The sequence below is a fragment of the Cynocephalus volans genome, chromosome 13, assembly GCF_027409185.1.
Source record: "Cynocephalus volans isolate mCynVol1 chromosome 13, mCynVol1.pri, whole genome shotgun sequence".
NCBI lineage: Eukaryota > Metazoa > Chordata > Mammalia > Dermoptera > Cynocephalidae > Cynocephalus > Cynocephalus volans.
Window position 1 is genome coordinate 70,247,136 of NC_084472.1, and position 144,179 is coordinate 70,391,314.

General features: G+C 44.9%; 1 protein-coding gene across 3 annotated transcripts; it reads right to left on the reverse strand.

Annotated features, from left to right (window-relative positions):
- Nucleotides 1-28,280: 28,280 nt before the first annotated feature.
- ZNF516 (zinc finger protein 516) lies at nucleotides 28,281-95,317 on the reverse strand. 3 transcript variants are annotated; one of them, XM_063077230.1, is made up of 6 exons: nucleotides 93,556-95,317; nucleotides 45,067-46,536; nucleotides 37,577-37,681; nucleotides 36,638-36,690; nucleotides 29,090-29,130; nucleotides 28,281-28,583 (listed from the first exon to the last, which is right to left on the reverse strand). In XM_063077230.1, exons 1-5 carry the CDS (start codon nucleotides 95,315-95,317, stop codon nucleotides 29,122-29,124), a joined length of 3,399 nt encoding a protein of 1,132 aa, XP_062933300.1. In that variant the 3' UTR covers nucleotides 28,281-28,583; nucleotides 29,090-29,121. The 3 variants fall into 3 exon arrangements, with proteins under 3 accessions (XP_062933300.1, XP_062933301.1, XP_062933302.1); XM_063077232.1 differs by lacking the exon at nucleotides 29,090-29,130 and having other exon boundaries at nucleotides 28,358-28,583; XM_063077231.1 differs by lacking the exons at nucleotides 29,090-29,130; nucleotides 36,638-36,690.
- Between the last annotated feature and the right edge of the window lie 48,862 nt (nucleotides 95,318-144,179).

Here is a 144,179-nt window from a genome sequence, read left to right on the forward strand (position 1 = left end):
CTGCCTTTAAAGTAAAATATTCAGACAGTCCATGTAGAACCATGGAGAGAAAACTAAAACCTTCCAAGAGGAATATCTCAGTTTCTTCCAAGCTATGCAGTTTAGCTCAGGCCTTTTTCGAATGGCCATTTATTCAGAAGTGGCCTGACGCAAAGGCTTTGTGGTGACCAGAACGTCAACACTGGTGTGGCACCGGCTGCCGTGCAGGGTCTGAACCCTCGCAGTCTGCTTCCAACACTCTTAAATACCAGGGACCCCTGGGGTTTGTTTTGTCATCACGCTGCCTCTCGCCCCGCTGCCACTCATTGCCAAGAGACCACGAACAAAAGCCTGCTGCTTTCATCTCCATTTCTTACACTCAAAATGCAAAATTAAGGAAAAATGAGGAAAGCTTAATATTACCAGGGAATGTGATTGATAGCACTGTGTCATGTTCCAAGTTTTAATATTATAAACCGAGTTTTATATTACTCTCTTCTAATAGTGACATATTTAACATTTTAAGACTGGATATAATAATTTTATGGGGTAAAATGGATAATATTAGATGATTATACTGTAGTACTTTGTCAAGTTCTTGTATATTAAATACAAAAAACTACAATAAAAATAAGAGAAAATTCTACTTTCAGCTGAGTGAAAGATGACTATCCATCCTTGACTCTCTTCTTGTGCTCAGTGTAATCCAGCCCCAACGTGAGAATCTGAATGATGTCGTTTCTGTGGCACCAGATAAAAGCCAAGCATTATATTTTATCTCCATGAATAATTTAAAAACCATTTGTTGCTGGCTGTCATGGCTGTATCTTAGTTTTATTCTCGGACGGCACTCGCCCAAAATCTCAAGCCTTCCTTGGAATGCATTTCCAAGGCAAACAGGACTCGGATCCTACATGGCTAGTTAAAGAAGAGCTGAGGACAGCAAGCAGGCCACTGGACACGGAGCTTCCCGAAGAGTCTCTTCTAGAATCCCGCTCAAACCCCCAGATGATAGCAAAAGGCAGATCAAACTTGAGTGGAGCATCTACAATAGACTAGAAGTTTCCTCTGGGGACAAAGATTTCACATACTTCACAAGGCAAGTGGGCATGAGTGCTAATCAGGTGGTGTCCAAAGAGGACAGGAATAAGAAAAGGTGAGAAATCAGGCTCTGTCCTCAGTTACCAAGAAGCATGTGTCCTATGATTTCCTGTCACCACCAGAGAGTCGGAAGGTGAGTGTGGCCAAGATCTGGGGAAATTCCAGCCCTTGCAACCAAACATGGAACATACAGTGAGAGACTGAGCGGTATTGAGGCCAGACAGCAACGCTGCTCAGGTTGTCATCTTCCAGCTCCTTCTCTGTGCTTGGTATTGAGTTGAGCATTTCAAATATACTTCCACTCGTTCTCACAATGTTTTTAAAGTACTATTAGGATTCTCTTACAGACTAACATAGAGCTCTTCTTCTCTCCTCCCTCCTCTCTTTACACACACTTCTGACCCTCATTGTCCCTTGGCAGGAACATCATGATACTAAAGGCTTTATTCTCCTAGATGAGCCTGGATAGGAAAGAAGCATTCATCCCCCTTTTTTTTTTTTTTTTTTTTCCTTCTTACTCTTTTTGGGCCATATGTTGCTTATAGAGAGGAAGAAAAACTTAAGAAGGTAAGGATGCCAGAAATAAAAACAGGAAATAAACCAGTGTCTTCCTACCCCTAATTTCACATGAGCTTAATATTTGGAACAAGCTTAAGAGTTTGACAGGGACATGCATAAAGGAAACCAGATTATATTCCAACAGTGTGGGGGTCCATTTGGTTCACCTGGATTTAGGCCCTCAGAAGTCCTGTGAGTCCACCACCTGCATCAAGGGGAAGGCAGAGACATAAGCGTAGATTTCTCGGCAGCAGTTCTCCTGCTAGCGATTCTCCAAATTCCATGGACTGGAGAAAGAGAAGCCTTTGATCACCCTTGAGTTCACTTCACTATTTTGTGTGTACAGTAAAAGTGAAAAACAAAAATTTAGCTTCACTTTCAAATGCTAAAAACACAATTACATCCTAAATATCTTTGTGATTTCTCTCCTCCCTGCTTTCTTTTTTTCTCAAACATATATTGTCTATATCTGTAGTGGTACTGATATAATATAGATATGGATTTAGTTATCAATATAGATATAAATATGAATACAGATATAGGTAAAGGTATAGATACAGATTTAGATTTAGAGTATATAGATGTACATATAGCTGGTTACATTTCTGTTACATTTTACAATTTAAACATCTGTGGTCATAGTAGCAAGCCCAGTTGGAAAAAAAAATCCAATAGAAATATATCAACCAATAAGCACACCGGCCACGGCCCTGCCCACAGTTCCCCACGGGTGCTTGGTTCACCCTTACACTTCCTGGGACCACTTCAGAGGTAAAAAAAAAAAAAAGGCCCAGTAATGTTCCATCTTTATTGTCCATCCAAAGTGCCTGCAAGAGAAGCAGACCCTGAGATCTGTAACCATTTGACTCTGTTCTGATTCACGAAATAGGAAGGCAGCTCAAGGTCAAGTCGCTGTGGAAAAATCACAGTAAGCAGACGCACACATTCACCTTCATTTTCCAAATGATTGATTTTGAATGTGAGTTATGATTCCAATAATTCAAGCCCCCAACTCAAAAGGGGCTGGTAGAGCAAAGCGGCAACCACAGAACAGATAACGTGTGGAAATAAACCTTCATTCACATGACTGCAGCTTAAGAGAAATGCAGCAGCCTGGTGGGAGCCAAGCCCAGGACCCCACGGAGATGAGACGTTGGAATGGAGAGAACGCGACGCACCCACCTCATGTGCTCTTTCCCGTCATCCTCTGCTTTCAGGAGGGTCAATGCCAAGAGAGCTTGAAGCAGAGGTTTCTTACAGTTGTTCCTCATTGAAGAAAATCAATCAACTGGCAAAACAAATCTTAGAAACATTTTAGAACTCAGAACTTTGCTCAAAATTTTTTATCAGTATTTTCTAAAGACTCAAACTGTTGGATTAATTTCTTAGTTGCCCAGATATACTCAAAATGTAGCTATTTAAGGCTGTTAAGGGCTGAATTTAGTGATGATGAGAGTAAACCACTTGACATTTTGGTCACTGGCTTATGATTTTTTAAAAAATGCCTTATGGAAGTTCAGCCCCACCTTACTGGGGTGGTGGGTTTTACAACGTCAGCTGTGCGGCTTTTTCACACCGTACAACTAATGCTAGGCTCTTTCCATGCTGCCCCACATTGCCACCGCTAACTCTTCCTCATCCGTCAAGCCTCAGCCTCACTGACAGCTGCCCCTGCTTCGGAAGCCTTCCCCGGTACCCAGTAAGGTTAGGTGACCCCGGTTACACCTATCCCTCCTCGTCCCTTACATTTATTCGACGTGTATGGATTGCAGGTTCACTTGTCTGTGTGGTCTCTAGGCTCCATGAGCGCAGAAACAATGCCTGTCTTGCCTTTGTGTATTCGGTCTCATAACAAATGCATGTGGCCACCTCTCATTCACCTACGTGCTCTGACGCCCTGTAGCCAACACGACGCTGGGCGTGTGTAGGTGCTCACAGAACACGCCGGTAAAATGAGTGAGAAAATGAAGACTTATGGTCGTTGCATTTATTAACAATGAATGTTATTTCCAAAACAGTAATAGTTGCATTTGAGATCATTAGGTGTAACCACCCAGGTACTAAAACTAACTAGAGCTCTATGATACTAGAGAAGACTCAAGCTGTGTGAGTTGTTGAATCTGATGTACCAAGAGCATCACAGCAGTGCTGTGTTACTGTGGAAAAGTCAGACCTCCAAGCCAGACAGACCAAGTTCACATCCTGGTCTGACACTTCTTAATCGTGTGACCTTTGATAAATTAATTAATGTCTCTGAGCCTCAGAGTGGCAATATTAATATTCTGAATCCCCAAAGTACATATAATAAAATCACCCATAAAGGGTTGTTAGTAGATATAAATAAGATGTGCCTATGAAGAACAAAACAATATGTTTTAGACTAAAATAACTTGTTAAAATGCCATGAAAAGCAAGGCAGGTGGGAAGGACAAAGAATGAAAGCCAGCTTTGAACTCAGTGAGAAACAAACTCAGAAGACATTTAGTGATTCAGCTGCACTATCATTAATGTTATTATTTATACAGCATGTTAAGTGCATAAGACACTTTACCAAACACAGACAATAACATGGTCTCTATTTTTACTTAATTGCAAAGACATAAAACAAGCCTCCTAATATTCTGGCAAAGTAAGATGTTTCAGTGGAGATTTAAAGCAAATGAAGAATTCACATTGCTGATGTTACCGTTTCACATTATTTATATTGGCAAGGTAAGTAAGTTATGACATACACCCTCCCAAACACCTAGAGACGTTAGAGAAAAAGAGAAGGGGACTTGCCATTGGCAATATCATTATCTCATAACTTAAAAAAAAAATTCTAATTAAAGTTAGAATGGCACCAGAAATGACAAAAAAATGCAAAAAATAATTACTATTCTGAAAGAAATTATTAGAAATACTGGTAAGTATATTCTGTGGCTCAAAACCAAAGCCTGGGTTGAGTTATGGAAGAGGGGCCACTTCAAAGGCACGTTCCTTTGGTGAGCTGCCTGGCAGTAGAGTCCTTTCTCTCTCTCATGGCAGACAGATGACCTCATTCAGAGCTCACTGGCAAGAGGGGCATGCTCTCATCCTGTCCCACTGTCCTGTGTGCAGACTCCGTGTCCAAGCTCTGCAGAGGTTATTCTGTACATTGCTACTTGTGTAGAGAGAGACAGTTGGTTTGTCCTGTCTCCTGCCCCTGTCAAAACCAAAGAAACATCCATCTAATAAGTAAAGGTGTTTATAGGAAGCAATTTGGTTGAGTTTCAAATTATCAAAAATTATAAAGCAGCCATTTTCTAAGTCATAGTACCACTGAGCTAATTGCAGGGACTATTTTATATTATGACATCTTCATGGCACATGACTACAGTGGCACATGGACTTGTCAAAACAAATAAACCTTATTTTATTAATAAAATCTATTGCACAAAGAACTAAACAAATTATGGGTCTACTCTGCCATCAGCATTTAATACCTGGAGGAAAAGAGTGGAAACTTTCAGGAATTGATAAAAAATTAACTGAGCACAAATGAAAGACCCTCTTGCGGATGGACGGGTAGCAAGAGCGTGGTGAGACAACACGCTCCTTTACACTCGGGTATCGGGGTAGCGCACTGTGGTCTGAAACACAATCGACCACGCAGATTGCAAATGTCTGTGGACAGAATCTCAGAAGAGATGTCGAGACCATGGTGTGGCTAAGAGAGGGGACAGGGAGATAATTCTCAGGTTACTGAAGTGGATTCATGTAGTCAGTGAAATGCAGAGATTGGTTTAGCATCCAAAAGCCTACTTTCTTGTTTCTAACCAGAGATGAGATAATCAGCCCAAAACCAGAAAAGCAAATAGACAATAACTGACATGGTCAATAAAAATTAAAAAGAAGGTGCCTACTTTAAAAGAAAATAAGTGAAAATGTTTAGGAGGACATTTAGCATGGGTGCAGGGAAATGGGCCCATCAGATCATCCTGGCGAGGGGATAAATTGAATCAGACTTTCTGGAGGGTCATTTGACGAGATGTGTCCATAGCCTTCAGAAAGGGAGCTGTTTCATATCCAAGGTACATACCAAAGAAAGAATCAAGTGAGTGCACAGAGATGAGTGAACAAAGAATGCTTATCAGAGCTTTTTTTACATTATTTTTTTTAAAAAAAGAAAATAACCTATAGCCCATCAAAGCAGAATTGGTTAAATAAATAATACATCCTCATAATAGACTGCTATGCAACCATTAAAAGTGATGTTTATTGGCATGAAAGATGTTCACATAATAAACTAAATACACAGTTTATAAAACAGTATGCAAAATATAACCTCATTTGGGGGAATATAGTATATTATATCCTATTTTTTATATATCATTATTTTATTATATATATATTTATTTTATTATTTTATTATATACATATATACATATATATACATATATTATACATCATCCATATAATAAATTGTTTGGAGTCCTTTTTACCAAAATGTTAACAGTGGTTATCTCTTTATTGTGGAACTTCAGAATGTTACATTTTCTTTTGGCTTACCTGTCTTTTAAAATTTTTGACAAAATAAAAACGTTTAGTCTAACATTAAAGGGAAACCATTTGGAATGAAAAATAAAGTGACATTCAAAGAAATAGTTGACACTAGTGCAAACTAAAGAAGAAGGAGCATAGAAGGAGGAGAGGGAGAAAAAAAGAAAAGAAAAAAGAAGAAACTCCCCACAAATTTGCAGCAGAGGAAGCAGACCCTCTGCCCCTCGCAGAGTTTCTTCCTGCAATCTCTGGTCAGCCGGACTCTTCGGTCCCCATAGGGTAAGACCAAGTGCTGGTCACCGCCTCCTTCCCTGTCTCTGAACATAATAAAGTAATAAAATCCTGCATAACAAGGCGGCAGGATGACAGTAGAGGAAGCTAGGCTTTGGGAGCCACACTGCAAGGACTGAATAGTTTATCATTAGTAGAGACACTACCCATTGATTTTTTTCCCCTACCAGTGCACTTAAAAGCATAGTGTTACCAGATCTAAAATGAGGCAGGACTGCCTGGACAATAGTAATTCATTAGATAGGCTGGGGGTCACCACCATGATGAGTCTTTAAAATACACATGGGTGTGAGACACACAAACAGCCACACACAGATCTACAATTAGCCTGTGGTTGGCAGGACAAGGGTGATATTTGGGTAAGTGCAGGCAGAAGCTTTGTTCACTGAATGACACCCAATGACTTCACCATCACTTGGAAATGGCAAGATGCTGGGAGGTGGTGGCCCCTGCCAAACAAGCAGAGGCTGGAACTGCTGGCAGGCCGGCCACAGCCCCACTCCAAAGAGCTCCGCCTCTGCAGGATCCTCTCAGTGCGGTTTTGCCTCATCCATATGCAGGCCATTGCCATGGCACTCCCGATGTGAGAAGGATTCCTTTCATTAACCTCATCACTTGCATGGTTTTGGTGTTGCTGCCAAGCCAAACCTGTAAAAGGATCATTTTTCAGAAACGTGAGGGTTGGCACAGGTTTGCTTCCTGAGTGAACTCCCACGAGGAGCCTGATGCCAATTCTCGCTCTTAAACTCCATGGCACAAGGACGATGCCATCCCCAATGTCCTCGGTTCACAACGTCGCACAGCCCTCGTGCGTGGCCACACTCACCACAGCCCTGCAGAACTGGGACGGCTTCCCTCCCGCGGAGCCGAAGGCCGAGGCATTGCTGCTGCAGCGTGGCTTCAGATCACTTCCACGTGACAATACCAAAGAGCACACGGTTTTAACACCAAGAACAGAAGGGTTATCACAGCGGTTTGACCCAGACGTTGGTTATTTTAGGTTGTATTTAGGTGAACGCCTTCAAGGGCACACTTATCTAAAGGACCGCACCGGTCACCCAGGCGGCCAGCGTCGCCTTGCAGGCGGCACTGTGTTCACTTGTCTGCATGTGCAGGGTCCCGAGCGAGAAGGTCTCTAGGGGCGAGGTGGCCATGAACAGAGCAGACAGCGCTGCAAACTCCGAGCGTCCGTCCCCCGTGCACGTGAGGAGACAAGGCGGCATCCCTGTGCATCAAGTGTCTTGCGCCATGTGACCCACAGGAGCTGAGGGCACCAGAGAGCCTGGGGGTGCCACCCGCAGTCCCCGGGGAGTGGCGTGCGCTCCGCTCGGATCAGGTGCACGACCTGAAGAGCGCAGAGCGGTGAACCCGGAGGAAGGGAGCTCACTGGCCCCACTCCATTGTCTCGGGGCTGTCAGAAAACACACTTCCCGTGCCTCCACTTTTTTGAACTACAAAACAAAGATAAAAATCACTCCATTGGTGAACATCCCAGGGCCATGTGACACCACAAGTGTGCAACAAAGCAAGTGGGGTGCCAGCCACATCCACGCTGTGTGCTACTTGTACGTGTCCGCAGGAATGCACATACTGGTGACATTGGAGGAGGCAACTAGAGACCTTTATTAGTCTGCCCTGATGAGCTTGCCCTTGCTGGGGACCCCTCCCCAGCCTCCTTAGGGAGGGGACGTGATGGACACTGGATCGTTAAGCCAAGGCAACAGTCCTCCTACGGCGGTGGCACTCCTGGTTCCAGGAGTGGAAGAGATCAAAGCCTTTTCCTTCACATGTTTCTCTTTCCTTCTCCACTTTCGATCAGTAAGGTGACATTTATGCAATGAAGAGGGGAGCTTGCAGCCAGTGAAGATTCGCTTTGGACGAGGACGAGAAGGGAAACCGTGTAGATGAGAGTTTAGATGAGAGGAATGTAGACTTGGATTCAAAGATTTAAAAGAGGACCAGAGAAGGTCACACATGGGTCAGATCTGCTTCCCAGGTGTGGAGTTAAAGTTGTAGCACGAATAAGGACACTTGTGCAGCCGAGCTCCCTCTGTTACATCTCCTCTGAGCCTTGAGCACGTGGCAGACCAGGATTCAGGATTGTGACTTAAAAATAAATAAAACAGCTGGACCCTAACCAGTTGATATTGAAGACAGACCTTGCACAGGGGCTGAGTAGGAGCTGAGGACACAGATCTGTTAGCACAGAGCTCAAGGAGGACAGTCGGGACTTGTTTGAGGGATTCGCTCATCGCATACATTCTCTGCTCTGCAGAACATAGTTTAGCAGATGAGAGACCCACACGTCACATACGCCCATGATGGTCCCCAACCTGAGTCTGAACTGAGGGTGTCGGGGCATGCAGGAAGAACTGGTGGGAAAAGAGGCTCATGGCCAGCCCCTCCAAAAAATGTACATGAGATAGAAGGTCATGCCCACCTGGCCCCAAGAACTCAGGTCGTGGCTCTGGAAAGGAGGGCTCTGGGCAGGGGCTAAAGAAGCTGTTCTCATAGGAAACTGGGAGACACAAGAGCCCTGGCAGCCCAGCTAGGATGACCTCATGACAGGCAATGACAGAGTTGAGGGGACCTGCTCCCCTCACCATGGATGGCAGCTGAGATGCAGCAAAGGACGTCTCCAGGGGCAGCTGAGCCTCAGCATCTTGGGGCTGGCAGCGTTGCCACTGGGCACAGACACCAGCATGGTCAGAGTGGGCTCCCTCAGTAGGGGACACACAGCCCTCAGCAGGCAAGAGCAGAAAAGAATAAGACTCTGTAAGCTGGAGGGGTCCTGGGGGTCCATGAGGCACAGATACAGTCAAGTCACTGAGAAGACAAATACTGAAGGACACAGAGCCCATGATGGCCTGCACATATTAGCACCGTCCACTCACTTCCACCACATTTCATCCCAGACCTGACCTCACTGCCCTCCAGGTATCTGCTCCCCCTGTGATGATCCCCCACACAGCACATGGCTCCTCTAGCTACTCCTCCCAGGAATGTGGAAGCCTTCAGCCCAGTCCCCATCCTGTCCGATCCACTACAAAATCTTAACACTTCTGCCTCCCAAATATGTACCAATACTGGCCCCTTTTCTATTTCTTTTCATCAGCCTTTTAGGCCAAGCCATTATCTTCTTCCCTGTACTCTAAGGGTCTTCTCCTTCCAATCCACTCTCCACCCAACAGCCAAGATAAGCTTTCAGAAATATGACTCAGATAATGTCATAAGCTGCTTCAAAAAACCTTCAGAGCCTCATGTTTTCACTTGGCATTAAAACCAGAAGTGCCGGCCCTAAGGGAAGCCACCAGTCCCACACTTCTGGCTGCTACACACCACTCCAGTGTCATTTTGAACCACTCTGACCCTATGTCACCATTCTCCACCCACAACTCCAACCTTTCATGTCCTCTGCTAAGCCAAGTCCCTCCCTCTGGAATGCTCTTCCGCTCACCACGTCCCTGACAAATTCCTGCTCCTCCTTCAGGTCTCAGTTTCAATGTTTCTTTGGGTAGGAATTCCATAACCCCTTTCCTCCAAATCTAAATCTGGACTCCCATTTTTAAGACATCAGTTTGTTGATATAAATTTGGTCATGTAGGTATTTGTTAAATACCTTTTGAATGAACAAATAACTCGTGAAGAGATCTCCTCATTTGCACTAACATCCAGCTCATATTTATCCTTTTCCTCCAAGGACACCTTGTCAAATACCTTGCTGCCATCCAGATATATAATTTCTCTCTTAATTTTTTCACTTACCAATTTTTTAAAACTTTCAAAGGAGGAAATGCAGTTAGACTCACAGGGCTTGTTTCAATCATTTTAAAAAATTTATTCAACAGACATTTCTAGAATACCAATTATACGTGAGCAATGGGTCAAAAGATGGACAGAGGAGGGGAACCCTTGGCATTGCTTGGTGAATCGCTCTCTCCCAGATGCTCTCAGACTATCTCCTTAATAGTATCTTCCAGAAGACTGCTCAAGCAAACCAGTGTATAATAGTGTGTGAATCTACCAACTTATTATTTTTTAAAAGTAGAGCAACATTTGTCTATTTCTTGGCACCTCTTCAATTTTCCCAATCCCTCAAAGGTCATCAATAGTGCTCTCATCTGCAGGTTGTTTCCATGTCTTCATGGAACTGAGCCCGTATAGGGCATTTAAGTGAATCTTGAAGACGCTGCCATGATTTTTTTCTCCTCTGCCTCCTCCTTCCCTCTCTCTCTTGTCTCCCTGCTTTTCCTCATCCTTCATCAAAGCGCCAGTCATAGTGTGAGGTATTAGATACATAAACCCAGCCCTGTCCTCAAGAAGCATTTTCCAAAAAATCAGCTTATGGTTATATAATCTAGAGTGTATCTAAAAATAATAAGCAGCCTTATCGATGCCAGACATCTTCTATTATAGTCACTTATTTGCCTTGCAATTATGTTGAATAGAAAATATTTTGATGACATTGTAAGCTCACAACAGTTCCTGAAATAAGTTTACTATTTTTTCTCCTCTGCAGTCTTACATTATAACAGAAGCTTCTTCATCGTTGCCTAAAGTAGTACTATTATAAAAGAAATAATCTGGAAATCCCCAATGACAACTTTCTTCCAATAAACTACTTAAAAATTACATAACTGATTTACAGTGGCTGCTAAATTCTTTCTATTAATAGCACAAATTTAAATTCTGGTTCTCTAAGCATACATTCCAGAACAGCCTCCTTATTTTGGTTAATTGCAAACCCAGCAGGTGTCCAGCAAGGGGCCTGACTTCTGAGGGCTCTCCTGAGGTGCAAGGGCATTTGAGTGGTAGACAGTCTGTGATGTCTAGTGCTGAGATAGGTGTACCTTTCAATCTGAATTCTGTCCACCAGTCCACACAAACAGGCCTACCACAGCAACAAAGACAGTCCTCTTTAAAAAGCACAGTGGCTTCATCTAGGTTTATGTCTGCCTTGATCCCACTTCAGCGTTTACTGGTCCCTGGCAGCTCCATGTCTGAACCTGTAACTAACTACACTTCTTCCTCCTTTATTCTACAGGAGCATCATCACCTATTGATAGTTTGACCTTTTTATATTTATTTTTTCTTAGAGAGCTCACAGATTTTCCTGGCTTTAGCCATGAGTCTAATCACACGTTAATCTTTATTTTCAATGGTACCTCCTCCCTAAATCTTCTTGTCCATGTTTCCATCTACTTTTAGGACACTGTTATTTACATATGAGGATAATGGTAATGATGAGGATGTTAGTGAGGATGATGGTGAAGATGAAGTGGTGATAGTGATGATGGTGATGGTGCTGATGATGGTTATAGTGATGATGGTGATGATGGTGATGATGGTGATGGTGATGGTGATGATGGTGATTGTGATGATAGTGATGATGATGGTGGTGATGATGATGGTGCTGGTGATGGTGGTGGTGATGGTGATAGTGATGATGATGGTGATTGTGATGATAGTGATGATGATGGTGGTGATGATGATGGTGCTGGTGATGGTGGTGGTGATGATGATGGTGATGGTGATGATGATGGTGATGATGGTGGTGATGGTGATGATGATGATGATGGTGATGATGATGGTGGAGATGGTGGTGATGATGAGGGTGATGATGATGGTGATGGTGATGATGATGGTGGTGATGGTGGTGGTGATGGTGGTGGTGATGATGAGGATGGTGGTGATGGTGGTGGTGATGATGAGGGTGATGGTGATGGTGATGATGATGATGATGATGGTGATGATGGTGGTGGTGGTGGTGGTGATGATGAGGGTGATGATGGTGATGGTGATGATGATGATGGTGATGATGATGGTGATGATGGTGGTGATGGTGATGATGAGGATGGTGGTGATGGTGGTGATGATGATGAGGGTGATGATGATGGTGATGATAGTGATGGTGATGATGATGGTGATGATGATAGTGGTGATGGTGATGATGATGGTGGTGGTGATGATGGTGGTGATGATGGTGAGGATGGTGGTGGTGATAGTGGTTGTGATGATGATGGTGATGATGATAGTAATGGTGATGATGATGGTGGTGATGGTGATGATGATGGTGATGATGATAGTGATGATGATGGTGATGATGGTGGTGGTGATGGTGGTTGTGATGATGGTGGTGATGATGATGGTGGTGATGGTGATGATGGTGGTGATGGTGATGATGAGGATGGTGGTGATGGTGGTGATGATGATGAGGGTGATGATGATGGTGATGATAGTGATGGTGATGATGATGGTGATGATGATAGTGGTGATGGTGATGATGATGGTGGTGGTGATGATGGTGGTGATGATGGTGATGATGGTGGTGGTGATGGTGGTTGTGATGGTGGTTGTGATGATGATGGTGATGATGATGGTGGTGATGGTGATGATGATGGTGATGATGATTATGATGATGGTGGTGGAGATGGTGGTGGTGATGATGGTGATGATGGTGGTGGTGATGGTGGTTGTGATGATGATGGTGATGATGGTGGTGATGGTGATGATGATGGTGGTGGTGATGGTGGTGGTGATGGTGATGGTGGTGGTGATGGTGGTTGTGATGATGATGGTGATGATGATGGTGGTGATGGTGATGATGGTGGTGATGGTGATGATGATGGTGATGATGATTATGATGATGGTGGTGGAGATGGTGGTTGTGATGATGGTGGTGATGGTGATGATGATGGTGGTGGTGATGATGATGGTGATGGTGATGATGATAGTGATGATGGTGGTGATGATGATGGTGCTGGTGATGGTGATGGTGATGATGATGGTGGCGGTGATGGTGGTGGTGATGATGAGGGTGATGATAGTGATAGTGATGATAGTGATGGTGATGATGATGGTGGTGATGGTGATGATGATGGTGATGGTGATGATGATAGTGATGATGATTATGATGATGGTGGTGGAGATGGTGGTTGTGATGATGGTGGTGATGGTGATGATGATGGTGGTGGTGATGATGATGGTGATGGTGATGATGATAGTGATGATGGTGGTGATGATGATGGTGCTGGTGATGGTGATGGTGATGATGATGGTGGTGGTGATGGTGGTAGTGATGATGAGGGTGATGATAGTGATAGTGATGATAGTGATGGTGATGACGATGGTGGTGATGGTGATGATGATGGGATGGTGATGATGATGGTGATGATGATAGTGATGATGATGGTGATGATGGTGGTGGTGATGGTGGTTGTGATGATGATAGTGATGATGATGGTGATGATGGTGGTTGTGATGATGATGGTGATGATGATGGTGATGGTGATGATGGTGATGACAGTGATAATGATGCATCATCAGAACCTCAGCCTTTTCCTGGGCAGAATATCTGTCTTAGGAGAATATGGTCATTTGTAAGACAATTTAGAGAGATAAAGAAGGACAAACCTACTCTAATAAACCTGTCGATCCCAGAAAGATAAAGACACCACTACTGAGCCTCAAGTCTAATCAAAACACATGAACTTAGCATATGTCACAGTGACTTAAAGTTTCTAGAAAATGAGACTGATGTCCCAAGCTCTTTAAAAATTCTGCATGAAAATTGAAGAAATCATAGAAACTCACAACAGAACCAACCAGATAGATCCAGAGCTCTCAATATGAAAGTCTTCATATATACTAGAGAGGAAAGATTTTAGTCATACTTAGCTATCCTATTTGGCTTACAAATTGCTCTACAAGTTCATCTTTTATATCATAAATTTCTACTGACAGACAAGCAGGTAAACATGAGCTACCCCTGTACCCTAAGGTCTGGCTAAGTGTTCCTCCTCTATTCTCCCAGTGTCCCTATAGTTGCATTTACCCTCATTTGTGGTAGATTGATGGCAAAAATAGCCCCACCTCCTCAACCTTTCCTGAATTCACACTATTTGCAATGTGACTCACAGCCCTCCCCTCAAGAGGTAAGATCTGTTCTCCACCCTCCGAGTCTAGGCTGTCCTTGCAGGTTGCTTTGGCCAGTAGAATGTGGTGGGTTGAACTAGACACCAGGCTGAGCCTTGAGTATGCCACTCTCTGTCTTGCACAAGAATGGTCTAGCCTTTCCTACTGGAAAATGAGACCCCAAAAGCATCAGTTGTCCCAGCTGAGCACCCAGACATGTAAGCGAGCTCAGCCAAGTTTAGCAATGCCACCTCGCTGATCTAGAGCTGACTGCAGGTGCAGGAGTGAGACCCACACCCGGCCTGGCCAAAACCTCAGCCAAGCCACATATTCAGGTGCAAAGTCCATGGCTGCAGTTCTGTGCCCCTAGGTCATGTGGATATTTCTTTTCTAGGCAATGGGATAAAGCAGGGATCCAGACAGTTTCTGCCTTCAAGGCACTTACATTCTGGTGTGGGGACAAATTATACAGCACCCCCTTGGACAATAAATATGTTGGAACTACGTGAGTCCACTTACACATCGATTTTCTTCAATGAACATATTGGGAAATTTTCAGTTAGGCACGTCATGAATGCAGAACACACCTAACCAAACCGCTAAACAGCCTGCCCAACAGTAGGCTACTGAACTATTTCTCTACTCTCAAATAATGATGTGGCATCCCTCTGCCCCTGGGAACAATTTTCGACTCTGTGTGTGCGGTGGGTGGGGAGTGGCACGCGTAACCCCCACATTCTTCAAGGGCCAACTGTATATAATTACACATATCCATATATACTATGTGTCATCCGTGTGTGTGTGTGTGTGTGTGTGTGTGTGTGTGTGTGTGTGTGTGTGTGTAAATGACACATAGTGTTAAGTACTATGAAGAAAAACAGCAGATAAGTGATTAGAGAACACAGAGAAACATTTCCACATTAGGTCCAGAGTGGGAAAGACCTCTCTGAGAAAGGGCACTTGAGCTGACACCTGGATGAGGGAGGGAACGAGCCAGGCTAAGATCTAAGGAAAGGGCGTTCCAGAGGCACCAGTGCTTTGCCAAGGACAGTATCATACTCACCGCAACATGCAGCCTACTTCCCAGGCCACAGAGGACATTGTGTACTTGTTAACCAGAATGTGAAAAACACAGGTTTATATTGGGTGTCTGTAGTATTTCCAAATGTTGATCAAAAACATTAAATAGGAGTCTTTCTCCAAACCAGAAATATTCTTGGCTTTAGTTAAATTAGTTGTATTTATAGGTGGGCTGTCAAGCTTTCATCTAAAACAACACTTACATTTGAAAATCTAGGAATGCCTTATAAGCCTAATCGCCTGCAGTTGACTCATCAAGAGCTATTTTCCAGAACTTTTCCATGATTTTTGTTATTTAAAAAGGCAGGGAAAACCCACAGCCCTGGAGTTGTTCATGACAGATGATGAAGGGACCTTAAGTCTATCAACACAGGCAGGTTCAGAGAAGGGGCACTCTCCTGCCATGTCTTGCTTCCCCAGACACATGTCCTGCCTCCTTGGACACGTGTCCTGTAACTGCTAGCCCTGGAAGGTCAGCGTCCTGGGGCCCAGGTCAGTGGCCAGAGCCAGTGGGACAGGGTCTGGTTGGGCATGAGTTAACGACATCACACACTGCTGGCCTGGCAAGAAAAGGTGAGCAGGGACCTCCAGGTCTCCTCCCATGAACTTGGAACTGGGATGCGGACAAAATGAGCCAGAAGGTTCCCAGTATGAGCTGAGAGTGGCACAGACCTGGGGCTGATGCAGCCGTGTTAAGCCACACGCAAGAGAGGTGAGCAGAGACACTCCATCTGAACAGAGAGGACAGTGGGACAGACATGCCGAGAGTCGGGAGTCGAGGCTGGGGCATGGACAGCCTGAGCCCCGCCTGCCTCCACCGCGCTGCCTCTCCCTGGATTACTCGAGCCCTCGTTTCAGTCCTGAGATAAAATGCCATTTTTATGGAGCCAGCCGCAGGAGCCTTTGTTCCTTCAGAGGCAGGCGCACCAGCGGAACACAGCCCCTGGACTCATGTGTCAACGTTACGATGTGACAGCGTGGGGCCTGCTCTGCTTTGCCATCGGTTTTACTCCTAACAATCAATTCTCGTCTTCCCACCTTTAAAACAAGTCATTAACTCGCTCATTCGCCATGCAGCCTTCTGCGAGTAAACACGACGCATGCACCTGCCCCAGGCCCAGCACCTCTGAGCAGCATCCCCACGCATGGCCACCCTGGCTGTCACCGGCCTCCGTTGCCCGCCCCCTCCCCAGGCTCCTCTCAGGGAGATGCTCGCTGTTCTGAACTGAATTGCCCCCACACAATGGCATAGGTGGAAACCTTAACCCCCAATGTGACCGATTTGGAGACAAGGCCTTTAAAGAGGGAATTAAGGTAAAATGAGGTCATGTAGGTGGCCCGAATCCAATATAACCCATGTCCTCATAAGAGGTGGAGGACACAGAAGCACACAGAGGGGGGGCCACGCAAGGACACAGGGAGGAGACGGCCATCTACCCACCAAGGAGGGGGCCTCAGAGGAACCAACCTGCCGACGCCCTCGACCTTGGACTTCTGGCCTCCAGGACTGTGAGAAAGTGAATGTCAGTCACCAAAGCCGCCCAGTCCGTGGTACTTTGTCATGGCAGCTCAAGCTCAGTCTTCTGCAGATGAAGAAGGAAAGCTGTGTCCTCTGCTGTCACACCTCCACCGCCCCGGCTCCCCTGGCCACCACGGCCCATCCTGCCCTCTCTCTCTCCCTGTGCCCAGGGGCGCCTCAGCTGCCCCATGCGGCCAAACCTGTGTCCTCCTCCACCCATGGTGCTCTGGCCTCTTCCCGGCATCCCCAGCACAGATGCACCATGGGGTCATTTCCAGTCCCCTGCGGGCAGGGCTGCCAGCCCTTCCCAGGCTCCATCACCCCACTCCCCTCGGTCAGCGCACCCAGGTGCCTGCTCACTCTCCTGGAAGACAGGAGAGGCTGTCTGTCCATCCCCCGAGCACCCACACTGTCTGTCTCCAGCCCCTGCCGCCTCCACCCAGTGCAGACCCACACACACAGCTGCCCATGATTGTTCCCCGAAGTCCAAGAATTCCAGGTCCCACCCCTGTCTGAGTAAGTGGCACCATCCCATACACCCGGAGACCCAGGCACCGGGACCCTGCATTTTAGAGGCCCCACATATGCACTGCTCACTCAGGCCCCACGAGGCAACATGTCCTGAGAGCAGGGCTGTGTCTGCCCAGGACCCTGTCTCTCCTTGCACCACACTCGGGACCTGGGACCCTGCGGCTCCCTGCCCAGCTTGTCCAGCCCGCTTTCAGGTCCTGAGCACAAGGTCTTTCCTTTCCACAACCAAAAGACATCTCTTAGGAGAATCCACTCTCCAACAGCAAACCCAGTGGTCTTTGACAAACACGACTCAGGTTATGCTACCCACAGCTGCACATGCCTGAGAGGCTCCCCTCACACTGAGTAAAACCCACACGCCCTGTGTCCCGCTGCCCCCTCCCGCCAGCCCGCTCCCCTCGGCATCAGCATGGATTCCTGTCTCATGCCCGCCCTCCAGGGCTGAGGGGTAACGCGGCCCCACACAGCCTGCGGCCATCCCAAGCGGACGTCGTCATGTGTGTGTGTTACTGACTCCTGTGTGTACCCCAGCAGACGAGAACCCTTCAAGAGGCAGGACCTTGACTCTCCCACCCGCCCTGTCTCCCCAGCACCTGGAATTGAGCGAGGCGCAGAGCTGGTGCTCAGCGGGGACTGGTTGAGAAATGATACTGCTGACTCCGCAGGCTCATGCGTCTCTCTCCTGCCAACCACACTGTCGCCATCTTGGTGGCACCCTGGGCATGCAGTAGGTGCTCAGTATGATGGCTGAAAACACACGGGAGGGAATGAATCTACAGTCAGGGTTACTTGATATCGAGGTACGGCCACCATCTGCCATCTAGTGGTGGCAGAGGTCAACTTCAGGATGGTTCGCTTTTCGAGAAGAAATTAGGGATGCGCAAAAAAGGGGCGCAGGACTCTGTGCAGAGGGTGGTCCTGTGACTGTGGGTTTCAACCATGTGCACTATCGCTTCATGCAGCAGATGGTCTGAGAATCCGCCATGCACCCGCATCTTGCACTGGTGGTGAAAGTGTGGATGTAAAGGAGGGGGCCCAGGCACACAGTGGAATCGATGCTTCCGGTGAGACCGTGCACACACGGTGAAGCAGGGTGCCACAAAGGGACAATCCCAGGGCAAATCTACGCTGCTTCTAGCTTTGTCAGGGATGGACACATGCAGACACTCCACCCGAAGAACACAGGAATCCTAGGCATGTACTTGACCTCAGGCTGCAAAACAGCCATGCACAGGAGCCAGCTTCCTCTTGGGAACTCAGCAGGAAGCAGCGGTGTCATCCAGGCTCCTGCACTTCTTCCTGCCCTCGCTGGCCACACTCTGGATGTACCCAGCTTGTCATGTGTGTCGTGCTCACACATGTCCTGCTGGGGAGGCTGCAGAGCAGGCTGTCGTGCACAGGGTTCCAGAACCACCCGTTCCAGGCTCCCACCTGGGACAATTGTCACCCCCCTTCCCACCCTCAGGAAAGCCTGTGCTGTGTCCCTACACTCTTACCCTCCCACAACCCACAACACGGTAACCTCTGCTCTGTCCAACACTCCCACGACACAGGGAGAGACACACCCGGAAACCATCCGTTGCCTGATCCTGCACAAGGATCCTGCTGAACTCCCTTCCCTCAGCACGCTCTGGAATTCTTTCCAGGTATCTATCCCTGCCTCACATAATGATCAAAAGCCTCTTTCTTTCCTTCTCTTTTTTCTTTGAGTCTACCTGTTTCAGAATGGCCAGGGAAAACCTGAAGCAGCTTAGGACACTTATAACCCTAGAAAGGGCTAGATAACTTAATATACGAAATGCTTAGAAAGTAGTTAACAGTTTTCCTTTAACAGCCTAAGAAAAGCTGATGACAGAATGCATCCCACTAGGTGTGTCATTCTTGTGGGGCAAGAGGACTTAAAAAGTACAGACCTGAACTCTGAGGTTGTCCACTTGGTTTTTATTGATTCCTGTCCATAGAGAGCACAATCTGCTTTTCTTTAATAGTTGTTAAATAATAATAATAATAAACACAATCATATTTCATTCAGGGTATCGTCAGCTTGCTTCTTCAGTCTCCCTGAAGCCCACGCCTTTGTGGGTATAGAAGAAATCCAGCTCTATTTGGCTGGTCAAAAATATTCACTGGACAGGGAAGGGAAAACTGCTTACTTTCCGTGTGTTATATGGAGTAGAAATGTCCTGATTCATAAATGCAGTACTGTTAAAAAAAGAAGAAAGAAAGAAAAAAAGACTGGTGTCTAGAGACCATGCTATTGAATGACAATTTTGTGGGACTTGGGGAAAAAAACCTTGCACCCGAAGTAAATTTTTTGGAAGTACTTACAATTGAAATGTTAATATCTGTGAATCACATTAAAATATTCCATGCCAAACAACAAAGGAAAGGGTAGAAACAAATTTGGGAAATGTCGTAGTTGTTCAGCCTCAGTGATGAAGAATGTACGGGTGTGTATGCAACTTTCCGTAGAAAAAACTAGAATAAAATGCAGAATAGAAGAAAACAAATAATCATTACAAGACCTTCAGTGAACCTGGTGGTGGTGGCTGGAGAGGGTACAGTGATCATGGACTACTACGTCTTGGGAAGACAGAGTTTGATGGACAGGAAGGGACGTGATAGGTGTGGACGGGTCACAGGATCAAAGGAAGGTTTCTCCTCAGTAGTGTTTTCTGGGACGGGGGTGTCTTGAGGGTGTCTACATGAGTAAAGAAAGGACCAACCGAGAAAGAGAGTGACACTGGAGGAGAGAGGCTAACGGAAGGATGCGTTAGGCTGTCGAAGCACCTGAACTCACACCCAGGTCTTCAGGAACCCCTGTGCTCTCAACGACCATCCTGCTCTGATCCGGAGATGGCCGTCAGCCCATCTCGCGAGCAGGTGACAGTTTCCACACCTTTCCTACCCCGCAGGGTCGCTGCAGTGGACCATGGGACAATGGATGTTTCCGTGCCTTGGAAAGTGGTGTAGCATGTCCCATGGAGACAGTCACCTTCATCAGCACAGGCAGCGCAGCAGAGCTGGAGAGCACAGAGCCACGGTCGTGAGCCCAGCAGGCCTGGACCCAGGTGCTCCTGCAGGTTCCTCTCTGACCTCCTGTTTTTTCATCTGTAAGATGGAGTTAATAATGTCTGCCTTAAAGAGAGCCATGAGACTTGGAGTTGAAATAAATGAAAACATCTGAGTTCCTGGCACACAGGCAGGCTTTTAAATACCAGCTTGCTGTTGTGGTCACTCTAAATCTCTCCAAGACTGAAAGCTATATCACCTGCTCTAGACTCAGACAATCCCTGCACAAACTACTATCCGGTCCACGTCTCTCCCAACGCAGACTCCTATTAGCCTTTGTCATAACCAAACAGTCTCGCCTTTTCCACGGCTCATGTTAAGTTTCCCAACCACTGTATTGGCTGCCTCTGGCTTTTCTCTAGTTCCTTGAACCTTAACAACAGATATGCACATGAACTTGGAAACAGGCACTCAGTACCTGTGTACACTGGTTAGCTGTTTTGTTGAGGCTGTTTTTTCCCACGGTATCTTGCCCGCTGATTGACATGTTGCTGATCTCGTTGCCTGAAGCTTCACTTTGAGTTAATGTCATCAAGAAATAATTGACAATGACCTCAGTCCCTTTCCTCTGTCAGATTTGACTATTCAAAATATGTTTTAAATGTACTGTGGGTAATTTCCCAAAATACCAGTACATTCCCTGAGGCTTTTCCTCACTGAAATTCACATGCCACTTTTCCATCCCATATCAAGATCTTACTATAGATTAATCAAGTCAACTACGGTTTAATATCAAAGGCAAGTTTTATTTTAATTCCACATAATTACCCTAGCCATGTTTATCAAATCCTTCCAAAAGTTTCAGGCAGGTGCTGCCTGGTCCTGCTGGCACATGGGCATTGATTTTATGAGATCCTTGACCTCTCCCCCCAGGGGGGGTCCCCCAACACCCATATCCTTATGAGGATGGGCTTCTCTGTCAATTAGAACTCGTCATTCCTGGGCTGCGTTCCTCGTCTGCTGTGAGAGCCCCCAAACAAGGTTCGACTGATTCCTCTTTCTGTGCCAGTACTCACCTTGGTTATGATTTGTCAAGAGAATTCATAACGTCAAAACTTTCCATATGGTTTCTACAGTTTTTTAAAAGCCTGAAATCTTTTGATCAGGTGAGACTTGCATGTTTATCTGGTTCCAATTTACATCTCTGAGCCAGGATTCTAATATTGTGTTCCTCAGAAATGAGCATCGAGCCTCTTCTTGGAGGCAGGCTCAGGGGTCTGTCACTTCACAGGGCAAGTCGTCTGCTGCTGCATGACCTGGTTACAGGTGATGCTTCTTGTTGAGCCGAGTTGGCCTCTACCTTCCATCAAACACCCACAGTTCTGAAATGTGAAATATGCCTACGTGCAACGGCAGACCTCCAAATACTTCACACCTGCACACCTGACTTGCTTAAAGGAAACCCCCTCTTCTGACTCCAGCAACCCTGTCTTGCAGACATGCTAGTCCGCAGATGCCAACCTTTAAATGTAATTGCCGGAATGGACAGGATAGGACACAGGGAGACCAGTGACAGACAAGGTCGAGTGTGAATGACATTGCTCATGACAGAACACTGCTCTGTTGGCAAACTGGGCACAGAGAACGGCGAGCTGGACTCCCTTACCCCTTAAAAGCTGAAACTATTGGCAACTAAGCTGTGTTCACTCTGATGCTCTTCTCTTAGCAGATCAAACAGCCCATCTGTGGGCACAGAATGGAGAGCTCCAAATCTCCCTCAGTTGAAAAAAGAAAAAAAGGAGAAAGCGTCTGCTGTGGTCTGAACGTCTGTGTTCCCTCAGAGTTCAAAGGTTGATACCTACCCCCAGTGTGGTGGTATGAAGAGGCGAGGCCTCTGGGAGGGCTGGGCCCATGTGAGGACACGGCCAGGAGGCACCATCCATGAGCCAGGACACAGGGTCTCACCTGGCACCCAATCTGCAGGTGCCCTCATCTCGGACTTCCCAGCCTCCGCAACCGTGAGCAGCACACTTGTTTAAAAACTACCCGGTCTGTTCTGCTACCACAGCCTGAACAGCCTAAGACCACGCTCTCCCTGTAACCTTCATTTCACTGAGTTTTCCCTCTTCCCAGAAAGGAAATCTAACAAAGGATGTGTGACTGCCTATGCTCTCCGATTCCTCCAGAACACCCCCCTAAAGCCATCCTGCAGACTCATGTGTAAGCTGACAGTGAGGAAACCAGACATTCCAAGAACTGTCACACAAGCAAGGACCCTGGCGTTTCACACTTTCCTTCAGTAATCTTGCTAATCCCTTGAATGATACATTTTAAAAAGACTGAGAACATTAATAACGTGGATCGGGATGCACCAGTGTTGTTTTCAAACAGCATGATGACAAGGGGAAAATAAAAGGGCTATCATGACTGGATCAATTTGCTTTAGTGTTCTACACAGTCACCGTGTGTGTCTGTGCATGTGGCATGGACCATGTGCAGTTCTTGCTCCCAGCATGACGCGGGGCAAATTACAGACAGAGTGAACTCCCGACAGCCAAGAAGGACCCCCAGGGCAGCTCATGGTAGGACTCGCCCTCACTGTTGGGTAAGCAGAAGGTGGGTAAAAAGGGATGAAAAGCTTTCTTAGAGGAAAGAGCAAGGTTACTTGTAGAACACACAAGAACCGGGGACAGTGCCTGTCTGCAGTAAGAACACAGGGACTTCAGCATGCCTACTGGTGACTGACTGCCTGGAAGGGATTCCCCGCGTCAGGTGGCACACAAGGAGAGCAGGACCAGGGGGTTGGTGCCATCACACCGCAAGTGCTGCCAGCTTTCCAGTTAAACGTCAGCTACCTCTGAAGGAATATGGTATGGCCATGACCTCATCTAGGACACTCACGCTCCTGAGAGCCAGCCACCCAGTGGGGGAGAGGATCCCACAAGTGCATCATGAACCACCCCTGAGTTAAGACGAGGTCTGTACTGCGGTCTGCATAATCCAAAGCCTGTCAGGAAACCCTCACGCAGCATTTTCATCTGAGAGAACAGGGGGACACACTCGGGGTTCCATGGTCACAGCACACCCCTAGCTGTCCAGATGCTTTTCCATCCTGGTGAGTTCTGACAGCCACGTTTAAGTACTTACCTCATGCCACCTTTTTTCTGTCAATGGAGACATAGTTAGGTCTTTTAAATTTAAAACACATTTTATCTTAAATTAAAATTGTTACTGCACCTGGAGGCCCCAAATCTTGCTTTCGCTATCCAATCAGTAAACCATAGCAAACCACCGTGTCAGCCTCACGCGTCCCCAAATCTTTGATATAATGATTTCATCCAGGTGTGGCCGATTCAGAATTCCTTTCAAGTCTATTTCTGTACATCCTGTGTGGCTTATATTATAGCACAAGTGTAAGAACAGTGTGTGCATTCAGTAGGGGAAAGAAGAGGTGTGCTGAGAAAAAAAAATGTGAAAAACAGTCACCTTCCATTTTTTTAAAAAAGTGTATATATCCTGGAGTCCACAAAAGATTTGAAAAATCCTCAGGAAATTTTGGCATCTTTTTCGATGAACTATCTTGTGAATCATCCTAACATGCTCATGTTTATATAAATAAAGAGCATTAACACTTTGGTTTATGTTCAGCCAACAAAAATAAATAACCACAGATCAAGACAGGCTGTCAAACGATGTAAGCCACCTTCTGAAATAGGGGAAAAATGTCTTACAAATCTCAAGAACTCCAAGATGTTTTTATTTATTTCAAATTCCAATAGGATGAATATGTTTTAGCTAAATATTTTTATCACACAACTGAAACATTGAATTACTTTTTCAGAAATAGAGTTAAATACATCAATCTAGTTACAAATTCTAATATAAAGAGTACAAAATATAATGTTATAAACTGTATTTTTAAAAAAGGAAATACAAATTTCTATGGTCTTTGCATCTGACTGCCTCCAAGTATAACTAGCAAAGTCTATGAAGAATGAACATTTTTCCTTGGGCAGGGCCACTGGGTCACTCTTGTGGGCATGTCAGAGGGCTCTGGAGTGTGCTCGACCCCTGACTAACAGGGACCTCATTGTCACTTGAAATTCTGGCCTCTGAATATATATATTTTTTTCTTTTCTTGCTCAGTGAATAAAATGTGCTATAATTAGGACACACCAAAGTAAAAAGCAGTAAAAGAACATATGTTACTTCAGACATTTTGCAAGTGAAAAAGTAAAGCTGTGTGAATGCAGCCCTCCCTTGCTTCCCCCCAGCACTGAAATCTCTCAGCGTTTGCTGGGGAAGGGCAGGGAGGGGCTGTTTATCTGCCTGGGTTTAAAAAACAGATGTTGGTAAAGAGTGTCCCGCCCTGCAAGGCCAGGAGATACCATCTTCCATGCACAGAGGAGAACGACACTGTGTTCTTTGATCTTCGATCACCCCGTGAACTACACACTCTCTCTTAGTTGAAAGAAGAGAAAGTGACCACCCTGGAGAGGCACCAGAGACACGAAACTCGCCACTCGCTGCATCCTAGAGGAGTGTGAAGTTATTAAACCTATGTGTGCCTGTGTCTTTAGCGATGCTCAGATCACGTTCCCAGCAATCTGTGCATTATGGCCCAATCAGAAGATGGATTTTGACATACAGGACAGCCTATTATGCATGAAATCATCATTCCTTTATCTCATGGAGTGACCATATGGAACTCCCAAGTGCTACTTCCTGGAGCACCTTATTTTCAGGAAACCAGTGTCCTTATTGGTCTAAAGAATAAATAAGTAAATATTGGAGGAACCTCTTAAAACATTTAATACTTTTCAGAACCAAAAAAGGCAAAATCCACTTAGCTTGAAAATTTGTACTGTGTTGATGAGGGTAAAATGCACCCATCTGAGATTGCAATAAGACCTTCCAAAAACCAGAATGATTCCCAGAGAAGACACTTAATATCTGATTTCTCCGAGTATTTAAATGTTCATTCTTCAAATTAAGGAATACAAGTGAGTTACCTGAAAGATTTTTAGAAGTTCATTATTTGTGTGTTATTAGGATTCAAAAAGAAGAAGAGGTGTGAGCGGGGAGGAGGAAGGAGAGAGAGCAAGAGGCAAAGCGCCAGTCGAGCCCGGGGGCAGCGGGCGGAGGGCAGGGGAGAGACACGGAGAAGCTGCAGTGTAGACAACCAAACCCTTTATTGTCTAAGTTACATTAGACGCAACACTGTAAAAATCCTGTTAAGAAACGAGGAAACAGCAGATCGGTAGAGGTAGTAGAAGGTCTGTAACAGTCAGAAGGCGACGTACAGAAGTGTGTCATGCGGAAATTATCATTCGGAAAAAAGCAAATCAAAACATACTGGCTAAATAAATAAGAAAACACAAATCGTATTAAACACTATGGTCGAACTGACATCAAGGCATTAACAAACCAGGACGACACTGATGATGAGAGGAAGAGAGGAAGCACACACCCAGGCCCGCACGTGGCAGGGCTCAGAGGGTGGCATTCCCCGGGGGGGTCCCCGGCGTCTGTCTCACTAAGGAGAAACCTTACTTCTGCACCCTCCACAGCATGTCGCTATTTAAGCTGGCTGAACTCTGCTGGGCTCTCCTGGCACACAGACTCAGACCGTGGGCTCTGCCGGGGACCCCAGCGCCGGCCCCTCGCCCCACCAGACTACCTGGGAAGGAGACTTGCCAGGAAGAAAGACACTTCCAGCTCTAAATGCCAAGTGTGCTTTTCTGTGCCGCTACTGAACCAGCAAAAATGTAGACTACATCTTTGTGTGACTTTGGGTACAGAATTTCTTTTAATAACTAAAACAGAGAAACACACAGGACTGAATCACCAGTCCCTGCACGTTCCTGTCACCGTTTACTCTCAGCCAAGAAAATAAAAGCCAGAAAAATGCAGAAATTATCACTTTGGGGAAACTATCAAAATGACCAAACATAAATCAACAGAAAGGTATTTGATTTCTTAGGTGGACATAGGAATGTGTTTCTGCAACTTTGCTCAAAACAACTTTACAGAAAAGTCAATTACAGTTGCTGAATAGGATCTGCACGGACATTCCTAATTACACCAACACAACAGATCATTCTTGTACATATTGGGTGTAAGAATATCAGGAAAAAATAAGTAAAAAAAAAAAAAATACACATATATATATATATATATATATGTATGTATATAAGCTGGCTTATATATATATATAAGCTAGCCAGTTACACTGCATTGTTTGCAAGTGTTGCAAGTAACCTGAAACGTCAAGTAATTTAAACTCAGTAACAAGTAGAATCCAGAACCAAACATTAACTAATAACAATAACAACAATAATAATAATAATATAATAATTCCACAAATCATTAGAACAGGAAAACCACACTTTAGAGTTTGTGTGTGTGTTTTAAACAAGTCTTTGTATCAGAAGCCCATTTTCTACAAAAACTGCACTTATCCATTACTGTATTAAGTAAACTGTCGCTCTCACCAGTATTAAAGGTTAGGATAATTTCTGTACATGTAAAATTATTGCTTTCTTGAAAAATATATTTAGCATGCTCATTTTAATCCATTTCCTGCCTTTACAAAATTTCACAATTAAAAAAAAACCTAGTAAAGCTTTTGCAAAAAATTTCACAGAACATTTTCATTCAAGGCAGCAGTAACTTTTGATAATGCATAAAATCATATGTGCAAAAATCTGAAACTCTCAGAAATATTACCATCACACATAGTGTCATGGCAGTAGGAAAAGAAAACATTTATATCTGTGGAATACAATTTTAGTCACGTACACTGCATGGTTTAAGATCCTTTGTATGGGCCTTAACCCCCGCCACAAAAACTTGGATTTGCATTTCTGAGGAAGAGGTATAGAAAGCCGCCCCCCACACAGGGGTCTGGTGGCCCCCAACCTGTGTGGACGAAGCCACTTGTCCTGTGGAGGTCACCAGGCCCAAGGAGAGAAGACACCACCTTGCTGGGTGGTGCAGTGGATAATGAGGTGGGGGATGGGGGGAGAGCAGAAGGTTCCAGAGCATCAGTACCCTAATGATCTAGGGCCCTCAAATCTGCTCAGAGATTCCTCTGCCATTACTCAAACAGGTACAAATTGGGAGGATTCAGTGGTTAAATAACTTGTTAAGACATGTAGTCTTCTTTTGTGAGCAGTTTGCAGATTGTAGCCCTGTTACAAAAAGGTCCTGAGAATAAACAAAGAAGGCTGCTTTTCTTAGTGTTCAACTAGCTCTCTTTTCCAAAGCAGGATATACGCATTCCCACAGACATGTGTCCTTTGCCAGATTCACTGAGTACAAATGGTGGAAGGTATAGAACAAACACATGGGAAATGCAAACGGCCCAGGCGGGTAATGCGATGGAACCGCTGAACAATCAGGACCATCCCTCGGCCCCCGCTCCACCAAGCCCCATTGCCACAGCACCTGGACGCCACCTCCTTCCTCTCTTTTACTTGCTATTTTAAATACCCACTAAGACCAGGAGAGGCAGTAGTATTAATACTTTATCAACCTCAAATCCACCGTCTGTTCCGACATCACCACTACAGTCCTTCTGAGCATGAGGAGGCCTATTACAGTGCTCAGCTGCTCCGCTCTGTCCAACACACACAAGAAGTGTCTCTTTTTCCAGTGTCTCAAACTTGTCTTGAATAATACAGATGCCTTGCGCTCCTACTGTGCCTGCCGGTACCACTGTTTATTATAAGAAAATATGGGACTATGGTCGATGAGCACATATATGCATATATAATATCTACATGTAATTCTAGAGCATAGCATCTTAATTTATTTTTCAATGCTTAACAAGGAGAGGCATCTCCCATGTATCCACTCCAGCACAGCGGCTCCAGGATTTGAGGTGTCTGGTCGGGAGTTCTCCAGCTGCTCTTCCACCAGGTGGCCGTAGTCGCTGTTGGGAGGCTGCTGGAAGATCGGGAAGGGACTGCTGATGGCCGTTACGGGGCAGCCAGGATGCGTTGGAAACATGCCTTTAGGTTCCCTTTCTGAGAGGCACTGTCTGGACGGTACCTGTGTTAGAATGGTCTCTCCCCTGGGTGAGAAAAAGACAACAAGAGAAAAGCTCATTTCTGCTTTCTGTTTTCTAAATGCATTTTTCCTGTTAATTTTCTCATCAACACCCAAGAACACAAACAGTGACCTTCACGAAGCAAACTAGCCAGGCAGGCAAAGACCCCTGACAGGAGCTGTAACTCACTTTATACAAACACGAAAATATTTTAAATTTGCCTTGTTGTCTTACAAAGAGGCAGCTTAAAAAAAAATCATTTCTAATGATTCGGAAAGGATCATTAGAGTTCTCTGTTTCCCATATTAGAATGGCAAATAATAGTTTCTGAATCAGCTCTGGAGAAAAGGTTAAAAGACGGCAAGATGGGATTAGGGGAGGATTTGAAAAAAGCAAAGCAGATTTACAAGTGAATGATAGTTCCAAAACAAGGCTGAATTTGGGGCCATACAAACAAAAAGCAAAGCACAGCTCTCACACAGGTCTGTCAGGACCTGAGAGAGCTTTCACCAATTTCCATAAATAATTACCGTGTTGGAAAAACAGAAGGGGTATTCTAAAGTCAAGTGAACTGCAAGATAAAAACGAGAATAAATGTGAGCCTGCAACTTTTAGAGAATGCTCTCAAATGACATTTGAAGCATCGCAGTTGAACAATGATGCTTACAATCTGAGGTCGGAAACAACATGGCAAGATTAATCTTACTTAACTGCATTAACCTTCAGCTAAAATCTTGATGAAGTGAAACCGACCACTTGAAATTAACATGCGTACATAAACTGCAGCACTGGTAAAACCCTAACTGGTTTCCAGCTATGCCTATGGGAACCCTAGGAATAAGGGGGGGGGGGGGAGGTCTGGTTGACATAATGAATTAAGTGCTTCTCTTCAGTCAATAGTTTCAGAAAACTCCTATTTAAAGCGTCCCTGCATTTATCACATCTACCAGTCCACATGCAGTGGAAGTCAGAAAAGACATTCAACAAAATTTTATGAGGGGCTAGGGGGTGGGCGAACTCTGTAGACAGCCGTTTATTTGAAATGTAGGAAACAGTAACCGAATGAGGGATGTGATAAAACTTCCTTAAGTAGATGGCGAATTTCCTGCAGTAAACAGAGGAAGATGTTTTACATTTTTGCACAGTGACATCACACCGTGGCGAGATCTCTGAGGTTCTGATGGGAGGTGTTCTTCACCCACAGGGCTGACTCGGAACCAGATACATTCAAGAGGGAAAACGGCCTTTGTGTTTACCAGGAGAAAAATCGGGTCATTGTTAGCTGCTGGGTCTTTAGCCTAGAATGTCTCCAGGAAGTAACTGTATGAAGCAAACAGACATGCCAGTGATTCTATGAAGTGGGCAAAGAATGTGTATGAGCACTTGTGTTGTATGTTCTAGATTTTTTACAGACTACATCCCCCAGGGTACATCCACCTGGGTGTCTCTTCCTTTGGACCAGAACACACACATTTGCATCGGGCAGAGTAAAAAGGATGGATGAAGAGCAGCAGGGACCACTGCAGAGGGGACAGGAATACAGCCTTCTCTCCATAAAGGGCTGACATTTTAAACTGCAAGGCTTAGAAAGTTTTAAAAATATTTATTTTAGAAGGACTGCAAAGTCTGGGTAAAATGAACAACTAGGCTGTTAAATTGCATTCATAAATCCTAATGCACAGATACCTATTTTCTCTTTATAATTGAAGGTATGTGTTCAAATACCTCATTTTTTGAGTCATCGTAAAGTATTGATTCATTGGGGCCACCATTTTATTACCCAATACAGCAGTCCTATGGGGTTTTAAGAAATAACTAGAAAATGGAAGAAAGGAGCCAGGCAAATATTTAAGTGGACACTTTGTAATATTCTGAGCACCTGGAAGTTGTTTTTTCCACAAGGAAGAGTGATCAGAGAAGGAGAAACTTTTAGAAAATCTGGCTTTCCTTTTTCACAGCTGTGAACTGTGAGCTTTTCAGTAATGCCAAAAGAAATAGTACTTTTTTAAGGCATTTCAGTGTTCCAGGGATGGATACTGACTTCTGGAACTTTATGAGGTCTACTTTTTTCCCTTTTTTCTTTATACGGCAATGGAACGTATATGAGGGAACTTCAAAAAGTTTGTGGGAAAACAGAACTGAAAGATAATGTGAATCTTTCCATGAACTTTTGATGTGCCCTAGTATGTAGTCATGGGTGTGGACCAATGGAATGTTCACAAAAAAGCCTAAATCCCCCAGAATACACAAGAACCCTCTCAGCCTTCACAGGGAGGGCAGCCCACAGAACAGGCTTGTGTGATGTGCAAGGCACGGTGCTAAATGCCTAAGGACCAGCTACACACAACACCTTATCGACTATGACCTTTCCCCAGCACGCCGTCATCAGTAAGCAGGGGTTCGTGTGACCATGGGTAATTTGAGGTAAGTCACTTGTTACATTCACTACTTCTGGTAGCAAATTATACTTAGAGAGAATGGGTAATGTGTTCTAAGATGCTTGTTTTGTTTCATGAATAAGAAAAGCCTAAACAAATGAGCTAAATTTTGAAATCTGATCTGTGATGCTGAGAATCTAAAAGTAATACTGAAAATAGATTATACATATATTCAAATATACCAACCTATATGATTTCTCCATCATTTGTATTATAACATCCATAGCTAAAAATGAGACAAATTAGGCTGCCATTTGTTTTTCCATTTCCTGTTATTTTGATTAATGGAATTATTCCTCCAGCTTAACTATTTTAAAATAACATTTAGAATAACAAGAAATAAACTATTAATCATAGTCTTTAAAGTTTGGCAAGGAATCCAAACAAATCAAAACACCAGATTTCATATTTCAGCAGTCTGGTCTTTTAATTCTCAAAACCAGGGGGTTGCAGGGTGGGTAATTTTTCTTGGTTTCAAAAATTATTTTAATTTGCAATGGTCAACAACATAACAGAAAAAAAAAACAATTTCTCTGCAACACGAAACAAACCTCCCAGTTTTTTCCAACATGCACGAGACAATAATGCCCATATTTCAGCATATTATTTTTCAAAAAGTGCTCTTTCTAATGACAAATATTGATGATTACTAGAAACTAAACCTTTAATCAGTTGTGTTAAATATGTGACAAAGCATTTTTGAAATGACAATATGAATGAACCCCTCCTCTTGTTTAGAATTTGGTTTGGAATATTAGCTGTCCTTTTGATCAGAACTGTCTTAATCAAAAATACAATAAGCACCAACCAAGGGTGCCGGTACTGCCACTGTCTGGAAGACCCCGCCCACAGCTGTGGGTGCCCCTCATGAACGCTTATGTTTCTCTAGTTTGCTTACAATAAATGCAAAAGAACGAGATACCTAGAAATCAGATACCGGGACCACACGCTATCTACTGGAAAGCCTACTATTCAACTGAGATCTTTAACTTCTAAGGTTTCCACCCTCCTTTCCACTCTCACTGCCTATCAGAGGAATGGATACATAAAGAAACGACTGCCTGGTTTTCCTGACGTTCTCTGGAATCTCATACACTAAGAGCCTATAACACGGAAGAGACTTAAACAGTACATGTGCAGAAAAAAAGACTGCTAACAAAGACACAGCAAAAGGAAATTATATGATTTTATTTCTCCTCAAAGTTCACGGGTGTGCCAATAAGAACCTTTATTCTGACCTAACGATGAATTAAATCAACTTCAGCAGATTTACCTAGACCTCACACCTATTGAACTGTTTCACTGGTATGGTATATTGTTAGAATGTTCCACTATAGAAAATTCAAATATTAATATGGCAAAGTAAAGGCAGTTGTTCTATGGTTGTACAAAAGCCAATGATGCCTATCCACCAAAAGGAGGTCTTTTGAACAGGGTGTAGCAACTATGTCTATATTGACAATGCTTTTCTCAAACTAATAGTTTTCCTGTATCCTCCCCTTAAGGAACAACTAACAACTAGATTCTTAAACAAAACAAGAGCATATACAAGCACACTGGCAGGTTCTGACAAAGCCAGAAGACACCATGCAAAGAAAACAAGCCATTACGCTTAGTTCCACAGCACAATCTATTCACCAGCTTGCCAATGACAGGCATATCTGCAAAGGCAAAAATGTGTATATTCACGTTCACACATGTGTTCACCACGTAATACTCTACGTGTCATTTTTCTCTAGTTAGAAGAACAATTGCTTATTTTTAGGGTAACTGACAATAGCTAACAATAACTAACTTACTGAATGTGTGCTCTATGCCAGGCATGGTGCGTCTTACTATTTAATTTTCACAGCAAGAATACAAAGTGCTGCTATTATCATTATTTTATAGATGAGGAAACTTAGGTTAAATAACATGCCTAAGGTGGAGAATTAAAGTTAGAGTCTTCTGTTCAATAACCCAATATCCTAACAATATACATTACTCAGGTCTCTCAGAGTAGAATTAGCTGACCTTAAATAAACTTAAATGTTGATCGTAAATAAACATATTCTCCACCAGGACCTCCCTTCTCCACATTAAACCTGTACAAGTACATTCACCTGCCTATTGGACAACCTACTTGGATCTCCGAAGCATCTCAAACTTTGCTTGAATATAATCTGAAAATAGCTTATCCTGCTCCTCCTTCCAGGCTCAGGGAACAGATCCTCCCCAAAGCCAGCTGCCGTAAGCCAGACCTGAGGCCAACTCAATTCCTTCCCTGTCCTTCCCCCACATCCCATATCCAATCCCTACATTCTATTCCTCCCAAACCTCTCTCGAATCCACCTGCTCTTCTCCAGCCCCACCCAGACTGGGGCCACCTTGTCTCTCACTGGAATTACACCAAGTGCCTCCAGGGGGCATTCAACCATCTGCCAGGAACTACCGCAAATCCATTCTCAGTACAGTCCACTCTGATCATCTTTCTAAAGATACAACACTCAAGACGTCATCCCCCGCTCAGGCTCTCCATCACCCTCAGGATGAAGTGCACTTGACTTCTGCCCACCCGCTCTGGCTCTCCCTTCTCCAGCCACACTGACCCCTCCTACGGTTCCTCCAGCAGAACATGCTCTTCCACCACTGGGTCTTCCACGTGCTGGGCTTCTTTCCAGGAATGTCCATCCCTCCGCCCCCAGCATGGTCTTCTCAGGGTCCTAAGTCTGGGTTATAGGCCCTGGCTGGGCCATAGTCCTGCCCCACTCTGCCCTATTTCCTGGTCTAAACTACTCCCTAGGCCTTAAGAACCATAGAAGCAGGAAAAATATTTCTCTTCTCCCCAATATCCTGCACAGACCCTGGCACACTGTGAATGAGTGAATAAATGACTATTGCAAAACTGAACTTCCAAGTATTGTTTCTGTCAGATAATTTAGCATCTGTTAAGTATACCTATAAAAATCCATCAACTTTAAGTGTCACATCAAATAATTTCTATGTGAATACACAGTGCTGTATGATCCAAAAAAAAAATTCCCTTGATCCACAGCTTCCAAAACCAATAGGAAAATAATCTGATTTAAATATTAACTAGCTAATGTTAGTAAAGCGGGCTAAACATGAAAAAGAACATGGCTGATAAGTATGAGTCATATTCTAGACATAAACAACTACAGAAAATTGTTCTATAAACCTACAGCGTATTAAGTTTAACATTGCAACTGTGACTTGTAAATGACAAGAACTACAAGATAGGAAAGAAGAACTCTGATATTTGAGCCTCTACCTATTATTGGTATATTTTTCAATTATTCTGTCCAACAAATCTCTATGGGAATTCTAAAAGATATAGTTCCTAAGTAGGTTAAGGAAAATGGAATTTCCTTAGAGAACCAGAATGTTCACTGACAAATCACAAAAGCTACTTTAACTATAATAAAGGACAAAAAAGTACTATCAGAGGCTGTGATCTCCAATATGGAATTAAACAAACTAACTGCTACAACAAGAGAGGCACACAAATCTAGCCCAATGTCACAGGCCACTGTCATATGAATGAAAAGAAAGCTAACCCTCGCAAATCCTCACACCAAGAGCTAACGCATACATTAGGTCTGAAATCCACATTAAATTAGACCACAGTACTGAGTTACTGTAAATATGAAGCCTTAATAATTAAATAATTTAATTCACATTAAATAATAATTAAATAATGAAATAATTCACATTAAATAAGGCCACAATATTGAGTTACTATAAACTTGAAACTAAGAGGCTAGTTGGTAATAAGAACTTTGAAATAACAGCATTTTAGTTTACAGCGGCAAAAACAAAATACATATATATCTTTTCTCTATCAGAATCAAGGATAAGTAACAATTATAAATTCTCAGCATCACTATAAGGAACGTAGAAATAACTGAGAATACAGTCTCAGTGATTTGCTTTTTTGATCTCCTATTTCTCCCTACGACAGAAGCATTTTAAAGACGATGAGGCAGAATTAATATGCGGCAGATAAATTGGTGTCTTCCTGAAAAATCTCACTGAGTTATTCATAGATCAGCTTGGTGCTTCCCGCCCCTGTCAAACACTCTTATCAAAAAGCCAGGACTTTGGTGGATTTAATGGGTCGCCTGTGTAAGTAGGAACACTCTGGATTCACTCCAGTTGTAATCTCAATATGTAATTCTCCAATTATGGCATGACCTTGCTGATTCTCCATCCCATGAACACATCACAGTGACTCTTTTGTGGCAACGGGGTTTTACTTCTGCTAAAAAGGACAGTGCTACCTATTTCATGTTGAGGTCACTTGTATTTAAAAATCTTTTAATTCAGTATTCAGCAAGATGTTATATTTATTTCATAAATTTGAATGGCATGATGAAATAACTGCTTTATATTCTAAAACTACAGGTTTTATTAAAAGAGACAGAAGTCACTTGCTAAAAAACTAATAGCAAAGCATTTTGACAATGATATATGAAGAAAAGTCCTTTAAGAACAAATAGAAATTATAAAAATGCAATAAAACAATAAACAAAATCTCTGATTGGGTAATGCCAGTTCCATGCCCAGCTCAATCACTAACTTGCAGTGGCCCCTGGTGACGCCACTTCATGTCTCATACCTGTTTCCTCTAGTGGAATAAACTGGAATGACTCTCACGTTTCCTTTGAGGAGGTCTCACGAGACCACGATGGTTGCTGAGATTCCCTGTAGCCCACCGTCGTTCTTAACACCCACCATGAAGCTGACAGATTTGTTCAGGCAGGGCATACTGACTCGACTGGACCACTCAGAAAGGACTTGAGATGTTTAATCTGGGGCAAAGAAGCTCTTTCTTCATTGACAAAGGGGAGACTTTGCTGTTACAGAATCTTCTGAGGCAACTGGTTAGAGAGCTAGAATGTTATGCAAAGAATGCTTGTGTGGGAACAAGACAACGGGGTGACATTCTCCAGGAGGGACACAAGGGGTGAAGAGCAATAAAAAGCACCTGCTCTCAGCCCAAGACCCTACGGGAGACCACCTGCAATGGGATGGGGCTTCACTACCTCAGAGCAATTGTCCCAACCCCACAGTCTCACAGGAGGCCTGTCATTTCCTCTGCACATTGAAAGGTTGATGCATGACAGCAGACATCTATGAGAACACACACTATATGCACACACACACACATATGTTTACAAACTATGGCTGTGTCAGTAATGCAGAGAATCAAGGCACACAGCCATGAAACACCACACTGAACATGAAACATTTCTTATGGAGTAATACAAAAGTAATGCTCTCAAAGGAAGTTAAACTTAATTTATTCTCAAGCAAACTTATGTCCAAAGACATCTTGGAAAAAGGTACGAATTTCTAGTGTTTTAAGTCCCCACCAATCTCCACCAGCTCCTTTGTCCCTACTCCACCGACAGCCAGCTGCATGCACCTAACCTATGTAGTTCATGATGAAGATAACCTTCAATGAACACCGATCACCTATAGACTGCCCTGAGAGTCAGGTGCTGAACAATAGCAACGTAAAATTATTTACACATCTGGTAGAAAAATACTTTGGGTGCTTTAGTGATGAGCCATGGTAGTATACTCTTCCCAGCTACCACATGAAAACCCAGACATTCAATTAATCATAAGACCTACTTGTTTGGGGGCATCTGCGGCGGTGGTGTGAACTTCAGAACCTCGGGGCACCACTGTGGGAACAAGGGGTTTGTTAACAGATGAGCATGCGAGCTTCCTGACAACGTGCACGTGATACGGAGTCCACTGCAGATTAAGCACTTTCACAAAAAAAGACACCAATGCCTAGCCTGTGGCCGGGAAATACCAATTTACCGTAACACTTACAGTAAGAGACTGTGAAAATGGCTGCCTGGGGCCGCTGCCCTTTTTAATTCAGACTTCGCTGCTGAAGAAAGCAATCACTGACAACATTAATTATCAGTGTGTGTGCACTGGGAGCCTCCTCGTGCATTACTCGCCATTAGGCCTGTGTCATTCTGCATCGCACGGGCTCATGTATGCATCCTTCACACTTGTGATAAAGAACCCATCTCCCTGTCTCTCTAATGCTCCTGCAGTGTCTTGACACACAGGTTTGTGCCTGACCGAGTCTCAAGCAAGCTCTTTATCGAAAGGCTGAGGGGATTTTATCACTGCCCCGTGCAAGGGGGTCTGGGTATATCCCACAGTGTCCAGTCAGTGCCTGTGAGGAAATAAAGCCGGGCCATACGTTATGCCGAAGGGGGGGCTTTGATTTCAATTTGTGCTGGTGGCAACAGAATTCATTAGCATATTCATTTCTGAGGAGCCCACTCTCTAATTAAAATGGAACATTTACAAACAGGCTCATCTCAAATTAAACCACATGGCACTTCGATGCAAAGAAAGGAAGAAAAAGCACTCAGGTGCTGAATGGGAGGGCTCGGTATAGAATCCCAGAGGTGGATGGGGCTGCCCCGCCTGACAGAGGCTGAGATCAAAACGGCGATAGACCCTCTGACACTGGTAGAGAGACCTCCCTTCCCCCGCCGCCCTAGGGACCGTGGCCACATCCAACCCCTGCAGGGGTGGCCGTACCTGTGTGCACCCGCATGTGGGCCCTGAGGTGGCTGGGCTGGTGGAAGCTCTTCCCGCACTCGATGCAGACGAAGTCTCCCGGGCGGGCCTGTGTCCGGAGCATCCCTGTGGTGGCGTGGTGGCGCGGTGGTAGCATGGCATGGTGGTGGCAGCGTGGTGTTGAGGAGGTGGGGGGGGGCGGTAAGAGGAAAACACCATTAGTCTGTCTAGCGTGTCATCAAGCGAGGCTACCTTCAGGGCCTGGTGACAACTGTCAGCCTTCATCTTAGCACACTGACAGGCCAGACACGCTCAGGAGGTGAGGATGCATAAATTATAGTGAATTAAAAGTCGCTCCCGGGATAGGGCTGGGGCAGGAGGTGCCCGCCAGGCAGCGTGTCAGGCGCTGCGGCCCCAAGCAGCTGGAAGCTGGGCCAGCCATTGCCTGGCGCTGTCAAGCAGACACCTGGCAAATCAGAGTGGCACCGCATGACAGCAACAGGCACACAGATAACAGGCAGTGAGCAGGACTGGAGCCTGTGTACCCCTGGACAGAGTGAGTGCAGCCTGCAGCAGGGAGCCCACCTCCGGCCCTCCACTGCCAGCCTTGAGAACAGACAGGGGACATCGGCCAATAGGGCCTCTGACAGGCTCCTCTGCCCCTGTGAGTGTGTTCACCACCAGCAATAGGGGGCAGTACTGAAGTCCAACCTTTCCCCCCGAAGGTCAGTCCATGACATCAAGCTTAAACCACTGGGCTCTGTGCCCCTTTTGATCCAAAAAGACACACTTGACTTTTATTAGAAAAGGACCGTAGAGGGTGTCTGTCTGTCTACCTTTTGTCTCTGAAGAAAAGAAAAGGCTCCTTTTTCAGGTAATGGTAGCTCCAAAGAACTTTCCCTGGGTCTGACCGTCACTGTTACACTCAGTGGTAACTCAATGGGAAGGAATAAAACAAAGATATTAACTAGAAAAAGTTATGCCTGTAGCAATAACTTAGTAACAGCATTTCATTTAGCTGAGTATGTATCTGAAGTCTGATGCTTGCCTGGAAAAGGCAACGGAAAGGTGACAAAAGGTTCCTCAGTCAAATTAGGGGAAACACGAATCTTCAATATGGTCTTTCTTGCCCAAATTCAGAGCGGCCCACAGAAAAAACAGCACAACATCATTGTGACACTGTCAGTAATGATCACAGAGGTAGAGACCAAAGAAATATGTGAACTGTGAGGTCATACTCACCAAATTTCTTATCTGACAGATCATGAAAATGAGCCCTAGAGAAATTTAAGAACTTGCCCACCAAGTACCTGATCTTCTGTTGCCTTCTTCAAGAATGCAAAAAGAATAGTAAGAAAATCTCTAACCAATACCTGTCCCACTGTCATTAATGAAAGAGTGCTGTCTAATGTTAAAAGGGTACACCATCCACCGAGAAACATGAAGATAGTAACTCCAACTGAGTCACTGAATGCCCCATGTCACCACTGTTTACACATCCTTGTCCTAATACTTCTAGTCTGTGCAACGATTTTTTTGGATATGACCCCAAAAGCACAGGCAACAAAAGCAAAAACAGACAAACAGGACAACACTGAACTAGAAAAGGTGTGAATTGAGGAAAGGAAGTAGTCAGCAGAGTGAAGAGACAACCTGTGGAATGGGAGAGAATATGTGGAAACCATACAAGGGGTTAATATCCAAAAAACATAAGGAACTGAGACTTAACCAAGCAATGTGGGTGGAAGCAGCCAGGAGCAGGGCCTGACGCTCCTAAGGGCTGCCCCAGGGATGCTCACGGTCAGTCATTTTGATTATACATATTCAGTATGAAAAAAATTCTACCACTGTCAGCTTCTGTCAAATACCTGACATATCTAACCTTTCAGGAATGTCTTTCTATCCTCTTATTCTGGTCTAGGAAACTCTGCACTTTAAAAGCAATTTTGCTTCCCATTCATTTCATTATAAACACTACGCAGTTGAGCTACTGTAAAAATAATCTCTGACAGTTTATCTTGGTTGTCTGGATTTTCCTAGGTATAATCCTGGACTGCATCCAAACGTAGGTTCTAACTGCACCCACACAAGATACCTACTAATGATAATATCCTCAATGTCATTTGTGTCTGTTGGGAAAACAGAATAATTTAATTAGGCCCCCTTGCCTTAGGTCCTGTTGGGGGTGGTGCAGCGCATTCTTTGTAAACAAGTTGTGTGCAGGTGGAGCGTCTACTGCCTTGGGCGTCTGCCCCACGTGGCCATGCTCTCAAACCTATGGCTCCAAGGACCTTTTGGCTGGTTACCTAGCTCCTAGACCTGCATGTAAGTGTTTTCTGACCCAGTCTGGACAACGGGCTTGAGGGGTCTGTGAGCTCCAGACCCAGCCCTAGCTCTACAGTATCCAACATTCACAATATCCCAAAACTAAGTCATTACCAGTTTTTTCTAAATTGTAAGCTGGCTATTTCCTGTCGAGACTATCGAGAAAAACATGGCACATCCACTCACCTGTTCTTAGCTCCTTGAATTAAGCATGCGGCAGAGTGCGCACGCACACAGTTTTCCCATGCACTTTACCATGTAACTTTTTCTTTATTTCTTAAAGAAAGGATGCTTGCCCTTTACGGTCAATAATACTGTGCCCAAGCTACTCCAAAATTCTAAGCTGATCAAAAGGTTATAAACTTCATCTGAATTGAAGACTACCTGGTGAGCAAGTGGCTTGAATACCCTGACCTTGGCACTCAGCTGTGCAGGGAAAGTGCACCTGAAAGTGAAGGAGAAAGGCCTGGGGATCCTCAGAGGGGCACGCACAGTCCCTCAGCATTCCACTTTATTATCCTGTAACACACCACCTATAGGGGAAAGGGAGATTTAAAAGATTCTAAATTGCTCTCAGGGAAGCACAAACCTTTCTTTGTCTTGACATTAAAGCATCCTTGGCATAAATTATTTTTTAAAGTCTCAGTAAGAACAATTTTACTAGAATTATCTTATTCTATTATCTTCAATTTTGTATTCTAAAATTCACATAATAATGTAATATAGGCCAGCCTCAAAGTTTGGAAACCTAGATAATTATGTTATTACTATTGTATCAATAAACCATTTATGTTATATTCAGATATGTTCCCAAATTTGGGAGTCACACTGTAGAATGATTACAGAAAATGCAGCAACTTTTATTCTTGAAGAGTTCTTCTATGAGCCTCTAAGAGGGAGTGATGGCCACTTCCTCTCTCTTTTGGTAAGGTTTCTAGACTATTCACTTCAACAGACATTCATCTAAACACGTGTGGAGGGCAAGTCTCTGAGAAGCATCTTTCTTAACTTCCAAAAATAACTTGATGTCTTAGCAGCCCCAAATAGCAATAGTCTCTGTATAAATAGAATACACCCACTGAAAAATCACAGCATTGCAGCTCCAGCACCCACGATGACTGCAGGCATACAGCAGATGACTTACTATTCTTTTAGATGATTCTCCTCTGCATATTTCTACTTCCCCTAACAACAAGATGATGCTTGGCAATATGTGTATAAAGAAGTTATGATCTTTACATCCACAGATGACACCCAACTGGAAGATACAGAGCAAACATATAAAATGACAGAATGAAAACCCAAAAAGGATGACACACTCGTATAATAAGACAAGTCAGAAAGATTAATTTGACCAGGGATGACTGAAATAAAATTCTAGAGTCATGACTCAAGAAGCAGCTGTACACAAACACAACGAAGGAGAACGTCTGAGCAGAAACAAGTGGAAAAACAAACCCTAGACAGTTTAGTTACTGGTGTGTTCAGTAACATGCCATTCATGCAATTCTTTTGGGCAGCACTTATTTCCTAGGCTGCAATAGCAGGAGTAGAGTCTCCATAACAGGAAACATCAATATTCTGTTCACCTCTCAAATAGTCAGACCACGCCAAGCCTGCTGGACTTCCTTCCCGTGACAACACTCCAACGGCACCATAAACAAACATTCCTATAGGGAGAAAGGAAACCTCGAGGGCCCTGGAGACCAGGTAGAGAACTGGTGAAGAACAAGGAGGCCTGATCCAGCAAAGGCAAGAAAGCATGTTTGAAGATTTAAAGGACTGTCACACAGAAGCACTCTAGGCTAGTTCCGAACGGCCCCAGAGTAGAGCTTGGTAACCAAGGGAACTGCCCCAGAGCTCCAGGCTGCCTGGGAGGTGCTGGTCCTGCCTCACTGGGGGCACGTCTCACACATGCTGACCAAAGGGCCTGGACACGCTGATCTTAAGTTCTTCTCTGAACCCAGGAAGCCAGGATTCTAAAACTGCACTTATTCACAATTGTATTTTAAGACCAAAAAGTTTAACGCACTTCCCTTGAAAATCCAAATTAGAGAGAACTTAAAAACCATAAATATTCTGCCTTGTACCTAACTATGTTTCAGTGTGTACATTAGAAGAATAATCCAAGAAGAGAACATATGCTTTATGCACTACTTAGTATTTTTCACATTTGAAAGATAAATATTAAGCTCTGTCCTTAAAAAAAAAAGTCCATAGAACCATTAAAAAATTTTTGTTAAGAAAAAGAAAAACAGTTCAGGCTATTTTGTATTTCACATTCCATCATGTGAAATTCTCAAAATCATAACTTAAAATTCACTTCTACTTCCTTGGCAAAAACAACAGGAACAACACAGACCCACAAGTCAGCACAGAAGGCCTTGTAACGAGGTGATGCCACTTACCAGGTGTAAACTGGCAGGTTTAGAATGATACAGTTCATGCAGGCCATTAGTGAATAATTAAGTTACAGGTCCGGTTAACTGAATGGAAGTCATGAAAACACGGAGCAGAGTCCTGCTTACTCCACTGGGCTGCAGTTGGAGGCACGGTGGCACAGCAGGGCCAGGGCCACCAAGAAGCCCAGCACCCACAGCCATACGATGCCACCTCTCATGCCTGTCTCCAACTTCTCTGCTTTAGATTCAGAGAAAACACACATCTAAAGAACAGATTTGCATCACATCCAAAAGGCCAAGCAACATTTATAATCCACTCACTAGCAAATGATCTGCACGATTCGAACTGACAGAACTCACTGCATTTAATTAAAAAGTGAAAAGGTCAAGCTACGTGGTAGCTGTGTGTCCCTTCACACCAGGTTCCACCATAAGCCTGAGCACTCTCACTGGGTACGGCAGGGGCGCTGCTCTCCTCTGATGCCTGGCACAAGCACCCCCATGGCCTTCAGACATCCAGGCCTCAGGCTTATCTGAAAAAGTTCACAAGGGCTCACTCTGCCCTCTAAAACAGGAACATCATGAGGACAGCCCGAGTAAGGACGTCACTGGCAAAATCTGTGAGAATGCAGAACACCTGCGATTTCTGCTGGAAAAAATCTCAAGAGGAAGCATCCTTCCAGGGTTAGCATAAGCCGAGGGCCCTCCTCATGCCAGGCTGGATTCGAGCGGGCTCCAAACCCAGGACAGCCACAGTAAACTACGACCTCGGCAGGTGACACCCGTGACCCCCGACCCCCCCGGCGCCCATGTCCACGGGACGTTGTCACATGGTGGGTTTGGGTACCTCTCTGCTGGTGTGACGTCCCCCAAACCCTGAACCTTGTCCCCCGACAGAGCTTCCAACTGCCTGGAGTTTGAGGTACCAGATCTCAAAGGCCATTTCCGATGGGAACCTACTTGAAAAAAGTTCTGTTTGTAAAAGTTAGGACCACCCAGCTAATGAACTGAGAGTCAGCTCCATGGGGAGTTTTGCATTTGTTTTGTTTTTTAACAAGACTTAGAATTCCCAGTGTTCTGGACGTTAAGTGAGAGTGCCCTTCGATTTATAGTCAAAAATGAGGGCCTCGTGCCCAGGGGCAGGAGGAAAACTACCAGCAATTATTATTATTACCATTAGGTATCAACACTGAGATAGTGGGAAGCAGGAAGACGACCATTTCAAGGTGCGTTTTTGCCAAGAGTTTTAGCACAACTCCGTTCTCTGAACTTTATATGGTGCATTTATCCTCTGCAAGGTGACCTCCAGTCAAGATGGCAGAATAGATGGTCTCCAGCATCACCTTCTCCCACAAATCTACCAATTTACAACTGTAAAAAAGCAATGATAGCCAAGCTGGTACCACTAGAGCCCAAAGGAAGAGGAGAGACCTATGGAGTGCATGGAGGTGGGAGAAGCCATGATGAGAGAAAGAAAGAACCACTCTGACAGTTTCAAGCCCTGGCCGCATCCAGGCTGGAGCTGCTGAGTGCATGGAGCAGGAGCTGGCAAAAGCCACAGCTGTGTCCTTCAGATGAAGTTGCTTGGAGGTGTCAGGGGAGAAGAGGGTCTTGGTGGCCCCCAAGCCAGCAAGACCAGTAACAGGGTTCCTGTGGGCCCACATAGGAGCAAAGAGCCACAGCAATTGAAAAAATGAGCCACTCAGAGTCCAGTGAGTCATCGCAAGGGACCAGTGTATGGCCCATCCCATGGGAAGTGTTTGGAGCACGGGCAGTGGGGGAGATGGGCCCAATGGGAGAACACTGGGGCATAGCAAGGACAGATGATCTGCCCCCCAATCAGTGTAGGACCACTCAGAGGAGACGGGTCAGGAATACAGAATGGCATGGGGTACAGTTTGATGAAAAGACTCAGGCCCAGACCAGAGTTTCTACACAACCCAGCTGACCCCCGACCCCCCCGGGGGGGGGGTCACTAGACCCAGAAGTGCCTATAAAGTCAATCATTAAAACCTCAGTTGCACAAAAAGCCTTCCGTAGGGAATTACCAGCAAAGCAGCAATTTAGCTCAACCACAGAGCTCAAGTGCTGGTCCCCACAGGAAGTTCCCCCACTTTAGAAGTAAGTAAAGGACAACAAATTAGTTCCAGTGCAGAGTTTAAGTGGTGGGAACAGCAAATAATCCAACACGGAACTGAAAGAAAAAACAAAGTATCCACAACCAGAGACAAAGTTTGATATTAACTAATAAAGGTCTCATTTCACCAAAGAACCCCTATCCTCTGCAAGACTTTGCTTACTAATACTGGAGAACTGATCAAGAATTTTTTTTTAATTATATATGTATAAAAATAAAACTTAAAATAATCACTTCCAATGAACATTCTTGTCTTTTGAGAGACAAGGACAATGAGTATCTACTGACTCTTTGTTTAAAATGACAAAAAAAAAAGGTGAAGTACAATCAAGTCTGCCTGCTCCTGTCAGATTCCTGCATGCAGCAGATGTGACTGTGCTTCCAGAATGACACTGCAGGGCTCTCTGCACCCCTCCTGGGCCATGGGTTCAGCCGGCCCTGGCAGGGCACAATTCCGGGGCCCGGGAGAGCTGCCACACCTACTGCGCTCCTCAGCTGCTGGGGACAAGTTGGCCATGAGACAGAGCCACCCACACTTGGCCCTCAGGGACCCTCAGCTGGCAGGTGGGTGGCACCATGGCCTTCCAGGGGAGGCTGCTGCGGTCCACAGACTTGTGGCCGGGGAAGGAGGGAGCCCCACGTCTTACCTCTGTGCTCTAGCCCAGGGCCACTGACGCCCCAGCCCTGGTAGAGAGTGGCAAAGTCCTTTGGAATGTAAGTCTTGAAGATGTCGAGGATGTCCAAGCGCTTCTCGTGCCCCTCGGCCGCCGGCTCCTGCTTGATGGAGTGCAAGACAGACGGCGCCCCAGCTGCACCTGGCTGGGCCTGCAAGGCTGTGTCCCCTCGGGGACCCGCAGCACAGGCAGCCAGCGTCCTCAGCTCCTGGGCCGCCTTTGAGGAGGGCTCGCGAGGAGGGAGAGGAGGGCCCCCTTCACCTTTCACGGGAGGCTGACCCTGAGGCTGAGCGCTGATTTTGGCTTTCAAGGAGTCCGGGGCACTGTGCTTATTGGGGGGGGCAAAGCCAGCCCCCGCTGGGGGTACCCCATACTTCTCCACGGGCTTGCTATTGGCAGAGGGATGGGCGCCTGCTCGTGTTATGACAGTGGGAGTGGGGGTGGCACTTCTGCTGAAGCCCCCGCCACCCCCAGGGGTGGGCGGGGGTTTGGAGCTGGCCTCCAGCTTGGGTTTCAGCGTGTGACCCTGAGCCGTGGCCCCACACTGCTCCTGGCCGTGGCTGGGCTTGGCCTGCCGGTACCCGTCTGGGCCGGCTGCCCACAGTGCACAGGGCCCCCCGGAATGGCTCTCCTTATTCTTAGGCATGCTAGCGGCTTTCGTGGTCACTCCCAGGGGGGAAGGGCTGCTCTTGGGTCCTGGTGCCCCACCTGGCACCTGAGTGCGAGTGAATCGAGCCAGGAGCAGAGGCTGGCATTCCTTGCCCCCAAGGGCAGGTGGGGGACCCGTGCGTCCACTCCGGGCCAGGAACACCAAGTTGTTTCTTATGCTTTTGTAACCGTTGGGCTGAATCCACTGGGGAGCCGTGGTGCTGCAGCTGACCCTGTGCCAGACGCGCTTGTGCATCCACAAGACCTCAGGGTAGTAAGTCTTGTGGTTACAGTAAGGACACGGGTGAATGACCAGAGCGGCTTGCAGGGAGGAGGCCACTTCCTTATTGCTGGGGTCATCCCGAGTCGACCGCGCACTTAAGTCCAGCGGGATCAGGTCTGGGGCCAGCGCCTTTTTTCCTCCCCCAGAATGCTCCTTATTGTGCAAATCGGACAGCTTTTCTTTAGGGTGACTGGCCTGGCTCTCCAAGGAGAGCTGCGAGTCTGCCCCTTCCGTACTTGAAGGGAAATCCACAGCGTCCCCAGAACCCAGCACCTCCTGCTTGGGGTGAAATGCTGGCATCTTTAAGTCAATAGAAAATCTGTGTTGTTCTGGTCTTCTGGAAGTCTCTCTGCTATTGTTTTCAAGTATGGACACAGAAGTTGCGATACCTGCTTTGGACTCATTGGTGTCTTTTTCTGATGGGTTATTTCCAAGTTTGTGACTTTGGTCTCCGTTAGAGAGCACAGTTGGTACCACCTCTTCAGAAAAGCAGCAGCGGCGTGGCTTTCCCCCTGGAGGAGCAAAATGTAAAATGGAAGTTACCATTTCTTATCAGAACAGGACCAGACACAGGAAGTCTAACAGTTACAGGGCAGCATCTCGGGCTAGAACACCGTCCTCAGAGCAACAGGACAAGTCCTGAGTCCGGCCAGCTCTCCATGAGCCTGTCGGGAGCTAACCAAACAGAAGAGAAATGACACTGTGTTGAGCAGGGCTTCTTCTCCCTGTGGATTCACACGACTTAAATGACTGTAGTGAAAAATAAAACAGCTGGGTATCTAGTCACGTGTAACTACACAGTTCCTAGTTAAGAGGGTGACTCGTTCTATTAAAAATCAGGAAAATAACTTCACTGTATGTAACAGGATGAGGACTTTCACTCACTCCCTATTCAAGTCTCTTGTGGGATCTTGGATCTTCACCATCACCTCTGATCACTTTAGGGTGAGAAAACCAGAGAGGTCAGACGTAGCTCCTGCTCACAGGGAGGCAGGACTGCAAAACAGCTCGCTCTGTCCAGAGGATCCCAGCGTCTGCGTCAGAAACCGCCGGGCTCGAGCAGCTTCAGCCTAATCCAGCAAGGCACCTTGTGAACATCTCTGGTGAGATCTAACTATCCAGTCCAAATCCTTGATGCCAAAAGTTTCTTTTAGACACCTGTGGGCTAAGTCATCTTAGAAGCTGGTCATCTCCTACCACCCAGTGTGGGTCGGTAGAGAGAAACCAAGCACACCCTGGGTGCAGCCCAAGCTCTGAGCATGAAGGCCAGGCCTGTGAGGAGTTTTGTGTCTGAGCCATGCCTGGAATGAATTCTCCACCATGCTGGGGTTGCTCTGGTCTGAACCCTCCCACCTTACCTAAGGAATGCCACATGACAGGGGAAACTTCCAAGCTGTGGGCTGGGCTCTGAGATTTCAAACCTTCTCCAAAGTCAGATGAGACTACACTATAAGTGGACACAGCATAATTTAGCAATTGTTTAAAGTCTGCATTTATGGCATTGGCTTTATTTACATCTAGAAATCAAAAGTTAGAAGGTATACAGATGTTTCCAGGTATCTTAAAACTTTCCATATTATAAAAGGTAGGATCCTTTTTTCAGCAAGCCCTTGGTGGTCTTTTATCTTACAGCCTTGTCACAGTGGGGGAAGACTAAAATGTTAGATGTCCACTTAGGAGAATGCCCCATGTTACCGGTTTTTAAGTAAGAGTTTTAGAGAGTTTAACATTCAGGGGAATTATAGGTATCTGATTACTCAGAATGTTCTTCTAAAATTTTCTAACTATATTTTTGGAGATAGGACTAGAAATTCCATCAAATTGGTAAAAAATCTACCCAAAGTGTTCACCACCACAGTGGGAGAACACCCATCACAGATAGCACTTGCCGGAGATTTGAGGTGCACAGTAACCAATGCTCATTTTCAGTCAGTGGACTGATAACGAGCCATGCGTATATACACAATTTTAAGGGATTACATCCACATAAGAATGTTACAAGCATGTGGTGATCAGCAGCATGGGTGAAAGGTGATAAATGGGGAAGGAACTCACTGACACCCGTCGGCTCCGAAAGTTGACGGTGCATAAAGTCAGGTGCACTGGTCCTTTGCATGGGGACACTGCCAGTACTCAGAAAGCACACTGGGTAGCCCTAGAAAGTGTATTTAACCTGGAATTAAATATAGGGGAAAGTCTCAGCCTTTGTTTAATTCACGTTAAATTCATTTATAAATATTCAAAGAGTAACATCTGGGGATGAAGTGGCAGTCTAGCTTTTCCTTTATTAAAGGAATAAGGATTTATGAAAACACACACCAAAGACTGCTAGTCAAATTCTCAAGTTGAAACAAGCAGGCTGTGTAATCTGACCCTGCACATCTGTGGGGTTTTCAACCATAACTGTCAAAGCCCCCAAATTTTATGTTCCCAAAAAGGATCATAAAATATTACAATAGAACTTCCAGTACCTCTGACCAAGACACTTAGTAATAAATTAAAAGCAAATCATATAACCCTGAGTTATCAAAGTAATTGGTGGGGAATAAACAGACCAAAAGCCTCAAAGGACTATCCAAACACCAGACAGACATCCCGTCCATCGGGGACGAAAGACAGATGCAATCACGTGATCTCCACTGGGGAAACTGGTGATAAGAAAAAACACTGAACCATTTTCCAAGAATCTGCTGACTTTAGGGAGACCATTAAGAATGGGGAATGTGGATAATTCAAGAGATGCGAGTTAACACCAGGGCAACGCAGTCCTCACCCAGGAGGGACCAGGTGCTTCCTCAACCCGGGAGCCAAGGTGACCCTCCCCCGGACCCCTTTTCTAGCTGGGAGTTCTTCAGTTACAGGATCTGATTCAGTCGGACACAGGAGGCAGTCTACGACAATTCTCAACTGGACTTCTGTGCACAGAGGGGCACGAGCCCATGTACTCTCCCTCCCGGCATTAATAATCAGGAAGCCACAAAGCAGATGGGCTTGCTTGCTCTCTGTCTCTGGGCTCGTCAGCGCACTGCCGCTGGAAGGAGCCTTCCCAGGGCCTTCAATCACTGGAATAAACTACTGCCAAGTCAAGTGCACTGCAAGAAAAGCTGTCACTTAACACCGCCAACATTTAACTATGGCCAGATCAAAGCAAATCCGAGATGAGATGCCTCCCTGGTGGCCTGAGGGGACCGTGACTCCTTTTCTCTGTTCAGAGAGTACTGTTCTGGATTTTAATTAGTTCCTTTTCTGTACTTATCATGCTCATCTGGGCATTCCATCTGCTGAGAACACAAGCTGGACCTCCCGAAGAACTAAGTCCCACCATCGCAAAACAGGCCTCGCCACCGCAGCAGGTGGCAGCAAACACAGAGGGCACAGTCACTTCTCCCCGGGGTCATGAGAGCATGTGCACCAGGCAGTGTTCTGGCGGGAAGCAGCTGGGTTTCCGTCCTCAAGTGTGATGTGCTCAAGGACATGCACCTCCCTCAGTGGCACCACGCATGAGACACTTTATTAGAGTTGAACAACAGGAAGATAACTCAAGCTTTAGCGTGACGTGGCTTTACATATATAACCTCAGCCACGACGCTGAACCTATGCACCTGAGACAGAAGACTGTGGCCGCACAGACCCAGCACACCCCTCTGCACAGAGGAGGTGGGTTCCCAACACACACCCCAGCTGTGTGCACATGCCGGGGTCAGAGCATACCTCTCATGACCTCACAAGCATGCACACACACGCACACAACACAGCCAATGCCACCTGCTCCCTCCTCGGTGTCCCTTCTCTAGTTCATTTCTAAATAGCACCTTCCCGGATATGGTTTCAAACTCACACATCCATCAGGTGTTGGCAGCTTGACTGTGTCTTGAGCTGGCGCTGCCCCGGCTGGCTCCCAATCATACGCCGGGCCGGGCAAGGTCAGCTTGTTACAACTCTCATGGTCCGGAATCCCTGGGGAGGCATCGTAACCACATGCACGTGCACATGCCCCCCAACCACCCTTAACAACACAAAAATACGGTGAGGGCACTCTGTAGGAAAAACAAATACCCTTTCGCTTTTTATTATTCCTTTTCAGTGTGGTGATGCATACATAACAAAAACTGTGCCCCTGGAAGCACACTGAGGCTCCATCACACTCATGCCCGCTCCAGGTTTTGCTGGCCTGTCCTGTCGCAGGCTTTCCACCCGCTCTCAAAGCACATTGTAAGCGGCAGCTACCACTCCTGCATGCTGCACGGACACCTGAAGGGCCTCTGCTCTATCCCCTTAGCTCCTGCCTCTACAAGACGGCCTCTCCAGCTGTCACATTCCTCCGGCAAGGCTGCTTTCCATGCTTTCCAGCAAGACACTCTCCTTGCCTGACTTCTTTTCCTAAGTGTTTAACATAGACTTTTTCCATTTCTGCCCCCTGTATTTTGCCTCATAAAGGTCCCCATCAATTTCCATAACTAATGGATATAATTTATACAATTCCATAAACGTAAAGGGTTTTCTGCCCACCTAACCCTCTCTGGGTTTCTGCGGGAATGGGAGAAGGTCCCGTGCAGGGCTGGGGTCTGTGGTGCTTGGTGAATGCACAGGGTCTTGTAGGAAACAAGCGGCTCCATTCGCCCACTGGCGCTGTGGACCCATGTGCAGCCGAGCTGGTGATATCATACTCTGAACTGTCAGGAACAGGGGCTCTCCCTTGCATGAACAAGGAGCAGGAAGTGAACGATCAAGCAGGTAATTGCAAACATCATATTCACAGTGACATCTCTGATTAAACTTTAGGCTGACAAGGAGAGGAGAAGGGGGCTGAGGGAAGGGAAAGGAAATGGCATTGTTTTTTTTAAAGGTTAAGAAAAGGTAAAAGTTCTATACTATTGAAATTATGCAGGAAAGCTTAAGAGATTCACTATTCAAAATCTTAAAAAAAAGAAAAAAAGACGATGACGTCAGTGAAGCCACCTTCACTCTAAGGAGCCTCCCCCCAGCCCCAGAAATGGCACTATCAGAATCATCACGAAGAGAGGCTTTTACTAATGACTGCGCCCAGTCTTGTGTAAAGACGTTTATTTGGTTCTGAATTTTTCAACTCTTCATCACAATAATTTCCTATCTCATGGATAAATTGAGAGAGCTCAACTTTTTAATATTTTCCAGTTTTAGTCTCTACAACTGACAATTTCACCCACACATGACATGTTCTTTATGCAGCCAAACAGCTTAAGCATTTCACGATACAATTCCAGGAACCGTAGCTCGGCTGCGTGAAGTACCCATGTATCACCACATCCTTCTTTCCACAGGACAAAGGAGGAGAACACCTGGCACGAGCGATTTGGACCTGCAACATTCCAGAATTTCAACTGGACTCATCTCCCAACGCTGTCTGCTCGGACACCTGCTGCCCTGAGAACAGACTCACCATCGCACCCTTGCCACCTGAACAGGGACAGGTGCCTGGCCCCCCCGAAGCCTCGTGTGACTGTGAGGGTTCTGCTCCTGGGACTCAGGACGTGCTGGGGAGGAACAGTTAGAAAACCGAAGACCAAACCAAGACCAGCCCTGCAACCCCCTTTCATAAGCTCAGGTCAAATGCATTTGTACAAAGTGAGTCTGTCTCTCAGCCCCTCCACCATAATAAGAGAATATGACAAATCCCACGTGCTGCACCTGCGGCAGTTGCGCACAACTGCACAGCAACTCCTAGATCCCTTGCGTGTCCCTACCTTTCCAAGTACAGTGCACGACCGCAGGACTTACAGGGCACAGAGGAGAGAAAGTAGCACTCGCAGGCGGCCAGCACAGGTCAGAACGCACTTTGCAACCAACGTGCTGAGAAAGCAGACTGGATGAATTCTGTATGTTCCAGTGTTCTTATTTATGAAACACAAATAATTTCAAAATATTTTATCTCAGGTTAAAAAACAAAACAAAACAAATCCCCGAAATGTAAAAGCCTATCAACTGTGTGACATGACTCCAGTTTTTGAGAGGATCACGAAGCTGGTGACTCGGGGGACAGGACGCACATACGTGGTCTCTCCTGGCAGTCTTGGGGACAAGAAGGAGGATGTGGCTGGGTTTAGTATACTGAGATCAGCTGGGAGCTGACCCGACGCCCTGCCCAGGAATGGTGCCTGTCCTCCCAGGACCCACCATCGTTTCTATCAGTGACCTAGTTGAGGAAATGGGACTGGACCAGCTCATCAGACCAGGGCTGACACTCAGCTGGAAGGGGAGCCAAAACCTTCGCCACCAGCATAGAGGCTCAAAAGTTTTCAACAAGACAGAACAAAGGCTCAGGACCAGCAAGACGGAATCTCATAAGGAAAAACAAAGAGCAAGAAGAGAAAGGTCTAGCTCATGAGCTGTGCATGGAAAAGACCCCAAGCTCCTGGGGAGCCACAAGCTCAGGGCGAGTCACACGGCCCAGGGTTTAGAAAGCCTCCTCAGCCACAGCCAAGGGAGCCAGCTAGAAACGCAGCTGCGAGAGCCCAGTCTCGGCTCTGAGCCCCATGCAAAGGAGCAACGGATGAGCGGGAGCATGTCCATAACAGGCGTATGGTGCGGGGAGGTTTCCGGAAACCAAGTAGCAAGAGAACGACTGCAAAGGCCGGGCTGTCGCACCTGCAAGAGAAGGCTGGTGGGCTGACTTCCACAAACCGTGACACTCATTAGATGTGGAAAGATGGAAAGACGAAAAGAGGAAAAAAAAGAAAAAGAAAAGCTCATCGAGGGCAGCCTTCCGGCCACACACCAGAATCATTTGCTACGAGCATGAGCCATCACTGTTAAGAAATTGCCAAGGCCAGTGCCTCAACCAGAATCAGCTTTTTTGGGAAAGCAGCCTGCATGTTAATTTTTTCTTTAAAAAAAAAAAAAAAAACTCTCTGGGTGATGCTAATTGCATCCAAGGTTGAGGAACACTGGGTCAGAGGACAAAGAGGTCGGAGTCGGTGAGGATCAGTTTTCGGGGAGGTTAAGACAGAGCTGCCCTATGAACAGTGAGCCCCGGCCACGGAGCGCAGGCAGAGCTGGAAGTCAGCTCCCGGGATTTGTGGGGATGGCATCCAGTGCCTGCCCCAGGGCTTCCAGTTCGGAGGTTCTGAGCACTGTGTAAGGAAACTCCCAATAACTGCTAACCAGAAATGAGGAAGAAGTTTTACGTGCAGTCCTCAAGGTCATAATTTTTTGCTGTTCAATTCATTGTGATTTAATTGATTTTGCACAAGTATTTTTAAGTGATACAAGGTAGAAACGCACTTCTTAAAAAAAAAAAAATGCTTTGTCATTTCTTAATTTACACCTTCAGAAGTAGCAGCAATTATTCATCCCGCGGGGCATTTGTGCAGTGATCACTGTAAGTAACCTTGACAATGGAAGGGAAAAAGGGCTTTGCGTTTGGGGAGAAGGCACCTGTATAAGAGCAGTCCCGTTTCTAACCCTCAGTTATCTTGTGTCACCTCCGTGATGGTAACAAAGTCATAGTTCAGTTGTTAATTATATAACCACGTTCATCTGCCTCTCTTTTCATGCTTATTATAATTTCCTAGCTTCCCACTCTTTGGGTTAAAACAAAGCAAAACAAAACAACTCATCACTAATGTGGTGCCATGTACAATGCTATGACAATATTTTATTGTAGGTCTTGCTGCTACACACAACGTCCTCGTAGACCCTTTATGTAAAACTGAGTCACTACGAGAAACTCTCTGCTCCCTCTGCATGGCTTGTTTGCAGTAAGTTTTTTCCAGAGACTGAGTTCTTTCTGTCATTAACAGATTTTGACCAGTCTCCCCAATGTCCCATCCCAGATAACTGAGCTGTGAACACAGACTGCTGGTTCTGACAGGAGAATAAGCAAACCAATACGAGATGATCGGCTACAGACCTCTATGCTGAGTTCCAAGAGAAACTGTGAAAATGGCTTATTGCAGCCATCAGGCCGGGAGGTGGCAGAACCTGGACTCAAGTACGTCTGTCTTAGCCCACACCGCATCCATGAGCGCTTCACCATGCCACCTGCTGTACACTGAACACTGCCTGCTGTACACTGCCTGCTATACACTGCCTGATGTATGCCACCTGCGTACACTGCCTGCTGTATGCCCCCTGTGTACATTGCCTGCTGTACAATGCCTGCTGTATGCCGCCTGCTGCAAACTGCCTGCTGCATGCTGCCTGCTGTACGCCACCTGCTGTACACTGCCTGCTGTACGCCACCTGCTGTACACAGCCTGCTATAGACTGCCTGCAGTACACAGGGTGCAGGAGGCCCAGCAGAGGCAGAAGGGAAAGGAGACTGAGCCAGGGGTGGGCTGGGCAGGCAGGAATGGGCTGGGGTCACCTGGTGGGGGACCAAGATTACACAAAGAACTTCAGGGTAGGACTGTAAGGTTTTCCAAGAGGAAAGAGGAAATGAGATGAATAGCTATGCATTTTAGGAAAATGGCCCTAAGGTGAGTTTGCAGAGCGGGCCATGCGGAGATGTACCGGGAGCTGCCGCATGTCCCCCAGGCTCTCGGTGGGGCTCTCACCTGCTGGCATCTGCTCTGACCACAGGGAAGGTTCCTGTGCTGGTGCATGCACCTGTTCCTTCTGGACCACAAGCAGGCAGCCTAAGGGAGGGCGGTGGTCCCAAAACATGACCCCCACCACAATGGCCTGGGAGAGCTTTAGGACTAAATTCTGGGCCCCTTCACAGACCTACAGGACCTGAATTGAAAAACCAAATTAGAACCCGACACTGCCAAAGGTGGCCAGGTAGCCAATGCTGAGTGCCACCCACGGAGGGCGTCACTTAAGCTACATGTGTAGACAGGGCATCCCCTGAGCTGAGCCTTAACAGTGAGGACTGTAACTGAGGGACAGTGGGAGGAGGCAGTCACTAGGGAACCTGCACACGTGAGGGCTGCAGTCCAGCTGGCTAAGCGTAAGACACAGAGTGGCGACAACGCAACTGTCCCCCTCTCCAGCAGCTTGTGACTCTGGTGCCCACTTTCAGTGTCAGCACACTGCCGAAAAGAGATTCATCCCCACCGAGGAGAATTTCATTCTGACGCAATGAGGCCATGCAGACTCAGCCATGACACCAAAGAAACCCTACTGCAGGGGGACATGCCTTGAGCCAGGGCACAGATATATATGCTCCTCTTTGTCCCTGTGACAATGAAGACGTCGGGCAGAAAAGGAAAGGAGCGTTTTCTGACAAACACAGGAAAGACTCTAGTTTGCCACTAAGACAAAAACAAGTTGTGAGACCAAAGAGGCACAGGTTTAGAATCCTCCAGTTGGCCACAGGCTCTGGGGCCAGCCACCAGGGCTCTTCGCTCAGGAAGTGGCATTCATGGGACTCAAACATGTGCCAGGCAACACACAATGAAGGTCACCCAGGAGCAAATGATGCAGGGAGGACCCTGAGTGACCCAGAGCAGGGAGCTTGGAGCCAGCAGCCAGGCAAGAATGCAGACGGGCGCGGGCCCCACACCTGAGCTCGGCCATCGACCAGTCACCACGCACGTCCTTTCCACATGAACTGTGGATATTCAGAGGGAATGGAGATGCTACTCCAAGTCTGGGCATTTGAATGTATTCCCGTCCCTTTCAAACCCTCTCAGCTCTAACTAAACATGTGAAAGAATGTTTGGTTGTATAAAATGTGGCAGGGATATTTTACAACTTATGAAACAAAGTCACAGAATAAGCCCACGTGGCACATTATTAGGAACAAATGCTAAACCACAGGAAAGGGGATTTTTGCCCGCCCCTGGCGTCTCCACTAAGCAGCAGGGAGGGAATCCAGCACATCAGTTTCACTCCTGCCTCCACCTCTGCACCTGCTGCTTCCTGGGAATGCGCAACGCTTCACTCCTAGGTAAGAAGCACCTCCCAGACCACCAAGAAAGCAAGTTTTATTCAGGACATTATCGCCAGAGTCAGCATATCTGGAACGCGGTAGAAGTCCAGCCAATAAACATGTATTTATTAAATGAATGACATAGATTGCAAAGTCATTTAATATCCAAGACTCCCTATGTAATGGGAGCGTATACAAACGGACTGCACAAGGCATCAGGTGCAAGACGGGTCAGTTAATTCAGCGAGTTATTTTCTCAAGGGCCTGCAGGTAGGAAAGGTGGCAAATGTGCAGACAACCTGGGGGCAGGCAAGGGGTGCTGGCAGCATCGAGCAAACCTAATAACCTGGTTACCAAGCTAGCGTGTGTGTTGGGAGGGAGGGAGTCCTACAAACAGTGACTATAATAAGTGACCTTACTAGCTCAGGGTCATGCAATTCTAGAAAGGAACTTTCTCTCCAAAACAGGTTGCACAAGCACACGATGATGAAATAAAATTCAAAGTGACAGAAAACTAAAGCACTTCCAAGATGAGGTATCCAACATTGGTCACGCTGCAGCAATGGTGAAGACCACCCAGCCCCCCTTCCAGGGATCGATGCTCCAGAGATGCGGACTGGCTTCCTGGCTGCTTTTCCTGCCCGCGCTTCACCCTCACAGGGGTGCACAGAGCTGCAAGTGCAAGAACCGCTTTTTCCCGCGTCCCTTCTCCTGCCCCTGCCAGTGATCCGTGTACAACCTTAAGTGAGAGATGCGATAAGCCACCCCACTCTCTTAATCAAAATCCAGACATCATATTTGCAGTGATGGCCTCAACTGGTGGCCAGCACTCAGGACGGTGGATATTCAGGTAATTGGCTCTCCCATGCCCAGCAGCTGCAGTTTGAGATGGTCTCATCTTCCCTTCTTTACCCCCATTCTAGATGTTCCCCTTTACTGAAGGAAGATCAACAAAACTAACTCCACAAAAGTGTATCGGGTGTGAGGATCAAACAGGTATTGGGGACATAAAAGAAAATGGCCTATATCCAAATCATAATAAGTGATTTTAGCCATATATGGCACTTGCAGTAACACTTCTCCAATGATAAAACATCCAAAGAACAGTGAGCCTGAAGAATTCTCACAATTGAGAACTACTGTACTAAACATAATTTTAAGATTTCAGCAATTAAGGTTAATACATGTCGATTTCTAATAAGTTTTATGACAAATACTACTAGTCATCAAAAAACCTGATACGACACCAAGCATTACAGTTTTTTTTTTTTTTTTTTTGTCTTTTTCGTGACCGGCACTCAGCCAGTGAGTGCACTGGCCAGTCCTATATAGGATCTGAACCCGTGGCGGGAGCGTCGCTGCGCTCCCAGCGCAGCACTCTCCCGAGTGCGCCACGGGCTCGGCCCTCAGTTTTTAAATAGTGTTTCTCAGAACAGCCATCCTTCATCATTTTTAATCTGTCCTGAAAGGGGAAAACTAGTAACCAGAAAAGATACAGAGAAGAATAAAGGTAACACGTGTTTGAGACAAGAGTCATTAGACATCAGTATTTAGTTGAAACTTGGGAGTTTCTAAGACAACTGAAATGTAATTAGCAAAGAGAAAACTACCTGCGTGTCTGGGGCAAAGTCCCCAGGAAGATATTCAAGCTAAAAGAATCTGAAAAACAAATAGAAACAGTGATTTTTAGTGAAATGTGAAGAGATATCATTCAGCTCACAGGAAGGTGCAGGAGTATTAACATCGTACGACATTTTCGGATATGATGTAGAAAATACTTGAGAAAATGTTTTAGCTGCCATATCCATGCATCTTTTCCATTAAAAACACCATTTAAGCTTTCTGGGTAAGTGGAGCAGAAGAAATGCTGAAAAACACTGCCACAGGCTGGTTTACCCTGGAAGTTCTCCTTCTAGAAAAATCAAGGAAAATAACCAAGAGCCAGAGATAAAGTCAGGACTTCCATTATTCAGAGGACACAGGAGGCTTCTAATGAGTCACTTATGTCAGAGGCTGAGGAACTGAGGAGAGGTCATGGCAAAGAGGAGGCCCAAGCCCTCCCTGCTGTTTAGTGAGGGGCGACTGCCCCACATGACGTGACCTCGAAAGTGAAAGTGACAACGTGGGTCTTGCCACAATCCTCATAAAGGGACAGCCCTGGGTTGTTCATATAAAATAATAAGAAACTGCTTCTCACATTCCAATTCAGTCCTGTGGTCAGAAAAGTTTCTTTTAAAGACATGTTTTAAAGCTTTCTCATTCATCTCATTAAGCATGCAACGTGAACGACCAAAAAAAAAAAAAATCAAGTATGAATGATAAGAAAATGCCAGCACTAGAGCAGTGTAAAACAACTGAATAATGATATTATAATTTTTTAAATAAATAAATATTTTATACCCAAAGTTGTTAGTCCTACTTTTTCTGTATGATTGAGCATACATGTTTTTCACTTTAAGTGATAATTAATCTATTAACATAAATAACTTGCAAAACTGTAACTTATTTGTGTTAACAGAAAAATATATAAATATCTCAGCACTTCAGAAGCCATATTTTGATGTCTGAAGAAAAACGGCTCCATATTAAAAACAGGATTTCTCACTAGACAAACAAACTGGGTTACACGAGAAAATTTAAAACTTAAAATTTGAGAAAGAATTTTTTGAAAAACTCTCTTAGTCGCTAAGAAATCATTTTAAAGGTTAATCAAATACCTCTAGCTTCCACGAAAGCTTTCAGTTTCTAAATAGCTATTTTTCCTGACACAAAACAGAATCACACTTTAGAAATCTAGATTTTACTCACTGATTCTTCGTTGATTCAGCCATAAAAAAGTGTCAATGTTTGTTTTTGGTTTTTTGCTTTAAATCAAATCCATGCCAAAATGAACACAATTCAAGTCTCTTTTCATGGCTACCACACATTTTATACACCCTACTTTACCTAATGGCAAACTAAAACTCATCCATTTGAGAAAATGCACCCAAACATAAAAAAATAAAAATTATTTTTTTCCAATTTACATACCATACTTTAAATAGCAATGAATATTTCCATTTATAAATTCAGGCTAAGTTGGTAAAAAATAAATACCTAGCATGTATCCTTCCTTAAATAAAATCTTTTAAAGAAGTCACAGTAACTGTTGAAAAGAAGGCACTTATACCACTTTTAGATTTTAAAATGTCAATAAGGAAGTACAGAGTAAGGAAAAAGAACAGGAAAGCTCAGTATGTAATACCAGTTTTGCATGATCCCCCAACAACACGGCTTTAAGGAACGGGAGTCTAGAATCTCTCAGCAGACCTACAAATAACGCACTTAAACCACCTGTGTTTTTTCTTTCACAAAACGTTTTAAGAACAAAAGAACAGAGTTAAGACTCTGGAGGAAAAGTGACACTGTACACTTTTTTCAACATAAGAACATTAATATATACAAACCTAGCACTGATGTGGTTTAAAAGTTTTTCTGCTGCAATACTTAATTATCCAAAAGCACAAAATTCAAATTCTGTGTATTTTACAAAGAAATTGCAATGACCCTTTACTTAAAATAAAATCAGAATTATTTTCTAGTAGAATCTTCAGATTTAAAACCAGGCACGTGTTTAACTCGCAGAACAAAGGCCATTTCATAACACAAGCGGTCTGTGTTCTCAGCGAGAGGAAGAAAGCGGCTTCCCGGGAGCAGCTGTCCAGGCGCCCAGTGGCTGGAGTAATGTGTGGATGCTACCACTAGATGGCAGCTGTGCCCAACGTATAACTCTATTCCCTCCCTGCCCTGTTGACGTCGTGTGTGGTCCTGTATTTTAGATGCAGGATGGAAGAGTCATACACTTTTGAACGACAGATATTTATTAGCAAAAGACGCACACCAAGAACTTGCTTGAAAAGGTCATCGATATAAATATCTATTTCCTCTAAGACACAGCTGTCAGTATAGTAATGCATCTTGCTGATGAAAGTATTTCACCAAAAGGTCTTAAAGCGTCTTATATTTTGGTTTGCATATTCATCAATATTTTCAGAGGTCAAAAATGCAGACGGCTTTAAATTAATAGTATACTTGAATTGGCAAAAATTAATTTAAACGAAATAATATATCTATGCATTACATGTTGGGGGGTTATATAGCCAGCATATCCGACTTCAAAAAATGTCCAACTTTCTGAAAATTTATTCAATTTAATGAGTTAGCAATTGACTTAAAATATTTTAATAATTTAGTAACTGATGTGAAAATGTTTTCCAGTAAGTATTTTCACCTTGGCTTCAAAGCAGTTCCTTTCAAAGTTAAAACCTGGGTACTTTCTAAGGGTTGGGGCACAGTTCAGGAAGTGGTACCTCCAGCCTGCGAAGGTCGGTCAATGCTCCCTGTTGCCTGTAGACTCAAGGTCTGCAGGTCTGAGTTCTAGACCCAGGGCCACTCCGACATTATGGATCATGTGGAAAATGCCCTCATCCATTTACCCTTTCTGTGGGTGGTACCCTTCATTCCTTCAACAAATAACATCCGTACATCCGTCCTGTGCAGACACTGCCCTGCACCAGGACATCCAAGTCACCAGCCCTCATACCAGGAAAACCAGAAATATCACTTAAGATCATGATGAGGTCATTGGTAATGAAATGGAGATCATTAGGAAACTAGTTCTTCCCTCCAGCTCTGCCTCCTTGACAGGACTGTTCAGAGGGCTGTCCAGGGCAGGGATGTGCTTGTCCTACCGAGGGAAGAAGAGAGCATCTCCCCTGAGAAAACACTGCAGTGCCGCCCCTCGTGTGCATGGCCGGGGCTAGGGGACACCCTCTTCTGAAAGTGATTCTTTCCTCACGCACCCCCACCTTAGCAAACCAACATAGGAGGGCCAAAACCAGAAAGCTGGCAAAATTATAGCATTTTAGGGTTGTAGATACGTAAGTGAATATAAAATACACAGATTTTCTATATCTCTCACATGCAGAGTTAGAACTATTAGCATTATAAAATATTACTCAAACTACTTAATATCAAATAAATATTAAAGCTCAAATGTTCCACTCCACCATGGATACCTAATGGAAAGAACTGCTTTACATTTTACTTAAACATGTAAGCAACTCTTCCCAAGTCGCATCGCCAAAGTGTTTCAGAAATCTCAGGCAGGCTTCCTATGCCACATTGTAAGTTGTTAACATCACAGCTATAATTTCAGTATTTTCATTAAAATGGTGCGGAAAAGGAGCTTGGGTACATTTCTCCTTCACAGACTTCTTCATTTGGCAGTTTTCATCTCTCCCGTTTAAATGAAGAGGAAACACCTGCACTCCCTTTTCTTGTATATCTTTAGTTTTGCTCCTAATGTATAGCTCACCTCCAATTTATCTAATTTTCTTAAAAGTCAAAAAAGAAAGAATTTCAAGCCCCGACTGAACAATGCCTCAGGAAAATCTTAGGAAAGCCCTAAATACTGCACTTATTTTCTCAATCATTTAGCTGTATTTCTATTTTGAGGAGGAGTTGCGAAATAGCGTCTCTGTGACTGTTTCCCAGGACCTCGCTGGCCAAGCAGGAGCACTGAATCTATGAATTAAAAACATTTTAAAGATAAATAAGCCATTTTCCATCAAATTCTATTAGCAGCACTCAAAATGAAGAGCCCTAATCCCTGTCCTGGTCCCTGTCCTGCCCTTCCGAGGCTGTGTAAGAAATGCCCCTGCAGCTGCTGGAGAGGTGCTGCCTCGGCCCACCATGGGGACGACAGATGGACGGGGATACCCAGGGCAAAGGGGGTAGCAAGGGGCGCAGGAACGCGACTGGCCGCTCTGGGCTGGCTTCCTCCCAAGGGTGTCACCTGGCCTACAGCACACTGTCACCACCTTTCTCCACTGACTTGCAACACGTGAGAGAGACTGAAGAGGGACACAAAAAAACAGAGCTTTTTGAGTGTGACTCTGTGTAGGCAATGTCTAGACCACAATGATTTCATGTGCATGTGTGTGCGTGTGTGTGTGTGTGTGTGTGCATGTGTTTGCACATGTTTGTGCATGTGTGTGCATGCCTGTGTGTGCACAGGGGGTGGCAAGTAGACTTCCTGTCCCTGTGGGTGGGTGGCTTCTCTGAAGTCAGGCTATGTGCACAGACCTCAGCCCCATGCCTTCTATCTGCTGAAGACGTCATCCTGGTCAATACTAATTCATTAATTCACTCTGTGAATACAAACCTCACCCTCATGAGAGGCTACAGCTCCTCCTGCTGAATTCAGCAGAGAACAAAGTGCACGCTGGGCTGTCCCCACGGAACTCACCCTCTGGAGAGGAGGATGCAGGAATACGTGTGAGCTAGCATGAGCTAACCAGGAGGAAAACCAGAGAACTGGAAGGTTCCCCAGTCCCTTCAGCTTCCGTCATCCCCTCAAGTCTATGTCCACTGGCATTTCCTTGTCATTCAAGCTCCATCGTCCCACAGCTGAGAACCTGGACCTGGGTCACCTGGGTCTCCCCTGCCACCCACTGGAGGGGACGAACTGTGGACAAGGTGGCTCAGCAGGGACTCCAAGCCATCCTAATGCCCCTGCAGGGCCTGTGGGGACAGGGGAACCTAAATTCTCCTCCAAGACCACCACGAGCAACACCGGGGGCCACTCATGGACAGTCATGACTAAAACAGGAGATGACCTGCATAGCTGCAACTGACCTGCATGCTGACATTCTGCCCCTGAACCAACTCCAGAACAGCAATGACTCAAAGTTTGACATCTCACATTATTTCTTCTCTGACCTAAAAAACACCTCCATCTGGCTACCACGTTTCTATCGCCCTTAATCTATAACCTCCGTCTCTCAAGATGCTGGCACTTACAGTATGTACCATAAGGGACTGAAAATCATCGACTGGTCATGGCAGCAGAGTTTCGGCCATAGGGCTGAGAGCCATAACCACAGTTGGAAACAGATTGTTTTCATGTATGTTAATGATCCACACTGCTGCTGAATCACCCTATCTGCCCGTTACTAGACAGGAAATCGCCAAGTCAGCCCAAGCTGCGCCCTCTGCTGCTGTCCCAGCTGCATGTCCCCTGGCCCCCTGCTGCCGCCTCTGCCCATCTGTCCTGGCTCATCTCTCCTCACACACATGCAGCCACCTGTGGGCAGTCACACACATACATGCACAGTGACCCACCGCAATCACACAGATGGACACAGGCACATGTGAACATAGTACAGAAGTGCAGTCATGCATGTACCTGCACAAAGTCACATACATGCACAGTGCTCTTGTATGTGCACTGTCACACATGTGCAGCCACACACAGTCATGCACAGTCATCCATATGCAAACGTACACTCATGCACACAGTCACATGTGTGCAGTCATACACACACAGCCACATACAAAGTATTGCACATGCAGTCACACACATACATACCATATGTATGCAGCCATGCATGTACATGCATAAGGCACACTTGTGAACAAAGGCACACATGTAGTTGTGCATGCACAGCTGCACATAACAGGCACAGTGACAACACACATGCACAGTCACACATGCACACAGTCACACACTCATCCACACAATTTCCCACGAGAGTCACAGCATGGTTTAGGCTGGGAGGGGCCACAGGGGTCTGCGACTGTCAGACTAGATAATTACAGAGATGACCTGAGTCCCAAGGACTCTTTCTCACAGCCAGACAAACAAGTCCAGAATTTAAAACCCAACAAATACACCATTCTGCATGTGTGTTTTGAGGCTATATTTAAAACTGAAAGCATCGAACCCATACCCTTAATAACTTAAAGTGAAAAATTACACATGCACAGTGAGCTAAGCAGAATTACAAGGGTCTCATCTTTCTTCTATTTATAGACTACTATCTATTTTATGATTCATGTCATACAACCACATCAAAACTGAAAGATGTAACTGCAAAAAATGAAATGCTGATTTTTTTTTAATCTGGGGAAAAATTATACAGTCACTTGCAATAGTCACAGTGTCTTTGAAAAACACAAGTCTGACTGCCAAGTATTTGTCAGATTCTGAGCAATTCTATGCACCCAGTGGATGGTTTCCCAAGGAGGGACACGCTGCAAGCCTCACTCTCCTAGGGGCTTCCAGAGCACAGGCGGCCCCAGCCCTGCGGCCAACTGTGAGTCCCAACCTTCAGCTTCCGAAAAACACCCCTTGGGTGCTTGGTAATTTTTGGTGATGCACATTACCTAAAAGTAGCAGGCACGTGCAGTGAGCAAAGTGAGGGCCTGCAGACCAGCCTGTCCCACTCTGCCGTCCCCGTGAACACACAGGGCCAGCAGGACACCCCGGACCTCAGCAGTGTGTCTCCACTCCCGTTCCAACACGGGACCAACACAGGACCAACACAGGACCAACGTGGGACCTCGGGGGAGACAGCACGTCCCTACCTGCCCCTCCAGAGCCCCAGCCACCCCATGCATTTGGACCAGCGCTGTGTGTGTGTATGTGTGCGTATGTGTGTGTTTCTGTGTGTATGTGTGAGTGCATATGTATGTGAGTGTGGGTATTGAGTGAGTGTATGTGTGAGTACATGTGTTATGTGAATGTGTGTGTGTGTGCATGTGTATGAGTGTGTGTGTATATATCTTCAACATAAGCAAATGAAAACAAACAGCCATACAGCCAGAGTGAAAGAGCACCAAGAAAAAACAACTCAGGAAAATTAAGTTAGAACTTTCCTTAATCTGGTTGTTCATTCCATTTCCTCTGCATGGATGTGTTCTGTAAAATTATAAAATCTCTGTTCTTCTGTAGATCAGAAATACTAGAGTAAAACTCTTGGATGACCAAATTTTCATTATCAAATTTAAGGACAAAAATTTCACTATCAAAATTAATTAAAATGTATTATCAAAATTAATAAAATACTATTTCTTAACCTAAACTTCAAAAAGACTGCAGGAAATGCTACCATTGACACAACTAATTTGTCAACTGAAATTAGAAAAAAATCTAAGAAGCTAATTTTGAAGTTAACAGTAAAATATTTTACAGAAGAATAAAAAAAAAAACAAGAAGAGAAAACAAGGGCTTGAATTTCACCTAGTTAGGAACTAAATAAAGGTGGGTGGGCCAAATTATTTTTCTGGTAGGAAAGATATCAGAAAAATGAATCACACCAAATATTAACCAAACATATGCTCAATAGCGGTCTCAAAGACACTTCCTGGCATCTGTGCTAGGATCTCTGGATTTGTTCCTTCTGACTTCGGCCCACCCTCCTTGCAGCTGGAGATTTTGAAAAACTAACAGAACTACATTTCCCAGACTGCCTTGCAGCTAGGGTCTGCTGTAATTACACGCCTTCACATGATAGGCACCGAGGTGAGGTCCTGAGAGAGGAGGCTCTGGTGGCAGCTGCAGCTGCTGGCAGGCAAGGACTAGGAACTAGGGTCCCCTCAGCTGGGTTCCACCTCTGGCCCCCTGGCTGTCACAACACAGTGGCAACAGTGACAGCTTCTGGACGGGGACTCCTGACCCTTGGGTCCCAGCTTCAGGAATCCACTGTCCTGCTTGGTTGCAAGAAGCAGTCTGGGTAACAGCGGCTGCTTCCTCTTGGCACAGAGATCACAGCTCCCTGCACTGGGCCTGTTCTGCAACGTCCGGAAGCCCCTCGGCCCGTCCAGCGCCACCTCAACCCCTGTCCTGCCAGCCTTCCTGCTTGCAGGACCCAGAGAGGTCCCACTCCTGACCAAACCTTCACAGGCAAAACTGCCGTACTTTGCGAGGGGAAAAAACTTAGGACTTTGAAAACCCCAACTTATTTTGATAAAATGGAAACCTTTCTCTTGCAAATTCATGAGAGGAAAAAAAGCATTCACTTGTAGGTGGTTTGTGAGTCAGAGAGAGCAGAAGAGATTTTCGACTCAGGATTCTTCCTCATTTCCCAAGGTTCACCACGTATCAATAATTTGCAGCACAGACTCAATCAGCAAGCATCTCCCTGGGGAATTTTTTAACATTTCAGGTGATAGCCAGTTAAACACAAAGAGCAAACACCTACACAGTCAACTCCCTAACTGAATGAACACACAGCAGTGAGCTCGCTTTCACCTTTCAACGTAGCAAGGAGAAACACTTGTGTGTCCTCAAAGGAAACTAAAGTAGCGGATGTCAAAGTAGAAATAAAGGAACAGCTGGAATTCCAAAACAGCTTTTCCTCTATGAAATGCTTCCATTTTTAGAAGCTGTTTTCTTGAGACGATTGTAAAGCATGGTGCATCTATTGGTCAGCGCCGTCCGGCAGAACTTTCCCCAGTGATGGAAATGTCCCACAAACCTGCCCCATCACTGCAGCCTCCTGTGCTGAGGCTGTGCCATATGGACAGCACAGCCTCAGGGGACATTTCTGACACAGCATATCTGACAGCGTGCCAGTCATGTCCAGTATGCCTCTGCTTCCTGAGTCTAGATGAGCATCTTCCAAAAAATGAATATTAACGGAGCTGCACAGAACGCCACACATTCGAGACTAGGAAACTTCCAAACAATTACGCAGGCAAGGCTTCAAGGAAGTGTTTCTCAACCAAGAGGAACTCCAAGCTTGAATTCCTCACTGAGTATCACCAATACCGAGTTAATATATAAGACATTCAGAGAACAGCAACAGAGGGAATGAGCTTAAAGCAAACACTGTGACACTGACTGTTAGTCCACCCAAAGGATGGACAGTTACAAGTGTTAACTCAAAAAAAATTTACAAGAGACAAACACCAAAAGCACCAAACTCAACAAGTCCTAAAATTATGTCTTAGTTGTGAAGAAGGCCCTGCTCTGGATTCAGAAAACCTAAACCTAATCTAGACCTTTTTAAACCTAATCCTTTTTTAAGATAGGATCGAGAACACTACATTTTCTTTCGGCTCTTACACGTAATTTGGTGGCTTTCTCCTGACACCTGGGTGCCCTCTGCACTCAGGCCACTGAGAAAACAGTATCTGAACCCTGCACCATCCCTCCAGCATGACTCAACTTTTTAGATATTTAAAGTATCACTTCTCATCGCTGGATACTTAGATAAGAAAACCAGTGAAGCACAGAACTCGTCTTAACCTTAAAATTATCTCAAAATAAAAACATCTGAACCTCCGAGGAGTCAAGCCCAAGACTGCCCAAGACAACAAAATCTTCTCTGAGACTGTTTGGTATGTTCCAGATTTTTTAACTACCTCAGCAAAATGCAACAGCGGCCACGAGACCACCAGGCAGAGTGGTACACGGCAGCACCGCTGTACCGAATGTCCCAAATCACTTTCACTGGAAACCATGCTAGTGACTCCCTGTTCCCTGATTAGGCCGCATTCTTAAGTCTGGGACCCAGACCAGCAAAAGTCATTGCACTCACTGCCACCAGCACTTCCAGGGGAGGAAACTCCGGGTAAAGAATGTCCTCATTCCACGCTGGGGATGGAAGGGACAGAGTGCCCAAAGGAAGACCTGAGAGCAGCCCAGGCTTTCATCCTGCTGCTGGGGGGGCCACTGCTGCTCCTGGACACTGCTGTTGCCACTGATTGACCGGGAAACTAAAGGGATGTCTGCATACACACTACAAAGCCCCCTGGCCACTGGCAGGGTCAGCTGCAGAAGGAGAGTGACCACTGAGCTCCAGCCGCTGCCCCAGGAGCCCACAGGGTGAGCATGAATAAGCAGGAGGAGGAGGAGGGGGGAGCAGGAGAAGGAGGAGGGGGGAGCAGGAGGGGGAGGGGGAGGAGGAGCAGGAGGAGGGGAGGAGGAGGGGGAGCAGGAGGAGGGGGAGCAGGAGGAGGAGGGGAGGAGGAAGAAGAGGGGGAGCAGGAGGAGAAGGAGGAGTAGCAGGAGAGCAGAAAGAGGAGGGGGGAGCAGGAGGAGGAGGAGGAGGAGCGGGAGGGGGAGGAGGAGCAGGGGAGCAGGAGGAGGAGGGGGGAGCAGGAGGAAGAGGAGGAGGAGGGAGCAGGACGAGGAGGAGGGGGGAGGAGGAGGGGGAGCAGGAGGAGGAGGGGGGAGCAGGAGGAGGAGGGAGAGCAGGAGGAGGGGGGAGCAGGAGGAGGAGGGAGAGCAGGAGGAGGGGGGAGCAGGAGGAGGAGGGAGAGCAGGAGGAGGAAGGTGAGGAGGAGAGGGAGCAGGGGATGAGGAGGGGAGCAGCAGGAGGAGGAGAGGGAGCAGGAGGAGGAGGGGGAGCAGGAGGAGCAGGAGACGGGGGAGGAGGAGCAGGAGAAGGGGGAGGAGGAGCAGGGGAGCAGAAAGGAGGAGGAGGAGGAGCAGAGGAGCAGGAGGGGGAGTGGAGGAGCAGGAGAAGGAGGAGGAGGAGAGCAGGGGAGCAGGAGGAGGGGGGAGCAGGAGGAGGAGCAGGGGAGCAGGAGGGGGAGGAGTTGCAGGGAAGCAAGAGGAGCAGGGGAGCAGGAGGGTGGGGAGCAGGAGGAGGAGGAGCGGGGGGAGGAGGAGGAGCAAGAGGAGTGGGTGGAGGGGGAAGGGGGGAGGAGGAGCAGCAAGGGAAGCAGGGGAGAAGGAGGAGGGGGAGGAGGAGGAGCATGGGAGCACCCGTGGCTGCTGGCAGAGATAGATGTGGCTCCACTGAGATGGGGCAGGGGCACTAAAACCCCCGGTCTCCTTCCACCTCCAGACCCTCTGAACACAACTCTGGGCACTGGGGCCTGGGCCATGTCAACGCACCCATACGCCTAAGGACTCTAGGTTTCCCTCTTCGTCCTTTCTCAGTGTCCTGAAGAGCCCAGCTGGGTCTGGCGTCCTCCCACTCCACCTGGCCCTGCACCCTGTGTGACCAGAGTGGCGCAGGCGGTCACCCCACACCCTGAGCAAACGCTTCTCGGGGTCCGTTTTCTTCTTTGACGCAGGACACTGCATCTGGAGGAAGCCACTGGGTCGAGTCCTAGGAGAAGAACCGGAAAGCCCGGCTGAAGGCTCTCCTGAGAGAACTGGAAAGACGATGTGTGACTGAAAACAGCACGCAGCCCACGCAGACTCAGGACACTTGTTCTGCGTCTTTAAAGCTGACCAAGCTCTCACCCGTCTTCATTACTATCCCAATTGCCCCAACCCTACGAAAGCCATAAAAAGTAGTTTCTGAAGTAAGTCTTACCACAGTCACATGTCACTTAACAACAAGATACATTCGTTCTGAGAAATAAGTCATTAGGTGATTTTGTCATTGTGCAAAGGTGTATTATGAATGGAAAAAGTGATGAATTTTCCTGTTATCTACACTGGCCACTAGGTGCATGAATGTGGTCTCTCTGTGCTCACTTTCCTCACCTGTTCTATGGGAATTAGAATAATAACACCCCCACAGTCATGAAAATTAACTTACAGCTAGGAATGTGTCTAGCACTCAGCAAACACTAGGCGAGTATTAGCTAGCTTTACTATTACTTTGCCATAGGGATTGGGGGGGGTCATTTAAAATGCAAGAATTCTGAAAGAGACAACAAGCCTTCCACTTGGGGTCAGACCTAATGTGTCAAAAGCCTGGCTTTTTATCTTAAAGGTCTGAGTGGCCTTTGGGAGGGTCACCATGGGTAAGCTAGGCACGCCTGCTCAACACACTTTGCAGTGGGTCTGTTTACACCAGCATCACCACAAACACATGAGTGCATTGCACTCCAATGTTAAGACAGTTACAACACTAGGCGACAAGAATTTTTCAGTTCCATTGTAACCCTATGGGGCCATGGTTGACTGGAACAGCACTATACAGCACAACTGTGCTACATGACTTTCAAATTATATACATATATACAGATATCTCATGCACATATAATATGTAATGTGTATCAATGTCGGTGTGTATGCAGTACATATGATTTCTGGATAAACAATGTCCTATCCTTAAATTCTAGATACGTTGAATAGAAATATAGAAAGTATCTGTCTCTGGTAGATGGTAAGTTCCACAACAGTAAGAACTGAATATTATTTATCTTTAACCTTACAGCACTAAATCCAGTAAAGGTTTGTTCAGTGGGACTGGGCAAAGACTTTTTTGAATAAGGCCTCAAAAGCACAAGCAACAAAAGAAAAAATAAATAAATGGGATTATATCAAACTAAAAAGCTTCTGCACAGCAAAGGAAACAATCAACACAGTAAAAAGACATCCTACACAATGGGAGAAAATATTTGCAAACTACACATCTGACAAGGGGTTAATATCTAGAATGTACAAGGACTCAAACAACTACACAGTAAAAAAAAACAAATAACCCAATTTAAAAAATGGGCAAAGGACCTGAATAGGCATTTTTCAAAGAAAGACGTACAAATAGCCAACATGTACATGAAAAAATGTTTAACCTTACTAATCATGATGGAAATGCAAATCAAAACCACAATGAGATATCATCTAACCCCAGTTAGACTGGCTATAACTAAAGATTGAGAATAACAAATGTTGGCAAGGATTCAGAGAAAGGGGAGCCATCCTACACTGTTGGTGGGACTGTACAATGGTACTGCCATTATGGAAAACAGTATGGAGGTTCTTCAAACAACTATGAATAAAACTACCACACAACCCAGCAATCCCACTGCTAGGTATATACCCAAAGGAATGAAAATTATCATGTCATAGAGATACATGTGCTCCTATATTCACTGCAGCTGTATTTACAATCGCCAAGATATGTAACCAACCTAAATGTCCATCAATGGATGACTGGATAAAGAAAATGTGGTACACAATGGAATACTACTCAGCCATAAAAAAGGAATGAAAGTCTGCCATTTGCAGCAACATGGATGAGCTTGGAGAAAATTATGTTAAGTGCAATAAGCCAGACAGAGAAGGAAAAATACTACACATCCTCACTCATAAGTGGGAGCTAAGAGAGAAAGAAGGAAGAAAAGAAAGACTACAGTGGTGCGTTGAACTTGCAGAGGAAGAAACAGAGTTAGGATTGCTTGGGGGGGGGCATGGGGAATAATTTCAATTTGAGGTGGTGGCCATGCTGATAGTATTGATCCGATCATCACATCTCGGGCACAGGTGCTGATGATCAGCTCTGTGCCCCATAAATATGTATAACCAATAAAAATAAATTGCTAGGATTTTTATTGAGTTTGCGCTGAATCTGCAGAGCAGGAAAAAAAATCGATAAAAGGATACTAAGACTAAAGAAATAAAAGGATCCATGTTTTCAAACATAATCACATACATGAAACAAACCAACTAAACTCACTTTTTACTACTACATTAATAAAATAAAGTGCACGTTTCTAAAAAAAAAAAAAAATGAACGTGTGATGACTGGTCCAATTTTATCCTCTCAAGTGATTCAGCATCAGCCCACCCCCAAATCTCTGGCTTCTCACAGTTCAATCCCACAGAAATTTATGCTAAGTTATAAAATGTCATCTTAATCTAACCTCTCTGGCATGGGCTAAGTGTGACAGTATAAAACTAAAACTGAACAGGTCTGTAAAGAATCCTGTAAACAAATAATGACAGTGAACAAGCAAAAATCTTCACAAAATCTTATCAACAAAAATGTCCCAGCAAAACTGTTATATATTTGGGACTAGTGAACATCTGCTTATTTAAAAGGTTTTGATAGATATTTCCTCAAACTGACACAGTATTTAAGCAGTTTATATAATTACTGAAAAGCTCAAGGGATTTTTTGAAACATTTTTCTAAAAAGTTAAACATTGAAACAAAGGGTTTTTTTTTTTTTTTTTTGAGAAATTCTAATGTTATCAAAACCACAAGATCTTTTACCCTTACTCTGAAAAAAGTCACTTTAAGATTATATTTCTAACAGAATTTTAAAGATTTACATGTACATACATACACATCAATTCCTACACATTTACATTAAATAAGCTAAATTACTCATTATTGTTTGGCTTTCAGCATTACAAATAGATTGTTGACAATCCAGCTGTTGTAAAAAAAAAACTATTCTGAAACAAGTCATTTTCCTTTTTTCTTGAATAGCATACTAACATGAACTCAAGTAAGATTTCACTGAAAAGCAATCTTGTTTAAAGTTTAAACTCCAAATGTGATTTTCCTCATCTGGGTTTTTATTTTAAGTTTGCATCCCTAAAATTTAATATACAGTCTGAAGATTTAGCTGACCACAAGAAAAAATTCTGTCACTGTGTATACCACCTGACAATTTAGATAATGGCAAATGTACACAGACAATTTTCGTGTAGTCGGCAAGTTTTAAAAGAGTTAAACATTTGAGCCACAATCTACTATTCAAATCTATTTATTACTATCAATCAAACTTTTCTTTTAATGTTTTCTTAGATTTTCTTCACCCAGAAAATGTTATTACCTACTTAGCAGTGAAGCTATTTAAAGGACTTTTCCTCTCATCAAATTATCTCACCTTAGGCTAATTTAGTTATGTGAAAGATAAAAGATGCCAGTAAATTCTAAACTTTAATCTTAAATTAAGGTCTTAAGTTTTTTAAAATGACACAATCTATGAGAAGGATGACATAGAAGTACACCTGCCATTCACGTCCCACTAAATATTTGGGATTAAACACATAGTGGATGTGGCTGTTAATCTATCTCTTAAATCGAGTGACAAGTGCACACACACGCACACACATACACCACGCACACACCTCACACTCACTCTTAAATGAAATGCCTCACCACAGTGGATCGACCGCATGATCTGCCATGAAGAAAGGATAGCTCAGAGCTAGGTGAGCGGAGCTCTCACAGAACCAAACTGATAGATTCTAAGGCATGAATATATGAACTGCAATTATTATCTGACCAACTTACCCATGTGATGATTATCTCACCCTGATAACAGTTACAGCAAACCTGCTTTTGGCTGTGGCACCTAAATGACTTCACTAAATTCCAACTTTCCAGCCACTAAGAGTGCTTTTCTGAACAATTGCTTTACAACTTAAGTAAACATATGTATTTTTCATCGAAGGGCTATGAGCACAGAAGGACCAACTTCAAGTGGAAGTGATGCAGAGGTCTGTCTCTCCAAAGGTAAAGCCACCAGGATTCTGCTGGGCTGGTCCTGCAGCGCAGAGGCTTCTGTGGAGGGGTCAGGGTCCTTGGAAAAGTCATGTGAAAGGACAAAACGTCTGCTTGGCCATTTGACCCAAACTACCTCCTGCCCAGGAAAGGATGCTCCTGTCATAGCTTATTGGAAATTACATTTTTCCCATTTCGACTGCACAGATATTGGCTGAAAGAGTACCAGAAATACAAGTTCCACATCGTGGAAACAGTTCGTTTCAGAGTTTCTGACTGAGGCTCACAGTCTGCTAGGCTCAGCTTCCATGAAGCATAAAAAAAGCCCTGAATCCCTTAACAAAGCGCTTCTAGGAAAGTTAGCATCTACCTTACGAAAAAGGTATGCTTTACATAGATGCTCCAGCTACCAATTAGCTCAGTTTGCAGATGAGTCAATACACTGTTAGCAACCGTTTTCAATAACTGGAAATTAAGTTCATTAGTTCATACTAACAGAGTAAGTTGTTTCTAACAACATATCCTTCTATACTAAATGACAGTTGTTCTGAATAAAGGTCACCAAGCACCGTGTACGGAATCGCTGAATCTTACTGAAACAGAAGGAAAGACGAAGGACAAACCTGAACTTAGGGATGAAAGCCACCATGCAGCAGGACAACTCACATTAGGAAGACGGTAAAAGCTCCGTAGCTGGGCACCACAATTAGTCCTCCTTAGAAGAGGGGGCCAGTGCCCAGCATGAACCCCCTTTCTGTACCACACCCCGGAAAGGAACTGCCTGGCCTTTCTCTCCCTCTCAGGAAAGTTGGGGATGCTCCCCAAATCCACGATAATGCCGTGATGCGTTCCTGTCAGAGCCTACACTGAAATGTTGCACGTGCTCTAGACAACATCAAAAGTCAAGAAATTTCCAATAAGCCCCAAAGACGTGTAAGTTCTCCAAACTTACTGTTAGGGGGATATTGGTTGTTAGTGAAATCATAAAGTTTAATCTAAGCTCAAATTTTTTAGATTTCATCTGGAACATGTCTGAATAGTAAATCTAAGGCTCATCTTCCACACACCTGATCCTTTACAGTGGTTGAGACTAAGGTTAAAGTCTCATATGAGGTACAACTTTGAGAGACTTCATCACTGACAAAAAAAAAAAAGAAAATACACATTTCCCTCCTTAAACACTGCTTCCTTCCTCCGTTGATGTAAGATAAAAGAACTCATATTCCCTCCATTTCTCCACTCTCCCTCCCCCAAATTAAATGGGGGATGGGGTGGAGGGGCTTTCATCTCAAATTACAGCTGTTGTTAGTTAATAAGCAAACAAAGAGGAAAGAAAAATAAATGCAGAAATATTCAGCTGTTTTCATGCTCAGCAAACACAGCCCAAAAGACCTCCATAAATAACCTCCAAAACACAGGGGTCAGGACGATCTGGAATATGGAGAGACAAACAGATTTTCACAATGCTCCAAGGCCTGCAACCATGTGATGGTTGTTGTAAAGTTTTGAAATGAGACTTGGCAAATGGTCTCAGTGAGATGCCTTTGAACTCTGAATGCCTGGACTCTACAACAGCTACTGAATGGCTCATCTGGTCCCTTATTCTTGACTTCAAAGAACAGCTCTCCCTAGCCCAGGCAAGGGCAGAGATTTGGGAGCACAATTTTAGCCTTAAACGTTTTACTCTACACTCCCCCCAGCTCTTTCAACATTTTATTAACCCATGAAAACGTGGAAACCAAAGCCGTAAGCACGATGGCAGGAATCCTGAGGAACTTTTAAAATCTGAAAACTCTTCGGCTCTCACACCATTTGGAAACTTTAGTGACTTATTTTTACCAAGGATATCTGCAAGTAAGGCATCAATTTTCCTAACGCATGCTTTGTAAGATATTCAAATAGGTGTACAATCCAAGAACAGGTTTTTTAACTTTAACATACCACATTATGTAATCTCCAAAAAAGCCTGTTTCAGAGTTTACATCTGACATGTCTTTGTTACTGAAAGCCAAGAAGTAATACAATTTAAAAAAAATTGTTTTCTCCCTTTTTGATGTAATTAACTATATTAACTTGGTAGCTTTCAATTAGAGAAAATACAGCATTAAAGATTTTCTTATTATTCCTAAGAGTATACACAGTTCCCTTTATGAAATTACTGCTGTCATTGAAATTCTGCATAAAAGTTTCAGAAAGTTCTAAGTTTGTAAATATTTACATCATCTCAACTCTGAAGACAAATGATACGTAAACAGTCAAAAGGTAATCTATTAAATGTGAAAATCCATACTTTTGCTAGTGATCAAGTTGCAAAGGTTTCTCAGCCTACAGGTCAAATGCAACTGTGAATTTTTAAAATTAAATTATAAGAAGTTTTTTGGTAAAATAAATGTGTCAGTAAAATATAATCTCTTTAAATTGCTCTTTCCCATGCTTTTGGAGTCTCCATATATTGTTTCACTACTAGGCAAAACACCCTTCACTCATGTACCACATGGCATATCCTAACTCACCCAGGTCACTGATGGAGACAGCTAGCCTGAGACACACACAAAAAAAATTTTAAAAGATAAGAAAAAGAAGATTGTGTTTCTTGGATTAGCCCAAAATGTGGAAAAAAATAATTAAGGTGGAAACAAAAATCCTTTAGCAATTACATTTTTTTAATTGTAATTATAATCTCTATTTTCTCTTTGGAAACCTATACTATAGTGCTAAGACAAGAGAAAAATAACAATGGCTTTAAAATATGTACCAAATTTAGTTTTGGAGCCAAAACTGCACAGATAATGTCTCAGCCAGTTTGCCATTAAGTGAATGAAGACATAGGACAAGCAAAGAAGTGACAGTATGAAGGAGGGTCCGCAGGGTGGAGTGCGGGGCCCCTGCTTCCTCCAGTCCAACCATCCCATTTCCCAGATAAGAAATGAGAGACGTCAGTCTGCCCCAAGTTGGTGTCCAGCAAAGGCCAGAACCCCACTGGGATGGGGGCCCACTTGTATTTCACTCCATCTCACAAATAAACACATCTGCCACGAGAAGATACTGTAAGTCACAGCCACTCCTATACCAGGAGCCTAAATCTGAAGTGCCAGAAGTGAGTTACATCCTACTTTCTGAGCTCCCAAGGTGGGAATTCTGTCCAGAATTGTACATGAGGCTGTAAACACAGTGACACCAAAAAGCTCATAATATATAAAGTTAAAAAATGGGTTAGAGGACTGTCATTCTCCAGATGTGCATGTGTCTGTGTGTGTATCTTATGTGTAAAGATGTAAACATGCATTTTTATGAGCAAATTTTACACTTAGCAGATAAGTTCCCAAACTAGTCCACAAACAGGTACTTGATCCACAATGTCGATAAATATAATCAAATGTCCACAGATCATGACACCTTTTGAAAATATTAATAGACAAAAAATGGATTTGTTTTATAAATCACGAATTTTGGTTATTCCCAAAAGAAGATGAATGGACGAGAACAAAGAGGTGGGAGACTTTCTGTGAAGACTGTGGAGCTGACATGAGCACCTGGACATGGACAGTTTACAACATGTCACCGCCTCACAAAGCAGCCTGGGCCTCCTTTCCATGATCCAGGTGCATTAGAAACACCGTCCTTGCATGTTACCTATGTTTAGGGTCAACTGTCGACTCACGAATGTTTAAAAAATGAATTGAAAGGAAGTCATACTGAGTTCAGGCTGGTGCATATCAGAACAGGGAGCGAGAGACAGTTTAAAGTCAGGTTTGGGGCCAGCCCCATGGCTCACTCGGGAGAGTGTGGCACTGGTAGCGCCAAGGCCACTGGTTCGGATCCTACATAGGGATGGCCGGAGTGCTCACTGGCTGAGCATGGTGCAGACCACACCATGCTGAGGGCTGCAATCCTCTTACCGGTCAAATACATACATACATACATACATACATACATACATACATACATACATACATACATACATACATAAAGTCAGGTTTGGTCGTCATAAACCTCGAAAGACAGAGGAGAGGGGACCCCAAACATGTCTCCTGAGCAGGGAAAGTGGTGGCCTCGCTGCTTCTCTCCTTGCCACCGTGGGCAGATGGCCTGGCCCAGGTCTCAGCTGCATGGGAACAGGAAGGGGATGGGGTGGTGCTGGTGGGTGGGGACGAGCCATACTGTTGGGGACCTTCAGGTCACAGTTCCCCAAGTGTCATCCTGGTCTGCCAGGCGGACCCTGGCTCAGAGCTGGAGAGCAGAAGACAATCTGTGCCCTGAGAATTCTGCCTTTGTCAAGTGGGCCCCAGGCCCCTCCCTCCACTCTCGGGAGAGCCTGCAGGATAACCGCGGGCTGGTGTGAAGGGGACAGGCACACAGACTCCACACTTACAACCACTGGGGTCTCTCCAAGCCACACGGGCAGGGCTGTATGTGAGCATTCTCCTGAAGTAAATCTAATAAAACTTTCTCCAGCGTACCTCTTCACCGTCACATAAGGTACCACTCTACACCGTGCAAAGGACGGCCTGTATCTCGGGAGCACATCACATTTCTTTGATTTTACCTACAGTAGAACATTCACAAAGTGCCACAAAACATGTATTTACAAACAAAAGACAAGTTTTTGAAAAAGTGTCTGCAGATCTGAATTACATGGCAGTTCTGCTCTGGCACCCAAGTCCTCGTGGGTGTTCTGCCTCGTGCATGGATCAAATTGCATAACTTTGGCCATTTTCGGGGAAGGGCTTTTTTTTTTTTAATCTTAGAATTTAAATAATATACCAGGTTATCAATGGTTATTATTTTTAGCTTAAATAAGTCCATGACTACTTGAGCAATTTAAAGAAAATCCCAGCAAATTCAGCCATGTTATTATACATGCCGGTACTACTACAGTGGTTCTTAGTGGAGTAGCCTAGAATCGGGAAGACACTACAGGCACTATGTGACATAGAGGAGCAGGAGCCAAAGGGGACATGGGCAGACAGCTGCTCCTGGAGGGAGGCCTGCCCGGGAAACCAGGAGACGGCTCTGCGCAGCCACGCCGGAGGTATCTGCGCGAAAGCGAGCCTGTCCCTCAGCGCGCCCTGAACTGTAGGAGGGAGGGTTAAACCCCACGATCTCCATGGTCCTGCTCAGCTCTAATGGGCTGTCTAATAATACAACCAGATTCTGGGGGAACAATTGGAGTCAGGGTGTACCTGAGACTATGTGACTGACTGGGAGCTAACTTTCTGGAAGCAAACTACAGGATTCTGAAATGGAGGTCAATGCAACAGTTAAAACAAGTATAATCTCAGGATTAAGTTAAGTAATTATGAGGCAGTCGCAAGGTTACAGGAGAAGTGGGACTCTGTATTTATGGAGAGCAGAGAATCGGAGATACCAAGAAGACACCGTTCAGTGGAAAGGAGTTGTGAACACGCACTGCAGCACAGACCAAATACACAGAGGGCACTGGCCAAGGGGCGAGGAGGAGGGGAAGGGTGACCTCGGCAGGGGGACCCCAGAAGAAAGGAGCCAAACCCAGCTCTGTAGAGGAAAGGACACGCAGAAACCCTTTACACTGTGGACAGGAAAGGTTAGGAACAAATCTCAGGTCATAAAATGTGACACACTGGAATAAATAGGAAAACCATCTAAATTAATTTTCCTCTATGCACATCCTTAGGAAAAGCAAAGAAAATTCATGCATGTCACCGGTTCCTTGAGTTTTACCCCATGAAAGAAGACAGGACATGACCTGAAAATCATACTGAGTTCTGAACTGTAGTTACTAGAGGTGGGAGAGGAGGAGTGGGAGGGGAGACAGGGAGTAACTGGGTAAGGAACATAAGAAGTAATTATGATTTGTAATGATAAACATGCAAATAATATTGATTTGATCATCACATATTGTACACAAATGCTAACAGTTAACTCTTTACCCCATAAATATATACAAAAAAAAAACATAAAATTTTTTAAAAAATCGTACTGAGTTCTACAGCTCTAAATACTGAAGCATCTTGCCACCCAGAGTTCACAGGGAGACCCTGCACTGGTCACATTGAACAACTCTAAACTGGCACACTCTGAGATCCCAGAACTCTAGCACAATCTACTGAAGGCCCATTAAAACAAGACTCCCACAAGAGATCTGGACATCACGTTCCAAGGGAAGGTACATACAGGCACCCCAAGAAGAAAAACCACCACAAGTTTGTTCACGAGCTAGGAAAGGAAAACTTCCACGGGTCCAGTGCAGGGCTGTGGAATTCCTCTGGAGAGGGAAGTACAGCTCAAAACCCTTGCACGTGTTCCATTAATACTTAATTGGAGCTGACAGAACCCTGCCCCAAATGCCATTTCTGCAACAAGACATGACAGGCCATATGCTGGCAGGAGACAAGACTCACCTCAGGACACGTTCAGGTGAAGTCGGAAACTCCGGCTGACTCAGGAAGGCCTTATTGCAAAAGTAACACAAGCTTCCAGAACCTTCCACGTCAATTACAGACGCATCTTTCAAAATAAATTTGCAATCTCTTTGCATATTCTATTGGGTTGGAGCAATGGGAGAAGGCCACTGCTTTTACGACTTTTTCATTTGCTCTGTGAGAATCTACAACCAATATGCCAGTAATTCCTCAACAGTTCAAACACAGGACAAGGAATTCCCAAGAGAATGGTGATTTGCCATGGATTTTTTTCATACATATTAACTTAGTGGATTTTTTTAACCAAAACTAAACAGTATAGCTCACACACAGACTAAATCAATTTAGAACCAGAGGAAATATGTCCACTAAATAAACCACATCACAATTAGGACTGATTTTCTTACCTGCTTCAGGGCTACAGATTAAATGCCACTGAGATCACTAAACATTTCTCTCGATCTGGGCAGCCCACATCTCAGTGACCAGGAGATATACCCATGCGTATGACAGGGCTGGTGTCTTTTATTAACACCTCAACTCGTGCCAGATCTTGCTGGTCATTTATCCTTGTTCCACAAAGTAACTGAAATGCTTCGGCCAGTGCTACGTGAGAGAAACTGACAACCAGGACGGAACCATATCAACGTAACAGATGCCAATGGAGCCTCGCACGAAGTTCACCGACACGGAATTCCAAACCAGCCACACTCCCTGCTCTGTCGACACACACACTAAAGAGGCGAGCCCTACGTGATTATTCTTTACAGCATATTTCAGACACTTAAACAGAATTTCAGATGTCAAATTAACATAAAGGTTCCTTCATGCTATACAGTGAACTCAAATATATGAGGTCTCTCATTCAAGAAACTTTATAGAACCGCGTTAAAAATACCGAGTCACCCTTTTTTTTTTATTCATGCAAACAGACGGAAGGCGGTTTTCACTTTCTTTTGAATTTCTCATTCCACAAGCACTGTTCTGGCCCTCAAAAGACCCAATACCTGGGTTTAAAAATTAACAAATGTAAACTGCAGAAAGAAAGCAAACTCCACTGGAAGGTTCTCCCCTTCTCTTGCTCAGCTAATTATGCACCTAACATTTGCTGGTAGTCAACATCCTCCATCTAGTAGCAAACAAACAGAGCTGCTTTAATCCACCAACAAGACCAGACATTCCCTGCATGCATAAAATAACATAACCTACTGGAAAAGATTTATCCACAAAAGACACTCGCCAGATAAGATACAGGACGTCCAGCTATCTGAAATACAGAATTTCAGATAAACGGCAAATAATTTTTTAGCATAAGCATGTCCCAAATATTGCATGGAGCATACACTTTACTTAAAAGAAAGTTTTAGAGTTACTTATCTCAAAATCTAAATTTAACCAGGCAGACTGTATTTTTATTTGCTAAATCTGGCAAACCTAACTTCTAAAACAAACGCATTATTTGAATGAAATACTGTGTGTAAGACACATACACAAAAAAGTGTAAATGCTGATGTAAACACATAAGCATTATTCATAAAGAGGGAATAGCAGTATCATTAATCTACTGAGAAGAGTGGAATGTGTCCATGGGAAACAGAAAAGCAAGGTGGGGAGCTCACGTTACCTTCCAAAAACCCAAACCACAAGCAACCTAATGACCCGTCTGTACTGGACGGGGCCCCTGGGGCTGTTTATTCCCCAAGGAGGATGATATCTGTGATCTCTAGAGGCTCCTTCCGGGCAGGCAAGGATCCTAGGCCCTGGGCATCCATCCTCTCATCATACTTTGAACAAGCTGTGGTGTTGTCCCCCCTCTACACCCCAGTTTGAGGATCCTTCTGTCTGAGGTGGGCTTCGGGCAGAGCACACCTGAAAAAGGGCTACAAACGGGCAGACCAGGATGGCAGATGAGACCCTAGGAGAGAAAATGGGCACCATTCCAGAAGCACCCCCATCCTCAAGTTCCGATCCTCCCACCTGCCTCCTCTTCACACCCTTGTGGCGGCACAGGATAAGCATTGATGTTGGGGTCCCTTCCTGGTTTCAACACTGATTACTAGAGTAAACTTGAGAAAGTTTCTTTAACTCTATAAACCTCAGATTTCCCATCTCTATTTTGAGATGAGTAACTCCTACACCTCACTGGGTTACACTGGAGGTTTACATGAAATATAGGTAGAGCATCCAGCACCTGGAAATTTAGTATAGGATAGGTTAATAATTCAAATCAGTAGAGAAAAAACTATTGAATAAATGACATTGGAAAAAGTGAATATCAGGGAAAATATTTTAAAACACCTAAGAATACATACAAAGATCCACATGAATTAATGCGATGTAGAATAAAGCAAATGTAATAAACCAAACTACATTTATTCAATAAAAATAAATTAATTTAAGAGGGTAGAAAATGCCTTTCTAATTGCATATAAAATCCAAAAACCAAAAAGGAAAAAATGGGCCATTCTGACTTTTCAGAACTTCTACAATAAAAAAAGGAACAAATGAGAAACTAGCAGAAAGTTTCAAAACACACATAATGTAAGATTCAAATCCACAAGATATAGAGTTCCTATAAATTCATAAGAAAAAGACAAACAACACATAGAAAAATGTGCAAAGTGGATGAACAGGTTAGTCACACTAGAAATACTAATGGCCTGTATACATGGAAATAGGCTTATTCTCACAAAAAAAATGTGAAAAATGGAAATTAAAGCAATAGAAATATACCACTTTTGTGCTTTTGGATAGGCAACTTTAGAAAATGTGTAACACTCAGAATTATCGAGGGTTTGGGAAAACTCACACACTGGTAAACTGTTGGTGGGCATGAGGATTATTACAACCTCACTGGCAGTATCTATGGAAATGCTAAATGTGCCAACCCCTGAAACTACCAATTTCACTTAGAGATCAATCATGAAATGTTCCTAAGTGTTCTTGGTGACCTCTGTGCTACTAGCACGTTTAACGCAGCACTGTTTGTAATGAAAAACTGCAAACAACTTGAACGTCCATCAACAGGCAAATAAACTATGACCATGTTACACTTTTAAGCAGTCAAGAGTGAGGCAGTGATGCCCCAACCAACATGGGAAGATTCCCAAGACATAGTGTTAGGGGGAAAAGCAAGCTGAGAAACAAAGCAAATAAAATGATCTTATTATCAAAACAAAAAAAAAAGTCTATATGCACATATGCACTTACACGTGAATAAACTTAAACTCTTGAGGAAGTGAGGATACAATTCGGATTGTTTGCAATTAGCACGTGTTCATGAAAGACTGATTTCCTAAAGGATGAACAGAACTCTAAAATCAGTAGTGCATGGAGCATGGTGGTGGGAGCATGAGTCCAACTCATTAAGTGTCAGTCCCTGCTTCTCCCGCTCCTCCCATAGCCATGCCAATGACCATGACTGACACAGTGGCCAGGGAGGCCACCTCAGGAGAGAGGAGCAAGAGGAGAGAACCCAGCTGGGGTGAGCAGACCCTGGACTGCAGGCAGCTTGGCCTCTTGTGATCACTGCTGGAGCAGGAGTGTCTGGTGGGGGATGAGGAGTCCCAAAGCAAGAAGATCGGGTTGGGGCTCCCTAGCCTTGTCGTGGAAGACCCTATCCTACCACAGAGTATCAGAAAGAGTTGAGAAGTGACAAATTCTGACCACAACCAGAGCAGATGTCCTGAGGTGTCCCAGGAGGAGGCAAGCGTGTGTGGATGGCAAAGGCAGGTGCACAGCTACCTGTCCCTGCATCTCCTGTGGCTGGTGGCTATGGCCTGGGACAGAGAAAAGATAAGAAGCACGGGTGTCCCGAGGCTGGACCTAGAGCCACAGCCTTGGGAGATGCTGATTCACCGTTCTGACATCAGCAATTGCCCTGCAAGTGCAGGTGTCTCCTTATTCTGGCCACTCTTATAGGAAGAGTGAGGGGAGACCAGAGGATGTAAATGATGCGGGGAGAATGACCATGGCCAGCTGTGTGCTCGGGGAATGCGGTGGGGATGATGCTGGTCAGGGGACAGAGGGAAGGTCAGCTCCTCATCCCCACTCCAGAAGTGCCCAGCCGAATGCACAGGTGTGGTGCAGTGCTGAAGACTTCCACAAACTCCACCAGCAACACCCCCAAGTTATTACACCTTTACATCCAGACAAAAAGATCTTCAACTCAAGAATAAAAAAACAAGAAATTCTGACCAGAATGGGAAATAAATGCACCGAACAGTTCATATTTAAGAGGCACAATGTGGATTAACCATACAAAGTTACAGGCAGGCAAGAAGAATACACTCTGGTGCTCTAAGCTGACTAAGCAAATGATTTTATATTGTATATTTCTAAATAGCTAGGAAAGAGGATCTTAAATGTAATCACCACAAAGATAAATGTTTAGGAGATGGACAGGCTGTCTACCGTAAGTGAATTATTGTACAATATACACATGTATTGAAACAACACACTACCCTACAAATAGGTGCAAATAAAAATGTTTTTTTAAAATAAGATTTTTGAGAATCTGATGTCTGCCCAGTGCTGCTCAGTTATGAGCAGTTCTGCATACACAGTTCTCTCTATTCCTAACTCTCAAACACGATGTCCTTTTGTTACTGGGGTTTCAAACCAGCATCAAGAACTTGTTTCTAAGTGGAGTGCAGGCTATCGCCATAGAAACAGCAGAGGCTCTTTCTCTTGCTGCTGTGACACACAACCTGTCCAGAACCTTCCGTTGAGAGTTTCCACAGATTCCCTAGCCAGAGCACTGAGACTGCTTCCTTCACTCCTGAAATTCAGGAACTTACCACGTCATCTTCAGATGACACATTTAACTGCATTTTCAAGGCTATTACTGATACTTCTCTACCAGCCCAGGAGGCTCACAAGGGTTTTTTGTCTTGATTTCAACTTCATAGCCTTGACACCGTCTTCCATTTCATTCCTACCATTTTCCAGCCTAATACAAAAATAATCTAAACAAATCATATTCTCATGAATTATGTAGTATACAATTTTTTAAAAACCGATAACATTATAGATTTGTTTTAAATCAAAGAAAATATGATAACTAACAGTCAAATTTGAAACCTAACCATCATTTCAATATCAAAAATGTCCTCCAACTGTCCAGTCCAAGTAATGAACTACTGCAATAACATTTATATTCGAATCAATTGCTGGATCATTATATATACAAACAACCTGATTGTATGATTTTGAAGGCAGTAGCCATTCTCCATCAGGTTTCAGATGTTAGTTTCAGGCTTGCGTATAATTTTTTATCAAATGTCCAACTCATCAGATGGCACCAATGAATTATATATATATGATATGTTTTAATAGCCAATTAGACTATTAAAACAGTAATCATATTAAATCTAGAATGCAGTTTATTTATACTGCTGAAATTGATTATTAGTTAAAGAACATGAGTAACACCCAGATTTGGCACATCTTTATGGGAACATACTTCGCAGCTAACAGCCAAATGTCTTACTAATCTGTGAAAATACTTCTTTCAAATCAATGGATTCCTTTGTAAATAAAGCAGGAGATGAGGCCTCTTTTAAATGAATATTACTACATTAACCATGCACACAGAATCAGGTAAAATCCCAGTAATTAAATTATTACTGTCTAACCTTTAATCCAGGGATGAATATCCCTTGCTTTTTAAAATTCTAGTAGAATACAAATCTATAAACACAATCCATTTTAATATGCAAAGACGTATGCAAACTGTATATGCAAACACTGGACCCTATCAGTGGCCTACCAACCCCTCATGAAACAATGGTCTCAGATTAGGGCCAGTACACAGGAAGTTACCTAAGAAACACCAAAAAACAGAAACATAAAAAACCTAAACTTACAAATGAAAAATTAAGAACTTGTGCCAGAGACTAGTACCCAAAAAACACACCTATCAAATAAAACTTAAATGCTTTAAGCATTTAAAAGAAAGTCCAAACTTATTAAATAATTCAGTGGACCCACTATGGAAATGCTGATCAGGAACAGTATCAATCAAACAGCAAGACACGACACCTGTCTGAGAGCTGAGTGTACAGCCTAATTGTGCTGCAGCAAGGACGGTGGGTGGCTGCTCCAGAAGGTTCTGCTCCCAGGACACGAGCAGCACCCATCCCTATGCAAAATCATCCTGCACCGAACACAGCATTTCTCAAGGCAGCTCACTGCAGACTTTGAAGAAGAGAGAGTTCATCCACATGGAGCTGCAGCCAATGTCCTCTACAAGAACACCAGCAGGATAAAGATGCACAGTCCCTGCCTTCAAGGAGATTGGAATTCACCCCGAGGCATAGGACACAAGGCAGACATAGGGAAACAGGAAGACGTACCCTGTGTTCTAGAAGCGCCAGAGACAGGGAGGGTCACTCTGCCTGAAAGCAATGAGTCCAGGCTAGAAAGGAGATGGAACTGGGAGGAATGAGACCAGCCAGGATCACCCCTTTCCCTGCATGTGTGGTGCAAGGGATTACCATGAGGGTGGGGGAGGTGGGTGTAAGGAGCTGTCTGCAGAGAGGAGACAGCAGGCATCTGGGCCACACAGCTGGAATGCTGTGGACAAGGCTGAACCTGTCCCACTTGCAGAGAGGAGTGCTAAGGGCTGAATGGAAGAGCAACATGTCAGACGGTATCTGATGCTTCAAACAAATGGCTGGGATTAGTATGAAGAAGGCATGCAGTTAGATGGGTCTCAGCACACATACAGAAGGACCACCGTGTAATCAATATGGGCAGGTGCATAAGCATCAGTCAGAATCACTGAAATGTCTCCAGGACAGCTCTGCGACAAGACAATGTGACCCCTGAAGGGAGTCATGGCCGTGGCTGCCCAGGTATGCACAGCACCAGAGTCACACTTCTCAAGCTGACCTGGAAGCCCCACCGTGACTGGAGCACGGAAATCAGGATGCCTCTCTCTGCAGACACTTCTTTACCAGGTGCAATCCTACCTCGTACTGTGCAATGCCACATCTCATGGGAATGGGGTGAAAACTAAATTTGGTGTTTCTATTCACTGTTGATAGCTACATCTACAAAGAGAACCTTTCCATTTCAAGTCCAGAAGAACAAGTCACAAGCTCCAGTCTGAACTGGAAGGGACCAAGAGCGCCACTTCTTCATGACAAAATAGCAAAGGTGACATTTAACTGCTGGTAAGCAGCTGAAAATTGGTAAGGAGCATCACCATCACAGATTGGGAAATATTAAATCCAGCAGGGCAAGGAGAACCGAAATAAATTTAGAATGTGAAACAAAGATGGAAAAGGTTGAGAAACTGTTCCATCCAGTAAGAACCTGTCAAAGCAGCACATCCATTTTCACTGGAATCCAAGAATATCATGAATTTTGCCTTCAACTAACACTGATTACCCCAAGTGACGGCCTGCATGGCAGGAAAGAAAATCAGCACAGCCCACGAGCAGAAGAATGACTTCTGCAGGATGAGCACAGCTGTGGCAACACCTCACTCTGCCTGCAACATGGGCACAGGCGCAGGCTCAAGATATGAGCCATCCTGGGACCACATGCTTCTGTCCCTCACGGAAAAGCCTGACAGGGTGCCTTGCCTAGGCTGGAACTGGACACTGGGGATCCCAGCTCCAGCACCAGCTCTAGTACCAACAAGAAGGGCTGTGTTTCATGTTGCAACTGAGCACCGTGGAGCCTCATGAGTGCTAAACAACTTAAGAACGCCACACTTAGAGGCAAAAGAAGAATTAAAATCCAGGTGTCTGAACCCAAGCTCACACGCCCTCCACCAATCACACTGTCTTTCAGCAACACACACCATACATAGAGCACTGGGCAAATGATGAAATTGCCCTGTGCCTCAGTTTCCTCACTGATAAAATGGGAGGACAGACTAGACATCTCTTAATTCCCTCCCACCTCTAAAATTCTGTGATTCTACCTTGTGTCAAACACAAAGAGAGAGGAAATAAATCCAGTGTTTGAATTTTCCTAGCAAACCAAAATTCTACATGATGTTTGTTTTACAATACTGAGTCGTACATCCCATCCATAAGTGTTTCTCAGTGATAGGAAGAAAATCCTAAGAGTATAATCTCCAGACTCCAGAGTTTTTCAGTGCAATAAATTCATTCTGGAGGTCAAGTGGGGCAAACATCAAACATCAGCATGCACGACACACAGGGATAATCGATGTTTAAAGAATCAGAATATGGTGAAATGTCCTCAGAAGACACCATTCTCAAGTCACGCACTCTCCCTCTGGTGACTCGGGAGGCACACGCAGAGCCGCAGCGCCCTTTGACCACAGGCACAGTTGGTGTGGGTGGGGAACGAGGGGGGGGCACGTCCAGGTCGCTAAGATGCTGACCACACCACTGGGCACTCCACCCGGGACCGTCACGTGCATCCGAGTAGCTCTGAAGGAACACTGCTGCATTCTTATACTGAATAAGAATTAAACATGAGGGTTTTTCCACTCTTTCTTTCTTCCCAACTAAATAAATTCCTGGGTGCTCAGCACCGCAGAAAACCCTTAAGAGTGTCTGCACCACTCACGTCCTGCTTAACCTGTCCGGGTATCACAGCCACCCTTCCACAACCTGTGACAGGCCTGCTCTCGCAGAAGCCCCGTCTCTGCCATGCAGGCTTCCTATCCTGCCGGGCCCCACTCTGGTTTTGTTCTCTGGTGTTCGCTGGCTCATTTCGAGTGAGGGAGAACACCCCCAGGAGCCGGGGGCCTGGCGCTGGCCAGACGGCGCACTGCCTCCTCACCTTAGGGCGGGTCGCGCCGGACTCTCATCTCCCAACTGGACTCTGAGCAACCCTCACTCTCACTTTATTTTCTCGCCTCCGTGGTCCACGACCCCCTTCTGTGTTGTATCATTTTTAGCCTCTGCTGGGACCAATGACACAGCACTGTGTGCAAATGACACGCTTCCCAGAGCCGACTTCGTTCCTGGAGGGCCTGCCCACAGAGTGTCTCCCAGCAGCGACATGGACAGCAAGCAGCATGTGTCCCTCAGCACTCCTCCTGCTCTACACTGAAGACAACCCAAGAACGAGCAACAGGGAAAAGCCTCCCCATGCCCTGCAGCCGCAGCCGCCACATGCACACACCCCACCACCCCACACTCCGCAGTCCTCCTTTCGTCAGCCACGTTCACCTCACTCCTGTTCTAGAGTTTCTTTTTCTTTTTTTTTTTTTTTGTCGTTTTTTCGTGACCGGCACTCAGCCAGTGAGTGCACCGGTCAGTCCTATATAGGATCCGAACCCGCGGCAGGAGCGTTGCCGCGCTGCCAGCGCAGCACTCTACCAAGTGCGACACGGGCTCGGCCCTCACTCCTGTTCCAACAGGTGTGAAGCATCCTCTCCCTAAGCTGCTCTAACTACTGTCTGTGCTCCATGAAAAAGAACAAGAACAGCTGCTTAACCTTTTTGCTTGGCTGCCTGACAGCGGTCAGGCCCCCTCGCGGACCCCTCACCAGCATGGACAACTGCGCAGTCTCAAAGCTCACGTTCAGCTAACATGCTGTGGTCAAAAGCCTGAGTGTAATTAACTAACATAGAAGACGAGACCATGGGTCCAGGAGCAGTGGCCGCAAGGAGGCAGCAGGCCCAGAAACAGAGGAAAAGGGAGACTTTCTGAAGGTGCATCCATTTCTTACTGTAATTAACTTTCCTTCCCTTGACCCTATGTTTTTCTTGTTAAGACTCTCCTTAAGTCTTCAAACTGCATATGATATTACAGCACTTGTTCCAAACACTGTTTCTATCCTATTAATTTGAGCAACAGAAGTTGTCTTTTTGTTGGTCAAAAACAGTCAAATACTTGCGATTTTATACGACTGCATCTACAACTTGGGGGTCTCCTGCCTATTAAGTTACCATAAGTAACCAAAGATAAGCAGTAGCATATGGATTTGACGTGACAGATGTCAGCATAACAAGCAATTGTCTAAAACAAGGGTGATCAAATTAGTTTTCACTTCATGATATGTAGATAAACAGTAGTAAATGGGCTCCTGGTTGTTTCTGCATTAAAGCTGTGTTCAAATATCTGTGATCACTCTGGCACTCAGCCACACAATCAAGGAGCATCTCAAGAAGGCACCGACACCGACAGCACAGTTACCTTCACGAAGCGAATCTTTCAAAGATGCTTGGTCACAGATTCTGCCTGAGCTTCTCCTATTTATGTCATCTAAATGCTTTCTGAGCAAAATTCTGTTTTGGTCCGTACAGTACTTGAGGTTTGCATGTTTAATTATGAAGCACGATTCAGTTTTCCTACAGGATGGCTTCTAAGCTCTCTGACTCTACTTTGTGTTTGGAAATGTCAATTTTTATAAACTTCAATTATATGCCCTTTCAACTCTTCTCTTTTCTAATTTAAAAAAAAAATAGCTCTCTGTGAACTCCAAAAGTGCACTTTCTATCAATGTGATGTCACTTTCTCAACTGAGGGTTCACATCTAGCGTTGTAACATATTTTCCATGACTTACTGTTACTCACAACGTTGCTACTATTTTAAGTCAGTAACAGGGCTGCTCCTGGGGACCATATCTTAATCGGAGATAAAAGTATTGTGATGATCAGAGCTTTCCAAAGGAATAGATAGCAACACTCAACCAACAAAAGATGATTCTGAAAAAAATAAGTTTCTTCCAGTTAATTGAATAACGCAAGTTATATCTAGATCCAGAAGGATGTCAAAATTTTTTTCAGGTAAAATTACTGCACAACTGGAATTTACTGGAATAGTCACAGAGAGCTGAATTCTAATTCTGACTTTGCTACCACGGCAGGCTGATTGACTCTTAGGATGTCAAAAATTTTTTCAGGTAAAATTACTGCACAACTGGAATTTACTGGAATAGTCACAGAGAGCTGAATTCTAATTCTGACTTTGCTACCACGGCAGGCTGATTGACTCTTAGGAGAACTACTGTTATCTCTTGTCACTCGGTTTTTGCCTATCTGCTCCATCAGTTTTAACTAGTCATCCCATCAAAGTTCTCGAGAACGTAAAATAACATAAATGTTTAAAGATCTAAGTAATCTTTTTTGTAACAGGAAAGGCAAGTGTTTTTTGAAGTTGTATGTATTTTGTAAGAAAAGAAAGGCATGTTGCAGATCAAAATATAGGATTCAAAATGCCCAGTTTCTTTTCTGAAGAGCTGTTTCAAAGGCCTTAGCCAAACCCTACAAATCAGGTAGTTAAATCAATGTAATGTGGTCTCTCTCCTAAGGAATATCCATGAATCAGTAATTTATTGCTACACGAGAGCATAAAAGGTGCCTGCGATGATGGAAAAGTCTGTCTTTTTAGGTAGAAAGATACTGTCCTTTGAGATTACAAAAAGTAACCTCTGTAGCCCTACCAAGCTCTTCAATGTTTCATATCAATTCTATGCCATAAATTTCTCTCCCCTATAAATAAGCTACAATATTCTATTTATTCTAATGTCAACTTTTTCTTAAGTTCAACGATATACGCGGTATCTTGTTATAGAACCATCTGAGGTATATATCAAATTTCTCAAAAAATAAGTTAATATAAAAAATATATACAATGTCTTTAAGAAGTAAATAGCGGTCTCTAAAATTTAATGAACCTGACAAGGAAAAAAAAAGGGTAAGTTCCAATTTATAGTGAAAACAATTTGATCCTTCCCATATCTTCACTTTAAAAGCACCACTGGATTAGCTTCTTAGGAATCCTCTGACTGCCATTAGGGTGGGTAGGAGTAAGGCCCAGGAGCTTTTCCAAATATTGGAAGTATTTCTCTTCATAGTGAAAAAAAAAAAAAATGATAGTGCTAGCCCAATATTTTATCCAATGTGAGCTCCAAAAAGTAGTTGTAGTATTTACTGGAAAACAACCAGTAAAATCTATAGATTAAAAAAAAAAAAAAAAAAAATTAAAAAAACAAGAATTAAACTTCAAAAAATCCAACCAGGGTCACAATTTGTTTGACCAGTTTTTATACAACAAACTGGTAGAAAAACCCAACGGAGCTCACACAATGAGCACCGCATTTTCAGAGAATGCCCCGTGTTCCCACTTCAGAGGACTGAGAAATGAGAAGCAAATAGAAGGGCACTTCAAAAAGTTCATGGAAAAGTTCACATTATCTTTTAACTCTATTTTTCCACGAACTTTTCAAAGTACTCTTATACAGCTAATGTATAACACATTATTATTATTATTCATTTGCCTATATATTCACTCACACTGTGTGAGATTCAGCACAGGTTTCTCTACAGGATTAGAGAAACAACTTGTTTTCTACATTCTTGTTGACTCAACAGGCATTTGAGTGCAGCCAACCCTCATATTAACACACTGTATAAACCTGTAATAATTAAACTCCGCTCAGAAGATTTGGCTAAAGCTCTAATAAGAAAAAATGATAGTGATTTCTATTTTGTTTTGAAAAAATGCACAGTAGTCACTACAGAATACAAATAGCCCTGTCCATAAGCTTTGATTTCTACCATTCTTGAATGTTCAGGTTAAAAGTGACATCCACTAACCAGTCTGCAGGAAGAACATATAAACATCCCTGGCTTTGCAGAGGAAATTCCAAGCTCTGTAACTGAAACATCACCTTCCACTTAACTACCCAAAGCAAAAGGTAATGAAGGAAATATCAAAATATTTAAAATTCATAACAAGTAAGAAAATTAGAAAAACAAAGTTGGCCAAGCATCTTTAAGTATACACATGGCTGCTATTTGGAAAGTAACCTGTTCCAGTGAATGATCTCTGAACCCACAGGGTTACTAGAATCCAAGGAGATTAATTATAACTGTACACCAACCTGAAGATATTCTTACCTGGCTGTCGCATGTAAGGAAGGGGAAGAGGGGAGGAAAGGACATGAGCGTGTGCGCGCGTGTGTGTGTGTGCGCGCGCGCACATGCTTTTATGTACATGTGCTGTTACAGTGAGAACTGGGTCTGGGACGGAAAAGGAAGAGAGGATCACATCTCAGAGGAGGTCCATGACCATGTTCTTTGCTCAGAAATTACTGACGCCCAGGAGAGAGTATCAACTCAAGATGTCAAAGGTGTTAACTTATGTGAACACATCTGGGTAATTAGCAAAAAAGAAGCAGCAAGTGGAGCTGACAGGTGCCTGTATCTGCACCCAACAGTGCAAGCTCCTGGTTCCCACTGGGGTGCAGGAACCTGGGTGTAGGGCAACCCGAACACAGGAGCTCTGGGCAAAGGCTACCTGGGCACAAGGGTACCCAGGCACAGGTCACCTGAGCACTGGGCTAGGTGGGTGTGGGGCCACCTGGACACTGGAGACCTGGGCAAAGGCTACCCAGGCACAGGTCTACCTGAGCATAGGGCTAGTTTGGTGGGGGCTCACCTGGGTACAGGGGCCCTGGGCAAGGCTACCCAGGCACAAGTCCACCAGAGCATGGGGCTGGCTTGGTGTGGGGCCACCTGGGCACAAGGGCTCTAGGCAAGGGCTACCCAGGCACCGGTCCACCTGAGTATGGGGTTAACCAGGTATGAGGCCACCTGGGCACGGTGCTCTGGGCAAGGGCTACCTGGGCACAAGGTTGCCAAGGCACAGGTCCACCTGAGCACTGGGCTAGGTGGGTGTGGGGCCACGTGGGCACAGGAGACCTGGGCAAAAGCTACCTGGGCACAGGTCTACCTGAGCATGGGGTTAGGTGGGTGTGGGCCCACCTGGGTACCGGGGCCCTGGGCAAGGGCTACCCAGGCACAAGTTAACCAGACCACGGGGCTACTTGATGTGGAGCCACCTGGGCATAGGGGTCCTGGGCAAAGGCTACCCAGACACAGGTGTACCTGAGCACGGGGAGAGATGGATGTGGGTACAGGGGCCCTGGGCAAGGGCCACGCAGGCACCGGTGCACCTGAGTATGCAATTAATCAGGTATGGAGCCACCTGGGCATAGGGGACCTGAGCAAGGGCTACCTGGGCACAGAGTCCCCTGAGCATGGGGCTAGCTTGGTGTGGGGTCACTTAGGCCTAGAAGACCTGGGCAAGAGCTACCTGAGCACAAGATTACTCAAGCACAGGGCCCCCTGAGCATGGGACTAGCTTGGTGTAGAATCACCTAGGCATAGGAGACCTAGGCAAGAGCTCCCTGAGTACAAGGTTACTCAGGCACAGGGCCACCTGAGCCAGGGGCTAGCTGGGTGTGGGGCCACCTGAGCACAGGGACCCCGAGCAAGGACTACCGGGGAACCAGGTCACCGGGGCACAGGGCCACCCAAGCCTGGGCGACCCGGACTTGGGCCACTTGGGTAAGCTCGCTCACCTGGTACAGTTTCCGGGGCGGCCTCCTCGCTGCTGTCCTCGGCGGCCTCGTCGGCCAGGCCGGAGCCTGGGGAGTCGGCAGGGGCGCAGGCCGAGCCAGGGCTGCTGGGCTGGGAGGCGGAGTCACCCTCGCTGAGCGAGCCACAGCGCACGCGCGCTGGACGGTCCCCGTCGGTGTCTCGGTCACGGCGCACGCGGCGGTGCACGCGGGAGTGCAGCACCATCTGGTGGTAGGTGCGGAAGATCTTGCCGCACTCGAAGCACTCGGAGGACTTGCCATGGCCGGCAGCGGCAGCAGCCCGGCGGCTGGAGCGCGCGGCTGGCCGGGGGTCGAGGTTGCCGGGTGGCTGGGCGTCCCCAGGCACACTCGCCCTCTTCCTGGGGGGGCCCTGTGTGGCCTGCGCGTCCTGCTCGCGCCTACGCTTCTCCTGGCTCACCAGGATGTACTCGCGCCGGTCCTTGTCGAAGGCCACGTCTCCGGCCAGCGCCTCGTCCCAGGCCCCGTACTTGAGGTACTCGGCCGGCTCTGCTACCTTGCCCCTGGTGGCCAGCTGCCAGGCCTGGTAGCTGTTGACGGGGTCCAGCTCGGCCACCCGGCGTCCGGCCTGCGTGCTGGCGGGCACGGGGCGGGCTCCCGCCGGCCGCAGGTTCAGGCACTGTAGGAAGAGCTGCTTGGTGTCCGCGGGGACGGCGGCCACCCCCTCGTCGGCCGGGGCTCGGGTGCGGCCCGCCTCGACCTGGCGGTGGATGGCATTGTGGGCGTTCAAGCTGTCCAGGTTTGTAAACAGGTTCCCGCACTTGGTGCAGACCTCGTAGAGCGACAGGCCAGCGACAATGACCTCCTCCTGCACCACGTTGTTGATTGTGGCAATGGGGTCCAGCTCGCTCCGCGGCCTGTTCTTGCTCCCCGCCCGGGGACCATGCGCCTTCATGTGGTTCTTGAGGAACCATGGCTCCTTGAAGCGGCGGCCGCAGATGTGGCAGCCGTGGTCGAAGGAGCCCCGGTGCTTCTTCATGTGCGCCTTGAGGAACCAAGTCTGGCTGAAAGCCTGGCCGCACACCTCGCACGGGAACTCGCCGGGGCTCAGCTCGGGCTTGCCGTTCTCCACGCACGCCTCACCGCCGTGGGGCACCTGCGCAGTGATGTGGTCCCTCTCGACGTGACTCAGCAGCGACTCCTCGCGCAGGGTCACGTAGCTGCACAGCCTGCACTTGAACGGCTTGTGCGCCTGGTGCACGTGCAGCTCCAGGTCCTTCTTCCGCTCGAACCGGCTCCTGCAGAAGGCGCACTGCGCCCTGGCTTCTTCCGCACTGCCCTCCGCATCCTTCCTGCTGCTCCTCAGCAGGATCTTTCCGCCGTCCGCCTGCGTAGCCCCGTTCAGGATTCTGTTGCAGGCTGACGTGCTCTTGGTGGGGCTGGTGCAGCCGTCCAGGCCCTCGGACACGCGCATCTCGCCCAGCTGCGCCTCGCCCACCTCCGACTCATGGCCCTGAATCAGGGTCCCGGTTCGGTGGCTCCGGATGTGAATCTTCAGGTTGCCCTTCTGGGAAGCCCTGTGGTCACAGTAAGGACACTTGTAGGGCTTCTCCCCCGTGTGCTTACGCATGTGCTGCGACAGCGAGCTCTGGAAAGGGAAGCTCTTGCCACAGATGCAGCAGCTGTGGCATGCCGCTTTCTCCCCGTCTGCCTCGTGGCTCCTGCTGGCCCTGGAGGGGCTAGGACCCCTCCTCAGCTCCATCTCGGCCTCTCTGTTGCGATCCATCTGAACGACTGTCACATGAGCCGCGGAGGGGGTACAACGGGGGCGCGGCTGTTGGTGGCCGCACAGCCTTTTGTGGCGCAGGCCTGCAGGAACGGCGCCTTATCTCTCCATTTTCAGAGGAGCTTCTGGCTTCCCAGAAACGAGACGTGTGCCTGCCACGAGGAGGAGCATATGCTACGTGCAGAACATGGCAGATGGCGGCGAGCACCTGAAACAGAGAGACGGAAATCTTATGAACAACGGCCGTCCGTCCACAGGCTTTGCCGTAAATACATCAACCCAATCCAAATCAAAGAAATGAGACACCGATGGAAATTCAGATAGATGAACGACTAGCAGTTTGCCGTTTTAAAAAATGCATAATTGATCAATGATAAATAATTGTATTAAATAATTAAAATAAGTAATTGTAAATGATTGTGCACTTAATTTTTTCCCAAAACGATATCAAATCTTTAAGGATATACTGTGGTTACTGTTTGCAGCAGTGTGTGAAATGTGCACTACCTGACAGGGAGAATATGTGGGAACGAAGGACAGAGAGGAAAGGAGCTGGGAGGAGGGCAGGAAGGCAGGTTGGGGCTGAGCTCGTCAGTGATGGGAAGTGAGCTGCAAAGGCAGGTGACGACTGCTGACAGCAGTTTACAATATGTGATTATGTTTAGATATTAAAGAAACAAGTGTTCCATTTAGAATGTACATGATTTAATAAAGGACAGGCAACATGGTGTGGAAAAGGCACCCTGAGTTCCGCAGGCTGCTTCAGGGCCCTGAGGCAGGAACTGCCCTGCCTGACGCCACTTCTACATGTGTCTGACCCTGAGACCAGTTACAGCTACACCGAGGCTGGCTTCTGACACCGTTCTCCTCCTGGCCTTGTCCTTTTTCTCCTGGACCCTCTGCCTGCATTCCCCCTAAACGGGCTCCAGGCTCTGGCCACAAGACTAAGTCCTATTCTCAATGCAGAGCCCATTCCAGACCCCATGAGGTCGTTCCTATTTCTCCACTTCCCCACAGATCCCACACTGCCCTCCCAGTGAGGCTGGGTCTGCCCCCCAGAGGTGGTGCCCGAGCCCCATGACAGTGGGCATCAGTCACACCCATTGTCACTGTCACCTTCATGCACATCCCCCCAAGCTCCTCCCTCCAGGCTCACAGCAAAGGCCAGGCCAACAAAGTCTGCCCATGTGCCTGTGTCCAGCACAGAGCCGGCAGGAGCCAACCTGATGCATGAATCTGAATACCTGTGAACGGCCATAGGAGCCAAAAAGGTGCACACCGAACAGCGACTCTGCAATGAAAACAGGAATTCCATCTGACCCTGGAAAAGTTAAGGAAACAAAACAGTGGGCCGACTGGGAAAGGATGTGAGAGAGACGGTGTCTTCCGGGCCAGCACCCTGATGGGTCAGAGAGGGAAGGGGCTAAAGAGCCCCCTGGGGACAGGGTCTGATTGTCCTGCTCACACACAGGAGTCGAGCTCAGAATGCCCAGGAAGGGTCTCCTCCAGGGGAAGTCTCCAGACTTGCACAGACAGATGCCCAGATGAGCAGATTTTCTGAAAAAAACAAGCTGTAACCCGTAGAAAGGATGCCGTGTTTTACAAGCCTACAATCTCATACACACTAAGAACATCTACTTAAAATTTCACAAAACGGGAAGAGGCTGTATGTTTCTGGTTTTGAACCATTCAGTACATTGACATGCAGCTTTTACTCAAGAATGAAAGGGTCTCTTCCCCAAGGACCCCTGGGTGGCGTCTCCCTGTTTGCTCTGGGTTTTCCAAAGTGCATCATTTTCACTGAATAAGACACGGAAAAGAAGGCTGACGAAAGACCAGAGGGGGCATGTGCTAAGAATCAGCATCTGTGTGACAGGAGGGTCCCCAGGTGTCCCTAGGAGAGGCGGAGTTCTGAGCATTTGACACCCTGTTCCTGAAGACACAGACACCACCAAGACTGGAGCTGGGTCGGCTCACTCCAGCCTCCTCCGCAGACAAGCACAGCACAGGTAGAAATCTTACTGAGAGTTACAGACTATAAAACGTCTTCCGAAAAAAACCCCTGTTGACTCTGAAAAGCAGCATGGGGGTCCTCAGTCTTTACCCCACAGATGCGCCTGGCAGGGCCAGCCCACAAAGGGGCACAGAGATAAGAGGAGAGCGGAAGCCAGAGAATCACTGACTCCAAAAATAAATAAGTGAAAACTCCCCCTAGAACTGGCAAGTAAATGAGGTGAACAAGAACATTTCTAATGATGATTTTACTCTAAGCTAACTTATTTTGCCAAACTTTTCTGGGCTTGGCACAAGTTTTGGTTGGCTGTATAATCATCTACGATGATTTTGTAAGGCAAATGATTTCCATGAATCTCTGTCTTTCTCCAGGCCTTATTTTGCCACTACCCCCCAAAGTGTTGAATTTGTGGTAATATATAAAAGTATGAATGGAACATACTATTCTTATGTAACTTAGTGTATAGCAGACCAAATCTGCTATAAAAATCTTATGTTTAAAGAAACATATAGAAATAAGTTTACAGAGAAAGAAAAAAGAAAGAAAATAAAAAAGAAAGAAACTAAAATCCTGGAAATCCAGTGACTCTGATCTAATTTTACAGATTCCACCAGTCTGCTGATGTTTGTCCAGCAGGGATGTGAAATGTCAAGACAGTTCTCCACTGGGAGGGAATGACGCAGCCTGGAGCCAGCTTCGAAGACAGGACTCACAGAGCAGGAGAGGCAGCCCGCACGCACACCTCAAAACAAACACGAATCTTCCAAGTGCAAAGACTTGCACGACCGTCAAACACATGCGCTGTGGCGATTTGTTCCTGCCTTCTCTTGCAGAGTGGCAGCTCCTGGTGCTTGTACTCAGAGACCCTGCTCCATGCCAGGGATACCTGCAGGTCGTAGGGTCTCGGCCAGCACAGTGTGGTTAGCACAAAGTGCACAACGTGGAACCTGGAGCCCGGTGTGTGGCTTCCTGGCAGTGGCCTCCACACCCTCAGCTCATCCCCCACCTGTCAGGGTCTGAGGAAGCCCCCAGCAAGCACCTCCTCTCACAACGCCCACCGCCCATCCTCGGAGGGCACCACTCAGATCCCAAGTGACAGTACAAACTGAAGCAGTAAACACCTGCCCACCCAACTGGCCCTCTCTCCGAATTCCAGGCAGCCTCCTCCCTGCAGGCCCTCAGGCCCAGCGCGCTGTGCAGAGGAGTGTATAGGAAAGTAGGCTCTCCCCATGGTGACGTCACACCCACCCACTGGAACCCAGCCTCGTGCGGCACAGCTCGGGCATCCCAGGCCACGTCCACTGTCCTTCCCATAAGACGCTCCCTGTGACTGCTCTTCCACGAGGGGTCGTAGACTTTCCCGCACATGTAAAAGGGCTTGTGACATCATCTTCTCTCCCTGACACCCCTTCCCACTCTTCATGACAGCCCTGATGTTCATTTCTGATCCCCCAACACCCCCCACCCCCAGCCAAAGCCTGGACACTTGCCCTGGGGCCCCCCAGAGATGACAGAAAGAAGTTTCCACTTTTCACTAGGCCTTCCCTCCAAACTAGCTTTAAAAGCTTTCCCCAAAAGCTAGCAGGGGCCAGCAATTTACAAGAAAATGCTCAAATGCTCGAGGAAGGGTGTTATAATACATTGCCCCCACAGCCAACAGAACAAGCTCTTCTTTCTCCCAGGTTCTGTACTTCTCTGCCCACCCCCATCTTTCAAAAATAAGCCCAGCTGTAAATCCCTGTGAGAACTGTACAGGATGTGTTTTTAAAGGACTGAAAAACATTTTGAAGGGAAAAAATACATAAATGGAAAACGTGTTATAAAGGTAACAATTTAAGCCCAAAACACCATTATATTAAGGAAGTCATAACATGAACCAAGCTGCCCCTGCTCAGAAGTCCATTAAGTGGTCCCCTCCTGATGCCCGCAGTTGACTACCAAAGTTTCTCACAAACTTTTTAAAAAAAGTCAAAAATTCATTCCTTTCAATTGACTCTCCCCTGGGTCACTCAGTGGCCAAATCAACAGATCTTTGTAATCATTCTTTATAGCTACAGCCAAAAATTGCCATTTAAGATAAGGGCATCACTTCCAAAAAAGAACAAGAATGCTGTCCTCAGAACTTCCAACTTAAAAACATGCCACAGGTGGCGCCCCCCAACTAGAAGGATTACCGGGACATTCACAGCCCTCCTGCACTAACCTGCTGTCCTTTAAAAGCCACCAGACTCTGTCAGCTGGGAGTGTCTCCAATGGTTTCTCCACATTTATTCTGATCCCTAGTGGGGAGTGGTTCACACGCAAGCAACACCAGATAATGACGTGTTATAATATTCAGTTCTAGCCAAAGACTTTAATTCCTCAAACAAATGCCGCCAAATGCAAGATGGGGTTCCAACTTTCGCTAAAACAGTGACCTATAGATAACTAGCCTTATAAAAACTGGGAAATGCTAGCTTGTTACCCAACCCAGAGTGAATACTAAAAAGTCCTGCAGTAACACAAATAGTGGGGTCAGGCAGGTCAGCGGCAGGTGTGCCAGCTGACATGACAGTATGGCAGCCCATGTACAGAGGTACGGCAGAACCCAACTCAGCACAGAGTTTGCCCATAATGAATCAGTTTTGTTGTTATTGTAAGATGTATTACAAACTTTTTCCAAGGCTGAAATTGGGAATGTGCCAGACAAGACTGTAATTTAATTGTTTAGTCATAAAAATGACTTGCTGATTAGGGTTTTAAAATAGATCTACAATGATCTCTCGCTCTGTGTGTGTGCATTTCTCTAGAGATTTAATGAACTGTCAGAAGCTATTTTTTAAAAATGCCTGATATGATTTTTGAAATAAGAAATATATCTCATTTGAAAGAAGTTAAGTAATTTAATCACATTTATAAACAATAGAAAAAAGTAAAAAGTTTATTGAAGAAAAAACATGTATTCGTAACATTAAAAATGCATTATAATAGAGACAGAGAGGGGTTGAAAAGAAGACAAAATATGAAAGTTGAAAATAAAACATGCAGCTCAACTTTCAAAATAATGATGTAAGCACATAAATAAATAAAGCACTGGATTTAAATACATACCTATAAGGCTGCTGCCATACCTCAGAGTCTTTCTTCTTTCTTTTTTTTTTTTCACCTATATAGTACAGTTGAAATTGAGTGATCTTCCCCAGATTTCTTACGTTTGCTATATGTAGGATAAATTTAATCTGTGGGCAAATGTTTCAACTAATAAATCTCTCCTGTGAGTGACAACCCTGGGAACTGTTTTTGACCTAATACAATGCAGAAAAGTCACTTCCTGACAGACACCCTGGTGGTCTGCAGAAACATTTCCCAGTGCAGGCAACTATGTACCAGCATTAACCCCACTGACACTACAGAACCTACTTTAGGAACAAGCACCGCAAAACCACAATCCAAGACCTATAGCTGGAAAGAAAAAACATTTTAACATAGCCAAAGGGTGTACTTGGAACAAATGGGAGTGGACTACAGAGTCTCTACCAACATACCCGAAGCACCTCCCTGGACAGCACGCTCCTTAAGGTATTCCAATACCATCCAGGGCAGTGTGATCAGATTTTATCAAGGGTTTCATTACAGCAAGCACTTCCTGAGCACCTACTGATCACAAGAGCACACATCGGGAGCTAAAGAATCAAAGATAACTAAGAAACAGCACTTAGCTGCAAGGAACTCACAAATCAGAAAGCGAAGCAAGCATGTAAACAGACCATTATAAAACAATGGGCTGGCAGTGCACCAGTAGGACACGCAGAAGTTTCCAGAAGGCCAGGGAGGGAAGCAATTATGTACCATATAAATGCAAGGATTGGCTAGATCTCCCCAGGGACCTTGAGGCTCGTCAGGGAATCAAACTGATGAGGGTTGGATTCTAAGCACTAGAGAAACTCCACATTCATGAAATACCAGGTCTTCCTGGGCTCTTCCCTCCCTCTCGCCAGCACCCAGTAATAGCCCCACGTCCTGTTGACTGGGCCTCCCAATTCATTCCTGAATCTGTGCACCCACTTCACGCCAAAATCATCCTTCCAGAGTGCACATCAGGGAGCCTTATGGAGACTTCCAACCCTTCACAGGCTTTTCCCACCCTTAAGATGAAGCCCAATCTCCAGTGCCCTGGACCCCCCTCTTTACAGCCATGTACCCTGTCCCACACCTCAGCACACCTCCAGTACCCCAGCACGCCTCTGGTACCCATGCTGCCTCTGGCCTTCCTGCACGCAATCCCACGCCCACCCATCAGGAAGCTGGCAGGTACGGCTTTTCTGACCCTCTTCAACCATCAGACAGAGTCAGATGCTCAACAACACACTGAGAGGGGGTCAGACTACCCAGGATTAAAATCCACTTAAGCCACTAAATCAGATCAACTGTGTGATCTTGAGCAAGGGTCTTAGCCTCTCTGTTTCTCAGCCCATTTCTTCATCTTAAAACGTAAACGATAGTAATGATACCTATATTATGATACTTTTGTGAGGTTAAAATTAATGCATGCGTAGTACAGTATTTAGCAGGGCGTAAACAGTTAATATATCTTAGATGTTATTTATTAACAAATAATTGTTGAATAAATGAATGAAATGTCAGTGCAGAATCCAAAGACACTTGGTCACTGGCAGTGAAAATATTTGGTTTAATAAATTCAAAAGCACAAAATAGCAGTTTAGGAAGCTGGATTAGAAAAGCTAAATAGTAACACCTATGTATTTACTGGGCCCTTATAGGTTATGCTCCTACAGGTTATTTAATATGATTAAAAATTCTTTCACCAACAGCTACAATCATCTACAACAGACATGTTCGAACACATTTTAGCTCCATAACGCTTTATAAAAATTAACTTTAATATGGACTGTATATCCAATGGTACTTGAGAGCTACTATTACTTTTGTTAAGTTGGTAACATAGGAGAATGTTCTTATTTTTTAGAGATGTGTGATGAAATATTCAGTGGTGGTTTATAAGGGGGGGAGAGAGGGGGGGAGAGAGGGAGGGAGGCGGGGAGGGAGAGAGAGAGAGAGAGAGAGAGAGAAAGCAAATATACCAAAACATTAGCAATTGCTGGGTCTAGATAGGAGGTGTATGTATGTTCATTGGCTACTCTCCCTATTTTCATGGATTTTGGAAGTTTTTCACAAAAGAAGTTAAATTAATAACTCCTGCTTGCCGCTCCAGCAAGTAACAAAACTGAGCGCAGAGCTTCTCTAGGGGAGCCTGTTGGGCCCCTCCCCATCCACCCCTCCTTCCTCACCCCCCCCATTCTCTTCCAGGCCCCAAGGAAGCTCTGAGAGCTCTAAGGAATGCAGTTTGGGAAATCACCTTTTGTTAATTTCAGTTTTCTAAAGAAAGAAGAATCATCTGAATAATATGAATTTGTTCAAGTGAAAAGCGGTATTTTACAAGACTGCTTTCTGTTGTTTCAGAGGCTTGCCCAGAGACATTACAGAAACCCACCCACAAGCTCCAGCTGCAAAATGTTCCTGCAGACAATATGAACTATCTCGATCACCAGCCAAAATTAACGAACCTGAGAACATGGCTATCTATCCTTTCCTCACTTCATGAAGTAAAAAGCCTGTAACACTGTTGAAGTTCTTCCACATTTTAAATAATTTTCTGACCAGTTAAATATGGCATTCCCAGGGGGGGGGAAATGTACACTATCCAACGTTTTTAAATAAGTATGTCTCTGAAATGATAGGAAATCTCGCCATTTTCTGCTATGTGAATTAAACCAACACAAAACAAGAGAGGAATGGTGGTGTACCGATTTCCCTAAACTATCAATGTTCACTCAATCAAATCTTATCCTGAAAAAGAAATCAGAAGGATAATTTTCAAATGTGCTCTTGTATTTAGAGTAATTTCCAAGACAACACAACTCTTAAAGTTTGTTTAAACTGACCAAAACCAGACTCGTAGACACCAGGGAGGAACAAAGCAGCTGCTGGAAAACTGAACGCTCCGCTTCCTGCACGAAGTTCACTCCAACCAGTCTTGTCAGTTTAAGGAAGCAAAATCAAAGGCCGTGCTGTTTTTCCAATAACTATCTACTTGGTCATTATTTTCGGTTCTGGCTCATTCATTAACCATATCACGATACTAAAAATCAGCCCTGGCTCCCCCGATGCCACGTGGTTTTCCTCTCCCCTCTGACCACCTTCCAGAGAAGCCTGGGCTTCCAGGGCTGCTGCCGTCCTTGGGTGGAGGGGATTTCTGAGAAGGGGCTGGAGTGGAATTTGAAGAATCAGTGAGGTAGGGAAAATGCCAAGAAGCTCCCAGCACACAGGACACACAAGATATTTACAGGGCTGTGTGCAAGGGAGTATTACGGCTCGGAGAAGCAAAGCATAAAATAAAAAGAGCAACTCCCTCTGGTGCTTTGCTGAAGGGCGGTTCTCTGAAGCGGTCACTCCCAGCCACTGCGACAGGGTCTGCCCAGAAGCCCCTACCCGGGCTGAGTGGGTGCTAGGCCCAGCCTGCGTTTCAGCATACTGTGTGCGTCTGTTCTCTGGGAGACAATGAAATGGGCTTCACTAGTTACACTGTAGTATTATGAGCCATGAATTAAAATACATCATTAACATCCTGGACAAGCTTATCTTACTATTGAGACAAAAAGCCCATTCTTTAAACAAATGGGGAAAAATTCCATAACAACAATGAAGAGTTCCTCTCCCTACAAACCATTCTGTAGAAGATTAACAATTACAGGCTTATAGTCCCCAGACTAGGGTCCCGAAGAGCCCCATGAAGAGCTGCATTCACCACTGGGAGGGTTGGGAGGGTAGGGACGGGGACGACTGGGCCTCGGGCTGCTGCTGTTCTCAGACCAATCAATAATCCATTATGAACAAGCCACATTTCCACTCTAATAAGAAGGAAGGAATAAAAGGCGACCAGAATCGGCAGCATTCACAAGAAACGCCACCCCACCTCCCCCACTAGGGGACCGAGGACACAAAACCCCACTATCCCAGGCAGCACCAGCAGCGGCAGAGTCGGCCCCACCGCCCAGGACAAACCTGCCTGCGAAGCTGCCACACCACAATGTCTTAGATGTTTTGCTAAAAGCACTGGCTCCAAAGGTGATTCTCAAGCAGGCTTTGTTCAGAAGATGAGGTAGTGTGAGGAAGATGATAAACTCCATGTCCTTAAACAAAGGTTTCTTTAATTATTTAGCACCCTCGAATAAATCAAAGCGAGTGCCAACAGGCAAGTCCCCAAATGTAACGAACTGCCCATCAGAAGGCTTTATGACACACTCTGTGACCACGTAAGCAATACTTGCTTCAGTTCTGCATCTCAGACCCCCGCCTGGCAGCCGTCGCTCTATTTATAGCAAAAATTCTTATATGACCTAAATGTTATTCTTCTGCAAGTAGGTTACCTTTTATGAAGCTGTTTACCACAAACTGTCAAAAAACCCAAATAAATACCTGGTTCAGGAGAAAAGAGAGAACTCAGATATAAGTTCAGGGAGAAGAACATTTGCTGACAGTAAAGACAATACAGCAATATATTTCCAAAATTATATAAAACAGCATTAGCATGTAAGCTGCTCATAGGTCCTTTTACTAAAATATAAAGATTGGTAGTCAAATCTGACCTTACAGGAGGAAAAAATGCAGCTGAATACACAATATAATTATTGATTACACTCAGAAAAGTCCAAGAATAAATGAGGGAGGATGTGGGAATTTTCTGTCCCCAGTCATTAATAACATATCCTGAGAACTTCAAAGTAGTTCTGGAGACTTGAATAAAGCGGCATCCATGTGAAAATGAGGGTGGGGGGATTTTTTTATATCAAAGGGGAAGAAGCCTCTTGTTAACTGTTTTGCCCCCTCCACAAGTAATGCGGTACTGTTACTTGTTTACTATATACCATTTCCCAAGTCTTACACTGAGTAGCTACTTTACCAATCTATTTGCCACTAAAAAAGTGAAATTCACAAAACTGAAAAAAAAAGGTAAAATAACAGGAGTCAGGGCTTGCTCTATAATTTTCTGCAGATAAATGTGCTGCTCGAGCCCGAGCTGGTGTTAAGGATTTGGAGGTAAATCCAGTCTTCCTGGAGCAGCCAGCACTGCTAGTAGAGTTAATGATCTTGTCCACATTTCCACTAAGAGCCCCATTTCCAGAGGCTTAGAACTACATCTCCCCCAAACTGGATGGCTCGGATGAAGTTTTGTGGTCACTGAGGGTCACCCTGTGCCCCACAAAAACAGAACAAATCACTCGCTATTCATTACACGAGCCACCAAAGCACTGGGCTTTTACTCTGACTTTTTATTTTACATCCTGCACCAAGCCCATTAGAGCCAAAGTTGTAAATAATTCAGAAACACGGAAAACTTGGGGAACTGCAGAGAAAATGAAGATTCATAAATTTCTGTTTTTAATACAAACATGGAAAATCAGAAGGCCTCAGAAAAACTGCAGAGAGAATCTAATTTTAAAGTGGCTTAGAGGTTTTTATGGAGCCTAAACTCAAAACATGTAGAAACTGTTACCAATTCAGTGTCTAGTATGAAATTTTTTAAAAATTTTCTTAGAAATGATCAGCAGTAAACACAGTCATACAGAAACTCATATTTTCTTAATATGAAACACTTCCCAGTCATTACTAGCAACACTTTTTCTTGAAATTTCTATTAGGCTGTTAAATATATTTTAATTGAAATTTGTTTGTACAAATAAGCTGTGTATTTTATGTCATGTAAACCAGCAAAGAACAATATTTGCCCCGACACACATGCTGCTGTATTTCTAACCTTTCACTTAAAACCAATATTTCTCTCCCAGTATAAGAAAACAGATTACAAGTAATAAGTATCTAACATCATCTCTTCTGTGTTTTTTGTAAAAGAGCCTAGAAGTCGCCACCATCAAATAAAAGAAAGAACTATGCCCAAGAATACAAAGAAAGATAATTATGTGCAATAAGCCATAAAACATTCTGTTAAACATTACCTTCCAAGGTAGTACCATGTAGCACAGAAATCAGCCCCACAAAAATCCTTCATTAAGAGCTCACAGGGAAAAACAGACACTTCGATAATCAACTTTAACAAATTCTAAGCAATCACACATTTTCTGTAAAAATATCCTGAATTTGAGTATAGTTTTGTAGAATAGCTGAAAGGCATATCGTGCAAGAAATTACTTCAGATTTTGTTTGCCATTATACAAATACCAATCAATACTTTAAGTGGATCAACATAAAAAAAGGACAAATCTTCCCAAAATGCTTTCCTATGTACAGCACATACACTATAACCAGTTTAAATTTTCCAGATCCGTTAATGCCAGTAACTACTGTAACATGACCTAGTTTATCAATAACATACGCAGCACCTTTGAAAGCAGTTGGATATTTCAGCCGCTTAAGGAGAGTGCTCTGTCAGAGAATGTGTACAAAGAGTGATTCTTGACAAGAAAATGATGTTGCATCTCTATAGGATTTATCCTGCACTGCCTGTCTAAAAATATATTTTCAAACACACTTAATGACACATTGCTGTAAGTTCTAAGTTTTGAAGATAAAAGAGTATCTGTACTTTCCTTGCATGGAAAAAAAAAAAAAAAGGATAAAGAAACAAATTTCCACTGTAATTACCCATAATGTTATTGCGTTATTCATCTACCAAAGGTAAGAAAATTTTGCACCTGATGAGATTATAAACAATGATGCAGAAATGAGGATGGGAGCTTCTTTTTTAAAACCAAAACATCTTACCCAGCAACAGCTTTGGGTAAAAGTAAATATAAAACATAACAAGGCACATTTCTGAATTTCCAAGTATCTAGCACCCACCCCCTCGGTCCCAGGAGAAGAGAACTATCGACCCCTCAGCCTTTGGCCAGCCTGGGTTATTTGGGAATAAACTGTTACACTTTGATGAGGACAATACTGTCCTATGTCAAACAGGGAGACAAACAGTAATCACACCAGTTGCTTGCAAATATTTTCCAAGAACTCAAAGACCATAGCAGACGGAATGACTACACCTGGACAGTCTGCTTGGTCACAGCAAGATCCATATTTAAGTTAAGGTCAGGACGGTTGCGGGCACACACGGTGCATCAACATATTCATTCTGTCAACGCCGTCACCTTCCTCTCCCTCTCCCATCCAGCACCCCTCCCCGACCGGAAGCACACGGCAGCACAGAGCACCCAGGTTCCTTTCTGTGATGTCCAACACGAACATGGGGGACACCTGTGCCAGGCACGGCCAGGACACAGACGGGCGGGAAAGGCCCGGTTGCAGCGCACAGCAGATCCCTGGCCCCTGCCCAGGGCAACAGCAGCAGACAGAGGACTCGCCGGCCTGTGCGTGTGTCCAGACACCATGACACCTGCTCACGGAAAGACTCCATGAGTGTGTGTGAAAGCAGACCAGGGACGCAGGGTTTAGAGAAAGGGCTGGTTACTCACAAACTCCCTGTTCAGCGCACTGGGAGACAGGCATCGAGGCGTGTCTTCCCTGGACTCTGCGACACTGCATCCATGCCAGGCATCACGCGGATGGCAGAGAGCAGCCGTCAAACCCGCAAGGCGCAGGAGAGTAAATTACGACGGCCCCAAAGACAGGCTTGCAACTCAGCCAGGGTAACGCGCCCATGCTCACATCAGTCTCCAGTCTACGCAAGTGACAACCACCATTGCCCATCCCCACTCAAGCCTGGGCCCGGCATCCGTGCACTGGCTCTCCCTCAAGGAGGGTGGGCAGGTCCCATCAATGATGAGATGCCACCAAACTCACTCATTCCTCAAAGAAGATGTTTTGTCACTGCAGATAAGGACAGCATCAGCCCCAGTTCCTCTGCCCAGGAGCCCGGCTAGCGCAAACCAACAGATGCTCACCTTAGCTCACGCTCCTGAACTGCTTTCTTTGGTGGCTTAAATGACACAAGCAGAATCTTTTCCTGCCTTTCTTACCCTGGGGGTAGGAGCAGTTGTACCTATTATGGGACTGTGCTACAAGGCAAAATCTGGATGACTGATTAAGAATTGTAGGCAAGAAGAATAAGCACATTAGAGACCTTGCTCAACTGAAGGCCCAAAAATGTCTCACCTCTTTTCATCCATCAGTAACTAAGAACAAGCTGGTCATCCACAAAACCAAACTAAAGTATAAGATGCCCAGTACTAAGTCATATAAACTGGCGTGCTAACCTCTGGGCAAGAATTAGCCACATCCTGGCTAGCCTTCTGCCCCGCCCTGTGCAAGGGGTCTGGACTGTCACGATGTACCCAAAACATATCATAATTTTTAGGTTGCTATGCACTGCCCAGGCTTCCTGCTCAAAGTGTGTGAGCAGCACATTCTCACCAGGACACACAATCAAACCTGGAGCGTCTGGGCCGACCCCGTGGCTCACTTGGGAGAGTGCAGCGCTGGGAGCGCAGCAGCGCTCCCGCCACGGGTTCGGATCCTATATAGGAATGTCCGGTTCGCTCACTGGCTGAGCGCGGTCACAAAAAAGGACAAAAAAAAAAAAAAAACCTGGAGCGTCAGAAGTGAGGAAGGTGTTCACACTCACCACTCCATCATCACACAATGCAATCAAAAGGCACAATTCACAGGCTCACTGTGGGGGGTTGTGCCTCTAATCCTAGGTACAAACACTGTTGGTTTCTCAGCTCTACACCTATAAACCTATGTGCAATGTATTCACACATGTAGCATAATACCATTTCCAAGATCTTGTTTTATATTTACTCTTAAGTTTTGCTTGGTTTCCCAGAATCATTCTGCTGCACTCAATATTGCCTCGGTTATGTGTGCTGTGAACTTCAGAAGCCATGCACAGGTCCTGCCTGTTTTATCTGCAATAGTGAGAGCCACGGAAAGGGAAGACCACAGCACTTCAGATTTGTCTTTCAGCTAAATTAAGTGGACAGGGTACATGAGAGGGGTTAAGTGGCCCTACCAGAAAGACAGTTGCAGCAAATAAGACACTTATTTTTAAGCATTTATAGATAAGCATATAATTCCCCATGCATATGAGGCAAAGAAAAAAGATCCGCATATGTACTCTGTACGTAAGAACCTCCTTTCTAGAAAGTTCTCAACAAGGACCTTCAAGATTTGTAAACAATTTCAAACTTTTTCTCCTTAAACTGAACCTACCTCCATTTTTACATAATCACACCCATATTCACTTTCTTAGGTAGAGGAAGTTCTCACAAACTAGTTCTTAAATGTCTTAAGGGAAACTATGCTAAATGAAATCTTTCAAAACTGGAATGAGGGCGAAACCGTGCTTTAAAGGCTGACGAATCGCAATCCCCACCATTGACTGGAGACTCGAGTGTGGAAGGGTGCTAGAATAGCCATCTTTATTTCTTAAGAACATGCTGACCCAGTCCTGGAATCTAGTAGGAAAATTCCTTTTAATGCCACACACTGAAAAGCAGCTTCACTAAGACACAGGTGGAAAATACCATTTCACTTCTGAGCTGAGAAGCATCTCTCCACCTCCCAGTCCCAGCATAGCTTAGCTACTTACTTGAAGTGACATCCACTACTACCAGGTACATTTTACCCCACGCATCAGGCACACTGTGGTTTTAAATGTGTAAAGGGCTCTTTTTCTCATGATGCTTCATAATAATCACTTATTTAGCTAACTACTACTTGTAGCTCTGATTCCTGATGTGTCCAAGTCCTTAAAGAAAATCCACCTTGAAAGGAAAAATTTTAAAAAGAAGGTGGGTGAGATGGAGCTACGAAAGTTCATAAAGGTGAGTGTCACTTATCCTGACTGCCTGAGGCCAGAGGGTTTCAGATTTCAGATTTTTTTTTTTTTTTTTTTTTGTATTTTGGAATATTTGCAGATACATACATAACTGGTTGAGCATCCTTAATTTGAAAATCCAAAACTGAAATGCTCCTTGGAGCATCATGTTGGCACTCAAAAAGTTTCAAATTTTGGAGTATTATGGATTTCGAATTTTCAGATCAGGAATGTTCAAACCTATCATGATTTTCTCACACGTGTGCTGCTCTATGTTCTATCTCCACCCGCCCCTGGACAACCAACACAGAGAGAGCTCAGTGGGAAAACTCCGTCCCCTGGGAGAACCACGGACACAGAGGGAGGAGCCAAGGGCCTGCAATGTGCCAGTGTGACAGCGTGTTGTGGGTGTTGCAGGGTGCCACCGGGCCTCACCGCAAATGGACAGCCATGTGTGAGTGCGAAGAGGAGTGTGTGGTTGCGTCTGAGTGAATCTGATAAGTGTGAGTGCAAGCATGAGTGGGTGTGAGAGTGTGTGTGTGTGCACATCTGTGTGTCAACCTAAAACACCACTCACTCAGAAATACTCTACCCAGAAATAAGCACGCATGTCCACCTTCTGCACTACTAATGACACTTGCCATGTCCCAACTGCCAGCTTTGTGGAGGTGGGTCCCAACCTGCCAGCCCTTCTCCTGCCTAAGACAGGCTCCCTCGAACTGCTGGAGGCAGCTGGACTCGGGAGCAGTCAGGACGGCTCTTTCCCAGACATCCCAAGACCTGAGGACAGCGTCCTTCCTTCTGGCAGGGAACTCTCGCACCACAAAGTGGCATGTGTCCTCCACTACCAGCCAAGGATGGCCTGCATGTCAGGTTGGCCACTGAGCTTAGCCACAATGAGCGTCCCCAGGAACTAGCAGTGAGTGCACCGCACACAGGGACCACACAAAGGGCAAAGCAATCCTTACATCCTCTCTCGAAACATGTTCCAGCATGAAGTGTCACTGTGTCAGAAATGATGCCATCAGCAAGGCTTCTTAACGCCAAGGCTTTACACACCTGCACCTCTCTCAGCCCGAGGCAGAGGGGCCCACCCTTCTTGGATGTGCAGTGGGAGCTTTATTGGCGGCAGAACTCAAAGCAGAACTAGAAATGTGCAAGGTACACACAGTACTTTTCTTGCAGTGGTTCTCCTGTTACAACTCAGGGTGATCCAAGGGGCAGCCACAGTCCCACGGAACCTGTAACGAGGTGGTGAAGCTCCTGCTGATATGTCCACCAAACACAGCAGGTGGCAAAACTCACCCAAATGTTGAAAGAGGCTAAACTGGTTGACCTACTGCTATTACCAGTAATAAACCACCAGCCATGCACTGAACCAAGACAGAAGTATTTCTACCCCCACTCACTCTCCCTGTCTCTTGGAGGTTTGGTCCTCGTGTCGCAGATGAGGACACTAAGGGGCAAGGCACTGAGTGGCATCTTTTGCCGAGGCTGCCCGTCCTTTCCCTTCCACCTGCCGTCCTCATCACCCCCCTTCCGGCTCCCGCATTCCAACACCTGGACTCAGGTGTTATAAGACCATGCCCAGGTGCCTCGACCTCCCAATAAAAGGGACGTAACTACATATGAAATAACACGAGGGCTACAAACATGACCAGACACTGGCCACCAACCAAGCATACTGAGACCACGAACCTCTAAGACCCCGAATAGACACACTTGAAATGAGAGGCAGTGGTTTTGGGGGGCTGGCGAGTTGACCACCAACCAGTAACAAAAACAGGGGCGCACTGATGGACCCTGTTTTTCTCTTTTCCAGTAAGCCCAGTAGTTGATGAAAGGAAAGCAGATGGCTTTGGCGTGAGGGGAGTTCTAGATTAGCACAACCAATGTCTGTCATGTCATCCCCAGAGAGAAATCACTGAAAACAAAGCTACAGTGGAAAGAAGGTTCCACTTCCCAAACCATGGAACTCACTTATTTTTATTGTTGTTGTTTTATTGTTGTTTATGGCAGCATACTGAACAGGGCTCGCATGTCTGAGATCTGACTACTCTGGACACTTCACTCACCACTTTCTGGTGACCACAGCAAACGGGACTACCCGCCACCTCCTTGCCACCAAGAGGGCCCGGGACCAGCATCACCTCTTGCCTGGGGCTCGCCTGCTGCTGCATACCTTCTGAGAAGCCCTGGATCACCCTATTTCAGGTGGCCTTCAAAGGAAATCTGGGGGTGGAGTCATTTGTCACCACAATTTCTGTAGTTGTCAGAAATTCATTTGCAAGACAACGCACATTTCGCAATCTTGAGATCCAAATGTAAAATAAGAAAGTACTTAGCCTGGTGCCTGCTACATCAGGGGCCCTCAGCAAACCCGAGCTCCCTTCCTCTCCATTCCAAGATCCAGTGACATTGAAAACACTAACAGCGGAAGCACAGAGAAACCGATGCCATCACCCTTTTGAGGTAACAGTCAACAGGTGGCTCCCGAGCGCCCACCATGGGCCAGGCCAGCTCAGGCACAAGTCTCTGCCAGCAGGAGCTCCCACACCTGAGCCTGTCCCCAACTCTCCGTGGGCATTCTCACCTGGATGGGGAGGCTGAGCTTCCGCCCTCACAGGTGTGTGATGCTGAAGATTAACTCCTCTGTGCTCCTCTGACTCTAACCGGCTGAATTCCCCAAATCCAGAGATATAACATTCGGACTCTCTCTCCTACCTTCTTTGCATTAAAATATCTTTCAGATTAAGATTTAATTTAATATTTCCAGCATCTCGCTTCATTTGCAAAGTGCTTCTGTCCCAGAAGTGTTTTCCAGCCTTCACGATGCACCCACAGCAGCCACACTTGGTAATGTGCCCCCTGCTGCCTGGCCACCCCCGACCACACCACTGTCCCAGAGGCACACAGACAGGGGCTTCACCTGTGGTTCCAATTTTTCAAAACTCAGAGCCCCTTCATACAAATCCAAATCAAGCCATTCCATGACTTTAATTAAATGAGGAGCCACACGATTACAGGGGAACGATGGAGGAACACTTTACACCACCTTCCCTGTCCTTATAAGGAACTGCAAGCCCAACACTCTCCCGCTGCTAGAATGTCTCTTCAGGTGGAGGCACAGACACCATGAAGGTAGGTCTCAGCATTTGGTGTGCAGAGAAAGATTAGCAGTCCACCTTAATGATCCACCTAATAAAAGCCAAATCTCGCCCTCTGATGACACAGATGCACTTGTGCACCACGCACAACAGGAACAAGCAAAGCGACACTCAGAAGTTTACAATGAACGGGTCTCCGCATCACTACTGTCTGCTCCTCTGCAGCAAGCCCCAGAAGGGGAAGACACAGCTATCTGCCCAGAAACACCACCTGAATAGGAAAAAGCCATGCAAACGTGAGGAAAAACAAAGAAACAAAAAAATTAGTCTTACACACAAACCAATACCCTTCAAGCAATACTTTGCCAGATAATAAAAAGAAAAGTGTCCCTCCCCACAAGCACCAAGCTCTGTAGATCTGCCTACAGATCTGTCTTTCAGGGAAAAGTTCCTGAAGACTTTCACTCTAATTCACTCCATGATCCTTATGTCCTAATGAAAAGCAGGAAATGAGAAGGTTCACAATTAGGTATTCTTCTTTAATTATTTTTCTTCCATGTACCATCATTCAACAATTTTCCAGCTATGCCAAGAAAAGCGATCCTGCACCGAGATCAAAGTAAAACCTGTTGTTTTTAGCTTGCTGGCAATTCCAGGTCTGTGAAACAGAAGTCCACAGACTGAACAGGAAGGTATTCTAACTGAACCATACCAGACTTTCCTGTGGATATGTAAATGGAGTAACAACACCCATCAGATGTGCCTAGCTGGGTGCTGTTGGAGTAACAACATCCATCAGACGTGCCTAGCTGGGTGCTGTTCCTCTCAAGAGGAGCTAAAACTGCTCAGAATGACCCCACCCCAGGCAGCCTCTCTGCGACTGAAATGACCAAAAAGTTCGGTACTAATGTAATTATTGTTTTTAAGAAAAGTTGCTACTGCTTTTAAGAAAAAATAAAATGAGGCAAAGGCACAAGCCTTTGGCGGCTACCATAGATGATTTCAGGATAAATTTAAGCACCCCAAGTGCGGCTGCCAGCAACATGCTCCACGCTAGGCTTCCACATCCCACCCTGTGAGGGCAGCCAAAGCACATAAGACTCAACAATCACAGCAGAAACTGCAGCACACATAACCAGGAGGACACCCAAATGCACCAGCTTTAATAATATGGATCAGCTGTCAACCAGGCTACCAAAATATCACCAGAAAGACGTGCTTCGCACTGTGCTGTGTGTGGCGGACACCTCGTGCTGCTGACCATCGCGAAGGCCACGGCCCTTAGGTGGGTCTAGGGGGCAGCACCAACTCACCTCCCCCTGCAGCATCTGAATTCACAAAACAGACGCACAGATTGGGGGCACAATGATGACCTGCCCATCAATATAAGCATTTCACTTAAATCTGGGCTTCCTCAATCTGCAGGTGTTACAGGGCATGCTGCTTTTCTCACTGGACACGAAAGTCATTCCAAATATCCTTGACAGCGAACTTCAAAAATGACACTTGCAAAATATCTTATAAGAGATAAAATAATATCTTTCCGCTGCATGAGCAATACGCAGTGCATGGAAGTCTATCTTCTCAATCTTCAGTTACACATACTTTTTTGGAAGAGGAAAGACAGGTAGGGGCCCACTGAAATAAGATCAACGTAGTTCCCCTTCTTTACATGGACGTGGGATATTTGCTCATCTGCAGTCTCAGGAGCGAACTTACACGCACATAAAACAACTGGCTCCAGCTCTCAGGGAGCCTTTGCAGTGTCCCATGGTGGCAGCCAGGAATCTAGGAAGCACTCCTGAGAAACCCCAAGAGTAACAGAGGTGGGGTGCAGAGCCCCCAAAGCTGTGTGGGGTGGCAGTGACCCACAGCAATGGGGCACTGGCCTCCCGGCCTTGCAAGGCCTGTCCGCACCCCGTGACTGGTCATCTCACTTACAAAGAGGTTAAAAAGTTTCTCTTCCCCCACTCCATTTTTTTTTATTATTTAGTTGATACATCTTTGAAAACCAGGGAATGTATCATCGGACCCTTAGGAGGTTGGGGCAGGACCAGGTGAGAAAGGGTGAGAAAGTCTGAGCACCTTAGTGATGCAGAGAGATTGTACTGGAACACAGTCACATGGTCCCACCTCTTCACCTTCAGGCCATCTCAAAGGGAGCCGTGGCATGCGGTGCCCCCGCCAGGGCCCAGGAAGGGCAATCTCGTCCAAACTGTCTGCTGGATACCCTGTCTTCAACATTCATTTGGTTTTTAAACTAAGCGCTAACTTACTTTCTGGCTTAGTTTTCCCCTCATCAATAGGCCACAGCGATGGACACCAGCATTTCAGAGTTCTGTGCATCCAGAGACTACTTCCTGCCCCTGACCCCGAGCTTTGCATTTGGCAGTTACAGGCAGAACAGGGAAGAAGAAACATAAAAGATTTTATTCCCTGGCAACGAAGGAGGAGCGAGTCTTTAGTTGAGGAAACGCCAAGGAGAGAAAGGCCTTTTAAAAAGACTATTTGTCATTTCCCTCAGGCCTAGGGAGCCAATCTACATCAGAGAAAGGCTAATTCTGCAACTTTTCAGATGGCCCACAGGAGAAAGTTCCAGATCCAACAGTGACATGCAGTAAGAGGGTGCGGCATCACCAGTGTGGTGCCTCCACGATGGAAACGTTACACCTTCGCTTTCAGACTCATTGAGCAACAAAAGAGGTGGCAGAGCTGGAAAGACCAAAATAAATGAATAAAGTTTAAAAACACTAACCCCTGGGGTGATGTGATGAGACGGGTACCTCCCCTCTGTGGTCCTCCTCCCACAAACCCCGACTCCAGGCTAACCAAGAGGAAAACATGCAAGAAAACACACAGAGGCACATTCCGCAAAACGCTTGGCCAGTGCTCCTGCAAGTGTCAAGGTCACGAAAAGCCAGGACAGGCTGAGGGACTGTCACAGACCAGAGGAGACTCAGGAGAAAGAGCAGCTGAGTGCAGCAGAGGGTCCTGGGCGGGGTCCCGGGACAGAAGGACACACGTGAAGACACTGGGGAAACTGCATCACACCTGGAGTTTTAGTTAACAGTTCTGTGCCAGTGTTGCTCTTCCAGATCCGACGAGTGCACCCTGGTAATGAAAGATGCCAGCGTGAGGGAAGGCGGGGTGGAAGGGACCTGGGAACTCTGAATAATCTTTGCAACTTTCTGTTCATCTGGACTCATCCAGAATTTTAAAACACAGTAGGCCTTTTGTATCCATGGGTTCCACGTTCATGGACTCAACAAACCACAGATCAGATATATTCAGGAAAAAAAAAAAAAAATCCACAAAGTTCCAAAAGGCAAAACATGAATTTGCTGCACACCAAGTATCTGTGCAATCCACACAAAGTGATATGCAGGCACCACACTGTTATTTATTACTAGTAATCTAGAGGCAATTTAAAGTACATGGGAGGAAGTGCATAGGGTGTGTGAACACTATACCATTTTATATCAAGGACTCAAGCATCCGCGGACTTTGGTATCCAAGTAGGTCCTGGAACCAACTTCCCACAGATACCGAGGGACAGTATATAATAAAACAAAATCACACCACACTGCATACTGTGCAGAAAATCACAAAGTCATTCAAACTAACAGAACATTTTATTAGAGAATAAGACATTTTAGGAAACTGTCTCACTAAATTAAAATGTCTGTAAGAAAATAAACAAATAACATAAAAATATAGAAAACAATAGCTAACATGTGACAGCTTCAAAAACAAATGAAGGTGCAACCTCAGCTTGGTACAGTCAACCTAAGACATAGACCTGCCTCAGTCAAGAACACGAGGACCCTCCTGGCCTCCCTCCCTCAGGGACATCTCTCCCCAGGAAGGGACCACTGAAATGGACAGGTAACAACAGCCAGCATTTAGAGTGCTTACCATGTGCCATGTGCTGCTCTAAACACACTTAGATATATCGACTCATTGAACCTGAACGACTCCCTAAGAAGTAATTACAGTCATTCTTCCCACTAACAAATGAGGTAGGGCCCAGAGAGGGTAAGTACACCACTGAACATCACCCAGCTCAGAAGTGGTCAAGGGAGGGCTGGCGGGAATGGCAGCTGCAGTGCTCGGCCCCTCTGATGGTGAGCCGGGGATCTGAGGACGTCTGTTCTTCATCTAGGTTGGAGGTGAAGCTGAGAGTGGTGGGTCACCCAGAGAGTTAAGATGGTACCTTGGAAAAAAGGCTGCAGAACTAAGGGGATGAAATGGAGAAGAAAAGCATGGGTGGGCAGCAGGGCCCACTAAGGATACCACATGCAAAAGCTTCTAGAGTGAGCAGTGCACGGCGAGCCCAAAGGAGGCATGAGAGCCTGCAAAGACACCGCCAGTCAAAGCCTGGATTCTACCCAAACCCTTCACTCCCCAGTGCAAACTGTGGAGAAGCAAAGGCACATGACCTTAAACTTAAAAATGACCCACGCGATCCTCTGAGCGTGGGGTCGTCTGATGACCATCTCTTTTCTACCTGTTTGTAATGTCCCCTTGTGACTCCTCCAGGCCTCCTTGAAAATTATCCAGTTCCCCTGGGAGCAAATATTAATTAATTAATATTAATATTAATTGATATTGTTCTCATTAAAGCCCTGCTCACAAGGGATTCACCCCACAGGCACCCACATGCTCTGGGCCACCGCTGTCAGCTAACTCAGGCAGCAGCAAGACAGGGAGGAGAGACTTTGACCAGAGACTTTGCTTCCTTAAGAGTCTGGTGACCTCCTGAACCCTTTACAACAGTATCAATTTCTCTCCCTCAGTTTCCCTACTCCAATAAAGGAATGCCCAAGCTCCCATCCTCGCTGCTCCCAACCACCTGCCGGGTGGCCAAGCCAGTCATCTAATGCTGGCAGGCCGGCTCCATGCAGTCAACAAGGATCTGAAGATGTCAACGAGGATCAACCCAGAGGGTGGGAGGCAGGGCGAGTGGACAATAAAAACAATAACAGTCCTCGCTGGTAAAACTGGACCTGAGGCACAACACAATGCAGAACCCTTGCGGGGGCCTCAGACACACTGCCCTGCATGCTCCAGGGAGCGACTGGTCTGCACGACCCTTCCAAGAAGACAGAGTCAAGAAGAGAAGAGCTCAAAGGGGACATCGTGGAACATGGATGTCAACTCTGGGAGACGGTGTGAGGGTAGATGTGGGCTCACACGGGGGTAAACGTGCACCTGGGGCAGGGAAGTGGAGCAAGAGGGCTATGGACAGGCGGGGGACGAAGGCCATCCCTGCGGCCTTCGCAGCATATTTGATTCCAGAGGAAACAGGAAGTCATGAAAGTCTCTTCCCCAGGAGGACACAGCTACCTGGAGCTGGAGAGAGAGATCCTGAACACCAGGAAGGGGAGCCACTCAGACAGGACCCCAGTCCCGCAGCCCTTACGAGGAGCAAAGACCAAGAAAGGATCACGGTGAGGGCCGTGGGACAGGCAGGAGGGGCAGCAGCAGGAACCCTGAGTTATTTTCACTTCGGCGAACTACTGGCCTCCTGGAAGTGAAAAGAAGTCAGAGGCAACAGTAGGTCACATGTACGATGCACCCCACAGAGTCTCTGATCTGGGAGGAACTCACACGGTCACCAGTCCTGCTCTTCTCACTCCAGAGGTTAAATGACTCGGGCAAAAGCAGAACACAAGATGACCTAACAAATGTTCTTGCTGCCAGATCTCTTTCACCCTGACTAATTGTGAGCACCTCGGGGGCAGAAATGGTATCACAAATTTCCACCTGCCCTGGAATTTCCCAAAGACTACAGAAAGGTGCTTGGTCACGGAGGAGACAATAGGGCTCTGGAGACCGCACACCTGCCAGGGGATCCAAATCCAGTCCCAGTGCACATCTGCCCCTTTCTAAGTGTGATCTTGAAAAGGAGGCCACAGGCCAAACCAGCTCACAGTCTGACCCCAAAAAGCTGTTCCAATCTACATGGGCAGCCTCATTTTGTCAGCAGAAGTTAAGCAATTTCCTGCATTTGCCAGCATACTTAAACTGTAAGTCCATTCAATACCTGCTTTTTCTTTTTCCAGATAAATTTACGTCCAGGTATAAAATAGCCACATGCATCCTATCCCTCTCAAGGCTGCTATGTCAGTATAAAGTTGTAAATGAAGGGCAGAAATTAGTGCTTTCAATTCCATGTACCAAGTCTAACCCTCTGCTGTGCTGGACAGACTCTCAAATAAAAGTAGTTGCAGCCTCTCCCAAACTTCTGCTTGAAGAACCAATGAACACCTTGAGATATTCTGATCAGCAGTAAACATACCCCATCAGGCCACGCCTGTCTGCACACAGGCTATTCCATGCTGGTGGCAGTGTCCTAGGAGATTTTCAGTCTCTGATGGATCAGAAAGGTCGAGAAGTAGGAACCTTCTGCTCCTTACGTACACAGAAATGTGTTTATTTTATTTATCTGAAATTGGAGACATCAAAATCAAGGTTGGCAATGTCCTTCAAGGTCTGTGACTTGGGACAGGTGCATTTTCACTTTCTCAGAAAAACACTCACACCAGCTGTCTGTGCAGTCTAGACCCTCACTCCAGGGGAATACATTAAAATGTCTTCCACCTTCCCTCTGTCAATTCCATGGTTTAGTCCTCAAAGAAACTAGAGTCTTTGCTTTAGGATTTTATTTTTCACTCCTTTACACGTTAGCAAGTCCTTCCAGCAGTGAAAGATCCTAAGCCCCTAAACCACAGTACTGATAAAAAGAAGCCTGAGAAGATCCCCCAGGTCTGGGAGAGCTCTGATGTCTACGGTTTCCCACACCGGTTTCAAAGGCTTTTAAAGTTCACTCTTGAACAGTTTGGTCTTTTTAAATGAGGTCATAATGTTTCCACTTGCTCAGCTCTGTATGCCGAATATAAATAACTGATGTAGTCAAATTAGGGAGCACTAAAGTTCGCTTTACTGGAAAAAAGTTTTTGCCTTCTCCCAGCAAAATATAAAATTAGTAAATTGTGTAGTGTGGTGAAGTCACCAGCCCAAAATTAGACCCCAAACTTATTATTATTAAGGATTTGCTGTCCTATTTTTTAAATTTCTAAAAAAGCCACACTCATTATATCTTTATATTTAGAGGGCTTTTAAAAAATAAGTTTTAGCGAAGGTCTCCGAATGTATGGATGGCACAAAGTGGACAGTTAAAAAAAAAGTACTCATGATTTTAGGTTACATATTTTCCCTTCTACACTGACATAACCAAAAACCTAGTAATAATTTCCACTACTGCACTTAGGATAAGAGTGCTTTCTTTCAATGTAAGAAGAAATTAAAATTACTAGGTTGGGGCAACAGAAGAGACTCACTTTTTAGATATAAGGAATTACGATGACTTTCATCTTCTAACCAAAAACTTTAATATTTTTAAAAATATAATTTAATGTCGGATTAAATAGAAACTTCATTTTCTATTTTTATCTTCTTCCATTAGAAAGCCCTGTAATCTGAAAGGTTAAATCACTGTACTCAGGAAATCATACATAGTTGCCTTATGTTTCCTTCAACTAATACTCATTAATTATAAAAACCAATATGCGCACTGAACTGTACACTTAAAAGTGGCTAAAATGGCAAATTTTATGTTACATATATTTTACCACAATAAAAAATACAAAACAAAAAATAGAAATTTTAAATGCTTAAAATTATTTAAAATGCTTTAATACTGTACTACCTTAAGAAATCATACCACAACACATAAATGAAATAATATTCATAAAGCATCATCAAGTAAATAACATATTGTTTAAACTGCACAAAATATGTTAATCTTGAAACAGTATTATCCCAAATAAGGATTAGATTTATAGATGTCAGAGGTCATCACCAAAATCCATGAATTGTTTAAAAATCAAAACAAAACAAATTTCTCTAAATGAAGAAGCCAATATTCATGATCCCAAACGTGGAACAGCCTGTTACACTCTGTGTTTATGGCTTCCAGTTGTCTGAGCAGCAAACCTGAAGTGTCCCTTCACTGTTGAATTTTTCCAACTGTTAACTTAGTTCTGGAACAATCAAAAGTTGTAAGGATAAAATGCTAATTCACACACACACAGAAAAGTTCCATAAAGAGTATATTTCTATCCAACGCAAATATGCTGCAGCAGAGTTACTTTTTTGCACTAACTGCTTGAGAAATTCCAAACTCCAGTTATTTTAGATGCAGCATTTAAGTGACATGGTGGTGTTTTGATCCAATGAGTCCCTATATAAATCAGCTTTGGAATGTTCCACTTCTTCCTGACTGGAAATTCCATACGAACCCTAGGTCTGTGCTCTCTGGTTTATTCTGAGAATTTTAATCCATTGATTTCTGTTACAAACATTTTACAACCACTCTTGGCCAAAAGCACTAAAGTTCTGACTTAATTCACATTGAGGACTTCTTATCTATGATTTTCTATAAGTCCCTACACACTGCAAGGCTTACTCTGCATTTGAATGACTCCATAAAGTTAAATAAACCTGATTTTTAAAATTCCTTCCATATTCCTCTTTCCTAAGCAGTTTTCTTTCTTTAAAGGTATTTTTGTAAGCTGATTATTAAAAAACACCTTTCAGATGCTTTATTCTACCGACAAAGACATGCTTATAGTATTCCTCACCAGTGTGTCAGCCAGAAGAAGTAACAAACATAGATTAAAAAACACCATTACTCTGAAGCACTTTTAAAGAACAATTTGAGAAGTAAGCGTGACATCTGGCATCATCAGTTCAGATTATTACTACACTCATGAAGGCCTACACACTCTCAACACAGAAGAAGGGACACATTACTCAGGGTGCTCTCCACCATTACCATCTTCCTGAAAAAGGTGATAAGGCTACTGTTGCAGGTCTTAAATCATCTCTGACAGCTGGCAAAGGTAGGAAGCCACCCCAGATGGGGTGTTCCCGGGCCCGCCCTGTTTCTCTACCTGATGTGTGGCCTTGGATTCGTAATTAACTCTCTGGCCCTCACCGCTCCCATCTGTGAAACGAGTGGTTTGTAATGGACAAGCTGCAGGGTTTTCTCCACTCGGGAAATTCTCTGTTCCATGGTGGGCCCACACCACCGCTATTCCTGGAGGCCTGAGACCACAGGCCACGGCTGAATAAACACCCCCTGCAGGCTGGCCTTCACATGGCACTACTCAGGAGCCTCGCAGGACCCTGTAACATAATCTGACCAGAGATCCCAGAAGTTTACCGCAGTCCCCCACGACCTTGGTCCAGCACCTGGTGACACTGCCAGGCTTTGGAGGCTGGACCCCAACTCCCGGTTTCAGTGCAGGCCCCCCAGGACCAGACCAAGACACCACAGCCACTGGACGCCACTCTGGGTCCCCTGGCTCCCACTCAACATATGTCCACGTAAACGTCTTGCCCCACCACCTCATCCCCCTCTGCACTCTGCAGACCCTACCCAGAAATACGGTAGCTACCCTGGACCCTGCCTCCCTCTCACTGTAACCCAACAGATGACCATGTCATATGATCCTACCTTCTAACAGGAACCAAACCAACCTCACGGCACTTTTCTCCAGTTTCTTAGCCACTCACTTAACCCTAAGCTCCATCCTCTTCCCAGGACTTCCCCAGACCATCTTCCCCCAAAAAACCTCCTAGGCAGTCCCCTTCCTCAGTGTCCCCAGCCTGAAATGCTTCCGCCCCACTGCAGACCAGCCAAAGGATACCCCCCTAACACATCAGTTCCTGCTGCTTTTCAGACAGAGTCCAAATTACTCAGTGATGCACAGAGTTATGAATATTTGGTCCTCAATGACCTCTCAAACATCAGCTCTGGGCCACCAACCCAGAACCAATGACATCGCCAGCACACACATGCACACATGCATGGGCACACATCCATGCACATGCAACACTTACAGGAACTTGCACAAGCATACACCTGCACATGTGCATGTGCACTTACATGTGTGCATATGCATGCACTTACACTCCTGCACACTTACACAAATGCGCACATCTGTGCACTTGTGCACATGTGCACGTGTGCTTAAATGCATGAGCACACTTACACCTGCGTACACACCTCCAGCCTCCTGCAGTATCAAACTTCCTTTGCTCTCTTGGGCTCTGACTCTTTTTTCTGGAATTCTCACCCACCACCCTTCCATACTCAGGATAACTCTTCCACAAGGACTAGAGTCCTCACCAGTAAGTCTTTTTAAATCTACTTGGAAAGATAAGCCAGTCAAATAAAAAGATAAACCCAGTGAAAAAACTCACAAATTAAAAAAATAAATAAAAATGAAAAAAAATCTGGCAATGATCACTAAATCTAGTAAGCAAAGAAATAAGTATAAATAGAATCAAGTCTAAATAACTGTGATCTACACATAAAGTAAACATGCAATTATTACGTTTCTTGAAATAAAATCTATATAATGTACAAATAATAAATTAACAACAGTAGACTAATACAATAGCCAAAAAAGGAATTATTACAGCAATCTGGGGAAGAGGAGGAGGTAACAGAAGCATCTGACTTCTTCATCCTGCCCACGGGGAATCAAAGGTCCCTGGCACCGAAGCTGAACAATAAGACATGTAGGCTTAAGAAAAAGCTATAAATGCAGCTACTAGCAGAATTAAAAGCACTATATTTTCTACATGCTTTCTTATTTCAAGAATTAAAGGGGAGAGAATATAATTCATATACTAATGAAGAGAAAATAAAGGGGAAAAAGCAAGGAAGCATAAAACAAAAGATCTTTTAAAAAAAATAGGAAAGAAAACCAAATAAGTCTGTTTCAGAAATCAATATAAATGGAATAAATTCACTTATTAAAAACAGACTTCATAATAGGGTTAAAAGCTAAATACAACTATTTGCTCTCTACAAAAGATACACTGAAAACTAAAGAACTCAGAAAAGTTGGACACGTAGACAAAAATATAACAGAAAAATGCAAACGAAAGCCACAGTGAAAATACAAATACCACTAAAAGCTTAATTCATGGTTTAAAAAAAAAAAGGCACTAAATTACACAAAGGTCTTCTTATAATTATAAAGGGTAAAAAAGAAATCACAAAGAAGGCATAATTGTCCTAAAGTTATAAGTCAAATAACACAGAACACCACAAATAACACAGAATAAAATGCATATAGCAAAAACTGCACTAAATGTAAGGAAAGACCAACACAGAATAAATGAATCTGCGAGAATTGGCAAATCTCTCTTAAACCTGGCAGATTAAGTAAGCAAAAATAATAAAAAATAGAGGGACTTTAAAAATAAAGTCACGCTTGTCTAATATCTACGTATCGAAGCTCCACACTTTGCCATTTTGCTAAACTGGCAACAGAACAGAAAGTGCCTGCACACTAACCACAAAGAAGGCTTCTGAAAGTTCCATGAATTAGAAATAGCACAGCTCTCACCAGCACCATAATACAGTGCTATGATACTAAAAACCAACAACAACAACAAAAACAACACTAACAAAAGTTCAACCATTTGGAAAATTCTAAACTCTCCATAACGACTCTTGGAACAAAGAGGAAATCAAAGTGAAATTACAAACCCTGTTGAAAGTCCTATACGCCAAAATATACGAGACTCAAAGAAAGCTGAAAGTAGAACTAGCTACAGTAATCAAATATAAATAAATAAATGAAATATTCAATTCAAAAAGTGACCAAAAAATTGAAACCCTTAAATTTGAATTGTAAAGAGCATCAATAAATCAGGGGAAAAAAAGAAGAAAAAATAAACAGTAAAATTGATATATAAAATTAAAAATTGGCTCTTTGATAAACCCAATGAATGAGATAAATGACTAGCTGGCCTCATTAAGGGAAAAAAAAGGTAGAGGTTGGGGGAAATTAGGTCTAATAACTACAGATAGAAGAAAAATTAAGAGAATAATACACAAGGTTTTCAAAACCCTAAGAAAATAAATTTGTTAATTGGAATAAAAGAAATGATGGATTTTCTAATAAAATATAAATGTCCAAAATTTACTCAGGGACAGAAAAAGTAAGCAGACCAATAATCATGTAAAAAATCAAAACCTCTCTCCCCCTCCCACCCAAATGCAAAAAGGTCAATCAAGTTCACACCTGAAATCTTTCACATCTTTTAAGAAACATCTCATGTATAGGCTATCTCAATGTTTCTGGAGCAAAAGTATATATGGTGAAAGATACAAAAAAGATAAACCAAAAAATAGATATTTGCAACACATAAGCAGAAAGCTATTATCGCCAATAAAGCAAATGTTCTTACAAATCAACAAATCATAAATAACTCAGTAGAAAAACTGATAAAGGAAATGAACACGTGATTTACAACAGAAATAAAATGATCAATAAACATTAATAAGTATTCGTCATCACTATAATCTTTAGAATGCAATGATATGTTTCCCCATCAAGTTGGCCAAGACTTGAAAGACTGATGACGTCAAGCATTCACAAAGAAACAAGCGTGGCTCACGCTGCCTCCTGCAGGGAGTGTAAAACGGTCCTTTGATATCTTTGTTGCAAAATTTGGCAATATCTATCAATTAAAATGCCCCTTCATTCCAAAAATTCCACCTTGGGGAACTTATCCTAAAGAAATATTCCCACAAGTGCACAAATTGTGTGTCAGAAAATTTCCCTGCACACTAAGAAAAAAACTGGTAGCAACACAAATGTCCGCCACCAGAAGATAGCTCCTCAGGGTGATGGCCAGCGGCAGGGCACTGGTGCCCTCCTCCCAGGTGCTCTGTTGGGTCTGTGCTCTAGCCACACTGAGGACTGAGCATCTGGAAATCACTGAGGGTATGTGCACACAACCACACCTACACATGCATTAGAAAGAGTAAGTTGTGATGCTATGTTAAAAAATATTAGAGGTAGAAAAACTCACATAACATGGTGCCATTTTAATTTTTTTATAAAGCGCATATATTGAAAGTCCTAAAACATTCACTAAGCTAATGCACTTAAATGCCTCATACTCATACAGTGACTGGCACATAGAAGGCACTCAGTAAATAGTAGCTTTCATAAAATAAAATTACATCCCTGTTGGGCATTGTCTAGCACATTTTATTTTCCCCCTCAAAATGCAATTTCCAGTTTAGATTGTAAATATTTTGATGGCAAAGATGACGTGTCTTTGTAGTCTATGAACTATGCATTTCGTACAATTGTCTGAAAAGAAATAGTTTAATTTGGGCAAGGAGAAAGATACCCTAAATATTTGGCTATAACTAAATTACCAAAACAAATCTGTGGTTGGAAAATCAAATAATGAGTTATCTGCAGCAAATTCCACAACCATGACCCCTTTATAGTTTGAAAGGAAAACTGCTGCATCTTCATACCATTTTGCCAACTTCCAAGCACCTTCGTTTTTTAAATCTCTGTTGTCTTCAAAGCAAAGAATCTCTATCTTTATCCTCTTACGCAAGAGAAATAGAAGATGTCGGATGCCAGTTGTCAGTGTATTATTTGGGCTCAATGATTAAAATCTGTAGCTTCATATTAATTCCCTGGAATAATGACATTCAAACCAAACTGCTGGCAGCAAAGGGAATTCTACAGAAAAAACAAAGTCCACATCCAGGGATGGTGGGACACAGAATACGTTTGTTCTCACCTACTGTAAATCCTCTTCTTAAAAAAATAGGATGCAGTCCTTATTCTAAGCTCCAACTTCAGACATCCTAAAAAAGTGTTTAAACAAAGTGACTTTCAAATGAATACGAAAGAAATTCCGGGTGATTTAAGTGTAAGCCTATAGTTTCATGTCTGTTTTCCGCTAACCTCCAAAACCAGGCATGGTTTGTCTAAGAAAGGGATGTTTTAATCAGAACACTTTATTGTGATGCTGAAGTCCCATCTGACTAGCAGATCCTAAAGCAATTGAATAACTATAAATTTCACATGACTGGGTAGAAAGCTTCTAAGCTCTTCAGCCCCCAGATGTACAGGGGGTGGGGATGACTGGCTATGAAGCTTAAATCATCTTCAAGATAAGGACCCACAGATGAAATCTAACTCACTGGGACTCGTGTGAATTCGCAAAACTCTCCAAAAAATTTTAGGTCCATCCACTAATGAATGGTGATCCTAACAGTAAAGGTCCACTTTCTCCTTTAAGCAGAAATATTCCTTTACCTAAATTTGCATATATGCAAAGCACTGTTTTGCTCAGCCACTGAAACAGAAAAAGATAAATAGCAGTTTTTATCCTACCTGAACAATATAGATTTTGACTTTGTTATTCCACCTGAATGCTGCTAGTCAATTTTATGTTAAAAAGTCTGATAAGTTTTCTGAACATTGATACTGCAATTCCACAAGTAAGACAGTAAACAGAATTCTAGTCTATTTCTACACCACTTTATGTATCATAAGAAGCATGTCAGTGGTTAATATAGCAAGTGGAACTTGACCCTCAGTCAAAATAATAATCTTGCTGATCTGAATATCTGGTTTTACAAGCAGGAATAACAGGTAACCCAGAGTGTCATCTCCAAGACCAGGAGCCAGCCCTGGAATGAGGGTGCAATTTAACTGAAATAGCCAAATCGAACCGCAGTCTTGAGACACACGGGACCAAGGACTAGATCAGTCCTAGCCCCAAAACAAGGACAGTTTTTGTGCCTACCTTGTGGCCCTTAACAAACCAAAGATGTGTGATTCTCTTGCAAATTTTGTACTTTAAACCCCTTAACCCTTCTCCCTTCCATCTGGCTCCAAAACCACCCTACACACACCTCAAACACTCACAAAATGGCCCCCCATGAAGTGTTTCTCTTCTAGTAACAAAGGCATAACACACAAATATTACTCAGAAAAACACTGTTGAAAGGACGGAATGAAAACTCATCAGGCTGCATTTAACCCTCATCACCTAAAAAAAAGCATCTTCTCAAGGAATTTTGTTTGCTTTATTTCATTCTTCCTCTTTTGAGAAACAGCTTCTCTGAACCAGTACTGCCACCATTTTTATTATTATGATAATTATTATTATAGTTAAATGACCTACTTACAAAGGAATGATAATATACATTTTATTCCAGATTCTTTCTGGAGAGGGATAAAAAAAAGGGGGGGGGGTTTCCAGAATGGATCTCCTAAGTGAAAATCCCCAAACTTAAGCATTTTCATAAATTTTGATATGGAGCTGAAAGTGTCCTGATTTCTAATCCAACACCTATATTTCAAATCTCCAGGACCCAGGAGGACGAATGAGAACGTGTGCAGTTCTCAAGTGAAGAATCGGGGAGGGGAACTATAAAACCGTAATCTCAGTAAAATACTGTTCCTTGGCAGGAAGAGCATTTTGTTGATATTCTACAACTATAATAATGATTAACAAAATAATAAATGCTGCCTGGGGTTTTCACTCCTTGTGTACCTCTAGCCCAGGCAAAGTTAATAGCTTCTATGTTTTGTAAATTTGCTTTTCATATTGTGAGGTTAACAAAACTAAAATGTAGGAAGTTATGGAAACACAGGTTTGAGCCTACAATGTAAAAAACATCTACCTAAATGAATTAGACCACAATTCTCATCTCTTTACTAAAATAAACAGGTAACTCTTTTTTAATCTGCAAAAAAATTGGCATGATCAAATCCCTTACACAGTTTACATGCTGGGTATAAAATTATCATTAGAGGAAGGTACAGGATACATATGCATTCCTGATCTAAAACTTTTTCAAAAGCAGAAAAACTTTTTATAGCAGAGTAGCAGAAAAATTAATGCCTCCTTTCAAATTGCAAAACCTTCATCAGGATCCTTCAGCCTATCAACCAAGCCCCTTGGTGACTATTTTAAGAGTCATGTGACTTTTGGAGTCGGCCCCAAGGAAGCAGGTGAAATGTGACCAGCATAGGGCCAGTGCATCCTTCCTAACACATGCCACATCCTCCCAGCAAATGACAACAACAAAAGTTATTCAGAGAAAGAATCAACTAAACTATCTTGATTTTCCTTCTGTTTTCTGAAATTCTCAGGGTAAGTCAGCCTGCATCTGTGAGTCCATCTACTTTGTAGCCAGTTGGTTGCTAAGGGTTCCACTCCCTGTTGTCTAAAGCTACCGTCTATTGCAGGCGGTCCTCTACTGTCCCTTGGGCTAGACCATCTTCTCGTCCCATTTTACGGATGGAGTGAAGGCATACAGTGGCTCCTAACTGGCCACAAGTCACACCAATAATGGAAGCTGGATTCAAAGCCAGAGGCTGCATCGCACCACACTAAGATTCCTTTCTGCATAACCACAATGCCAGAATTAAGAAATCTGAGTTATCAAATGCTATGCCAGAAGTGGAGGCCTGGGTGCAGAGAACAGAGGAAATATCTAGACAGGATGGCTCTTTGCTCCAAGAGTGTGCACAGGGGACAGACATCCACAGGGTCAGGCCCCAGCCTCCTGGCCAACTCCGCTGCCTCCAGAGGGATGCCCCCCCTCAGTGCCCAAGACACCACAGTGCCACACTTTGGCTCCTCCACAGATTTTGAGATTATAAAAAAAGAACCCTTCCTCCTTTAAACTGCCAGGATTCACCTGAAACATTTCAAAAGTCATGTACCTTCCCTTAGTGCCCTTGATGAAAACAAGCCACAGAAAACAGAAAAGGATGAACTTGCGGAGCAGAGATTTCCGACTCAACATTAGCACCTGGCCATGGTTTTTGGTGAGGATGCCCAAACTGGGAGAGTCACTGCAGCATCTGAGAGCTGCCCCATCCCATAACGAGAGCTGCCCTATCCCATAAGGGAGCCAAACGGGGCTAGTGCAGATTGGCTGTGTTGCAGGTGTAAAATACACAGTGGATTTCACAGACAGTATAAAAAAGAACAGAACATCTCAGCAATAATTCTTATGTCATTTACATGTTTAAGTAACATTTTGGATATATTGGGTTAAATAAAACATATTAACGTTAATTTTACCTGTTTCTTTTTTCCACTTTTAATGTGGTTACTAGAAAACTTAAAGTTATCGATGTAGCTCCCAATCAATCTCGCTTGGGCAGGACTTGGCCCGTTGGCCAACCCTGCCCACCACCTGCTTTTGTATATCCCATGAGCTAAGATTGGTTTTTATATCCTTATGTGGTTGGGGGGAAAAGAAAATGAAGGAAGAAGAACATTTTGTGAAACGCAAAACATGAAATTCGAATTTCGAGTGTCCATAAAGAAAGGTCATCTATCGGCCGATGTACTGTCTCTGGATGCTTTCATGCTACACAGCACAGCACAGCACAATGGTCACTACGGAAACCAACTGGCCTGCAAAGCCTAAAACATTTCATATTTGACCCTTTATGAAGAAAGTTTGTGGACCCCTGCCCTAGAGTTTTCCAAACACAGACCTGGCTTTCTGCAGTTGGGGAGGGAAGGGCTCAGGCTGCTTTGGGCTTTGTTGGAATCACATAACCCAACCTGGGGTACCAGGCTACTGAGACTGGGTCACAGCCTGGGGACAGGTCCCACCTGCTCAATGGAATGGCTAGAGCTGACCCAGGAGATCTCTGGCATCAAATCCTTTTAGACGACCCTCTAAATGTCTCCTTCTTGATGGACTACTCAATACCTTTGCTTACTATCAGAGCAGAGAGGGCCATACACAGAATGGGAACCCCAAAGGTGCAGGCAGCCTGTGCCAGCTCAGGTGAACTACTGCAGTGGTTTCCAGCTCTCTCCCAGGTGATTGTAGGTAACCCCAGCCACCTAGAAAGGGGGAGAGGGGCAAGGGACCCTAATCTTCCATAAAGTGATTTCTAAAGTTATGCAATTTCAAATGGTTCAAACTGAGATTAAAATAAACTCCATATACATTTTAACAAGCATAGGGAAGGTCATAAACTCAAGGTGACTGCCCCAAAAGATTGTCAACTTAGATAACCTAGCTATGGGACTTTGATCAAATTACTTAACTGCATGGGTCTCAGCATCCCCACGAGTGAAAGGGGACTAAAATTACTACCTATACCCTGAGACCGTTATGAATATTTAATAATACACATCGAGAACTTAGAATAATGCCTTGTTCATAGTAGGCACTTGAAAAATGTTTGTTAAAATGTAATGAGAACTTATTGTGCTATTTATTTGGGGGCTGGTTATTTGGGCATTCATCCAGTTTGGTTCAAGTCTATGATAAGTCATTAGTAATAAAAATTAAACTTCTGCTAATATAATAGGAAACAGTAATGTTCAATAACTGGCATCATACTGTCATGTGATTTAAAAAATAGCTCTCAGCATGTTATATTTTGTTCTTATGCCCTCGTCTTTCTGTATCGAAGCAACTACAAGGAACCACCTTTTGAAAGCCACTACAGCATGTGCCTTAAGAATGGTACTAAAGGCAGAGTCTATATGAAAATATATAGTCTGTATAAAAACACCCTGTATTAACATTAACGTAACAAGTTTCTCTTAGTGCTATGTGCTAAAAAACGCTTTTCCTTCATAGGAGAACTGGTGTGTATTTTCCTGGTAATCTATGCGACATATGAATGGCCATGTTTCGCTTTTTGTTTTAGTTGCCATAAATCTCAGATTCTACATTTTGGTTAACATATACCCACTGGAGGGAATCTTAAAAGCTGCATATATGATCTTCTTCTCTTTGTCTTGACACATTATTCCATTTCCTGTTCTTATTTTTACTTGTATTTACTATATATTTAATGTGTGACCTTGGGTGCACACCTCATACCTTTAACGGACTAAGACGGTAACAACAAGCAAACTGCTGCTACAGCATGCAAACAATGAGGTTTCCATTGCCACACAGTCAAAGGAGCCTGCAAAGACCCTTGCAAGGGCACACAGGATGAAGTCCATAAATTACTACACTTACTGATTAAACAAGTCTTTGCAATCTCAGTCAACATTGGTCATAACATATTTTAAGTAATTCCTAGAAAGGTAACAAAATGACCTAGCATTATAGATGTGGGAAAATAATGAAGTACTCAGTACTACTCTCTTCAAAAAAGGGAAAATGAATTCTAAATTTGGGTCTCAACTTCCTAATTTTTTTCCTCGTAAGAAAAACTCTAGAATGTGGGCTTTGTTTGCTCACACTGAGAATGCAAAGGAGGTTACGTTTTCTAAGTGGCTCTTGCACAATGAAAGAAAGCCAACTGCTCCCGGGCTGGGCCCCCACTGTTCCGGTGCAGGGGGTGGGCATTGACCTGCAAGGTGTCATGTGGCCACCAGGGGCAGGCAAGACTCAGCCCGGCCAGCGCAATGGACACCTGCCCTTTGGCCGCCTCTCTGAATTGTCATCCCAGAGAAGAAATGGAAATTCCTGTCTCCCTGTGTCAGCTTGCTCTGGTCCCCAACATCTTCTCTTTGTTGCCATCTCGTCCACTTGCACCCAAGACGAGCTTCAAAAAAAGCGCTCCCCAGTTATGATCCGCTCAGTCATCTGGTCACCCACTCCACCACACCAAGAACTGGCCCCTGCTGGGTGCCCCCTCCACCAATGCTCCTGCACTTCATCCTGGTGGCTTGAGGCACAATGACAGTGAGAAACCAGCATCTGTCAAAGCTGTCACTGTCTTCTCTCGCCCCTTTCCCTACGATTTTTGGGTGACTTTTTCCTTTTGTGACTTTCTATACCCATGTTGGTCATTTACTTTCTCTATTTACTCGCTTACACAAAGTGATGGTAGTATTGGTAGGTATAACTGGATTTCCCAAGAAAATCTGTACCCTGGCACCCACTGCTGGACCGGGCATCTCTGCAGACAGCTGCCTGCCCTTTGGTGCCGGCCCTTCCTGCGTCCGCCTTGTCTGAGCTCTGCAGTGCTGCAGTAGCCTCCAACTGTGACAACTAGTCCAGTCCTCACACTCATACAACATCCCACAGAGAGAGGCAAAAACTTACTATTTTTCCTTCTCTCTGGAGCTAGATCTAAGCATCACAGGTGAGACTGAAGCAAGGCTCTCTAGACATTGTCCTAAATGACTCACCAGATGCTGGGTCTACCTTCTGCAGTGCTAACTCAGCATCAGAACGTTTTTAGTAAGCTAAGCTTCAAAGTGGACCCTCACCTCACCTTTCTTTGTGCCTCTGGCACAGTATGCCACAAAAAAGACTAAACTGGGAATCAAGAAACCCGGGGTTGAGCTCCATCCCATCTCTGTGGTCTAGGATGAGTCACTAAATCTTTCTGCATTTCAGTAGCTGTAAAATGCCAAGATTCACCCAAAGTTTCCTCCAGTTATAACATATATATGACTCAAAATATTACCCTTGTAAAACAAGTCCAAACAGAAATAACATAAATTTACAAAGAAATGTAAATAATTATGAAAGTAAACATTTTCCTTCATGGGCATTATATTGAATCAACTGAACACTCCTAACTAAAAAAAAAAAAAAAAAAAAAGTACTCTGGAGTGACAAGCCATATTAACCCTGCTCAGGCTGAGAAGATGCAGTTTAAAAACCTACCACCTTGTAAGCATATAAGTGGAGCCTTTGTGGCCCAAAGGATCCAATGTTCTATCCGAAAATAGCCTACTATTCCCAAGGACTGTAAGATTTAATGACTGCCTAAAAGACACTCTCAACTGCCTCCCTAATATTTGTAACTAAACAAGAAATGTGGATTATAAATCGCCTCCCACATGCATATTAAATGCCAAATTCTGACTGCAGCAACTTCCTTTCTTAACCAATACCTACAGATACTTAAAAATTTGTAGATATTAGGAAAATTAACCTTTCTTTCCCAAGTTCAAATTCCGAGCAGCACATAATCTTTCATCAACCTAGAAAATAACTGATAAGCCAATCTTCCTGTAAAACCATTAACAGATTCTGCTTTTCTGTCACCAGGGTAATTTACTTGGGCTAATTTTAATCCTACCACTAAACCACTAATCCCATGACTCTACAGAATTGTCCCCAAGTTTACATTGCTATGGCCAGTACTTTTACATTAGGAATTTGCTTACTTACTAACAGTTATATTTTTTAAGTTAGTTTTAGAAAATGAGATCATCCTCCTCACTTCTTATTTTAAAAAGTAAAAAGCCATTTTTGAAAAAAGGAAGCTACTTGAGCACCTGGGGTTGTACCGTACTCATCACAAAAACATTAATTTAAATTATGCCTGGTTACTCAAAGGGACAAATTATCATCGTTATGCTAATAGTCATGCTAAAGACATGAAAAGCTTTGAAATGATTCATCTAATCTGGTGGGAATATGATTATCACTGTGAATGATGATATTTTCTCAAACTGGTATAAAAACGTTCTCCCAGTGTCACTGATAATGTCAATATAAATTATGCATCGCCAACAGCAATGTGCATTCACACTGCTCAAATTCTGAGCAGCACCCGGGCCACCCTTTCAGTCCACATATGCCTTGCTTTCGGGGCACACACGTGAATGAGTATAAATTTGTTTACTCGGTTCCTTAAAACAGGAAAAACAGGATTAAAGCTACTGAGACCGATTCAACAAAACTGAGGTATCTAGAGACACATTTGCTTTGGTGGCAACTCCACAGCCATACAAGGATGTTAAAAACAGAGGAAGAGTCTTCTGCGATGCTCTGTATTAATGAATTCCTGAGGCCTGCATAAGAAGCCACCCTGTGAATTAAACCTTGGTCTACCCAAAAATTCAAAACCAATGTGTGTCAACAAAACATATCCTTAAGTGAAAACATCTAAGTTCTGCCTATTGATAATTCCAGAATAGTCCCACGAAAGTTTAGTAAAACTATGAAATAGGATTGTCCATCTGTTCATTGATTCATCCACTTAAAAAAAAAAAAGAAAAGAAAAAAGCCGAGTCTTTAGCAGGGAAAAAAACATTTTTTTAGCTCTGCACTAAAATCAACAGAATAATCTGGAACTAAACTGAATGTTCTCTTTCTGAGCAGCCCAACTCTTAGCCTTATTTGCAACCAGCAGAAGTCTTAACTACTCACATTTGGCTCTGGGTTTTCCTGAATTAACACAATCACTCAACATTTAATGTCAAACTGTTTCCCACAACAATTACTTCAGGGAAAAAAAAATGATGAAACCTGCTCACTACCCTTAAGTATCAACTGAATAAGAATCTGCTAAAGCCACAAACAACCCCTGTGCACAATGTTCGATACATTATTTACTGTAATAAATTTCAAAGAACCTTCTCGAATGCTAAAATAAATCAATGCCTAGGCGCAGCGCCTAGCAGCTCATGCAATATAGGTTAAATAGTACCATATGGCAAAGACAGGCACAGGCTACCCTTTCCTGAAACAAAGGACAAAAATTCCTAAACAAATGTCCCTTACTTTCACATCGTAAGAGTTGGAGATTAGCCAGTTTTTCAAGTGTTAATAATGTTGGGAAAAAATTCAATTCTTAGCCATTAACAAAAAATTACAGAGTTTTAACATAGAATCTCAATTTTTTTAAGAGTCTCCCCTTAACTATATCCTGAAAGCTAACACCACATCTTGGTCTGTCCACACCATTTCCTAAATGAGCAAGAAAATAACAGGACAGCTGTATCCAGAACACTCAGCTGACATCAGCAACTCCCTGGGGCGTGAGAGGCAGTGAGACAGGAGTCTACCTGTTTTTGAAGAAATAAAACACCAGATTAACTCTGCCTTGAAAGTAACAAAATATATTACTATCCCATCCTATCTGTACCACTGGGTTGATTTTGGAGGAACAGTCTGAACTTCACAATTATTTATAATATATATCTCTGGAAGCAAATTTTGAGACTATAATGACTTGATTAAGTTCAAGACCCTACCCCCCCCCCCAAAAAAAAGAAGGAAAATCTACCAGAATGAACACATATTTGAAATAGACAATAAATATGTCTAAACCTGATGTGGTTGCTTTTATAAATGACTTGTTTCCATTCTCTGTTGTGTTTTACTCATTACTTAACATAGATTTACATGTTTGCTTTCTAAAAATAGTTACGTTTCTAATTACTCTTGCTTTGTAATTTTCAGTACCATTTGAATTAAAGATTAAATGCCAGATCTTTTTTGGAAAACTACTTTTAAGGCATGTTGAGAGCCATAAAATTACACTTCTTTACAATTCGAATGTATACCACTGGAAAACATTTCATTCTGGACATAAATACAACAGCTTTAGCTTTGGAAAGAAAAGCTTCAGCTGTTCAAATCATGTGTGGCCAGATGCAGAGGATAAAGAATACACAAAATGGACAGTTGCAACTGCTAATTTTTACCAGTCCACCTAAAATATACTTCATAGACCTCAGCAGATAGCAGCAATTTCAAATACAAGCTGCATATATAGCCCCTAGAAATGTATCCTCTCTGTAGCTGTTTAAGTCATATCCCTAAAATATTCCTCATTGGAAGAAAATTAACTTTAAGATAAAGATGCTTTTTAAAGAACTGGATGAGACATTCTAAATTAATAGTAAAAGTATTTCTTTATTGTTCCTTCTCCCATAAGGTTAACTTGATTACTAAATTTTTCAAAAATGTAAACATTTGATGTGATTCCTTTCCTAAAATGGGTTTGTGACAACTTTCAAAAATTCCTGAAAACTGTAAGAAAGTCATAGCTCATGTCCAATGATAAAGAGGACTCCCAGCCCACTCTCTGGTGGGAGAGGTATGGAGGGATAATCTTAACTCAGGGCACTGGTCACCCTCAATCAAAGAGAAATGTCCCTCCTTCCCCACCCTTAACTCACTTGTCCCTGGGACCAGAGAGAGCTGAGGCCAGGGCTTGCATGTGAAGAATGCTGTCTCCCCTGTGGCCACTGCAAACATTCAAACCCTTTGGTTGCTGCCACTATACTTCTAGCCAGTCAGGTGGAAAGGTTGGGGTGAGAGTCCAGGGAGAGGTTTGGAGAGGGAAGAGGGGACAGTCACACCATCAGTTCACACTGAGCCACCAGGTAGCGCCCAGCCCGAAGGAGGCCCAGCACAACAGTTGAATAATCCCTGCCAGGCAAACTCCTGGCAAACCCAGTGACAGCCCTGGGAGGCATCTCCATAGCCCATGCTGACATCTGCCTTCCAGAGTCTCCATATTCCTCTAGGCCTCTCATACACAGACAGATGTATTCCAAACACCACCTAATTAGACTTCACAACAAATCCATATCCTGATACTGCAATTTATGTGAAAATGCAAAACCAAATGACATGCAGTTCTCAACAACAGAGTAGGGGTCACTCCCAAGTCCCCGTGAGCTAAACACAGTAATAAAATTAGTCCTCCGTGTTTAGACGTTAACAATTCTGGAAGCCGAGGTCAAAGGTGCCCAAGAAGGTCTTTTTGTGGGATGCCAGTTAAGCAATAAATGCAAATACAGACAATAAGAATGTACTAAGGAAAGTCAAGCTGCGAAAGTGGTACACAGACCCGCTGCTACGCTTTGGAGCACATTCAGTAAGAGGAGAATTAACTGAACTTTTCCCACAGCTTCTAGAACTTCGGGGGGTGGGGGAAGTAGGGCAGCAAAGAGATGTATTTTTGAAAGAACTAATTGATTGTGTCAGTATAGCTCTATCCAAGCACTAAAACGTATAAACATTCACAGCATGTAAGATGTCTGCTTTTGTAGAAGGAATGTTACTTCTCAGTTTAAGTATTTATAATGCAGATATCTAATCAAATAGTTTTAGCTTTCTTCGGCTTTCTTCCATTAGTTCTATTACTTATGATTAAATCCATGTCTATCACTGAGAAAGTTTAGATGTCTCCAGTTAAATGAGGCCAACCAAATACCAAACAGAAAGTTGAAGTGAGTTTCCCACACAGCACATTTAACAGAAGTGCTTTCTTCATTCAGAAATCTAGGGATGTTAAAAGCAAAATGCCACTTTTAATTAGACAATTAATACAAGTCCTTTTCTAAGTTGAAAATGAAATAAAAAACAAAATAGTGTAGTGTCTTGAATACTTAAACAAGTATATTAGGACAGTACACACGTCCAGGCAAGCTCCCTCCTGCCGAAAGTAATCAGCTTATATTTCAGCTTCCTATTTCCATGGCATTAAGGTATAATGCTGTTGAAACTCTAAACACAATCTCCAGGCAGACTTAAAGCCACTCCCACAAAATTCTTTTTTAAAAGATTCCTTCTGGTAAATTATGAATAAGACCAACACGTATCCTGGAAAATGAATAAATAAAAGTCCACAACAACCCAATAAACTGAGTACTGGTTTTTCAAGAACAGTCCATGACTAAACTCTATTTAAATTGCTAGGTCACATTATCATTTTTCCTCATTTGGTAAGACTGAAAACCATCTGTTGGAGTATACCTCATTTCGAAGTATTCTTTAAAGAAGTCTCCTTTTCTTTTTCACATAATTGTTGTTAAACTTAATCATATCAAATGCTTCACTTATAAAAATCAAATATCTCCCTTGTAGGAGCAAGTAAGGTAAATGGGGTTAAAAGTTTCATTTATGGAAGTGGAGACAAAGTGCTTTTAACATTTTGACCTGTTTTTGAAGAACACTCTAATTCCATTCACTCAATTTTGGTCTCTGGGACAACATCTTATAAAATGAGAAACGCAGGACTTCAGAGTTCCAGGAAAAATGTAATCTCTAAATTAGTCAACTCAAAAGGTTGTTTACAAATAACAGTGTCAAAACACTGGTGATGTAAACTATTCTCAGGACTCTTGGCAATTAATATCAGGTATCTATCCCAAAGCTAAAGGTCTTGATATAATACGTTTCAGTATATTTAGTAGGTTTCAGTATATTAAGCCATTTGGAAAGATTATTGTGATAAACAAAAGCTTTCAGAAACAAAAACAAGCAAAACTCCCATCCTTCCATCTCTCTACCCATTGTTGAAATCTGTACCTACTAAACATGCTACTTCGGTGTTTTGTTTCGTTTCACAAAGACATTCACATCCCTCCTGGTTAGCTTTATTACAGATCCATTGGGATTACTTTTTTTTTTTTTTTAGAATGTTAACGTGCTCTGTATGTCTCAGTATATTCGAATTAGCAAGTGTGAGAAAACAAAGCCCCACTAATGAACTAAGAAAAATATTAGATATGCTTGTATCTTAACACATCAAAATTCTAATTCAATTACCAAAATACTTGTGAGTCTTACACAGAGCTCAATTTATCCCACAGTCTATTCAAGATGGCCATGGGGTCACTCTTGTGAAACTAAAGATGTCCTCCCTCCTCCAGTAACCCAACTCAAGCCCCTGACACCACGGGCAGCTCCTACTCAACTTCACTCTCCAATTTTACTGGGGGGGGGGGGGGAATTCTCAGATTCATGCGCAATAGTGGTATGTGGTATATTTAATCCTGGCCAGTCTGTGTAAATATAAATAACACAGCTATTTTGACGCCACAATCAAAGAATGCAAGAGAAAATTAAGGAGGAACAAACAAATGATAAAATAAGCTCTTTTTTTACGTGGCAGTAGCGAGTACCCTATCAAATAGCATGCATGCCTATTTCCTTAAAGTAACACATTCCTAAACCCAAATACTTAATCATTTTAACAGGGTAGCTTAAAATGATCTGGAAAGGATCCTGTTGGGGGGCTAGCCACCCTTGCCTCTACTCCGGTCAATATTTTAGTTGTATTTATTACAAAGCCACACGGTGAACGTACCTCAATTTTTAAATCATCTTTAATCAAGACTCGAGACTTCATGGCAGGTTCATGGGGGAAATGCCTTTCTGTTGTATGTTTAATTAAGATCACCGTCTAAAGTTCCTTGTGTGACTTGCTGGATAAGTCAGCAGTGTGGACAAGAGGATCCAAGTGCTCTGTCCTTTGTTACGCAGTGGACACCCCTGGAAGGCCCGGCCCCACGCCCACGGCACATCTGGGCTTCCTGAAACCGTCCAGAGTCTACTCTGGCCTCCTCATTGCCGAGACGAGGATGAGGTCGCACAAGCAGGACACAAAATCGACCCGCAGCTACGACCCGGAGCTCAAGTGCCCACCGGCAACTCCCGCCCCAAACCCGCCTCCCGGGCGCAGCACCCAACTCAGGTGTGAATTCTTATGTAATCGTCCTCGGGGGCCACCCCTTCCCCACCGCCCCACCTCCGCCAGAACAAAGTGAAGTTTAAAATAGAAACCAATTACCTGGCCTCCGCCTCGCCTGGGCTCCCGGAGCCTGGTGCGCGCCGCCGCGCAGACCCCCGCCAGACCCCGGCCCCAGACCAGACCCTCCCCCCTGCCCGGCCAGGCCCCCACCCCGCCCCCCGGCTCGCTCCCCCTTCGCAGGCCTGCCCATCCCCCTACACCCCCTCACCCTCCCGCCCAGCCCCCCTCCCCCGCCGGATCCTCCTCAACACCCCCGCCCGCCCGCGCCACCCCCCCACGGCCAGCACGGACCCCCGCCTTTGTTACGGTGCGAAGTTGGGCTGCGGGTCCCCGTCTCTTTCACTTCTTGGGTTACAGTGCAGGCGTGTGACGTCCGCTCCACATGACGGGGGCGGGGGGCGGGCGCCGGGGGGCGGGGGCGGCGGGCCAGTCCCTCCCCCCACCTCTCCGCCCCTTCCCGCCCCGCCCACAGCCCTCCCCCTGGAAGCCCAGCAACAAGCGGCCGCCGCCCCGGCCCCCGGGGCGGGCAGGTACATCCCCCTCGCCCCCGCCGTCCCTCTCCCCAACCCCCAGCCCCCCACACACGCGCCCCGCGCCTCCCCGGCAGCGCCCCGGGCCCAGCGCCGCCGCAGCGCGGAGATACAGAAATAGCAATGATTTAATCCAACGACACCACCCCACTGCTGCCCATTCCTCACGCCGCACTGAGATGGGGGGTGGTGGGGTCACAATCGGCTGGAACTCGGGTTTGGGGGACAGAAAGGGCCCGCCGGAGAGGGGAGGCAAGGGGTCGGACACCTCGTAACCGAGTTAGGTTCTCGCAGAGGGGGAGGACGGAGGTCGCCTGGGGCCGCCCATGGCCCCTCGGGGTGACCTCGGTGCGGCCTGGCAGCCGGGCACACCCGTGCGTAGACAAGGTCCTTTCCAGGGGTCTCCCTGCTGGGGTCTCCGGGGAGGCAGAGGCACGTGGGTCCTTAACCCGTCCGTTGCATCACCACGACCACGGAGTGAGCAGCAGCCCAGCAGCCCGCGGCGCTTTCCAAAGACACGGCATCTCCAGCACTTTAACAGAGATGCTGCACGGTCCAGGTCTGTCCACGCAGTCCCCGAGGCGCGTACGACGCTAACCACACACCTCACTGCCACTGTCCCTAGGAGAGTCGGCGCCGGATCGAGTCAGTGCGGAGCGTGGGGTGGACCGTGACGCGCTCCGCCCGTGAATATGCCCATTGTGCGGGGCCGACGCGGCCCGGGCGCGCATTCCTAAGTCGGGTGGGCAGCAGAACTTGCAATGACTGTGAGCAGTTCACATTCTAGAATTTGCCATGGACTAAATATCAACTTCCAGTGAGAAAATAAAATTTGAAGTTGGAAGGTACATGCTGCCATTGACTTTTCTAGGGAGTTAACATCAGTTCCAACCATCCGCGTTGTCTGTACGCTTTACCCCAGCGAGTGGGCTCCGTCATCCGGACTCCAAACGCGCCCGGGTGCGCCTGCCGGGTGGGAACAGGGCGTATGGAACCGCACATCTCCATTCCCCAGTTGCCTAGAAGCACAATCACATCGCTCCTCTTTTCTTCCCCTTCTGCAGGTTTCGACTTGAATCTGAAAGTGCCTATCTAATGCCCATTCTTCACAGGAGGACATTCGAAGGGGGCAGAGTCTCCATTTGGACTGCTGCGTGCCCATCTCGCCGGACAGACTCGGATTAAAGCGTTTCCACGTCTACATCACACATACGTGCAAATGCAGGAGACTGCAGATGCGCCGGGCTGGTCGGACCTAAGTGTGCAGACACATGGGCACATGCACACGCGGGAGCGCGCGCTCACACACACACTCACACCCCAAATTACCTCCGGGATGGAGAAAGCCGCTGCGGATTGGCCGGCCGAGCCGTCACTCACACTCAGAGGGCAGGGAGACTTTGCAAAGCTGTTTCCTTTTTTTTTTTTTTTTTCTCTCTCTTTTCCTCCCTACCGTTTCATTTAATGGTAAAACAACAGCAGAGCTCTGAAAGTTAACCATCTGCGCGGAGAGTTTACCTCCTTTAAAGAGGGGGGCGTCAGACGATACCCATTTAAATATATTTTGTACATCCACAATGGATGAAAAGGGAAATTAGCAATCGGAGTGGGGGAAGAGAGGGAGCTCCGAGTAAGGAGGAAGGGGTCATCTGGGAGGGGTGGACACAGGGAAAAGAGTTGTTCTCAAAACCCAAAAGGGACTTTGACCTTTCATTGATCTCGAAATAAAAAATGTTTTTCACAAGTTAGAGTATAACTCATGTCCGTCCCTCATTTATGAACTCGTTATTTTTAATTTTATTATTTAAGCTTGCGCCAGCAATCGTGTTTCCTTAAGAAAGAACTGACCTATTTTTGCCTGGAGATAAAGGATCATGTTAACAGATGTTAATCTTGTAATCTGTTTTTCCTGTAAGCACTTTACATACCCGGGTTTCAGACCTTAAAAATAACATCTTTTCCAAAAAGACCTGACGTCACAATTCACTCCCTGAAAAATCACACTCCCCTCCAGGTTTTTTTTCCCCTGCAATGATTTCAAAGACATTAAATCTTTTTCACTTTATAAATGCTGATTTGTACTGCCTCAACTCCCACAGGCTTTTATTTGCATTTCAAATTCCACAGGTTACACCAGTCGCCTTTTCAAAAAATGTAAACCAACAATGAAGAAGCAAATGGCTTTTTGTGCATCTGGATTAAATAAGGCACAGAATGAAAATACTTAAAAAGAGGGCTGAGTGAGTTGATGCTTGCACACCCGGTGACCAAGTGACTCTCCACCAATAAGCCCAGCGGAATGGGCAAGACACACGCAACCCCGGAGCTCCTGGTCGTCTGCTGCGGGAAGCTTATTAATGCTGATAGTAAACGGGACTGATTTACAGACCCACATTTTGGGGGTAAAAGGCTGGTTCTCTCTGGTCCCTAACTGCAGGGATCCACTGGCTCCCCAGCCCACACGCCTGATCGTCACCAATCTTTCTCCATAAATCGCTGGTTTTAAGTACCCCATTCGGCTGGCTTTTAACAAACTTATTCATACAAAGTTTCTTTACAACTTGACGAGGCGATTTAATCTAAATACTGATCATAACTATTCAGTAGGTTAGTTTTCCTTGGAAATGGCAGAGGAGATGCCTTTGCAACCCCAGCCCGTCCGCCCAACAACACTCGCCACACACTGCATTCTTCTTTCACATACCCAGGTATATACTGCGATCAGCACGACCCAACCCCCCACCCCTACTCCGATCCCAACGAGGCTGGGAGCATCTCCCAGGAGTCCTTGTCATCCAGACCCTCTCTCTCCACCCCTCTCGGAAGTCCTTGCGAGAATCCTCACTCCCCACCCCCACCCCTGCCCAAACTTCCCTTCCAGGAGCTCTCTCACTTCTTTAATGTTAGGGTCACTGTAGGCTCCCAGCTGATGGGCATGCAGAGGGTAGGGGGCAGTAAAAATAAGTACCCCCACCCCCTCACCCCCACACGCAAACACGTCCCCCAGGCAGCAGCGCTCGGTGCCCACAGGCATCGATCCCATTCTTCAAACCCTGAATAATTGAAGCGGCCCCTCAGGCCCGGCAGCCCCAGCACCCACCTTCATTAGCCGGGGCGTTTTACTTTAAAGTAAGGCAATTTGCTCTTTGTCTCCTAATGGATGGAAAGCGCATCCGAGCTCCCCTCCTGCCGCGTCGCCTTTGACGAAGTGTACAAAGCCAGAGCCTCTTCCGCGCTCCCACCCCGGCCCCCACCCCGCCCCTCCACTGCGGTAAAAACCACCTCCCGGGCTCTCGCCCCGCCGCCCGAAGTTGCATCTTCCCCTATCCTGGAATTGC

Coding starts and splice junctions, on each gene's coding strand:
- ZNF516 (XM_063077232.1), bottom strand. CDS start 95,317: ATGGATCGCAACAGAGAGGCCGAGATGGAGCTGAGGAGGGGTCCTAGC. Junction 37,682..45,066: donor CCCTGGGCTAGAGCACAGAG/GTAAGACGTGGG, acceptor ACGCCACCACAG/GGATGCTCCGGACACAGGCC. Junction 28,584..36,637: donor CCGCAGATGCCCCCAAACAA/GTAGGTCTTATG, acceptor TTTCTCACCCAG/GGGAGAGACCATTCTAACAC.